Below are 144,179 nucleotides of genomic sequence, written 5' to 3' on the forward strand. Positions count from 1 at the left end.
TAGTGTTGTGACAAGTGTAACTTTAAATGCCTCAGTTTGGCGGCAATGTTAGGAAGTGTGACAAAAATTAAATTATTTGTCTGCTTTAACCATGGCCCTCCTTGGATTGCTAATGAGAGAAATTCTTGTTAAACACACGTTCTTTTCGATAGACTCCTTTACAGGTCCTCAGTTGGGAAAATGATTTATTATTTGTATCATAAAGGGCATGAAAGAGAGGGCTTTCCCTTATTTTCTCTGCCTCGTATCTTTTTATGTCTTTAGCTGATGTAACAGGTCATTGCTCGTGTTCCAGCGTAAAACGGAAAGATGCCCTAAAATGAAATCACCGGGGTGAGCAATCCCGACGAGCGCCTTTCCTGCCTGTCGATATGCCTTCTAAATTAATGGGCACGGAGAGCTCATTTAGGTGCTCCAACCGCGGGGGAGCGTTCGCAGCACCTTCCCTGGAGGTGACAAAAAAAAAAAAAAAAAAAAAAATCAATCTGCACTTTTATTTCGGGCTGCAGAGCAACGAGTTCAGAGTGCCTAAAAATAAGTCCCTCCGCGTGCTCTGAAGGACCTGCCTCGGCGCGCTGCGACTCTGCGGCGGGGCGGGGAGAGCACCGAGGTCCCCGAGTCCCGGAGCAGGAGGATGCTGCGGTAAGCGCTTGGGGAGAGCTTTCATTCGAAGGAATCGGTTTTATGTTTGCATTGCTCTTAATGGCCGGCTGGTTTGGTGGGTGGCTTTAGGTCCCACCTTTGACCGAGGGCGTGCAGACCTTCCCCTTGTGCTGCTGGAGGATTCCAGCGCTGCACTCTCAGTGGGCGGTGGAGGCGGGGAGCAACTCTGCGCCCCTTCTCCTGCAGCGGGGTCACTCTGCATCCCGGGGGCGGCCGGGTTTGGGAAGCTGAGCTGGCGGCAAGGAGCTGGACTCGCTCGAAAGGGGCTCCTTCCTGATGGACAATTCTGGGATGTCCCCCTGCCCTAGGAGTTGCTTTGAGTTTCAGTGATCGCAGCCTGAATTAACGAACGAACATCTTGAAGTTGCATCCTTTCTGTTGGCTCCTCACGGGATGCTTTTGATCCTTCCCTTTTCGGCACTTGCCAATGCCTCGATGTTCTCCCACCCAAAGGGAATTAATCGCCGAGGTGGAATGAAGAGCACAGCACAGAGAGCAGGCATGGTCCAGACCTCACGGGACTAATTATGCTCTTAAAGGGTAAGAAAATAATCTTAGGTACATTGGGAAGAAAGTGTCTTAGTAATGCTATATAGGGTTACTGGCACGTCTCCTGTATTTGTGCATTTAATAAAAAACAGGAAGCCTTTCACAGCTACTTCTTGACCTCAAAAAGATCAGCAAGGAGCTCAAGAAAAGAAATTTAATACCAAATGAGTTTATCAAGTTTTCTTGACCCTTAGAGATGGGGAAAAAACAAAGGAAAGATGCACATGAAGTTCTTGAGAAATTCTAATACTAAAACACTCTCATGCACAAACTGCAAAGTCTCAAACCAGAAAGAGTTCAAAACCAAAGCAAATGAAGAGCACAGTATGAATTACAATAAGTGCCATCGCAGACACTGCAACGTGGCAGTCAAAGCTGATGAAGAGGACCCATGAAAGGAAAGGCGAGCGTCTGGTGATGGAAAGATCAAACTGTTGGGGAGGGGAATGTTTTGATGCGCCTAACGAGAGGCAGGACAAGAGGCAGCGGACCGGCAATACTGTCAGTGAGAGCAAAACATGAAAATAGACTCAAAATTGGTGACAGGCTGGGGTGGTTATAGCCACTGTGTTGATGGAAGGTGTCCTTGTGCCCTGACATACACACGTGCTTGTAGGACATCTCGTAGCAATCGCCGTATTCCTTGGGCAAAGATGGGACACTACTCGAGTGGCATCGCTGCGGACGGTGGCAGCCGGGTGTGGATGCAGAGCAGTTCCCTGCTGGGACTGAGGGGCAGGAGAAGGACCTCCCCGGAGGCCAGCAGGTCCGTCCTGGTGAGGATGGCCTCTGCCAAGGGCAGGGCGAGGGGACACGCCAGCCTTCGGGGGGGCTGCCCGGGGAGCGGCTGCCTGCGGAGCATCTCCTGCAGCCAGCGCTGTGATGGAGAGGGAGCGACCGGTCCCACCGGCGCTAACGAGGTGTCCACATCCTGAGCTGACCTTGGGAAAGACTTCCAAGGCAAAGGTGAGACATTAACACCACCTGAGAGACCCAGCGCCCAGCCGCGCAGGGGGGTGCCGGCAGCCGCCGCTTGCTGAGGCTGTTGCAATAGGTGTTAAGCTCGGAAAAAGACAAATGTCTGTCCTTCCCCCCCCCACCCCGGCTGTCGATCCCACTTCCCGGTGAGACCCAAGCTGTACGCACGCCAGGGAGGCAGCTACGAAGGGTGAAAAATCGTCGCCGAAAAGCTCTTTCCTCGGAGGGTAAGACTGACAGACAGACAGTGACGCGGTGTACCATCTCCCCCCGTCGTGGTGCAGACGGCGCTGTGTACGCATCAGATTTAAAGAGAAGTAGTGCCTCTTTTTATCAAGCGGGCTTAATAAAACAACAATAACGTACATTCAGTTATAGCTCTGCTAAACATATCCTTTTTTATTGCTTTTTCGGGAGTTCAAAGCATTAGCATAAAACAATCGAGGAGGTTTTTTTTTTTTTCCTAAGAGAGCGGGTGCCTGTTTACAAACTCATTTTATTTTCACAATATTCCATTGTTATTTATTTCAGACAGAAAGCTGTCAGATGAATGCACTCCCTCATGCAGGACAGCTTGCTTTATTGCCTGTTATTAAGACATAACATATATAACCTGACAGGCACTGCCCACGTCTGCATTCCACCAGTGAAAGGCAAATTAAGTAGAAAATGGAGATCTCCAATATTTCTTAGGGCTAAAGTGATATTAGTTTTTAACTCATTTTGTATTCATAGAGGATCCTGCATGTTCGCAACACACCCGACAGAGTAAACTGTCCAAAGGAAAAGGCTTTTTTAAATTCTTGTACCAACTACTGCCGTGAAATTCAGACTTTAGAAGTACAGGAGTTACCAAGTCCCCTCCTATAAACTGGTGCCACAAGAAACCTTTTAGAAAACAAACGTTGCAGGGAGGGAATAGTGGTGCAGGGTGGGAAGCTTCAAGCCCATGCCTAAAATCACCCAACAAACCACCCTCAGCCCCCACGGCCCCAAATCCCAAACCCCAGCACTGCGATCGGCCCCCCCCCCTCCGCCTTCCAGGGAAAGCCATCACCGCTTCCAGAGGAGGCACGCACCCTGGCAAAAACAGGGGTTGGGTTTTTTTAAGCTGTATCAAATCCCTTTTTCTTTGGTGCGGGTCTCCAGCTGGCGGCAGGACTCGCTTCTCGCCTTTCTCCTTTTCACCGTGACATTTGCGTCACGGTCCAAAACGCACCAGCGAGTGGTCCGGCGCTGACCTTCCCCGCTCCCCCCGCGCACGGCTTTGCCCTTTGCCCTCAGCGTTCCTGAGCGCCTTTGGAGGAACGCAGCGACGTCTTTGGCAGGGTCTTGAAAACAATACGCTGTACAATAGTGTCTTCCTAAAAACTATGACTGAAGCCCACTGTTCTGCCCTACTGGAGTTCAAATAACAGCGGTTTTAAGTGCTAAAGCGCTGGCTGGTCTTGGTGCAAGTAGAAGTACAAGTGAAACGGCAGCAATACCTTCCCCATCACCCGCGGGTCCAGTCATACAAGCCAAGTTAGTCACATTTTCTATTATTATCATTGATTTTTTTTTTCTTTCCTTTTTTTTTTTAATATTTTTCTCCTCCCCAGGACCGAATTGCTAAACTTGGTCAGTGTCAGAAGTCGCTCTGGAAGAAGCATCTGCAGGAGGTAGGCAGGAGGTAGGACCGTCACATTCTCTTTTACTGGCTCTTCACCTTTTCCTCTGCTACTTTCCCAATAACAACTTATTTTTTTGCCAGTGCTCAAGTCAGTTTTATTCTTGAAATAAATATTAACTGAATTAACATGAGATGAGGAACAAACAGAAGTCAATTTAAAGGAAGACGAATCTGACCGCTGGGGGAAAGGTGTCCACCTACAACCATCTGAAAGGGCAAACTCGATTGACCCAAGAAAAATTCCATCATTCTTGCCCCTTGTGTATACACTTGTGAACATGTTGGCATTACTATTAGCCCCTACTGCAGCTTCTGGGTCAGCCCCCTAGTAACGAGGGTAGAAACCCTGCTTTAAAAGCTCAAAGTAGATGGTTCTGTTTTGCCTGTGTGTCCAGCGAGGAGGTTTTATTGCTATTAAAGTCTCCTGCTCTATGGGAAGCAACAGCATTTAATGGGAAGCGATTCTGCCCCTTCTGCTCTGGTGAGACCCCACCTGGAGAACTGCCTCCAGCTCTGGAGCCCCCAGCATAGGAGAGACATGGACCTGTTGGAGCGAGTCCAGAGGAGGCCATGATGATGCTCCGAGGGCTGGAGCACCTCTGCTGTGAGCACAGGCTGAGGGAGTTGGGGGGTGTTCAGCCTGGAGAAGAGAAGGCTCCGGGGAGCCCTTATTGCGGCCTTCCAGTCCCTAAAGGAGGCCTACAGGAGAGCTGGGGAGGGACTTTTTACAAGGGCACGTAGTGATAGGATGAGGAGGAATGGCTTCAAACTGGAAGAGGGCAGATTTAGATTAGCTATTAGGAAGAAATTTTTCACCATGAGGTTGGTGAGCCCCTGGCGCAGGTTGCCCCGAGAAGCTGTGGCTGCCCCATCCCTGGAGGTGTTCAAGGCCAGGTTGTACGTGGCTTGGAGCAACCTGGGCTGGGGGGAGGTGGCCCTGCCCAGGGCAGGGGGGCGGAACGAGGTGGTCTTTAAGGTCCCTTCCAACCCAAACCATTCTAAGATTCTGTGATTCTGTGTAAGGAACAGGCAACCCGCAGGGGAGGAGGGGCCATGCAATTTAATCCTAAACAGTGGTATACTAAATAAATTATTCTACCCTCGGGTGCTGCCCCTGCCCCAGGCACATCTGCAGGACTGGGTCCTGGCTATGTCCGTACCCCTCCTCTCCCTCCTGCCCTGATTTCTGCAGAAATAGACCCGGGTAGATGTGTTTGTCAGGATTTTAGTCCCAGGGCAGCAACGGCACCATGAGGGAAACTGCTCCTATCCTGCCAAGAAGTGCCAGTTACCAGAAATACTATGAAAAACACACACAAGGATTCTTAGATGCAGTAAATCCCTGTGTGTGCAAAGATATAATACAGATGAGCAACACTACTTTGAAATATTCTACTATCCCTCAATGTAATAAATATTTTATTAGAGTAATAGAAAAAAAATGCATACAGATAACCATAGGATACACACACAACTGGAAGTTTAAGGATAAATTTCAAACTTTTCAATATGAAACAAGGTACTGGGTACATATCTCATGGAGATATATAACTAGAAATTAAATAGTACAATGCAATCGCGTGAAAATGGCAATACAGGAACATGGACTAGAATTTTGTGGAACAAGAATAGAAAGATTCACCCTTTGTTGCATGAAACATAACTATATACTTACTAGTAACACCTGGTTTTCCATCTCCCACCCACCCCCCCATTTGCAAGTGTCTGAAAACATCACTGGTTAGCCACATTGAAAAGCAACTAGCCATTTATAACTATGTATGTACAGTATATACAGATCTTGCTTACTTCAACAGTTAGCACGTATTTTCATCTGGATGTGACACTAATAAGGTAATTTGCTATCTGAATGCATATCAAGGTATTTTTTCTACAGTGCTACCATAATTTCATTAATGCTGGTTCTCTCCCTTTATATTTCTGTGTGTTGTAATAATACCATGAGATTAAAAAAGAAAGAAACCAAAACCCTCTTTAAAAGGATATGCTTTATGTCACATGAACACTTGCTCTACCATGTACGTGGGCAGCTCTCTACAAGGTGTCTAAAAGGCTGATTTGACTCAACTCACAGCTGTAGAAAGCAAATATACCAGGTTTAATGTATCTTTAATATATATTGCTATGAAAGAAAGCATAGATTTCTCTATAATAGCAATCCTGAAATGTCTTTGTGTATTTTTTTATTATAACCTATAGTATTGCCATAAACTTACCAGACTCCTATAACAGTAATGGGGTGCATTAGAGTGCCAGACCAGGTGAAATAGTATTGAATTGGTTAAAAAGCAGCAGGAACGAGAGTTATGAATGTAACACCGAATTAAGGATGAGTTTACAGTGTGGTAGACAAAGGAGCTAGATAATTTGGGGCTGCATATCTGGAAGCACCACATCACAAGGTAGGGAGGTGGTAGTAGTCCCTTTTCATAAGGCCATGGTGCAACTGCATTTCCATAATGCGTACACAGCTGGGCACTTTGTAGTGAAACACACTGACAGGAGTTTGGAGAAGGGCAATAAAAATGATCCTGAAGGTGGGAGAACTTGGTTATGAATAAAGAACCTGGTTAAGAAATATGAGATGGGGATATAAGGAAATTAACATCTAAATCTATTGATGGAGAGGAAGTTTAGGTGTTTGCAAAGGTGCATAAACGTACACGGCGATAAAACAGAGAGTCTTCTTTGAAACATGTCTGTGAAATCACTTCTTAAGAGTGGAAGCCATGCCTCTTGGACACCCCGACGCGGACTGTGCAAAACTAACATCCATACTGGGAATTCTCTCTACCTTCCAGCTTTGATTTCTTGCTAAATTTGTAATAAATTACATAAAGGGCCTTAAGAAAATAGATCTAAACCTACCAGATTATGACACTGTCTTAAGTACCGCCACTTGGTTGATGTGTTATCATCCGATTGAAATGCCATGTCTCTGATTTCATCTTTCTTATGCAGAATGTTATTGTAACAACAGAGAACATACCCCAAAATATTGAGTGTCACTGCAAAAATGGAGTTTCTCACTGAGCTAAGCTCTTCCTCATAACTCTGGTCACAGTGCCATTGCTCTCCCTCTCTCTTACATTGTATCTGAAGTATGTAATATGTAAACTCCTTTGGTTCAAGTATTAAGGCATTTTAAATTCCTTTTTAAAGGATTTGCTAAACTTTATATGATATTTTTACTTCAACCTACAGTGAAATATAAAGAATTTAAAAACACGTCAGGATAGAAGAAAAACATGCATTAACCACTGCAGTTTCTTTTTAAAAAAGCACTTTTCTGTAGTAACTGATTCTTCTTTTTTTTTTTTTTTCCCCCAGCAAATGAAAATGTATCATCACAACACTGAATTAAGAGTCAAGGAAAATATTGTCGGTAAGAAGCTGGATACGGTGAAGATATTCAAGACTGATGGACCAGAACCTCTTGCATCCATACCTGTGACAAATGAAAAAGGTCAGGATTAAATGAAAGCATAGGTCAAATTATTATTCTTCCTAGATGCTAAGCAAAAATGATTGTAAGTTTTTATTTCTGACAAGCAATTAAAATTCACAAAAATACACTAAATATTTTAAACCTAGAGAAATGTATTGCAGAATGCTGATATTGTACAAATGGTCTTTATTTTCAAGGTAATAATAAAAGAAAAAGGAGAAAAGTAAAACAATCTAACATTTTTAATACCAATTTACATGGTAATTTACCAGTTCAATAGAATGAAGTTTGTCATGCGTAAGGGCATGAAGACTGTTAATTGCTTTTCTTTTTATTACGTTATTACCGTGCAACATACGACAATGAATTATTTTTTTCTCCCCATCCATAAGGACTCAATTCCTGCAAAGACAAGCAGTGACAACTGCTGGGTGTCAACTGCAAAGTCAGTAATGATTCCCTACAGTAAGGCAGAGACGTGCCTCTCTGTACCGTGCCTGGTATAAAGGAGGTTCTCATATTGGTTGGGGACTCTGTATAAGCACGTGACAAAATAATAGTGATTGAGCTTCAACCTACTCGCTAGTCTGGGAATCAGGATCTGATCACTGCTAGTGCCATCTCCGCCATCAGTTGTTGCTTTTACTTCTATAATGTAATCTTCGTTAAACTGGAGCAGAAGTTCAGCCGTGGTCTTGTCCGTGTTGAGCACGTTCATATTGGTCTGACTGCTGGTCCTGTACAAAACCTGCAACGCGAGCAAATAGCTGTAGCGTGTCATCTCTGCCACTAGGACCTGCCCTGCATTTTTTATTTGCGTTCCTTAGAAACAAGGTTTCAGTCTTTAAAAAGATGCAATGAGAGAAAAGATCCAATTTTTTGGTTAATATTATAGTGCAGAATTACATTTAAAGAAAGAAGGTAACATCAATCAAGCTCTTTTATTCCGGCTTTAATCTAAAATGGCACAATGTATAATGATAACAAATGAATAATATATTCTGTTGAGCATCTCAATAATGTATTGTTCTATAAATTATCCCACCATTTAGAATCTGTCATTATCTAGATCAGCTGCTTACGCTAGTACATAGTTTAGGAAGGAGAGAACTAATCAACATTACAGACTATGTTGGGAGATGTTCTGCAAGAGCCGAGGGATTGTTCTCTCATGAAACCTAACTGCGTTCGGCGGTGGCCAATGTTTTAAAGCATGGGAGCTACATCTGAACGTCACAGCCCTCTGCTCAATGTGATCAGGCAAGAGGAAGGATTTCAGAGCAGCCCTGAAGGCTTGATGAGCCCCAGGGGTCCCTAGCGCCACGACTGGTCTAGGAATAGAGAGGGGGATGTCCCGGCAGAGTTTTAAGAAAATATGAGGATCCAGTGCATTCACCTGGCAGAATTCCACAAACTGCCAAGCAGGGATGCTTGGAAGTATCCCAGTGCAAAAAGCAGCAATCCCAACTCTTCCAAAATAACAGCAATAATGATGAAATGGAAAAATATGCAAGGCCACGGGACTTCAGACACACGCTGCCACGCTGGAGTCACGCTCCCTAATGCCATGCCTCGTTATACAAAGCCCTCGGCGGGACACAGGCGTGTGGCTCACTTCCACGGCGACCGCGCTACAGCTGCTCGGGCATTTTTCAATGTCATTTGTTTGCTCTTCTCTTCCTGGAAAGCCAACTTTTGTTAACTGCACAGACCCCTTAAGTGCTTTACTTCAGTAAAATTAACCAGCTTTATCCAAATTCAGCTTATCCTTGTGTACTTAGCAATGTTTTTTAACCACAGGGGGACCCGAAATTGTGGGATACAGAGTAATGCAGTTTGAAACTCTACATGGTGTGTTTGTAGGTAAGCTGCCGGCTATGAAACTAGGTGGCTTACCTAAGCTATAAACATGTATTTCTTGCCAATACAACTCAGAACACTGCATGCTCAGATCTTCAGCATCGATCTTTTATGCAGGAATATATCATACGGGACCCAGCTGTACGCAGCTCTTCAAGAACATCCTCAGCTATTCTCTTAAACGTGCTTAAGATATATGACATATTTAAATACTTGTATATTTGTGCGCTGACCAGATTTAGAGTAGATGTAGCAATGGAATTTCAATCAAGACAATGAGCATGATCCCGCAGTAGGTATGAAGAAAAAGGTTTAAGAATATCAGTTTGATATACGTGGTACTAATAAATATAGCTGGCCAGCAATGGAAACTATAATCCAAGATTTAGCTGATGGGTATTTGGTTTCTTTCAAAATGTTATACATTTGGATAAGTGTTATACATTTATAATAAGTGTTATATATGTGGTAAGTGTTGTATATCTTATAACAACCAAGTGTTACACATTTGGACAAGTGGGATCCCCAAAGCTGCAGCTCCTGGCGTTGTTTGCACGAGGAGGAGAAGGCTTTTAGTGTACCATTAATGGTAAGAGGAGCGCAGTTTATGAAGACAGAATACGATTTAAATCTATAAAAAGGAGCCACTACTGAAATGGTTTAAATGTTTTGTTTTCTGTATCTTCTGACCTTACTGCCTTTGCAAATAGACAAGAAAAAGCAAACTGTAGATTGTTTTCAGATATTTTACAGGTCTGTTCTCACTTGCCTTATACCCAGTCACCTCGGACTCGTTCTCCATAGCTCTTACTTCCTCCCAGCTGAGGATTACTCTGGAGTCAGTGACATTCCACATCACGTTTCCTGGCGGTTGACTGGGTGCTTCAAATACATAATAAAAGCATGACTTTAATGTAATTGGCATTAGTGATTTATTCTACAGTAGGAAATAATAGTTCAGGTAATTGACTGTCATTACATGTTGGATAGAAAAGCAACTCAAATGCAGCCTCGCTGTTTGTACACTTTATGGTTCAGAGACTAAATTGGAAAAACAGAAGGAAGGAAAAATAGAATGGTACATAAATGTTCTTTCTGAAGTTGCATTATCTGTTGATGGTCCTTCACTAACTACAGCCAAACAAAAGCATATGTCTTAGGACATGGGTGATCAATTAGAGCAAACTCTAATGAAACCAATAATGGTAACAGACAATTTCTAGTTATTGTGTATTGCCAAGAATAAGCAAATACTTCACAATAGATTACTTGTTAGACAAATTTAGTCTTAGTATGCTGATTTACTTTTACATGTTTTTAGTGTAAAAATATTTGACAGATTTTTTTTGTTCTTCTTTTAACTCGAGGTGTGATTTTGAACCGCAGTCTGTACCATTTCTGTACCTGCAGCTGGAACAATAGTGGGATTCGGCCAAGGAAATCTATTGGGGTTTTTTTGTTCATTAACAATCTGAGGCTGTTATTTTCAAAAGGAGCGGTATGCTTTTGGCTGTACACTTTAATGTATCTTGAAACTGCCAAGCTTTCAGGGAAGGCGAAGGTAAGTACAAACCTCTTCAGATGCCTCAAGTTGGTTTCCCAGAAAATGGGTCATGCAGTGACACAATCAACAATTAAAATCTTTTCTAAATGTGTTAAGGAAAACAATTTACTGTTGCTGTCACCTAGTGGAGGCAACTGCTGCTTAGGTGGACTGCGCTACGCTTTGATGCTCAAGGTTCCAGTATTAGACACTGACAGTGGTTTTAAACACTCCTACGCCTGTGCTTATGTGTTTTTTTTCTCCCCCCCCCCCCCCCCCCCCCCCTTTATTTTGCAACACTTTCACACAGGTAGCTAGCTCCCTACTTTCCATGAGTGGTCAGGTCAAAACCCACCTAGAATTATACTTCTTAACACAAACTAGACACAAAAATGTAAGAGTGAGACTTAAAAGGATTATTCTAAAGTCAAACAACCATTCACAGATACATTTTTCCAGTGTTTGCCTTGTTCTATATACTAAATAGGATTTAAACTGATGCACTAATAGCCACTTCTTGTAAATGTAAGAGGAGATTGTTTTACTCCTGAGAATTAAGTATTACAGCATATATATGAATAGTTTTCACACTGAGATATTAAAGCTGAATTTCAAAAGATATGAGTCATTGTTTTAAAACCACAACAAAATATTAATATGACATCTGAAAAAATGAAGAGTAATTATATATATATATAAAAAAAAACAAACGTAAAGCCTCTGTCTCTGTCTACCACTTGACTTATGGAAGTGATTCAGAAGGCTACAATTCACTTCAGATACCAGAATCTCCAAAAATCTTCAGTGTTCAGAACTGCAGAACTTGAATTTGTAATAGGTCAGATCCTGAACCACCATGTCACACAAGTACACGTCCAGTGCTAAGCGTGCAAATAAGCTACATGGATTTCTCTGAGACTCCTCAGATGCTTAAAGCTGGTTGTATACACTGGTATTTCTCTGCATTAGAAACAATGGGCAGAGCATTTTGTTGTATTTTAAGACCTTCTAAACATGAAATAATTGTAACATCTTGCCTTATAACCTTAGGCAAGTCTTCCCCAGCTACTTGCCATTTTATATAGCAGTATTTTAGAAAACAAAACTACACTTGTTATTTTGGGTTAGGAACGTGAGTATTTATTTCAACTATAAAAGGAAAGATACTTCTGAGGTCGAAGACAAACACTGAATTTGCAACCTTGAACTATACTGCCAATTGAAGTTAAGTATTTGTGTTTCTTGATATGGTTAATAGTTACTAACAAGTATCTTGTAGGTTACCTGGTGAATGTAAATACAATGTGCATGGACACCCTTTACAGTGAAAAACATAGCAATATATTCAAGTTAAGGTAAAAACTGGGGTTGATCAAAATTCACACATTTGAATGAAAACTCAGCTTCTATTGCAGCAGTACAGAGAATTATTTGTCTTAGTTAATTCAACTAGTAGTTAGCAGAATCCTTCAGAGCAACATTAAACTGTACTGCAGTGGTTTTGCTCTCTTTATTCACCAGCAAGACACACTGACATAATGCAACTCAATTTTCTTTTTAGTTATTTGAAATAGCAGCGATCTTGACTAAGGGCCTGGTGCAGGTCCTCTTTAAATAGTGGGATCAGGTGCTTGTCCAGTTCTCGTTCACACATCCTAAAGGCAGGTGGTCACTAAAAAAAAGGACTGAACAATCCCTGAGCTGACCAGGCTGGCACAACCTCTAGCGAGCAGCCAGTAGCTACAAAGGCGATTAATTAGAGAAAACTTCTCATCGCACGTTACCTACAGGCAGTGAGTTACTGCAGATCAGCCAATTCATGGTAACTATACATATAATATATTCAAACTCTAGCAAATATGTTAATCTGAGTTAGTTTAGTCCTCAGTGACAGAGAATGACACTCACTTCTGCATACAATAGTTTCCAATAAACTAGTTTATTACATAATACTGATGATGCAACTGCTTCCGGTAGAAGGATGTTAATGACTATTCCAGGGAATTTGACCTTTCAGATGGATTTAATTGTACATTCTTGTGAGTCTGACGGAAATACTTCAAGATTGATGACCCTGATTCTGAGTTGTATTACAGCGCAAGAGCGTACTAAAAATATTTCCATTTGCAGAAAAATTAGTGCAGCCTTTGACAATCTGTTCTCCAGCTTAATTTCTCCTTTTAATAGTAAAGTGGCCTCTTGCGTAATTTGTTCAAGGGGAGACAATGGACACGAAAGATTGTTTTGCATGAATTCTGTGAGGATCATTGCAATTTCAAAAGCCATGCCCTAGAGAACTTATAAATATGTTATAAAACCCTGAACAACTCAACAAGTTGCTGTTTTTTTCCTTCCAAACAACAGAAATTTTTCTTTTAAAATTCTTCCAGTCACTAGAAGAATAATAAAGGGTCTATGCAGAGCTTATAGATCTTAGTTCAGCTCCACTGGCATAGTTGAGTTTTACTTACTCATCCCGCTAAAGTAGCGGAGGGTAAAAAATGGAAGATCTATGCTCGATTTGTGTAACTCCTCTAGTCTGTGTGAAAATTTAGGTCATTTATGCATATTGTGATTCTCAGTAATGTGCCTACTTTTCATTTCCCCACAAGTGCTAACACACCATTATGTCCCTCCCCACTTTAAATTCAAGATACTTACGTGTCTTTTTTGTTGTAGCATTTACTGTGGCACTAAAGGGACCTGCTCCGGCACTGTTATAAGCACGGACAGCTGTGTAGTAGGCCAAGTTGCTCTTCAAACCCGTTATTCGTATTGATGTCTCATTCCCTGCAGCTTTTACTCTGTTTGAAGATTCTTCTTTTCCACCATTATTCCAGTACCTAACCTAGGAGATGATATAAAACAAAGCCACTTAACATCTTGCATGGAATGGACTTCTCATTCACAGCATTGCATTTGATTCCTTTAAGTGCATTTTTTTTTCTCAGCTGAAAAAGGCAGAAATACATGAAAGTTTCAAAAATATGTTTACTATGTAAAAAAAATTCTTATCCTTCTGCCTTTCATGCTTGCTCCTCTTTTTAGTGTGACTGTAGGAAAAAGGAAACTGAAATATTAGATCTTGCTTGAATTAAAAAATGCCAAGATGAAAATCATGACTTCATGTAAAAAGTAAACACAGTTAAGTTAAACTCAGAAAACTGTATCTTACAAAATAGTTTCTTTGGAAGTAAATGTAATTCTGAAAAATATGTCCGTTTGAAAATACTGTTAGACACATAACTATCAGCACAAGAAGCAAAACACAATTTCATTGTGCTCTTCATTTTCAAAGATACTTAGAAGAAAATATCCTTCTTTTTGGTATAGGTGGGGCAGAAAGAAAGCGAAATGTGCAGTAATCTTTTGTAAATTAGTTATTTCTAGAGTCTAACACTATAGCTGTTTGCTTTGCTTTTCAAATATTTTTATGAAAAATTCCAGTGTAACAGAATATTGATTTCTGAATAGCTGGAAAATTTCTGGGCAGAAGGACCGGGCTGGAGAGATCACTTGTGTCTTGAAGTCTCGAGTCCTGTGGCCCATCAGCAGAGGCTTTCGCAGAACATCCTCCCCCACAGCCTGGCCTCCATTCACAAAACACTCTATATGGGCCCAGACCTAATGCCAAAAGCCACAGCTATGAACTGGCCCTGGAAGAGAACAGCGATGACAACATTCCCCATACTCTAGGGTCCTGCAGAAGTAAAACGCGCTGGGTTAAATGCTCAGTTGTGCTGCTATCCAGCTGCCTGCATAACCCCTCTGGGTCATGGCCCTTTACAATACCAAGACAAGGGAGTGTATTTTAAATGCGCTTACCTCATAACCCAGTAACCTTCCACTACTCATCTTCCAGGGAATGGCTGTCCAGGAGACCTCGATGACTGAGGATGACAGACTCGTCGCAGATACCCCAGAGGGTGCTATGCTGGGCTCTGTATTTGGAAATCAATAAATGAGAGAGCAGCAGCATTGGTGACTGTGGAAATAAACACGTTCCCATTCAAAGTGATCTCATTTCTATCAACGGTGGCTATATTATCTGATGAAACATTTCATGTTTAATATCTGGACGTAACTCAGTCAATCTGGAGCTAACTCAATCACATACCTTCTTCAGCTGAAAAAACTGTGGTTACTGAACTAAATGGCCCTTCTCCTTTATTGTTATAGACACCAACTTTGACTTCATATGGCGAAAATGGCAAGATGCTTTCATTCCTAAAGACGTATCTTGGTGTGTCAGGAGAGGTGACCACAGTCTGTATCCATGTTGTGGTGCCAAAGGGGCGGAAAGCAACAACATAGCCAAATCCTTCTCCGTTTTGTAATTCTTCAGGGATGGGCTGTGAAAAAAGCAACAGACGACAGAAGTCTGTGATGCTACATACAGCGCTGGACATATTTTGCAGGAAGAAAGTACCAAAAGACTAACATACACGATTGTAACCAGGTTCTGGTACTGAATTTGGGCTCATTCCATCAGTAAATTAACTCTGGTACAGCAGAGCAAAACGTCTTCCTCTGAACCTATTTTTTAAGGTTTGCACTTCAAGAAAAGAACAACTTTCAGGTATATTCCTTGTTTTCCACCAGGTATATTGTTTTTAGACACTCTTCAGTAAATACAATTTTTTTTTTCAATTTCATAATCCATAGTTCATGAAAAGATAAAAGTAGCTTAGTCAACTATTACAGAATCCAATACTGCCTTTGTAGAGTGGCTTACACCTTCCTCTGATGGGATTATGATTTGGTAACCACACAGAGTAGTCAATGTTAGTAACAAGAAGGTAACATTTTTTCACTCATTAAAAAGGGGATACATAGTATCAAGTAGTAGCTCATTGTTTGCATTGGCTAGCACACACAGCCGGAGTTAATGGCAGGAAAGCAAGAACTGCAAATTTGCTCTGAAAAGCATAATTCTTTGGCTTACCCTTTGAGCAATACCCCTTCCTCTTCCCCTGCCCTCCTGCCCCCTTTTTAGTGTTAACATTTGTTTGAGAACAGAAACAATTTCAGACAAATGAACTAAATTTCCCACTGATGGCTGTCTAGCACAGTAACACGTGAAAGCAAAAGAGGGAAGGCAAACGTGCATAGCTCCCATTACACAATGTTACCGAGCCACATACATCCTAGATGAGAACCTGCTGCAGCCAGGGAAATTCATGTTTTAAGAAGAGTTTGAATGAAAACAATCATTCTCTGAAGAAAATTGCTTGCCAGAAAACTTACATCCCATGTTATGACCAGTTCGGACCTGCTGCCTCCTCCCCCACTGACTTCAGATGGGGGGATTTCGGGAGCTGTGAAAAGGAAAGGTACAGCTGTTTACACTGTGTAGCTACAAGAGAGGACATCACACACGGTTAACCTCATGCGCTGAAGCTAACCCGGCCGCATTCATATTGCTTTTGCAAATCAAGGCTCGTGCTTTGGAGGCGGGGTGGGCAGTCCTGGAAAGCCCCAGCCCCTTCCTGCATTCACCCTGCTGTTTTTCATCCCAGGGGGCAGCAGATGTTTTTCTGAGCCATTGAAGAACCTCGCTAGCTTGCAGACTGAACCCCGTATACTCATGTTTATGAACTTCTAAATATTGAAGGCATCCTTCACTTTTTTTTTTCCAATACGGCTAACTTATGCAGATATATTGGGCAAGGGCCTTATTCCAAGTAGCTCCTGGGGTTTTAATTGATGTGCTCTGCTGAGCCACATACTTGTTACATGGAAGGTGTATGCTGATCAAACACTAGGAAGGAAAAAACCCTGTCAAAATTAACCTCTTTCCATCCGTTAGTACCTTCCGACTCTGCAGCACTGCCTGAACTGACAGAATTTGGCATACTAAATACAGTTTAAATGTATTTAGATGTTATGCTTCTGCGATGCTGAGTAATGCAAGACAAACTGTCCCACAGCAAAATGGAAAAATCATGAACAAACTAATTGGCTTTTATATATGATGGCAATTCCAAGCTTGTTTGCAAAGAGCCAAGGATATGAATGCTCCTTTTCTGTTAATATTCAAGACTCTCGAATTAAAAACAAATAGAAGAACCCACTAACCTGCCTCTTCAGTTCTTACTTTTTCTGAGGGTAAACTAGGTTCTCCACCTCCTATTTTGTTACTGGCAACTACACGAAATTCATATTCAACCCAGGGATTTAAATCCACTACTGTGGTTGTGAATGTTTTTCCATCGATCACATCTGGAACTATTACAAACAAAAAGGAAAAAAAAAAATAATAAGAACACGGTGTCCCTGGTCAAAAAACATTTCGACAGAGCCTGTAACAAGAATTGTGTTTTACCTGTTGTAACTCGCTGCCAGCCAACTGAAAAGGGTGTCCTTGCTTGTATGGTGTAAGCGGTTACTGGGCTGTGATTATCTGTGCCTTCTTGCCAGGAGATCTGAGCTGTGGTATCAGTTATTTCATCCACTTTCACATGTTCGGGGGGCCCAGGTGAGCCTAGAATCAGATTGAAAAATATGAAGGGGTTTGTAAAGTCAGTACCCTGGAAATCAGTAGCACAGCAGCATGGATTCTCATTTTATCAGCGCCGTGGGAGGAAGAAAACAATTCAGCTTGGAATAAGAACACTTGTAATTATTGTTTTACATTCACTAAGCTTAACTCTGATAAGCTAATTCTGAAATACTCCGAACTGCAGCACAGATGACAGGGTTTTGTTTTTTTTCCAAAAAACCTTTCTTCAGCGTGATCCTGATCTGTCTTTCCAATGTCTTTTACTTTAGTCCTCAATGTCCTCTTTTAATCTACTAATACATCTCTGTAGTCTGCCAATTTGTTATCTACAGCTGTTTTACTATACAATGCACCATAGCAATTTTTCAGCACAACATCCGATCAGCAACCCGAGCAGCAACGCAGTCAGGCAAGCTTTCTGCTGCCTTCTGGAAAATCCTGATTCTGGGCATCCTGGCAAAAATGCTGGGTTTTGTCTCATCTGCACCAGCAAAGGGGTTGAAATAACTCTCATTCCCTCTCGTCAGTGACTTGAAGGACTTTCAGTGAGAACCAATGTGAAGTCAAAATTTATTATATCCTTCGGCTCCTTATTTCTCTGAGAAAAATTAAGCTTAATCCAACAACTGAGCTAAAATTCTCCGTAACTGCAAGGTAGAATCACATAATTGAAGTCATAGATGAACTGGGTTTTGTAATCCACAGTATCAGTTGTTTCTGTAATCTACAATAGACAAAAGTTAGAAAATATGATTCACGGTAACTGAAGCTGAAATTTACCTCGTACGATAAGGTCCGCCGCCGATGCTACACTATCCACTTCTGTCTTCACCATACAAACATATTTTCCACTGTGTTTCAGCTGGATGTTTCTAATCATTAAATCTCCTGATGCACTCTGTTGAAATACAAAGCCCTTATTAACGTAAATGTACTACCTTGTAATTTAATATTAAGATTGTATTTGTAAATGGAAATGAAATTAACCAAAAATGTTGAAGATAAAGTTGCTCAAAAATTGCATTTGGCAGACAGCCTGCAGTGTAGCAACTTATTACCCGTCAGCTGCTCCATGGTAATTGTCTGTATTTTCCTAATAAACACAAGGTTGTGTCTCTCTTTCTACAGGAGAAGTAAGCTACAACATGGTTAGCTCGTACTGGGAACATACCTCCTGACTGTTACTAGGAACCATGAAGAAAGTCAGTGCCCTGTGTCCAACCCTTTGTCTCTAAGCCCTAAGAAAGAGAAAAACCCGGTTTCTATGGCCATTAACCAATTTGACTTCTAGACAGAATTTGTAAGTCTAGTTATCACAGATTTTTAAGGAGTTCAAATGTGTAAATGACAAAGCTGGATTTGGTTCATTCTACAGGTTATTTACAGGTTATTGTGATCACGCTTTCATTTCAAGGTTGTACGTTTTGGGCTAAATTCCCCATTTTACAAGTCTAAGTTCTATTCTTTGTTCTTCATTGAATATTTAATATTTGGTCATTTTTTTTCCCCATTGGTCGCTCTCATGTCATAGCATGTGCTTGATCTCCTGAATCAAGGGAAACATACATAAAACTTGAGTGATAACTAACTTCATATCATGTTAGGGCTCCTTGTGTACCATTTGTTTTCTACATCACTGAGTAGAGAACTTTGGCAGCCAGTGTCACTTTAAAAAAATCTCCTCTTTGTGTCAGGTAAATCACTGCTTTAACCCAGTTCACATCATATTTTCCAGGTGAAAAAATCTCTCAGTCAGACTGCAATTTTTAAAAGTTTTTATTTTTAATTTTCAGGAGAAGCAGATTTTCATTTGTGGACAGAATCCTATTTTTTGGATATTTTCAGCCACTCTGGCCATTCGATTGATTCGTATGCACACAGTAGTTTGGGTGAAAGGGGAAGACATGATCTGGAGTTTATTTTAGCCTTAATAAAAAAATAAAAGAAAGGCATAACCTTTCCAAATCGTTGGGCCAGCATTATGTCTCACTTCCTTATTCAACACAAGCTGAAAACAGTTCTGCCTGCTTCCCTTCCACGTGTGACACTACACACAATGCCTGGTCTTCTATGAAAACATAGCTGGAAGCATTTGCAGGACAATTCAGTGCTGATTGCCTACAATACATTAGAAATAGAGTTGAAGGCAATCTAAAATTGATCTACTTGATTGGAAGTGGGTATTCAGGGAATGACCAACAACAGCAATGCATACTCACAAGCAAATCACGTTTTATATGAACTTATTTTAGCAAACTAAATTTCAAATATCTCAACAAAGGGGACTGTCAAATAGAGCAATTTTACTTGAAGTAAAAACCACTGAAAAATTAACACTACATTTTAATTACTTTTTAGGTATTTTAGGCAAGAATCCAATGTAGAAGGCACCCCCACCTCCCATGGCCCCGCGGACAGTGCTATCCACATTCTTGCCTTCCCGGATTAAATCTTTGTCAGCGTGGACAAGTCCAGGTGACGGAAAGGTCACCTTCCTTCCTCCATGCTACACAGAATACAAATAAAGAGTATTCCATGCAGTACGAACAGCTGCAGAAATTGCTTTTGCTTCTCCTGACTGCATAACAACCTCAGCCATCACTGGGCTCTATAAGCAGGTGATACCCGAAACAGTTTAGAGGCAATCTGTTCAAAATTTTGGAATCTGCTTGTTTTGCCATATTCTTTGTATAAATCATCTGTCTAACAAAAAAAAGAGCAGTAAGACAGTGTTGCATCCTATATTTTTTGAACCATCTGGAAGACCAGGTGGTGGTCACATAACGTTCCCACTAAGTACTACATGTCGGAGACCTCAAGCATGCGTGACAGGGACTTCCAAGACATCATTACACAGGAATCTGTCCATTCAAAAATTATCTTCCTTTTGCCATGTTTACTACCAAGAAAGCTGAAGTTATTTCTGCACAGATATTTTCATGTAGCAAATGCACACTGCAACTATTGGAGGTCTTAGAACATATTTATGCCATCTTATTTACTTACCGTGACCCACATATAACTCCAGATGAAATTATTCCATTGACCTTAATGTGATACAAAGCCCATAAAATATTTTTGTGGATCTCGGTAACCTATAAAGTTTTGTACCCCGAAGCTCAACAAGCTGCAATCCCTCTTGACATGAATAAGAGTTTTTTTTAAAAAAAACCCAAATGTCTGTATTCCATAAAACCCCCTAATTCTGTCCCTTATGACAGATTTCCAAGTAAAATGTTCTAGATTCAGAGTTAGCCAATACTCACCCTGAATTTTTCTTCAGCACTGACTGAGAATTTTTTGTAAAAGACTACTTTTTTGATGCTTTTTTCCTCAGAGAGAAAAACAAATAAAGACATCTAAACAAGGCTTTGATTTGGAATTATGCCTGTGTTTGTTTTAGGAAAACGCTGGAATTTTTAGTGAGAAAAATACTGTATTTTGCAATCAGCTTATGAAGCCTTAATTGAGCCAGTAAAACTGTCAGATTCAGGTTTTGGTATGTTTTAACCTTTCCTTTCTAATATTACTATTTGTACACACAACCGGAGTACAGCTGGGGGGAAATATTACTAAATAAATAAAGTCCATGTAGCAATACTGGAAGGTAATGGGCTATGAAATCGGAGCATTCCCATTACAGCATGACAGATGGTCAGTTCGTAATTCTCACAACATTTCTGTGCAAATGTACATGATATATGAATATCTCATGGCTCCTACAAGGAAATCTCATCATCTCCACACGCACTTGTATTTAATCAATTGCAAACTGCAGAACAATCTGTGTGTTTGGTGCCTACTGATTAAATGCTAAATCTTTCGAGGTTTTACAGGCAAAAAGAAAAAAGTTAGGTGCTGAAACTTCACAGTTTCACAGGCAGTAGTGTCTAACCCACAGCTATTCCTCTACAGCAGGAGATCTGGCAAGAATATGTGAAAGGAAACTTTATGAAGGCTTATAATGGCCGGTTTCATGCTGATGCTCAGCTGCTTGTTTTGTTATCGCTTGGCCTTGGCTTGCACTGTAATAAGGCCTTTTGCTGTAATTGATTTCATTCTCTTGATACATCCTTCATCTGTCTTAATGCTTTACTTTTCATGTTTTGATTAGACGGCTAAATTTTAAAAACCATTAAAGTCACCATTTTCCCCCCGCCCCCATCACCCAGCAGCATCTCTGCATCCTGCATAGGAAATATTTAATGAGACGTATGGCTTCTCACCGGGGAGGATCAGGCAGGATGTGGAGGGATGCGCTAAGGATGAAAGTGCAGGAAAAACAAGGAAAGATGGGATATTTTGTTCAGCTTTAGGCTAGGGCTTACAAAGTCCGAGGCAAGTTCCTCAATCTATCATTGCCGTGTTTCATGTGATCTTGGGAAAATAACGTAGGGTCAGATACAGAAACAGAGGTAGGCACTTGCATTACTTCAGGTCAAAAATGTAAGGTGATGTGCAGCAAAGTAGCTCAATGAATGATTTCCCTCCAACACAGAAGAAAATGCGACACGCTCAAAAGAGAAGAAACATCCTAATTTACCACGCTGAAAAACAAAGTAAGCCTCTCTGTGCTGCATGAGGCAAGTAAAGAGAAGGTGTTTGCAACTTACCCCACCAACCTTCTCAAAGTGAGAAGCGTCTTTCTTGAAATCAGTGAGCGTTCCATTGAAATACCAGGTGAAGCTGATGTCCAGTATAGGATCATGCTGAACCTGGCAAGGCAAAACGACGCTTTCTCCGACAGTGACATCCATGTTGGAAGGTGCCAAGGTAATCCTGGTTGGCTCTGTTGAGAGCAGAAATATCAATTATTGGATTCCTGTATTGCTGAGCTTTGCTTGCTCCTAACACTCTACCATGTTCTTCAAATCTGATTAATGACAGTCACTTCAAATTATGCAGCTGGACTATAAATGCTGCTGCCCGACCCCTCTTGTCGGAGCATTGTGTCCTTGCACGTTTACCAGTGGGAGCCACTCAACACTGAAAAGGTAAATTTTAACCTGCTGTGTAGAGGCCAATACACTTTACAGAGCTAAATGCACTGCAACCCACAGCAATGAAATTACCATTTGAGAGTGTGTGTGGTTCTCGGGAATAACACTCATGATTTGGAGCAGGAAGCTATAGTAGCAGCCACTGGGAAGATTAAGAGGTGGGAGTGAGAGACGGAGCTAATAAAATCTGGAAACTAGAGGAAATCCACATAGGGTAGAATGCGTTGGATATCTGGGTCCATATATCATATAGAACATAAATAGTGTCATTAGGAACGGCTGCTTGTTATTCCAGAATCACATTAATAGAGAAAATTTTCAAGTAAAAGTAAAAACTGTAAAAATAAAATTTAATTATAGAAATCCTTTGTATAAGATTCTATTATTTGTATATAAAGGGACATGAATCATTCAGGAGCGCAGACTGAAAATGTGACACTGTTAATTCACTGAACAAAATAATTCTGTTTGGATCTATGAGATATATGGGATATGTAATGCAGTAGGATATTAGATAATTCTGAGTTTGGAAAATCTTTCAGATATTCCTATCTTTAAAAAAGAACATAATGAGGAAAGACATTCTTCAGACAAACTTCACAGAGTACTGGTCCTGCTAATTCAGTATCTCAGACAGCAGCTAGCCACGGATGACTTGGAGGAAGGGGCAAGGACCCTTTTAACAACAACTGTGCATAGAATTTGCTTGTGAAAGACTTGTACTGCTCGTGGAGTCCCTGAACACTCCTGCAGCTGGAGCCTCTAGCAGGTATTTTTCCATAAGCAAACAGCATATAGTTCCTTAGGGCTAAACAGATTTTGGACTGGAATATAAAATTACCTCAAATATTTTTTTGATTGCCATGGTTTTTTTATGAACAAATTAAAAAAAAACCACAAACAAATTAAAGGCATAATTGCACTGATTTAGTATTTAAGTAAGTGAGAGGAGGGAATTTAAATGTTCACAACTCCCTCACATCTGAGAAATATCTTTGTCAAAGGTAGAAAATCCCAGTCCCTTTCCTCTAAACTATAAAAAGATTTATCACAAATACCCTTTTATCTTTATATACCGTTAAATATGTATCTTCTCACACTCTTTTACTTTCCACCGCATTTAGTATTTTTTCAATAAGCAAACTCAGACTCCACATCATCGCAGGCTTCTGTTGCAGAGTTTGCAATTCAATTCACATCACCTCACAGATGACCCTCAGTTCCAGCTCACCTACCTGTAACTATTAAGTTTGTTGAGCCACTGGCTGTTCCAAACTGGTTTGCTGCCAGGCACGTGTAGCTTCCAGCATCAACTTTGGTCACATTGGCTATTCTTAGTCCTCCATCCTTTAATAACATGATTCTAAAAAATTATGAAGAGGTTTTCAAAGTTGCAGCATGGGTTTGTAGACAAAATGCTTTAATACTCATACTGTTACCTTAGATACATCAAACTGCATCAATTACCAACCTGATGTTTGAAAATCTTGTGGCCACGCACTGATGATATACAACAAATTTGAACCCGTCTGTATGTTACTCACCATTTTGGACACCAGTAGAACCACTGTTTAAGATGCATATCTGTGCATACGTATGTTTGTGCGTGTGAGAGAGAAATCCCACATTAACTCCATCTTTTTCAGCTGCACGGTTTGAAACTAGAGGAATTTTCAACTGCATTATTTTGTTTCTCCTTATGCACTCTTGCAGAGTAACTTTGAAATAACTGTATATCATTATCGTGATGATGCAATAGGATTTTTCATAAGCAATCCACATTTTGCACTTCCCAGGATTCACAGATAGAAGCCGAACACACGCTGCATTGAAGTCAATAGCTCACTTGAACGACTGACTCTCTAGAGTAGGGCTCAGCCCATGCAAGTATAAACTCAGTATTTGTTTTCTAAACAAACTGAGACAGAAATCTGCCACAGTGTGATCACCTACGCTGAGCAGGAGTGACCTGCAGACATGGTCAAGGTATGCTTCACGGAAGGACTTGAAGGAAATAAAATTCCCTCAACCCCACACAAACTCCACCAGTGAGAATCGTGCCTAATGGACAGCTAGCATGGAACAAAACAGAAAGATGCTTATAGAAGATGCAGAGAAAAGACAATTCACATTACTGATGTAGACAGAAGAGCACCGGCATCCCAACAGCAGAGATGACATCCTAGACAACAGCACTGGAGGGATGTAAAGGTAAGGCTAATTTTACTCCCTCTTTCCCTATTTCTGATCCTCCCATCTGTCATATCCTTAGATACAGGACCTTCTACCAGGTCTTCCCTTAGATGACCTGGAGCAGCTGTATAACTGTATATAAAATGTCCAGAATAACTAACAAAAAAATAAACAACATTCTCCTGATATGCCTAATTCTAGCTCCAATCACATCAAGCCATTTGAAGACACCAAATGAATCACAGGGAGCCCGTTCTGTCAGTCCCCTAAGCACCTTAGCTAGAAGGTATTTTGGAAACGCCCCAAACACCCACATCTAAGCTACACAGAATCAACACAACAGCAAACAACATTAACACTCCGGGCGAACCTCTAACCGCATTAGTTGGAGTCCTACACAGTTGTCAGAGTAAGTACCAGCTGAGGAGACAGCAAATATCCTGAAACTTAACATTGCCATCTTCCCTTTCTCAGAAGAGTTATGAGGATTTTGCCTTCTCACTTGCACGTACTTAATTATTAACCTGCTTCTTTATTCAGTACAAAATTAATTAAATACACACCCACCCCAGCTCTTTTTATTTTTAACATACTTGAGGCAAATTAGTATCAACGGATCTCCATCATTTGTCCCAATTTAGATCTGGTTCTCTAAAGTTAAATACATATTAAAAAAAGTAGATGGAGAAGTCTGCTGTGTTAGGTGGGAACTGGTATCACTCTCTTTCTTCTCAAAACTTGTCCCAAGAATGCTCACTTAAAAAAAAACAGTTTGCTTGCTCTTGTGGCATTCCCACACTGCATTTGACAGCTCAGCGTGAACAATTCTCCATGTGAAACCCTGCACGTGCTAGGGCAGCTGGTGAAGGGTAAAGCAGGCTTGAAACCGCAGCACTGGCTGCAGGGCAAGCTTGGGAAGACCTGGGAAGACCTTCAGGACTGAAGGCAGGCACAGCTAAGATGTACCTGGAGAAGGCACCACCTTGGATTCGACTGCACTGCCAAATTAAAGTTGGCCCTTAAAAGGTATTTGCTTCAGTAAGCAGCACCGTCATTAATTATTTATATTGATTTATATTATAAATAATACAGTGGGTTGGGGTTTTATTTTTAAGCAATTTGTCAGAAACCATATTTTGGAAAATAATTAGGTTGGTAAATAAGAGCAGCAGAATGCAACTCTGGAGTTTGATGGGTTCGGTGAGCTTATCCTTCACCCTTAACTTCTCTGATCCTCCAAAACCACGTTCACTAACAGCAGACCACGGTGGTGGGAGTCTATCACAGCTCTGTTCTTATGCTGCTCCTTTCCCTTCGTAGCAAGTTCACCTAATGGAGACTGCGTTTTAAACACCTGAAAGCAGGAGTCTGGATTCCTTCCACAGCTCCAACGATATTACACAGCTCTCTACAATGAAACATACTCTAGAAATAAGCACAACTTTTAATTGTTTTTCATAATTATTCTGAACTACATTTTATATTTTCTTTAAAAAAGGTGTTGCAACACTCATCGCTGCATCTGAAATACACTTCCTTTGGGCAAAGGTGATACAATAAGGATATTAACAGATGCAAATTATAAGTGATAACAAGTCACCATGTTAAAATGAAAGACAAAAGCATCTTATGTGGGGGAGAAGAGAGTTCAATCAGTTTACAGCTGGAGGTAACCATCTTTCAATCTTCCAAAGTGCCCGGAGGTACCGAAGCCAATGTGGTGGTGTTTGAGGCATATTCGTAAGGAGGGTGTACTTCATCAGTGTCAGCACAGCTCACCTCCCTGAGGCTCATTAACTTGTTTTGGAAAATTCCTAAGTAAGATGTGGCCGCACTTTATATTAGATGGAACAATTATAATTAATTACATCTTACAATATGGTTTATAGGTGTTTTAAATGTGTTAAAGATGTGATTAATATATTTTATAGGTATATATAGTGACATCAATAAAAGTTGCTAAAATATATCAATTATGGTTGCAAGCAAGCTACTGAATTGTTGGACTTTCTGGCTGTGTTTTGCGAAGGCTTGTATTGCATCATCTACTTTGAAGCAGTTTCCAGTAGAAAAAATGCAAAACCAAACAAAAATGCAACAGTGTTGACACAGCCTGAGATCAAACAAAGGAAAAAAATAGGATCGAGGTATAAACCAGAAAATGTCTATTGTTTAATTAAAATGAATCAAATCTAGAGTGCTCTGAGCTATCTGCAAGTTTAGCTTGCCCAAAATAATTAAGCAATAGGCTTATTAAAACCAAGATATAATTAAGAATAAAGTTTTTTTTTTTCCAGAATTAAAAAAAAAAAAACAAAACCAAACAACAAACCAAGCAACAAATCAATTCTAGAAAAGAAATATTGTAAAACCAAAATATTTACTGGTAAATTAAAAAGATGAATGCTTTAGTTTTTCAATTACAAAACAGTAAATGCAGTGCAGCCTTTGAAAACACTAAAGCCAGAAACAGCTGTAATCCTTCCTGCTGTAACACTAGACACACTGAAACTTTTAGTACACTTAAAATTATTAGATATTCAGACACTGTGATAAAACAAATGTACTGTGGCTGGCCTGCTGCCGGGAAGTGATCTGGATCTCTAACACAGAAAAATAACACATCCTTTGGCATTCTCTGCATGTACAAGAGTTTTTCCAATACATTTTGCTGAAGGCCAGCAATTTTCAAAGTGAATTCCATTTTCAACAACCTGCACACTTTTGATGCACTGGCAAATGGCAGAAACTTTTAGCCCTGCAAAATAGAGATAATTGGTCGAATAATGCTTTGGCACATACCCATTTGCACAACTGGAGACTGATTTATGACCTGTTTGGTCATCAGATCAAAACATCATTGACAAAATCATCATCCCTCGTGAAGTCTTGAGCAAAACTGTGGGAAATCAATCTCTGAGAAAATTCTTTTTTTTTTTACCAGTAGTCAAAGGGATGGCATAAAAAAAAACAACTAAAAAAACCTACAACAGCCAAATGTTTCAACTCATGCCCACGCTCTTTGACTGAGGTCAACAGAATGGAGAGAGGGATTAACCAACTTCAGAACGTCAGGACTTCAGGGGTCCTGACCTGAGGGGCCCATGTTGGCAAAACTATGAGAGTCTTCCTGTCCCACGCAGACTAGGAGCGCGTGTTTTGCATTACAGATCTTGCAGACAGCTGAGGGACTTCAGTGGGGTTACAGTTGCCATCAATTCTGCCCAGTATGTCAGGTTTTATTCATGAGATCATAATTAGTTATTAGTTATCTTAGTCATAACCAACCATCCAACTGTGAAAAGAGCAGTGTACTTCTCATACTGCTGTTTTACTACTTTTACAGATTACATCAAATTTTCCTATTTTCAGGTATTGACATACGTCTCATCTGGGACTAGATGGCAAGTCGTGCTCCAGGATGCCAATCCAACATCAGTCAACTTCAGTATCTGTAAAGTAGGAGTATTCAAGCCATTCTGCCTTCACTGTCCCCATACCTACTTGCTTAGAGAACTAGGACAGTATTATTTATAGCTTTATAGAGTATTACCTTACTCACCAAAATCTTGTTAAATTGAACTGTTGGTGCAGTGCAACCACACAAACTAAGGGCCAGAATATGCCTCAGGATCCAAGACCATAAGGCTGCCACCTGAAACTTGGTGTCATTAATGAAATTGTTAATGAATGCAAATTTGTTCATCCTCTCGTGACAATGTTTTATTACTAAAATAGCAGACATAATCAAAGTAAGTAATCACTGCTTTTCTACTTGTCAGATTATTCAGCAGAAAAGCCAACTATTTTAGATCCTTATTGATATGATAATAAACATAAACATAGTGCTTTCCAGTTCATAACACTTCAATATAAAGGGCACGGTGGAAAAGCGGGTCAAAACTGCCTTTTTATGTATCAATCAAATTCCAATTAAATTAAACCATATTAATTAACAAGAAAGTCAGAAAAAAAAAAATGGTCTTGAAGTCCTGGTAACCAAATGCATTACTTTCCACATCACAACATTTCAAACTGTAATGCAAAATGAAATAAAAATACTTAATTCAAATTGTAGGGAAAGATAAAACCAGTAACTGACACTTCTAAGAATCATCCAACATTTTATCAGGAATTTTTTCTCCTCTTTTCATTCTCCCTTAATTTGACATCACTTCGCCACAGTTAAACATGCTAAAACTCGATTTTTTTTTAAGAGAATTGCACTGCCATGTCTTTTAGTGAAGTTAAAGTTTACAGCATCTTTTAGTCTTTTTCTAGTCTTGCTAAATCTAGAAACATCTAGGAGTAAAGGTGGATTTGTTTACAGGTGAAACACCGTTCCACATGATCTCAAAATCCCTTGTGTTAATCTGTTTCTAGTCAGGTATTTGAGCCAGGAGCACAGAACCCACAACAACCAATATGCAGCAACTGTCTAGTACTATATATCAATTAAAAATTGTATACATATATAAAAAATCTAAAGAAATCTTTAAAGGGGTTATCTAGGTTGCAGCATATTTTGGTACATTTCTGTTTTGGCAAGTTAAACTAGCATCAAGTACATTTAGCCTTGGTTAAACATCCGATCCTCCTCTTTTTTGGAGGATAAAAGAAAAATAAAAGCACATCCATCTGGAGATGGAGGTGTCTCAGGCCAGATTTTCAACACAGAAGAAGGTACACGAAGGTAACTGTGGTTTGTATTCTCTGCTCTCTCTACCTGGAGACGCTGGGAACTATGGTCTGCTGTCAGTATATGCTGCACCAGATTCATTTGGAATAAACAAACCCTAGTTGTGGCTTAAAGACTGCAGATAATATCTACTTTAGAGAACTTTTGTAAAGGCTTCATATTATAAGATGGTTGGCAAAGAACACCCTGAGTAAGTGCAAGCTTCTCCCAGTGTGGTGGTACACACTATAATCATAATGTGGGGTGAAAACTGCCCTGTGCCAGGTCATTTAGGTACCCTCAGTAACTGATCTGGCAGTCATTAAAGACAAGAGAATTCTTGCTGATTCTTGATTTTTTGCTCGTTACATCACCCAAAATTATTTATTTCAAAGGTCCAAAACTGCATTCTGGTGGGAAGCATTTCTTCCTTCAGTATCCAATAATTTAGTTCCCATTTTCTGTCTTTCCTTCTACATGTTCTACTGTGACCCCCATGCCTTCAATTCTCTCTGCGTTCCACTGCTCTTCAGTGTCTAGCTCTCTTCATTCAAGAGATTCTAAAAATAAAAATCACATACTTTGCAAAACTAACAAGCAGCAAGATTGTATTCTTCAACGTTGAGCTATTTCTCAGTCCAGAGCTCATGAATCCATTTTGAATTATATTTTCTTCCCTCCACAAGACATATCATATTCAGCTCATTTAATTAAAATTTACTGAGTCATTATCCAAATCTTCTACATACTGAAAACACAGTACCATTTAAAAATAAATTAAGAATACAAGTAAAAGTGCCATCAAAATGAGTATCTTTCAGGCTTTACTAAAGTAATGTGGTCAGTACTTCAAGAAAAATGTAAGTTCTCTTATGACAAAATACTATGAAAACAATGAAGTAATAGAGCATTAGTTCTTTAGTTTTATTATTCAAATGGGAGTTTTCTTAAAACATGCTGATTCTATGTTGCTGCATCTTATGTGATGTTTTCACTTTTACAGCTGACATTAAGGACTAGTTCTACCCTCATGCTAAGCCGTGTTTGGACTCTAAGCCTTCCAGAAAGCCTTCCCAGTTCAGGTAGAGCCCAAACTAGCATGGTCTAACCACGGTACCCATACCAGAGTGCTGGTGGAGTGTGCTGGCACATCCTCAGAAGAGGACACACTCCAACATTTGTGTGCATTTACATGAAAAACAAAACATGACACTGTCCCCATTTCTCTAACAACGCTGAATAACTCCACCGCACCCCAAGCAGACCTACCAAACCCAACAAGAATATGGTTTTAACTACTCAAGGGCAAATAGAACATTTGGGAAAATGTACTTGTATTTATCCATGTGGGATAGAGTGCAAGGGCTGTTCCCTTGCAGGAACTGATGTATGCAGATGAAATAACTTGCTGTACTCTCTGAAGACCCCGTGTGCTCTTTACCATCAAATGGGAACTGTACGGGAGGGGAGTCTCAGTCTCTGTCTCCCACTCAGTCTCTGTCTCTCCTCAGGAGCGCTCTGTGAGCCTGAACCCTACTGTAGGTTCGAGCTCCAAATGCAATTAAGCTCATTCTGCCCCCCCTATCTCTCCTAGGTAAAGAGCATGCTGGACCTCTGTGGCCAGCATTACCCCTTTCGGGAACTCATTCCTCCCTTTTTCTGCAATTAAAAAAAGACACCCTCCCCAACAGACTTCTCCATTAGAAATGTAGTTAATTGTTGAAAAATGTACTGCTAATTGGAAACCCTTTCCTGAATTGCAACAATTGTAGAACTGCAAGAAATTCATGAATTGCAATTATTCATAGCAGACAGTAATGAACTGCAGTGCTTTCTGCAAAGAATCGCATTTCTGCTTTTCTCTGAAGGCGAGTGTACTTCATTTAGATTAATTCAGGATTATTGGCTCGTTATTATGTTTCCTCTGTAAGCCATTTACAGTGTGCTGTCAAAAACATAGTAGAAGACACTTTGGGCCATATTTTGGAAATACCTGCACTTTTCAGAACTAAAAGCTATTATTTATATTCATAAATTTAAGCAGGCAGCAGCACGTAGGCTCGATACATTTTCAGAAACTGAACATTACTTTCTTTAGCCTGGTATCGTCACCACAAATGAAACCAGTGGGTACAGCTTTGGAAGGGCAATGCAAAGCAACCATTAAGACCAGATCTGACGCCTATTCAGGCAGAAAGCTCACAAAGCAATGCAGAAGTGGTGGCTGGAATGCTCTTCTGGACTTATACAGAGCCCTGCAAGGTCCAGGTGTAGCTGGCAGCTTTCGATACCATGAACTGAACCTACACAGGTTAGCTGAAGTCTGAGGACAGGAGACAGGCAGGAACGGGAAGGATGCCATTCTTCCCGCCTGCCTTTTTATAGAACTGCTATGGGGAGAAAACCCAGGAATTTTCCTAAATGGAGAATATCAGGTGCTATGCATTTATGTACATCCTTTACAAAAGTGACCGTAAAAATAAGAACAATTGGTAATCATCAAAAAGTTTCATGTGAGTTTTAGAGATTGCTGTGGCCCTGTGTTACACTTATTTATCAATATGATATTGTGTCATTACAAGATGATGGGAGGTTTCATGTAGAAAGAAAAAACAGCTAGCCTTGTTTTGAATGAGTTTTTGCTTGTTGGCTTGCAGGCATGCAGCCAGCTAGTGAGACCGTGGTACCGTGTCAAGCTCTATAATGACAGATGCCCAATCTTCTGCCAAATTGCCACATTTGACAACACTTAATACTTGAACACATGAAAACTATTGTGTTCCCTGTGAAGAAAGAGCCAGAGCTGCACAGATCAAATGACAGCAAGTGTCCAAACCCTTTTGGTACAAGGACACAGTTCTGGCCTTGTGATGAAGCAAATAATGGTCTCAATCGCAACCTCTGAAAGTTTTGACTCATCTGGTAGCATCTTCTGTGTTGAGATATTTCAAACCAAAACCTCAACATGGTGTTTTACAGGAATAGCACTAGAAGCATTTCACCTGGTTCAGAAATAGCTTCCTGATGACAGGGTGAGCTTTGTACAACCTAACACGAAGCCCTAGGTACCAGCAGGGGTACATTCATGACATCACAACACACTGTCATAGCAATCCTCCTTCAAAAACAAAACGTTCATTTTCCTCAGTCTCATGTCTGGACTTCTGGGCACTTCAGCGGTACCACTGTCCCTGTATTCTCCTGCTAAGTAGAGGGTGATACCGGAGTGCTGCAAGAGGAACACTGGCAGTCATCCCGTCCTCACTGCTCCTGGGCAAATCCTGTGACTTTCTGTGGCTGTTGCTGTGACTACAGTCTGTCACTAGCTTGGGTACTCCAGCAACTTGCTGCAGAAAGGCTGACCTCAGGGAAAACTAAACTCCCAAACAGTTATTCTGCTCCTAAGAGTTTTTACAGCTTGTACTGAGTGCTGAAGTGCTGCAGCTGGAACATCCTGAGTATCAGACTGCCTAGCTTCCTGCTAAATCAGATATGTAACTATCTTAATTACACCTTTCATCCAAGGGTTTTTTTTTCTTGTCCCAGTTCACAACCTGAAACTCCTAGTCCATGCAATTATTGAAAAGTAAAACCGAGAGCCTGAAAAGGCAGTAATCCCTAACGCTGGAGAGCTGCAAAGCAAACGGCTGCTCCAGAGTGCAGAGATGTACACTTCTGTACAGTTTGATTATACAGTTTTATCAGTAGACTTGTGCCATTTTAGGTTATAACTAATTCTATAAGACTTTTCATGCTTATTGCTGGAAAAAATTTTTACATGTTGTTTGAAGTCAGTAGCTGAGGATATAGGTGAATCACAGACTCTCCACTGAGAATTACTCACACCGAAACACATTCGCTATCATGTAAACACTAAAGCAATGGCGGCATACGTTATCATTGGTAAAGTTTACAGTTGCTTGAAAAGAAGCTGAAAGAGTATTCTCATTTTCTTTGCCTGTTTTCATCTGCTATTCTGGACCTTCCGATTATTAACTTTTTTTTTCCCTCTCTCAGCCACATTATCACCAAGGCTGTTATATGCCTCACCTGCCTCCTTGCTGGCATTTTCAGAGTATTTTGTTGAAGGCTTTCAGTACTGTTTCATAAGCCTTGCCTTTCCAGTTTTCTATCAGTACCTGGTTCTCTCTAAATCAGGCCAAATTCTACATCAAACTGAAAATAAAATCTGGCCCTTGACCTGAAAGAAGGCAATGTGCATGTACTCTCAGTGCTCAGATGCAAAGACAATTAAAAAAACACCAAACAACGCCCTCAGCTAGACAGGCTTCAGAGAGAGTTTACAGCTACTTGGATCTACAGATGACACTATTTCATAAAAAGACATAAACAAAATTTTTGTAAGATTAAAACAAATAAACCAATGTAAGGTGATACCTTTCATTTTCGTGCAGCTGCTCACCTCCCTTCTTCCAGGAGCATTTGGCCTTAGGGGAAGCTTTAGGTTTGCATTCAAAATCAACTGTGCTGCCTATTTGAACCTGGATCAGTTTCTTCATTGGATTCCTGGAAAAATCTGGAGCAGAAGCTAAAACAGAAGGGATAGTAACAGTGAAATAAAGCACCTTCATTTAAATTAACGATAGTACTACTTAGCACTTACATGACACTTCTCAGATCGCAAACATAATTAAAAACATGAATTAATTAGTTCAAACGGATCTTCTATTGGACAATTATGCATTTTTCCTCCTTAAAATGGTACAAAAGTAAAGGCCTCAGTTGTGCAGAGTACGTCTCCTAACGAAGCATGTCCAGATCATCACATTGACTTCATCTAAGCTAAAGCTCACTGAACCCAAGGAGCGTTAAGCACATGCCTAACTTCACGCTTTGCTGAATGTGAGCGTACATGACTCATCTAAGTCCAGGGAGGGCAGGGAACATCAGCAGTCTCATGAAAACTTGAGGAACTGGTTGGCTTCTAGTTTTGTGTGAGAACGCACATCAGATCAGATATATTTTAGATGACACAAAATTACAGGACAGCGCATTCTGAATGGGTATATTTTGCATTAAGTAACAGTTAAGAAAAGGCACGTGGCTTCTACCTATGCTAACAATGAACTTCAAAAGGGAATTCAGGACTTTAGGAAACCAAGGCTGAGGGAGCAGTCTGCTGACTGACTGCAATCTCAACAACAGAAAGGAGATATCTCATGTCCCCAAAACACTGCTCTTACAAGCTTAGTTTTGAAATCAGTCCACGCTGGAGGCAGAAATCGCACAAGCACATGAGGCAGTCACAAGTTCAATGTTTCCCTCAAACAAACGGTTCTCACTATTTTAGACTCAAGCCCACACCATTTGAATAGCTGAATGACAATCCCTTGTCCCCTCGATCGAGGAAGAGGAGAAAGGAATGCTTTTAAATGACAGGGCTCCCCTGGGAGCACGGAAGCCGCGGTGCAGAGGCAAGTGCAGCCGAGTGACGTGCTGAGCCAGTGCTGCCTCCGGACCACAGTTTTAATCTTCAGCCCTGTGTCCAAGCCCCCATCTCTGCTCTTCCCCTAGTTAATAATTTAGCTGTTTTCTGTTTTAAAGCAATGAATGATTCGACTGCAAATCATCTGGAAGCAGATGAGTCAACTCCATGGCACTGCAGATAAAGACATTAGTCGACAAAAATGTTTATTTCAGTGACACCACCTGAGCGAGTTAAATTTGAGATCATGGTGAGGTGGAATACGAGGCAGGTGGAGGGGGTGTGGGGAGGGAGAATGAGGTTCGTGTTTTAGTGCAAAAGGAAAATCTTACCTACAACCCTGAGCTCTGCACTCGAATAGATGACACCATGTTTATTTTCAGCTATGCATTGGTATCTGCCAGAATCTGTCAGATTTAGATTTGATATTGTAAGTGCACCATTTTCAATTTGGATCCTTCCCTGAATATTAAGAAAAATATCTTTATTGATGATATATTTCCTGTGAAAAATTTAAAATAAGTAAGAAATATAAATAAGACAGCATAAATACAATACATGGGGTAAATGTAACAGCATAATCATGAGAACAGTTCTAAAATAAGTGACATGACTGCATCAAGGTATGGCAACAGTAATCAAATAAAGAGACTCGGCAACACAGTGCATGAAATCCATTCTTCAAACTTGCTCAGTTTCACAAAGGCTTTGCAATCTCAAATATCCTTGTATTTCCCCAGAAATATGGGCAAAATCCTACTTGGCTCCTCACGACAGACCACAGTATCCGAACGGTACAGATGGCACTGGCATTTCGTACTATTTAGAGATTTCACACATGCCATTTGCTAATGAGCTCTCTCTAATACCATGCAGAAAACATTCCAAGAGTCATTAAACGTAAGACACATATTTAAGTGCCTTAGAGATGATAAAGCTACTGAAGTATAGGGATCTTCTCACCTTGCTTTTTCTTGGAAAGCTATACAAATTACGGTAAGTGACTAATTTGAAGGATGGAGTGGCAGGAACTGGTGAGAAAGACAGAACCAAAGGAGCTTCTCCTTTGGGAAAACCAGAGAAACAATAACAAACGAAATAACAAACTATATGCTCAAAAACATTTTCTGATTATTTTTTTTTTTTTGATCTGGATGTGGCTCACCAGGCCTAACACAATGGTACTCACTCTGCCTTTTCTTAAGGGCATGTACTTAGATTTGGCCCCACTGCCGGGTGACTCCGGCTATCTATGGGCAGCCAGAACAGCTCAGTTCAACTCCTTCCTTGACAGGTCCGTGTCCCCCCCCCCCCCCCGATTTATTGCAAGGTGCTCAGTCAGTTAGACAAAGGACAAAAGCAGTCCCAAAGTGGAACAAGCCTGAGTCGCCGTGTCTTGATCCTCCCTCTAGCATCCCAAGCTGCTCTTCTTACTCTTCCTTACAAAAGATTTGTTTATGGAGAAGGGGACCTAAGCGGTACAACCCCAGCAAGAGATTTTCATGGAGGAGACCCACCATGAAAAAGGATTATTGCAGTAAAGGAGCTGAAGACAACTGATCACAATACACAGAGAACTCCTCTTCTGGTGTCTCCTCGGTGCCGGCTTTCAAAGAGTGCAGCCTATAGTTTGCAGCCCTTAAATACTTCCAGAGAAAGTCATGCTTACACCCTTACACCATGCCAAAAGGTGGGACACCAATGCTCAAAAGTGGAAAAATTGGAAGATTGAATAAGAGAAGGTATTTTTTGTACTTACCGAGGTAAAAAAGCGCATTACCTTAGTTACATTGTGTGATATGGTCACAGTGCCCTTAAATCACCGCAGTGAGATTTTGTACTCCCTCACTTGACCTGTCCACAAAGCACTGCCATTCCTTTTAGTGAGCACATAACTACAGCACTCTCAATGGTAAGAAATGTTTTTCAGTGCTTAGATCATTTTTCATAGCCATCCACTGAATTCACTTGAGCAGTCGCTCTCTGTTCTTCAACTGTGAGTGCCTACGTTGAGCCCAATGCATTGGACAAGGGCAAAATATGTTCCTGCAGTGGGATATTGCCCATAGTTTATATTCCTGATTACCTGAACGGGGCAGTTTTCCCAATGAAGCAGTGAGAATTAAAATCAATACGGGTATCAGATGCTTTTCTCTGTTTCTGATCTGGGAGACCACATATCTCATCTTCTAAGTACAAACCCTTTTCCCCATCACCAAATGCATTAATTTCCATTATTTTGCTTGTCACAATTGTTTTAAAGCAAATACCTACATTACATCACTGTTTATATTTCATTCTTTGCATGAAGTAATGGTGACCTATGAATTTTTAGGATTTTTGTCTTTTTTTTGTCAAGACGTTTCAATATGTTATATTATAACCTTTAATGAAATGCCAATAGCAAGTATAGCAAAATAATTTATGTTCTCTATCCCTCATTTATGGTTCTTAATGTATAACTTTAATTAAACTTCCTTCTCCAGACTTGTCTTACATACTGATTTTCTATGGTTCTATCATTCTTTTAAATCTCCTTTTAACTGGGATATTTTTGCATAACATAATTTGTCTTTGTGTTTCTGGGATTGCAGCTTTTGTAGTTTCCATCTGGATGCTCTTGACAAACATACGAAAACAAGTATCAAGTATTTCTCTTGACTAATTACATGGACTTTTGGGAATTCTCACACATAAAGTATTTATTGTTAATTTTGCATAGCATCATGTTTTCAAAAGAGAATGTTACCTCTATTGACAGTTGGTCTCCGTTCTTCAGCCACCTATATGATGGTTTGGGCTTCCCACTTGCTCTGCAATCCCAGTATAAGGTGTCCTCTACAGCAACTTCGATATCTTTTATTGTCTGGATCCAGTGAGGTTTCGCTGCAGGTGAAATATAGATCAACAACAAAGACCCTAACAAGTTATTTTTCCATATGAGAATCAAAGGGTTAATTTCCACAGCACTCATCAGTTGTCCGCATGGACAGGTTTGTACCACAAGAGATTCTCACTGGTTCTGCTTCAATTACCTAATGAAAGAAATTACTCACTCTTCCTTTTACACATATTTATTACAAGCAGTAAACCAAAAGAAAATTGAGATTACAGATCACTAAAGCCAAATTAGTGAAACCAATATTAAAATCACTGATGATTAAACAACACAACTTTGAAATTGCAGTAAATGTAAGATAAAGTAGTTAGTGGTGATACTGGAATTAAATAATTGATGTAGCTAAATCATCAAGTTAATACTGAAGAGAATCCTTTAAGTCCTAAAAAAACAGTAACAGTATGCCAGCCTTTGTTCTAAATACCATTTGGATTGTTTTCTAATGCTAGTCAGTACTTAACTGGATGAATACATGGGTATATGAGACTGACTTTGAAAGCATTAGTATTAGCACAGCACTTGGGTTATGCAAACCAGAATATGGCCTTAAGAAAGTCCATAAAAATCACTAATTTTTGAACAAAGTTTTGATGTACTAATACCATGCATCCTTCAGAATTACCTAATACAATTAAAACTGTAAAGATAAGAGTTTAAAATATCTGTTAGAGCTTTCATAGGAGGAAAAAAAACCCCTCACTTGGTAAATAAACATCACTGCATGAGAGACAACACTATATTCCTTTAGTGCTGTTTCACACAAGAGCACAACACTGTTTTATAGCTAATTTGTGTGAGATTTCTTTGAATTTGTTCAATTTACTGGAAAGTTTATAATCTCAATATATGATATTTTTCCAAGAAAAGAAATTCTGGACATTGCATATGGAGAAAACAGATAAAATGTAGGATGAAACTTGGTTGCAAATATGTAGCTAAGGACAAAAGAATTTTCCACAGTCAATTTGATTTCCTTAAAGATTTTCCTAAATTGGTAATTTAGGAAACTCTTATAACACGCTCTTATAAAAACACCTAGGAAAACAAAAGTCCCTGGTGATACAGAAAAATATTACTATTTAACAGATGAGTTTTGGAAGCAGAAAAGGTCAGATTAATTCCTGTTGAACTTCCTACTACAATGGAGTTACACCAGCAATTAATTCAGACCAGGGAAATTAATGACTCGCCTGTGGCCACAAGGGAAGTCTGCAGCAGAGCTGAACCTGTTCCATTGCCATAGGCACAAGACCAGCAGACCAACGATGAGTGTTGCTATTAATTTCACTAGAAAAGATTCATTCTTGTCCAACGTACAGATTTTCTCTCCATCATATATTCTGCAAGATGGCGATAAGATCTCAACATGATCATGTACAGCACCATCCTTTTATGATAACAAGGATTAATACTATTTATGATTTATGTGTACATACTTAAGATTAACTTCTCACAGAAGAACTTACTACAATGTGTTCACTGAGCTATTAACGTAGGAGGTTTTGGAATTCAACCAGTATTTGCTGATAGTGAAACCTTTTGTTATTTCTTTTGTTTTGCAGGTCCCTTATACCCACGAGGATTAATGCCCTTCACTATTTTAGGGATGATGTAGTTTTTACACTCTCTTTATCAAGATCAGCTCTAGAAGACAGGGTAACCTGATCTTTGTGTCAGGTGAATGTACTATCTTACTGGTATTAATTTTGGTTAAATTTTGAAAGTTAATGTTACAACACCGGAGTTCAAGAAAGAGCCATTGCTTTATCTCACATTGTCATCTGGCGTATCTGCCCCACATGTGTCAAGAGGATGAAAGCTCAGGACTCCATGTCGGCATGCTTCCTGCACTTTGCATACCTAAAAATTTATGCAACAAGCAACAGCGTTTGAATTATTTATGGATCCATACATGTGCAATATTTCACATCTGCTGCCTATCTCCACTTGAAAGTAGGTTAAATATAGTCTATTTTCAAGTTCAAGATCTCGGATTCAATTCCATTAATAAGAAAAACATTGTCTATATCACAAGTCTTCATCTTAGGACTTCTCATGTCAGACATTCTCCATAGGAGGGTTTCCCAAGTCTCCACGGTAGCTATGATAAACTGGATCTTTTTGGAAATTGTGCGTGCAAGACAACCAGTCAAACCAGAAATTAACAGAACAGAGCTTTCTAAGCCACAGTGTGAGAAACTGATAGTCCTCGTTCATTTGCTAGAGTACGTTGATGTAGACTTTAGTGTAATTTTATTAAGGAAGGCTCTTTTTCTCTTCAAATTTTTGATGAAGGAATTCAACAGAAAGAAAAATACCCCTTTCAACATGCCACATTGTGAAGTCTTTAAAAAAGGCTGTGAAAGTATTAGAAACTCTTTGAAAAAGAACAATTCAACTAACCAGTTCAAAATTGAAAAGGCAGCTAAAGAGGGGCAATTCCAGCTGGGAATATTCCACTGAATACTCTGAATCTTGGCCAAGGTAAAGATGGTCCACATTGCAGCAGCTAAGAAAAGCGCAGACAGAAGGCCGTGTATCAGTAGATCTACACACCTCTCAAAACATAAGCATGACTTTCCAAGCACAACACTGCCGGTTTTATAGAGTTCTGCCTGAATGTACCTAAATGATTCTGAATATACAGCTTTATTCTTCTGGAGGTCTAGTCCCTGTTAGACAAATGTTACCTGCTTAGAACATCTGGTTCCACCACCACTGCCACATCTGTGCTCCTGAAGGGAGACTAATGACTTGGTAACAAAGTTGTTATTCTCTCGTGGAGCTACTGCATTGGCTTGGTGTATAACTGAGATCTTCCTGAGGAGGCACAACTCCTTCCTCCTTAAGCAAGGAATAGGCAAGCAGGCAACATATTTTCACCGAGATGAAAAAAAGACGATGTGCTGTAAGTTGAGAGGTTGGTAGTTAATTTTAATGGAGTTTGTATTGCAGGGTTTGAGACTGTAACAAGAATCCGTCTTGTGTGATAGTATTAAGAATTCTTAGGAACTTGCTGTGCAATCTTCATGAAAGATTCATATAAAGTTCCCTTAAGACGACATAGTTGTAGGTAACTGATTTTCTAAAGAAGGTTAGCCGTCAGCCTCATGGTCAGTCGCGTGGAAAAGCACCAGCCTGTATTTTGCTCTAGCTGCTTTTGCCTAGAATATTCCTTGCAATACTCATGGTCCCACAGGCAAGAAGTGATACAAGTATGTAACTTCATAAAATCTACCCCAGTTAGAAGACTGTCATCTTTTTTTTTTTGGTGGCTGTGATCACTCTTTTCTTCCAGCTAATTAGGCCAGGCAGGTCTTCCTGAAGAAAACAACTGTTGTTTCATTACACTCTAGGGCATCCCTGTAGGCCATAAGGAAAGGAAGAACCACTTTCTTAGACTTTTAAGAAACCCTTTGCGATGACTGTTCTAGGGGTTGATGCGAATGAAGACCAACTGCAACGAGTGACTGCGACCAAGCTCTTGGAGGCAATGGCTGAAGAAGCTGACGCTTTTCAGAAGCTATGCTGAGATCTAATTTGTAAATAATTTGTGGGGTACCACACATGATGCCTGTCAACATCTATGTTTATATAGCATTTCCTTCAGAGTAGGAGACTCCAATAAAAAACTCCTTTTAATTCTGTAAGCCATAGGAATAGCGTGAAGGAAAGGCAGAGCTTCAGGCCCATGACTTTTGTCTAGGCACTGGGCTCTCCCAGAGAGTACTGAGGAGTGCTGTGCTTCTGCTTGGAGGCAGAAGACTATGGGAAGCTCTTCCAGAACAGTCCCTAATTGGGGCTCACACATAAGATGCAATGTTTACTTTGAAATGTACAGTATGAAAGCTGGGCTGGAAATCTCCTTTGAAAATACCTTTGGATAGCTCAGCAGTTGGGCAATAAATCAGTCAAAAGGAACGTTCCATAGTTCAAGAGAAGGCAGCTATGAAGTGTACTGGGGAAAAAAGTAACCAGAAAATGTTACCTTCATTTTTCTAGGTAGTGTACCTGAAAGTCAGGCTATGAGACTCATACTGATGCCGACAGCAGTGAAAACCTTATTTTATCTCAAAACTCCAAGTGACTTAATTATAACCTTTTTTTCTGATAAAAGAACTGGGCCTAGAGAAGCATCTAAAACATCCCTGAGGATGTCCATTATTTGACTTCCATTAAAAACAAACGCTCTCAAGCAACAGGTAATCACTATATCATTGGGGAAAGTTTTAGTCTGTAAAAAGATGAACAATCGGTCTCTGGAAGCAAGGCAATTAAATTATTAGACAGCGTTCCCAATTAAACTCTAGGTTGATCAAACTCAGCAGCTCCTTGATCTTATTTAGTTGTTTATAGTTTTGCAGATAAGGTTTTGAAGACATCTCCCTGAACAAGATAGAATTGGACTATCGGACAAGAGCTTTAAACAGTGAGGCTCTTCCACAGACACCAGTAATGCAGTTTCAGCATAATTTTGGTGGTACATTTACCAAAATAATTAGCAAAATATAAAAGTATGTTTTTTATATAGTAAAAAATTATGTAGAGTTTGTGTATTACTGCGGGGGGTTCGCCTTTGCTATCACACGCCACCAAGCAGAACAGCAGCAGAATTTTTTTCTCCCTGTTAAACATTTTACCTTGGTACTGTCAAACATGAGTTCTGTTAAATCAGCATGTCCTAATTAAGAATGTATTTTCTTCAATTATACTTTAAATTAATTGCTTTACGTATCTCTACTATGTTACATGTTTAATTGTACCTTAAAATACAAAAATGTAATTGTTTCATCTCTTCTCATTTTTCCATGCCATGAAATGTCTGTCGTCTTCTATTCTCTCTTTATGGAAAGGGCTATTAGTGATGACAAATGAATATACTAATAAAGTGAAAGTTAGACAATCTTGTCCTTTTTTTTTGCACATTATGAACTCCCCTGAGGAAAAAATTGGCATTAATCAAATGTTGGAACTGTACAAATGACAATAAACTAAACATTTGATGTTGGGCTTTTCTTGATAAAATCCTTCATGAGAAAAAAAGGAAGATTAATAATCTGTTGGTAATGTTATGAAGGAACCCAGAATATCTGTTTTAGAGTATCTATTTTCATTATCGACTTCAACTATGGGTTGAAAGTTGTATTTTAAACTCACAATAAATTAAAAAAAACAGACCCTTTTTAATTTTCATGAAGACAGTTACAGATGTGCACAGAATTTTTAAACCAAACATTTACAAGCACTCTTGAGAAGATGGCCATGGACCTGATTAAAGTGAGAATACATTCCAATGCTTTGTGGTTTCAAGACTATAATTCATTATTTGAAGAAGAGGCAGGATAGCATAGAAAACATAAGTGATTTTTTCTTAATCAAGCAATTCATGCACTGAAAAACCCAATTTTCAGATTTCAAATTTTATAGTTTCAGCTCCTAAAACAAATCAAGAGAATAAGAGTGTTCTGTTTTATAGCAGAGCAATGAAATGTTTCAAGCTTTTGTTTAGGACTAGCTTTATGTTTCATTTACAAAGAATCTTTAAAATCTGCAAAGAAAGAAAACCTTCTGTTTTTCAGTCACATGGATTTTTGGCTGGTTTTTTTTTTTTCCCTGAAAGATTTATTTTTCCTATTTTTTCACTATGATAACTTGGAAAATGTTAACCCCAATTCTTCTTGTACTCTTTTTCTCTTTTTTGGGTAAGCCAGAAACGTGCTTTGTTCTGCTGAGAAGAGGAAAATAATGTTGTCAGTGTTGAAATAAAAGGGCATTGTTTGTAATGCTTATATTTTTCTATCTATGATTAGCAGACACATCTTGCACTTCTACCATTAAATTGCTTTAACAGCAGCCAACATCCACTAACAGTACCACACAAATTTGTGTCATCTTTGCCAGCATTGGTACTTTCTGGCAGATGGATATTTTTTACTCTAAGTCTTCAGTATATTACATTAGTTTCCCCCAAATCCTCATCTGCTTTTAGAACAAATTCCTTCAATATTGATCTTTTATTGGAAGACTGAGTGGCATATGGTTAGATTCTTTACCAGACAGATTTCTCAGCTTTGATATCAGGCACAGCGGCAAGCCATCAGAAGATATTATCTACATCTACAGAACAGTATTAATCTACAAACAGAATTAAAATCCTCCAAATTATCAAAAAGTGTTAAAATGATCCTATCCTGAATACAGACTATCTGCAACAACAAAGCAAGTAACAAAATAAGAAAGATTACTTAGATCTACTTAATTCTGCAGAATGGGTTTAATTAAGCAAAACAAATGAACAGTTGGAGTGTCATTAACACCATTACAGGTCTCATTATTCTTTTTAGGCTAAACACCCATATTAGGGATGAATCTAATAGAGGCAGACTTTTCTATTGGAATATGAACTCTAGTTGAGGGTTCAAATCCCCTTGTGGATTTGTAATGAAAACGTTCACACTGATTTACTTGTCACAAAACTGCAACTCGCTTGCTTTTATCGATTAGCAACATCCTTTATTTCAGCTCTGTGTCCTTTAATGAGCAAAATATAACTTGGGAAGCAGGTCAAACATCTCAAGATTGCCTGCTGTCGTAATTACATGAACAAATCCACTCTATTTTGCGTGTAGTTTACACTGACGTGTCTTACAACTGCCCTGATTTAAACCTGGAGTAGGAATACTGAGCCAAACTGATCTACAAGACACAACTTGTTTGAAACTTTCAAGTAGTGAACAAAAGTCACTTTATAAATTAAATGCATAGTGCCAAGTTTGAAATGACAGATGATACCAGCAGGTGAAGCATTTTAGATCTTTTGCTCTGTTATTCATAGGATTTCTCAAAAAGTCATAATTACAACTATTATATGGAAAATTCAGGTTGCTCAAAATCCCCTCTCCAACCTAACCTTGAACATTTCCAATGACAGGGCATTGACTCAGTGTAACTCTTAATTTGGAAGTTGGTGGGGGGGAGAAGTCTTTTCCTTCCTCCTTATAAAATCTGTTGTACCTTAAATTAAAATCTTCATTGACTAAAACCTACATTGCAGCACTCGGTGTGTTCGAGGAAACAGCATCTCCCCATACAGAAGCAGTAAATGGAAGAAGCCTTTGGTGGAAGTTGCAGAGTAGCTATGCTCCATGTTTTTTTATACAACTTAAAAAAAAAAAATCTTTGCTCCTATACTCCTACATGAGGAATAGCTTTCCAAAGCACAGTTTGAAACACTCGTTAAATCGCCATTTACCTAAAGAAAATTATATTTGCTGAGATCTGGCTTTAACCAAAATTGTCAATTACCACTTTGCTGCAAATCACTCTAGCTTTGAAACACCACCAATGTGCTTTGCCGATATTAATTTCATTCTATAGCCTTAAATGCACAAGAGACTCTCTCTGTTTCCAGCTATTAAATTTCACATTATTTCATTTCCTATGCCGGATTATATTCTCTCATTTATTTACTCATTTTAAAATAAAATTGGCTGTTTTGAAAGCAAACGATTGACAATATCCATCAGTAATCTTTTCCTAAAGCAAGATAAAATTTGCATTTCCTGTAAATATGAGGCGTAAATGATCCCCTGAATAAATCCAACTGACTGAAAATCTAAGGTTTCACCAATGGACCAATAAAAAGTGATTTGAAAACAAAGAAAGTCTTTCCATCATCGAAAAATAAGTACAAGCACTTTCTACACTACTCTTAGCAACCCTTCTGAGCCTGGACATTTATTGCAAGTGTTATGCAAAAACCTGGTGCGGAAGTTCTCTGCGAGTAGTTGAGACGCCACAGATTTTTAAGAACAAATGCTTGATAGTATTGTAGAAGCTGTAAACCCAAATGTCCAGTAGAGTGGTTTACATTTCATGTGTAAAGAAAGGTGGGAGAGGAGAAAGGAAGTTTCCTACCATAGTAAGTGAGACGTCCTCTTGCAATGTTTTTTCCTCTAGAGTTTTCAGTAATACATTCGTATAATCCTGCATCCTCTTGCTGGAAATTAGGTATTTCAATCATCCCATTGGATTTCTTCAGCTTTATTTTGCTTGGAAATGGCAGACCATCAGTTCTTCTCCAGTTAATCTGAGGCACAGGGCTAAAAATAAAATAATAGTATTTTAAACAGCTTTGCTTAAAGTACCTGATTGTTGAAATTAGATACTTAAACTGAGATACAATAGAACTCAGAAGTGACTAAAAGCTTGTGTTAAAAGTGGTATTCATACTGTAGAGGACAGATGGTCAGATGCTATGGCAACTGATTTGCACGTACCGTTCTGTTTCATACACTATTATTTGTGGTACCAAATTTGTGTGAATGCCCAATGACTGTAAAATTTCTTGTAAATCAGTCCTGGCCTCCCCTGAAGGTGGGTGAGGTTTACCAGTGACTTCCACAGAAGGAGAATCAAGACAAATCTTTTGAAATTCTCATCCTAGAACAGCCATTCATTCTCCGGTTTTAAAACTTTCACTCATCTAGTCGGGGAACCAAAGCAATAGCATGTGATTAAGTTATCAATCTCATACTTAAAAGTATAAACACCTGACAAAGCTGTCTGCAAATAAACCACAAAGTGGTAAGTAAATACATTTCCAGAAACATAAATGCTTTCTCAGATCATTTGTGAAAGATAAAAGATATCAATTGTGTGTGAAATATCATTCAGAAGAGGATTGCATTTTAATCTTTATTTCAGCTATAAAGAAAGAACAACATTATGAAAGCATCAAGTACATTTAACAGTAAAATTCAGATAAAATTCTCGCTGACTTCCACATTTCCTTCTACACAGCGAACACAGAGCTAGGTCAAAGGATATATGCAAAACTGCACTGATCTTAGTCAAGATAGTTTGAAATGGCCACAAAGATAATCAGAGGGCTGGAGCACCTCTCCTATGAGGACAGGCTGAGATAGTGGGGTTTGTTAAGCCAGGAGAAAAGAAGGCTGCGGGGCGACCTTAGAGCCCCTTCCAGTACCTAAAGGGGCTACAGGAAAGCTGGGGAAGGACTTTTTACAAGGGCATGTAGTGATAGGATGAGGGGGAATGGTTTTAAACTGAAAGAGGGGAGATTTAGATTAGATATCGGGAAGAAACTTTTCACTCTGAGGGTGGTGAGCCCCTGGCGCAGGTTGCCCTGAGAAGCTGTGGCTGCCCCATCCCTGGAGGTGTTCAAGGCCAGGTTGGACGGGGCTTGGAGCAACCTGGTCTGGTGGGAGGTGTCCCTACCCAGGGCAGGGGGTGGAACGAGATGATCTTCAAGGTCCCTTCCAATCTAAATCATTCTATGATTCTGTGAAATGAAATGTAAATTCCTGTGTTGCCAACATATACATTTGAATTCTAAATGAAATAAAAAATTACTCAAAAGACTCTTTGTTCTCTTGTTCCAAAGTAATAATTGTGATGACCAAAATAGGGTATGTAGAAAACACTACCAAACAACTGCCAGAACTCCGCATCTGTTGTGCAGATGAACCCTAAAGTGCTTCAATTTACAGCATGGGTGAAGTCAAAAACTTACTTTCCTAGTGCAAAGCATTCTAGCTTCACAGTTGAGCCTTTAGCTGCAGGAAGTGTCTCAGGAAACTGAACTTCTATTTTGGGTTCATATTCTCCCATCACACCTATATGAGACAATTGAAAAAGGTAATTTTTAAAGCCTTTTTCCTCACATTGGCATTACGTCACACTAAATTCAAAATCAAGTTTATTTTTCTTGTACTGCATTTAGAAAGCGAAGCATAGGGACCTGCCAGTGAAATCACTGTCAGACTCAGGAGAGGAAGAGGAGCATGCAACACCAATAGTTTATCTGTTTATAAAGCAATCAATATTCTGAGAACGCATAGAAATTACACTGTAAGAGACAAAACCATTCTCTGACAACTAGACGTGTTATTTATTCATGGTGTAGAAGGGAAGTCATACCATCTGTGCGCAGCACTAGAGGAGTTGGTGACCCAAGAATTTGGCTGTTGGTGACAGTGCTGGTTACCACGCAGGTGTAGTTTCCTACATCCGATGGCTCAACTTTGGCTATGTAGAGGTGACCGGTCTCTTGAGACACAAATCGCCGACTGTCCTCTTGTACAAATGATGGATATTCATTGAAGATCCAAGCAAACGACAATTCTAGTTAGTAATAAAAAAGAAGTAAAAGTGTTTGGTAAGGCTTTTCATTTTCTTTTTCTTCAAAGAGCAGTTCATTTTACTTTATTGTATTTTCAATACTCTATTATATACAATACTGTATTATGTAACAACAGAGAGCCAATGATGGAGAGAAACAAATTTAAAGGTACCTGAAACAAGCAAAACCAAAATAGCTAACCTTTTTTTTCACCAAAGACTTATCTCCTCCAGCAGAAGAAAAAGGTGAAAGGAATTCAAAGTGCCTTATGCAAGGACCATTTTTTTGATCTAGTCTTTTTTTCAAGAGACTTAATATGCACAGGAAGAGGAACAGACAGCAAAAAAAAGAGACCAAACTTCGCTAAAATGGAAACACTATTCATTCAGTAGGTACTTAACTCAGGTACTTAGCAGATAGAAACAGCACAGGTGTATGCAAGTGAAAGGAATGTCAAAAGAAGCATAAATTCCTATTAGAGCTCAACACAGCAAAACTAGGTTTTCCATAGAAAAATCCATTAAAATGCCACAGTGAAATGTCTATATGAAATGGCAAAGTAGCCCTCACTACCGTTCATTATGATCACTTGAAAGGAAAACCACACTTTACAAGATAAACTAAGAGATTTGGAAAAACCTGCAGTATAATTTTTTTCTTAACACCACTGAGCATTGTGTGTCCAATTTTAATTGGCAAAAGTCCTTTCCTGTGCAAGGCCATGTGATTGTCTCACTCACATCCTACAAAATCAAAGGAAATTAATTTTTAATGGTTTTCCAGGCAAGAAATTATTTTTCACCCAACTGCTGCTCAGCTGAAAGTTTATAAAAAGATTACAGCTTCTGCAAGGGGTAATTAGAGACAATTATAGCTTGATTAACCTGCCTTCATGTTAACATATCTTGTAGCATTTGCACTGCCCCTACAAAATGGAGATCATCCCTTTTTGCACAGGTTTAATATGAAAGTGCATAAATTTGGATGCAGTCATGAAATGGAGAGTAAGGATTTTCATAACCCTCATTGAGTATGAATCTGCACCCAGGAATGCGCTAAGCCAACAAGACAATTTAACACTAGGTAAGATTGTGCAGATGAAAAAACATTCAATAAATGAAATTATTAAAATATTTATGGACTGGCTAATGCAAAAAGGGCATCAAATGAAATGGCTTATCATAATTGCATTTAATTTTCTTCTATCAATATTTAAACTCCTTCCATTAACATAATTTTGCAGGAGCAGTGTGTAGGAACAATTAACAGTTCTCAAGAGTTAAACTTTTGTCGTATTTGGAAACAGCCATCTACCTTTCTAGGACCTCCAGTGTGTCTCCTCAGGTGAAACAGTGGTTATCTCTAAAAGTTCCCTCTTACACCACGAGAGGTGTCATTAATTTACGATAAGGAAGGCCAAGCAGGAGTTACCAAGAGAAGACAGGGTAGTTAGTGATCTGTCATCTACCTTGACTTCAGCAAGACTTTTGAGATGTGCCACAAGAGTCTCATACACGAGCCATATACAAGAGTCTCATACACGAGAATATTCATATAGTCAATAAAGAAAACATTCTGTACGGCTATTCTTCCTCCTTACAACACAAATACCAAGATGTAGGTGTCAATGGTTTGCTGTTGAATTGAGAGGGCTTGTTGAGTAAGCACTGCGCGGCAGTGGCATCTGTGTACCATTCTGGCTGTGGTCTGGCACTATGCAGTATCTATCAGCCACTTCAAATAGAAAAAATAAAATAAAAAATAATTTTAAAGAAGGAAAAAGAGAAAGAGTACACATGAAGAGTCTGAAGGGGACTACAGCCTCTTTCTTTAAGAGCAAACATTATATGGTCTTGCTAAATGGGAAAGACCAAAAAATAAAGCAAAAGGAGCTGGATGAAAACAGTGAACAGAAGGCTGAGGGAATGGCTATAGACCAAATCAGGTATCAATTCAGAAACTGTAAGAAAAAAAAAACCCAACAACTTCATTTTCTGCTCTGCATCAAACTCAGATATCCACAAGACACAAAGTGTGCGAAGCAAGGCTTTATTGGTTCTGGTATTTATTGAGCTACTTGTTTTCTTTAGCTTAAAATATTATTTTATTCTTAAAAAAAAACAACAACAACAAAAAAAACACCATGAAAAGAATAAAGGCATTATTCAAGACTCTGAAAGGGGACGGACAAATCTGGATATGCAGCAGGAAAATAAGCAGCTTGATTTCATTCTTATTATATTGGGTTAAGTCAAGAGTAAACTCATTGAAATCAGTCATTATGATTATGAAAGCCACACAAAGTGTATTCCAGTTTAATTGGATCCTTCAACAGCCTATGAATAAGCACTCCTAGAAACCCCATTTCCCATTCAACATATATTTTCATCAACTCTCTTAAAAAAGAAGCAGGGTGTTTCCTTACCAGCGCCCTACAGCCAATATCTCATTTTATATTTATTGTACTTTACAAAATTGTATTCTTACTTTCCAAAAAAATTCATATTAAAGAACTTGTTCTGTGATTTATTATGTTTACACCATTTGCCTGTTGCTGATCCTAGGGCACCTCAAGGGACATAAACTCACTCCCTTTCTGTCAATTACAAGTTTTCAGTTGATTTTCTGTTATAAATGGAAGTAATATGTCTCTCCCGGGCTTCCTCAGAGATCTAAGCCTTTGCTTTCCAATGCATTTTTTCCTTATTTGGCAACTGTACATGGATAAGGTATTGGAAATTACAGTTATTACTCAATTTTTATTTGTTTACTACCTCTTGGTTGGCTTCTCCTCTTTATTTTGCATTATTTGATTATTATTTACTGTGCAGTCTACAAGCCAAGACATGCTCAGCATGCCCATACTGTTCTAGGTGCTTTGTGCATCTAAGCGTTCAATTAAAAATAGCTCACAAAATTGCCTGTCATTTTTAAATTTAGATTTTCACAAAATTCAACAATTAAATCAGTATCATTGACTATATGCCACAGTCATTTCCTGCCATCTATGAGCCTTGAAAATCACACCTTCGCTTCCTAGGTAAGAAAAGTTTAATATTGCTAAAGGAACACGAAGGGGTAAGCCCCGCACATTTAGTAGTTTTTAACTGGGTTCAAAGTTAGACTTTAAACACATGTACATGCTTTTGAAAAGATTACTTTTCATTACATTACACATTTTGTCTAAGAGAGGCTGCAACGCATCAGTGGAAGACTGCGGAATGAAACCAGGGCAGTTTTATTTCTTGTACACAGATAACAGTAGTTGTGGGAATCTAAAAGTACAAATTAATTCAGGAAGTCAGCAAAGCAAAAGTTTGGGGGAAAAAAAAAAAGTGCATATAGACGTATGACCAAAAGGAAAAGGATAATTTATAAAGTTTATTTTACACTCTAAATGCACAAATTCTGAAGGCCATCTCTGCTCGTCATTCCCCACCATCTCTTGCGCCTTTGTTCGGGATCACCATACATCTGCTGAAATATGTATCTGCTATAGCCCTATCATTCACACCTAAATGAGATTTCTAAAACAGTCAAAAATAAATGATGTGAACAATATTGCTCTGAAACAGATTTAAACTTATGTTCAAAACTGACTGGATTTCAACTAGTGAAGTGGGTATTTCCACAGATAATCCTGAGAACCACAGAATCATCAGAGTTGGAAGGGACCTCTAGAGATCATCTAGTCCCACTCCCCTGCCAAAGCAGGATTGCCCAGAGCACATTACTCAGGACTGCATCCAGGCGGGTCTTGAAAGTCCCCAGAGAAGGGGACTCCACCACCCCCCTGGGCAGCCTGTGCCAGTGCTCTGTCACCCTCACCGTAAAGAAGTGTTTCCGTGTATTTGAATGGAACTTCCTATGTTGCAACTTGTGCCCATTGCCCCTCATCCTGTTACTGGGAACCACTGTCTGGAATCTGGCTCCATCCTCCTTCAACCCACCCTTTCGATACTTGTAAGCATTAATAAGGTCTCCCCTCAGCCTTCTCTTCTCCAGGCTAGAGTCACAGCTCTCCCAGCCTTTCCTCATAAGGCAGATGCTCCAAGCCCTCAATCATCTTAGTTGCCCTATGCTGGACTCGCTCCAGCAGCTCCCTGTCTCTCTTGAACTGGGGAGCCCAGAACTGGACACAGTATTCCAGTTGTGGCCTCACCAGTGCAGAGTAGAGGGGGAGAATGACCTCCCTCGACCTACTGGCCACACTCTTCCCTATGCAGCCCAGGATTCCATTGGCCTTTTTGACGACAAGGGCACATTGCTGGGTCATGGATAATTTACTATCTACCAGGACCCCCAGATCCTTCTCCTCAGAACAACTTCCCATCAGGTCCATCCCTAACCTGTACTGGTGCCTAGCATTCTTCCTCCCCAGGTACAGGACCCTGCACTTGCTCTTGTTGAACCTCATTAGGTTCTTCTCTGCCCAGCTCTCCAGGTCACACTGGATGGCAGCGCGGCCCTCTGGAGTGTCAGCCACCCCTCCCAGTCTGGAATCGTCAGCAAAGTTGCTGTCCCCTCATCCAGGTCGTTGATGAATGTTGAACAAAATTGGACCGAGTATGGACCCCTGGGGGACACCACTGGTTACAGGCCTCCAAATGAAGAAATGAAAATACTTGATTTTGAGTGCATCAAGCACTCAATAGTTACGAGGTTTTATGTTTTTTTTTTTTGTTTTTTTGTTTTTTTTAAAAAAAAGGAGTTTCATGTCAATCATCAATACACAAATCTATATTATTTCATACAGCTCTCCAATTCAGATTTTGCAATATTTTTCAGTAGAGATACCAGGATATTTATGCTTCCCATCATATTCTCCCTCTTCAACTGGCATTCTGTCTAACCTGCAGGATGGTATATGGCTTGTAAAAAACTGTTTGCAGGAAAGTAATCAGAGAAAATTTAGCAGTGACAGACACTGCAATTAAAGAGATGGAAATTTGTAACAACCAGCTATTTTGAATTATCTACCTTAGAGTTAAGAGTAAAAGTAATGGAAAAGTAACACTGATTTTGAGAGGATAATGACAGATGCCATAATTAAGAAAGAAACCAATTAGTTCATCATTTGGCCCAGTTTCAGCTCAAACTGTGAAGAAATGACAGAAAGCAGAGAAAAGCCTCTCGCTTTGTGGAGGAGCATCACTCAAGAAGGAGCAAGGTCCCACGGCACAGCCCCGAAGCAATCGGGTACAATGCTGCGGGGCACTCACGCACACAAACGTCCATCTGTCAATGGTTTTGAGGAGAGCTCCGTACCGCTGTCCGCATGGGAACCCCTGGGAAGTGCAAACAAATTATTTAGAAGTAGGAGATTACTCCACTTTAACTCACGAAGGTTAAACTCCCAGAGAACACTCTTAACCAAGACATAAACTGTCCTTGGTTCACTGCAGCCTAATCCTTAGAGGATTACACCACTATGGGTTTAGGTCACTCTGCTTGTGGATGTGAGTGCCCCCAGGGTGTATAAGGCATTTTATCTTACATACACTGTCTTCAAACTTCTCATTAACTTTTCTTCTCTTACTTGGGCAAACCCTAGCTACTTTATTCCACTTAGTTCACCACCTCCAGTAGTCCATCCTTCCTTTGGCGAGCCAGCACAACCACCCGCAAGGTTCTTCTTGGTGCCTGGACTTTAGCCCCCCAAACCAACAAGGTAATACTTTATCTCTGCCATAAAATAAATATCTTTCATATTTTTTGGCAAACATTAAAGGTCGTTTTACAAATGAAAATCTTATGCACTGTAGGCATAAGACAAGGTGTTTACGTACTCCAATATGGGATTCCCTAACTTCTGTGTAAAGACATTATAATGTCTTTAGGCGACACTGTCAAAAATGATATTGTTTGAATGAAAAGACGCTTTAGAATTTTATTGGAAATAAATTGTACATCATTTCAGGTTTTAGGTTATATTCTTGAGCACATTAAATGCCCAGAAACTGAAAAACTGTCCTAGCTATCTTCAGCTGGGAAAAACAAAACAAAAACAAAACTTGGACTGCATATTTCCGAGGGGCATCCTGAATTGTTGGCATACAAGTAGTCATACCACTAATAATGCAAAAGTCTTTAGCTGTTTACAAAAGCTGCAGTCACACTTCAGCGTACAGTCTATCTATAAACTGTAGGTTGGTAGTTCACTTTTTGTTAATGTTTTCTATACAAACATAGTGAGAACTACAAAACAAACTTCTGTAACAGTGCCTGAATTGTGGCCACCAGGAGTAAGTTGAAACAATGAGTACCTACTTAAAATGGTTGTAACATTTTCCCAAAATGGAGAAAAAAGTTTGAAGATTTATAAATGCTTCTGAAGTCTCCCCCAAACTCTTTGGAATAACTCCCTTCTTTTGGCTGAAGGTATTTTTGTTTATACAAAATGTAAATTGCATGATGGGAATCCGAGTCCAGCTACAAGAAGTGAAGAACGCATCCCGAGAAACTCATTTTATTCCAGAGTATAACGGAAACACCCTGATTTGAAAATAATGTATACCATTAATCTTTTTGGCATAAAAGGTGAATTATTTTGTAGATAAAATATAAAAGATCAATTTTCAGCATGCTGTGCAGGTAATTAGGCATGCAACTTCTGTGTATGGAATAACCTGAAACAATGAGAGAGGTCTGAAAGACCTATGTAATATCTCACAATTTCAATCTACACATTTAATGAGAGTATTGAAATGTTTTAGCTGGAATTGTAAGGTTCCTACTTCAGGCTGACACCTAATTTTCTTTTTTAAACAGAATATGGTAAGAGCCCACCCATTTTCTGATTTTGAAATTAGCTAGTGTGATGTAAAAAAAAAAAAAAAGAAAAATGCAATTCCTTAAACACAGTTGCAGCACGAATCATTTTTCTCTACTGCTCTGTCCTTCACAACCATGGACTGGTCAAGTAGTAATTGCACATGCGTGTCCGTTATCTTAGCGTGGCTGCCACAGGTGACAAAGCCCACTGAAGGTCCATCTTTCTCTATACTCCACAATTTGTAGAATTATTTTAAGTCTTTCAAAGCAGCGTGAAAAGCAAAGCACACTATTGTAATTAAAACATAAGCGTTTCTAAGCTCATCCTTGGGAAACACAGATGTTCAAGACGGGCAGTGTTATTTCTTTATTAATACCCCAGAAGAACTCATGTTAAGTGCATTTCCAAACAGCACTGGAGAGGCAGCTCAGCAGCACAGCTTTGGCTTCTGTCTGTCTTTTTTCCCCTCCTCTCTCCTGTGACATGTGGGGTTTGACCACTGTTACATCTCAAACCAAACGTGACCTTGTGATATAAAAGTGCTTCTTAACTGGCAGGTTCAATGTTCCTTGGTGCTCCAAAGGAAATCCAGATGCTAATGGGAGAGTCTAACAAAATGCTTTTCTACATTTGGGTTCCACTGCTGAATAAAAACCCAATTTCGCTTCCCCTGTAGCTGTGCAGGATGATGGATTACTTTATCACATTTCTGAACTAATTGTTTCAGACTAGCTGTGTCATTCAAACCATACTGGCTCCAATCAAATTGTTCATACTCTGGAAGTATGCAGAAAAGTAAGAAACTGCTTTAGGAAGCAATATTTAAATACATACCCATTAGCCATATCCATCTCAAATGACAAATTGTTCTTTTAATCACCTCCCTAGAACTTTACATTTAATTGCTCAGAGCATTTCTAACAACTCTGTTGTGCTTTTTCTATAGTTGAAAGTATTTTAAATTGCTTCTTGCCTACAATAATTTTGAGGGTAAAAAGATGATAGTTGAGCTTATTGCTCAACTAAAACACATCTGATTTCTTCTGAATGTTAAATATTAGGGAGATAAACTATGGGAAACTAATGGAAATACCCAAGAGTAAATTTTCAAAGGAACATACTAATGTTTATAGGTTGAAGTAGTAATTACTGAAGTAGTAATTACTGACAAACTTCATTTAGTAGTCTTGCACTCATTTAGAAGAATGTACTCGGTAAACCTCTGTGAAAAACAAAAATTAATTTCAGAACTCTTGTTAAGAGTGTAATGATCAGCTACGACTGTGTGCTGGGACTGCAGCCACCTCCCTCCTGCCTCTTCCTAATCAATTATCTTCTTTCCAAAGAAAAACTCAAACACTTTAGTAGAGAAGATAATAAAGAGCTGGAGGAGAAAAACCTCACAGTAACGATTTAGGGCTAAAAATAATCTTGGTAGAGGGTCAAATCCAGTTATTTTCTCCAATTTTCTCCTCTTTTTCCCAGGGCATACCTGAGATACCTGGCACTAGCAAAGTGAAAAGGCTCCAACTCAACTTTTTTCTTGCAATTTGGTTCTTAATAGACCTCTCCTTCTTTCCATCTGTCCCCCCTTCTTCCAACAAATACCCCCCCCCCAAAAGAGGCACGGTCTCCCATTAAAACCCTCTTGTCCCATATTGCTGGCTCTTTCAGTTATTCAGGTTCAGGAACGGCTCATGAGAGCAGGGATCAGCAACAAAGTGCACATGCCACAGTTTTTCAAGGTCTTCTGGAGTGGCCACCTACATTTTGCTGATGAAACTTGAACCTTATGCAGTATTAGTCCCACCCAAGTCTGCTCTACTCTTTGCTCTCTTGCACCACAGCCCACACTATACACACTACTACTCTATGTACTAAAATCTTAGTGAACCTTTAGTGGAAACCAGATGTACTGCAGCCAGCAAAACTCCTCCTTGGGCTATAGATGAAATTGTACCCCTCACTGCACAGACTATAGGTTCTGATGTACTCTCTCACCCCACTAATAAAAGAATAATCTAGCTTTAAAATACTGAGATTTAAAAATACTGGTTTGATTTCTGATTTGTGTACTTGAGTATGCTACTTTAAATACATCTCTCTCTCTCTATTAATCACAGAATCACAGAACCATCAGAGTTGGAAGGGACCTCTAGAGATCATTTAGTCCCACTCCCCTGCCAAAGCAGGATTGCCCAGAGCACATTACTCAGGACTGCATCCAGGTGGGTCTTGAAAATCTCCAGGGAAGGGGACTCCACAACCTCCCTGGGCAGCCTGTGCCAGTGCTCTGTCACCTGAACCGTAAAGAAGTGTTTCCGTGTATTTGAACGGAACTTCCTGTGTTCTAACTTGTGCCCATTGCCCCTCGTCCTGTCACTGGGAACCACTGAAAAGAGCCTGGCTCCATCCTCCTTCAACCCACCCTTTAGATACTTGTACGCCATAATAAGGTCTCCCCTCAGCCTTCTCTTCTCCAGGCTAAAGAGTCCCAGCTCTCTCAGCCTTTCCTCATAAGGCAGATGCTCCAAGCCCTTAATCATCTTAGTTGCTCTTCGCTGGACTCGCTCCAGCAGTCCCCTGTCCCTCTTGAACTGGGGAGCCCAAAACTGGACACAGTATTCCAGTTGTGGCCTCACCAGTGCAGAGTAGAGGGGGAGAATGACCTCCCTCGACCTACTGGCCACACTCTTCCCTATGCAGCCCAGGATTCCATTGGCCTTTTTGGCGACAAGGGCACATTGCTGGGCCATGGATAATTTACTGTCTACCACGACCCCCAGATCCTTCTCCTCCGAGCTGCTTCCCAGCAGGTCCGCCCCTAACCTGTACTGGTGCCTAGCATTCTTAATGATTGAAGGCTAGAATCTTTCCTTAAAACAAAATGATAAAAAACTCCAATATTCCCATAATCATTTTGCAATGGGTATTCAAGATGTAGTGCAAAATTTAGGAGAGCTAATATTACTGATCATAGAGGTTTCCAGGCCTTATGCTCTATTGACGACCTGGCTTTGGAGCTATCCGTCATGATCTCTTAAACTAAGACTTACAAAAGGGATAGAAGACCATATATCTAAGAAATAAAACAGAAGTATTAATAGATGTATATGCCCAGTGTCACTGATGTGCATAATGAAACATGGAGTTAAAGAGTTCTGAAAGAATTTGGAATGATACCATGCTTGTCCAGTTTGCCCTTTCCCAAACTGGAATCACAAATCATTTGCCAGAAGTTTCTTAGGCCAGTTATAACCTCCACACTAGCTTAAAACCATATCCTGTTAAGTAGCTGCAGATTTTGCACAAATATATAAATAAGGATATACTAATTTTAGTCTGGTTTAACTTCACCCTGGAACACAGGTTTATCAAAAGAAACAGTGCTTTAGAAAGACTGCATTTGATAAAGTGCAGAACAGAGACCGTCTCCGTAGCATTGGTTGTTACTGGTGGTGAAAATAATGCTCTGACAGACAGAAATCATTGTAAAATCCAACTGTGAATGTGTATTATTGTCTCTCATATGGACAAATATAAGTGTCTCTCGGGTACCATTTGATTTCAAACTGTCAGCTGAAATTTGTGCAGATGATGATGATGACACCAGCAGGACTATTTCAAAATATATTTTTAAATAAAAATACCATTTCTCCTTGGCAGACTGAGAACAGTTCAAGAACACCACGGAACCATTTTTAAGGCCATTGCTTTTGTAATATTCAACATACTATTCTCCTTAGAATGCACTTTTTATGCGAAAACCTCATAATGTGCCTACTGCAAGTATGATTTATTGCTCACGCCCAGATGAGTGTCATTCACAATCTGCAACTAAAGCAAAAAGCAGAGGTGCAAAACTAGGGTGCTTTCCACCTTCTGAAAACGCGGTAATGGGCAGCAGAAAAGAAACCATATGCTGGAGTTTTATCAGTTTGGTATTGATTTGTTTTATGGGTATGAAATGTTTCCAAAGCCAAATGAGTAAAATTAATTCAATTTACAGTTCCCTGAAAAATAGCATGCTGATATTCAAGAGTCAGAGAAAAAGAAATAATCAAAGCATCAAAATATTTCTGGCATATGAGATACTTTCCATGCCATGTTATTCATGAAGCACAGTCTTGCTGGAACTTGCAGGTCTCCAAATGGCAATACAAGAGACTCGAGCAAAAATTTGCAATTCTAAATACTAATTTGCGACTGACATGACATTATTCACTGAATGATCTGTCATAGCAAGCAGCGAGCAATAAAATTGGGATCTATTTTTCCACGATCTAATATCATTTCAAACCAGCATATCACAACTTTAAAATAATAAGCTATAAGCTAGATTGATCCCTACCCTTCAAATGCAGTCTCGTTTATTGATTAAGTCTACATTTATCAGGGTGTGATAGTAACACGGACGACATTTTCTTGCTGCTTTATTTATGGAGAAATATCCTTGCCATATTGCATGAAATAGGAACACATATCGCAGGAGGCTAATCATAAATAAGACAAGTAGAATTTCCTTGCAATTTCCAACAACAGCTTGTTGGCTCCACAACATTCTTGCCATTTACTTAAATTCTTGTGGGTTATGGTCATGTCCCACACAGTAACAAGATAACAGGGAGTATATCCACCAACATAAAACTAATGCCTAGTTCTTCCAGGCGAGCCTGAATTCCCTGAAAAGTTTGAATAACCATCAAGTTAATCTTTACTTCTACCATTAAAGATCATATTTTCTCTGCGTATAAAGAAGGTCTGAAACCACCACAGACAACAGAAAAGGTTGATGCCTCACTGCTCCCTCCCCTCCCAAAGAACAGTATATACCTCATAAATTAGTAAAATTCTGTGAAATCCAAAATCAATGTCAGATTAGTAAGAGTGGCTGTACTAAACAAATATAAATGACAATATCTAGCAAATAGAAATATTAACTGAAGACAAGCTACATCATAATCAAGATACACGTACAGTAGTAACAGTAGGTAAAATCCTAAAGGGGTTTGTGGATTTGCTTTACTCTGGGCTTTGTCACTCCTTAGATACCAAGTTTTGGAACAAAATCAACAGTAGAGAAAAATCATTTTTAGATCTCCATATGTCTAGTCTTTTCCATTCTTGGCAGAATAGAAAGAAATTAGCATCGCATGAATGTTTTTCAACCAGCTGCATGTTAAGTGTGTCCAATATTAAGTTTTGTATGTTGAGATGTTTGTTATATCGACAGTCCTTTAAAACCATCAAATACATAACAGTAACACAGTGAAAAGTCAAAACAGGTGTAGCATTCAGTAGAATGTAACAGTTATAACAACTGAAAAAGATAGGAGATCTACATAAATCCAGTTGAGATGTCATTTTATCTTTTGATTATGTGGGGGAGATGATTTACTGATTTGTGGAAAAAACAGGGTATTTTAACAGATTCTCTGTAACAGAATTACAGTTAAATATAGAAGTATGGTCATGCAGAATAATGACAGATTATCATCTTAATTATCCAAAAATCACTGCTCAATTATAATACAACTTACATTATCTAACATAAATTAGTAAAATATTTGGGGGGAAGTCTTCACACAAAGCCAGTCATTTATTGAATCCCCCATTCAGTAAATTAAAAACAGGACTGCTAAAAAAGGGAAAGTCAAAAAGGGAAACTGCGCTAACTCTACAGAAAATATTGGAGTGGTTTGTGATACAGCTCATGTTTAATGCAAGAAATATGAAACTGATCTTGAGCGCCATCTTTCTCCCCCCTACCCCGACAGCCATCACAGAAACAAAGCCAAAATACAAGCTCAGCATATGAGCTGATGGGTATGAAATCAAATGGAGTTTCGTTGTTGGTTTAAATAGTAGATATCCATACCCTGACGGAACTGGAACTACAGACTTCAAAAGGACAAAAGTACCATTAACTGCATTAACAATTTGCTCCCTGTTGAAAGGGGATATTCATATTACTTATGTAAATATCTGTGGCCAAGATAAGCAAAAAAAAAAAATATGCCAAATCATAGAAGGGAAGCAATTTCCTTTTTCCATACCATGACCTGGTATTTCTTTTGGGATGAACATGGGTTTCTATTATAACTGGAACGCTGTATATAGAGGAATAATCACAATTTAATCAAATCTGTCCTTGATGGCTCCTCACCGAGAATGTAAGAAATAAGCACAAACCCCCATCAAGCTAGCAAGAACTTAGAAATTGCACGAGATAACAGAACACAAAAGAAAAGTATTTTGGAGACTAAAGGGGAAGGGAAAACAAAGTATTTGAGAAGGTTTTTAGAATTAGCGTTGTCTGAAATTATTTGATAACTAAGTGCAACAAATACAGAATCAAAGAAAAAAAAAGTAATAAATTGGATCACTGACCTGGAAAGGGCTGAACAGTTCTCAGAGCCCTCAGGCCAGGTCAGCTGTTCTGAAACCAGCCCTGCTATTCCTAACAAACTACTTCGCTTAATGGATGGGTAGTTTATCTAAGACTTACTGACCTGCATCCTACCGTGCCAGATCTAGAGGCACTGTATGCTTGATGTCACTGTGCTATAGGTTTATTTTAGCATAGAAAGAAGAGGAAGGACTTTTTCCACCTTGCTCCATGACTCCCGAAAACTTTAACAGTTAATCCTCCAACTCTCAGACAAACCCAAGGATTTTAAATAATTCTAGTACCAATTCTCAATTCCATTTGATAATTCAGGGAGCCCCCAGCTCTGACTTGCACGAATAACACAATTATCGTAGGGGGTGTCAATCATATCCCATCTGCTGACTGCAAAAGAAATTCTCACCTCTTCCGTGTGTTGACCTGAACCACCGTTCTTGGCAATATGAGCATGTTTTGTGTCACCTCCCATTTAACACCTCAAACTTAAATATTGCAAGACTTGGTGCAGAGCTGTAGTCAGTTTGGCGACCACCTCTGGCTGTATACCCAGGCACAGGAGTATAAGAATGGCTGGGGTAATTCAGACTTTGGACTGCATATAGAAGCAAAATTTAATCATTCTAATTCTTATAGATAGCTGGGAGAATGACCCATTTTCTCAGCAGCTGAAAAGACAAAGCTGTTGCAAGGCTATAAAGATGATTTAAGAGTATGTATCAGTTTAGAGAGAAAAATTCTGCAAGCTCAGAGAGTTGTAAAATTGCCACTTTATGGCTGTGTCTGCTTGGACTCTGCCAAATTTAAGAGGTCACAATTCCTATATTATTGTATTCAATGTTTAGCTTGTGTTACCTTGTCTTTCCAATCAAATCTAATGTTTAACAGCACAGCCCTTCAATAATAAGACTCCATATCAATTAAAACCAAATAAAACCAGTTACTTCCCAATATTACTTAAGGCTCAATACGAATTTGTCAAAGACTGAAGATGCAGAATAAATGATAAAACACACTTGCAGCTTTTGGCCCACCAAGAATCCATACATCCAGTTTTCTTGCCCCCCCCTCAAGACAGCAGTGTTTTAAATTATGCCAGCATCATTGTATTACACTATCAAATGTGTTGATTGCAAGAAAACAGGCAGATACTGGCATAATGAATCTGTTCTTTGCAATTGTCTAGTCATTGAGAAAACTAGATTCACTGAGGCTCGGCAATTGTGAAATTGGGCAGAATTTAGCTCCAGAAGATGCTCAATTAATTACTGGAAATATCATAAAAATCAGACATGTTAAGTGCGCAGAAATTATTAGGAGCTAGAAGGGCATTTTAAGATAAAAGTAAATCTTCCTAAGTACTTCCCTCCCCCTCTTTTGGTTTTGTTTTCTTTCTCTCTGTATTTACTTCAGAAACCAGGTTTCATTCTTGCTCTCTCGGAAGGATCTCTTTCATTCCTTTTCCTGGGAGATATTCCACATTAGAGTCAATCAGCCCTGGTCGAACCACGAAGCCCGGAAGGTCCCTTACCTCCCGCCCGGGGGGGTGGTCCACAGAGCAGCACGACTCCCTGCCCCTCTCGAACTGACACCGCGCTTCTCATTTTCGTCCTGGAGTTTTCAAGATCTGTTTTTGAAAGAAAGGTGAGCTGGATATTAGGAAACAGAAAAGACTAAATACACAGGAGCTTCAAGTTCTCAAACCCTGATATCAAACCTCTTCATATGCAACTAAGTTTGACCGTTTCAGTGAATCAGTTGCAAAAGAAATGGCTGTTCAACCCAAGGGAGGGTGACAGATTTGGGACTGAAGTGAACTAATTTACAAGAATGTAATCAAGCAGATCCTATGGCTAATTTTGTTCTTATGCTAGGCTTATACTACTCTAATTTTGATAACTACAAAAGGAGTCATATGCATAACTTAAAAATAGGTCTTTAAGCCACTTCCAAAACGAAGGCTCTGTGAAAACAGCATCAAGATCCTACTGAGCTCCTCTAACCAACCATAAAATACTGCTAATAACACAGCTATTCAGAAAATGGATATTTCTATCTCTTTTCAAACAGAAAAGAAATGCCTTGACCATCTTCCTGGGACAGAATCCCTTGTAACATCACTAAGCTCTGGCAACCACTTCGCACCTCGACCCAGCGCTCTGCTCTACCCGGCTTTGGGTCTTCTGTGATCTTTTTAAGCTGTTTGAGAGGGGAAACGAATGCTATTGAGTATACATAAATGCAAAATTAAAGAGCAGCAGTATTTTATCATAAATTTGTATTGACTGTCCCTCTAACTGGTGACTCAAGATCCAAGAAAGTATGGCCTCATTTTATCCTTGAATTAAGCTAGATATAACATTCAATACAAACTAAGACAGATGAAGAGAGATTTTTTTTCCATGAATAAACTATGTTTTTCCATAACAAAACCAAACAGGAGACAATTAAAAAAAAGTTTGTTTATAGCCTTGTAAAGGATACTAACATACAGAGTCTTTAAAATACGGTTGTTTTTACAACTAAGTATAATATGAGTAGTAAGTTGACCAAGAGTAGCTATTTCTCAGAAATATAATATTTTTTAATATTGAAAAGCAACAACTGCTACAGTCAGAACACTGAGCAAGAGTGATTAGAGTTTCAATGCATCATTTAAAAAAAAAAACAAACATTTATTGTCTCAGTAAGATACTGTTCAATTATTCTTTGTTACTGCACCTAAATCTCATAGGAGGGTTTCTTAAAAGGGCTATTTTCAGCTTTCCAACTGAATTTCCATGCAGATCCATGTCAGGGTCTACATTTTCACTCACAAAGTTCAAGTCTTTCAGCTGGTATTTCAGAGGACATGTGCTATTCTACACTAGAATGACAACAGCTATGCAATTTGCATTTCAAAATTTAGAGAAAAAAATAAATGTTTTACATATAAAGTTAATTTAGACCACATTTTGCCCTCTTACATCACAACCACCGTGAGTCATAAATCTTATGCAATACCTATCATTTCTGTAATTAAGATGAACTGGTTTATCACTGCTTTCTAAGCACATATGTTCATTTATCGCAAACATAGACTTTCAGAAACTCAGTTGCCTTTGAGCTGCCCGACACACTGCACGAGTAGGATGGGAATGGGCTGGGAGCACCCAGGGAAGGGACGTGACCTGCAGGACGTGCTGAGGCATTCAGGAAGGCACGTCCTCGTTATCCCGCAGGTACCCAGTGGGGACCCTCCGCAGCTCTGCAGTTTGATCTGTTGCAATGTTGTACTGCAGAAGTTATTAATCACTGATTGCAGATGAAGACTGCTGTCACAGGGGAATAGTTTTTTGGGAAACAAGAAGCAATGCAGAATCCATCAGAAAAATGAAGAATATGAGCCATACTACAATGAAAGAATAATTTTTCACTAATTAGCAGGAAGCTCTCCATCCTACCTTCTAGAGTGGTTGAAGTACCAGACTGATCACACAGCTGCAGAAATATCATCACTTAGTTCATTTATATACTTGTATATTCTCTTTACGCACTGTCTGGCACCACTTTGAAAATAATTAAAAATCACCAATAGACTTCTCCATGAACCTTATGCAATGAAGTCCAAACCTCTGACCTTGGAAAGTACTCGCTGCTTATATATGAGCTTCTGGTCTGATTTTTAGGCATCTCTGTAGCATATTCAGAGTACTAAAGGTCAAAGCCAGCCCTGTTTGGTGGAATATCAGGGCAGGTTGGTTTGGGGTGGTGGGTCTGGGGTTTTTGTTTGTTTGGGTTTTTTTAATAAAGCCAGTATCCTACCAGCAGTGGCACTAGGGAGTAGTGCTGTATCTTCTAAGAACACTTGCTATTACATGAAATCATTAGGAAGGAACATTAAGTTCTCAGAAAACTGACAGGGTAAATAAAATACTGTAAGAGGTGGGCAAATAATGGAAAAGAGTGTTTACTTTTACAGATCGATTTGTATCTCTGAAATCTGAGGCTCTTATCCCGCTGAAATGTCTTAATAGATAAAATACAACTGGAAGCAAAGAATGACGATAAGAACGGGACAGAAGATGGTTTCGAGAAGCGATGAGTCAGAACAGGGCTCACTTTTCAGCGCCCCATGGGATGACAATATCCCATTGTTTTGTTTGAAAGAAAAGGGTGGAAACATATAAAGTATTTCTGCATTTTGTCTGTTGATCTATAGATTGTCTTACTCATCATCAGATTTTTACAACTTTATCTACTTTCTCAAACTGGTCACAAAATAAAGCGTTTTAATTAGTTTCTCTTTTCTACGGCTTTTTACTTCTTACTTGCAGTTATTGTGCTCCACTTTTATTTCCCTTCATCTGAAATGCTACAAAGAAACAAGCAATGTTACTACCTAACTTTAACAGGCAGTGTCTAATCGTAATGTTGAAAATATTTTGGTAAAAATGTTACAGAAACCTGACCACACAAGGAAAAAAAAAATCCAACTTAAAACCAATCTAGAACTGCATAATTTGCAAATTAAATGTTTTTATTGTCTGTTTATAGTTTGCCATACAGAAGAAAGCTTAACATTAGCAACTGAGACCTTTCTGACGCCTGAAACAGCATTTTCTTCTCCCTTCCCATGCTAATATATATATTGGCCTCATTGCATTAATACCAAGTACATAAAGTTACACCAACTGAAATACACATGCTACCGCAATAAAATGGAGCAAGCAAATGTAATTTGGCTTTATTGAAAAGTCTCTTATTCTGCCTGAAAAGGAGAACAATGAAACATGTTCTTGCACATACAAGCAGCAAGGATACAAAAACCGCATATTCCATTGGGTTCTCTCCTTCCATTTAATAAACAAAGTTTAAAGTCTCAAGCACTTTGCAATGAAAAATTTCAAAATATGGAGTAAAAGTAACACAAGCATAATTTCCATAGCCTCTGCCCTGGAATAACCGTATTATGCATTTGGAACAAAGGCATAAAAGAGTTTGTGTGATACCCGGTTGTTAAAAGACATGGACTTGTAAATTCATTGGGGGGGAAGGGAGGAAAATATGCTACCTGAAGCCCCCGTAGAAGGTAGAACAGACCTTGTTCTCACCTGATGTCAACACCTGAGAAGGAATTAAAAAAAAAAAATTGACCTTCATCTGCAGAAGGCATGCCTGTTGACTGCATTCACTGCTGTTCACCGCAAGTACCTTCCAAAATGTTTCTCTGTAATCTGGTGTCACCAAGGAAGGTAAGCAAACTGATCATGCAAGATCAGATCAAATATTACACTTGTGCTTTGAAAATACATAGGACACCATGTTATGAAAGATCCAGAGAATTTTTGATGACAAAGCTGCTCCAGACACACCACTCCTAGCTTGTGGCAGCAGAGACAAGAAACCACACAAGAAACGCGTGGGATGTTTCACCCCTAGTCACACGTATCTGTACACAGGATCTTCATAAGATTAGTGGAGGCTGCTAGAAATTATACCATCTTCTAATTTTATTTTTTCAAGTAATGCACAGGACACATTCACTCCCTGGAGAGGAGCAGGATTCAGCAATTTCCAACTCCAAGTCCAGTGATACCCAAGCATCTTATTATACTTACATCAACTGATATTTATTGTCAACACATGTTTACTAGCAATTCTGCCATGTTTTGATAACTGCAGAACAAGGGTTCATGCTTTACAAACATAATTGTCCCTTAAGAGCCACAAAAGCATTTATTCTATCACTTCATTAGACTCATTATTATTCAAAGCAGCAGAACTTGTTAAACATACTTTATGTATAATTCTGTACTGGTAGGATGTTCAAGTACCTAAATGAGTCAGACAACCAAATCTTAACTGTTTTCTTGAATAGGTAATTCTGAAGTGGGAACTTGGTTCGATGTCAGCACATAATGAAGTGCTAATTCACAACCAGTTCACCCTGGTAAAAGCCACATTATTAAAAAAAAAATAAAAATGAAATACCAGTCTCTCGGCTCTTAAGAAAACAACTAACAGCCTCAGCAGGTTGTAATAGCTATGTTGATAATGACAACTTCTGGAGAAAACAGAGTAAGGCAAATTTGTTTCTTTAAAAAACCCAAACCTCTTCACCACCACCTCAATCGCCTATGTGCACAAGCAAGCCTTCTTCCCCACCACTCTATACCCCCCCTGTGACCATGTACTTTATACTATAGACAGATACCAGAAACTGAATATATACCTGGCATAATTTTAAGCTTCTTAAAAATTCCTGTATCCGCTCAACAGAATTGTTGGCATACATAGCCTGTTAACCCATGCACACCTGCCTGCAGACATACAGCACTTGGGAAAAGCATGACAGAGCTGCACATGGAGCACGTGAGACTTTCTGCTGACTTCTCTGGGCTTCAGATCAAGCCTGGGAGAATAATGCTAGGGTGGGATGGGGGGGATGAGACCAAAAATTATCTCCATAATCATTAATTATTGTTGGAGGTAGAAAGGAAAGAGGAGAAAAATGTTAACAGTGCAAAAGTGAATATTACTCAAAGCACGCAAAGAATCGGGATGATTTGTCACTCCAGAAGAGATTTACCGACTGCTGGGGAACCATCTCCACAGTTTCATTTTCATCAGGCTGGTATTACAGGGAAATCATATAATTTCACAGCAACCTCTACAAGAGCTCTCAGTGCCATGACACACTGCTGAACTGTCATTTTATAGTACAGCATTTATCTGGTAACAGTACAGCAGGTTACACACACACACACACTATAGAGTATTTTTAAAGCCCCATTTTGTTAAGACAGGAGCAGCTCTGGTACTGTTGGTGTGCTCCTGCAGCCCAGGGCAGCAGCACTGCTCCTCCAGGTTGAGACCCAGCCCCGATGCCCAGCAGGTAACTCAGCCCCACTGCCCAAACCCACTGCGGGAATTTTTTTTTTTTTTTTTTTGAACACACTTACATTGGCAAAAAATGCACTGATATACCTGGAAAGATAGTGTTGTAAGGGAAACGCACATTTTGAAGGAAAGACGTTCTCCAAGAAATATTTCAGAAAATATGCCTTTCATAAGTTTGTATTATCTGAGAATTATCACTGAACTCAAGGCAATCACAGCACCGAACAAAGCAATTCAAGTAATTTACAAAATATCTCAGGCAGGAAGGGTGTTTGCTCAAGGAAATTATCCTACAGATGAGTTCTCAGATGCAACACAGGTTTTGCCCCCCTAAAGCTTTCCTAAAACAAACCCTAAGAATGTCCTGGCAGTCTATGAAGCACCTCCATCACTAATCACTCATGACCACAAAGCAGGTTTAATGAAGAACACCAGGCTACTCACGTTTTAATAAACAGATGGATAAATGCTTTGCCTAGATCTAGGTCCAGTTTCCTGAAGGGTTTGTTTATTAAACAAATAGCAGTATTTCCAAGAAGACTTTCCTCAATTAAAAAAAACAAACAAAAAAAAAAAAAAACACCACATAAATAAACCCGTGAAAACCATCCTCCAACAGTTCATTTTTGAAGCACTGGGAACATGCTGGTGACAATGGGATATTTTTTTTTCTGCCACCGACTTCGCTCCTTTATCTTTTCAAAGGCAGCCACCTTCCTTAAAGGAACGGATGGATTCTCCCACAAATATTACAGAATATAGCTGCGTCGTCACCAGAAAGTATTGCTAGGATACGGGTAGCCAAAATCTGTCCTCTTTCCTATCTCACTTGGTATGGAGCACCTGGCAGAAAGCCGCACTGCTTTGATTAGGGCCATGTGGACTGTAACAGATGTAATGATGACAAATAACATATATAGCAGATGAGTAAGTGTCCTATCAACAGATGTCTTGCCACAGCTGCTGCTTCACACATAAAAATACACTAACTTGTTAGTCAGCATAAAAATTCAATATTCACAGACCTTCAAAATATTTATAATTCTCATCAAAATATGTGTCCTGCCCAGGTTAAGCAAAGTAATACGAAATGCACAAGTTCATATAGAGCTGCAAACTTAATAAGGAATGGCATTAACTCAAATGCAGCTAATTAAAAATATAGCCCCTGGAGGAAACTATACCATCTTTATGGAGCTGCTCCAGCTCTCCACAGTGAGCCTCCAGCTTCCACAGCCCGTGGACCACCTCTTTGAGGATCAGGCTCTCCAAAGCTCTGTAACCGTGAGATTGCATTTCTTGCTCCAATTAAAACTCTGAAGTAGCTTTATCTGCCTACTTCTGCCCCTCTACCACCAGCTTTGCAGCCAGGGGGCATGTGCAATGAAACGAGCCATCTCCCCAACCATGTGCTGCAATACCAGAGTAATTAACCTAGAAGAAGAGAGCAAACCGTAACCCATGACCTATCCTGACAAAAATAACTTCTGCTCCCCCCCCCCCGAATCAGTTGGGTTTTATCTCTAGCTCCAGCCACTATTTGGCATTTTTAATTCAATATGTTGGGAACCCTGAAGAGTTAATACTAACAGATTTTTATTTTTTGTTTTTATTTTAATAATGCTCCAGTATACTGTTTCTCAACCTAAAAACAGATGGGTTTGTCAAGTACAAGGGAACTTAAAGAGGATGACTATTTCTTTGTAAGTGATTTCAGTAACCTACTTGAAGTAAGCCATACAAGCACAGAAATTAATACTTTATCAAGAACAATATTTACAGAAGAATTCAGAGGAAATTAAAACTTTTAATTTCATTATCAGAGATACTGGTAGATGAGAAATGCACAGGTAGAAATAAGAGCAACACATTTTCACAGTAGCACATTCGCCTGGTTTATGCAGATGAAGAACAGTTATTTTACTGTATTACCTCTTTTTTTAGAATTGTTATGTGAATAGTTAAGTGAATTTTCACATCTGACAAATAAAATAACTCAGACTTAGTATCCTGAATACAGCATATGGTACTGACATTAATTGCCTCTGTGATGTTCAAACCTAACATTTCTGAAACAGGGATATAATACACTCTTCCTTGGGCGCTCCACTACAACTGCAGCTGAGTACAAAGATGTTGCCACAGCATAAAACAGATTCTGGAAAATTGCTGCAAACATTTATGACTATAAATCTCTTCGGTTACTAGCTAGGATTAGACTACATTAACAGGCTCAGGAGGACAGGATAGATAAGAAAAATTATCTATTTCTATCCAGACACCATACAGCAACACTGAAGTTGTACGTTAATGGATGTTCAGGAGCACATCAAAGCAAACCAGAATATAGTTTGTTCATTTCCTTTGCAGTAGCTAAAAGTGGCTAAAGCAGATGGTCTGTAGTTACTTTCTTACAGACTTCATGGAAAAGGGATGCAGGGAAATGCATTTCTTGCCATGATGTCATTTGCAGCTGACAAGCAAAACTCATATTTTCTACTGCAGGTAAGGCAGAAAAAATAAAAGAAAAACCATATCATTTTGATGTTGACAGTGGAGATGTTTAAAACAATAAAAAATTGCCAGCTTCACATAAAAATGCTAAAAAGTAAAGAAATCTAACTTAATCTCTAGGAGACAGGACATTGCGCAGTTCAAATGGCAGAAGCATTTCTTGACTACTACAGATGAAAGCCAAATGATAAAAAGTTTCCCTTGAAGCCATATCTCCAACCTGTGCACAGGTTCTTAAAAAAATTATTTAATCAAAAGCTAAAAAACACTGCATAATCTAATTCAATATTCTTGTGCAAATATATTACCCTGTAGTCCCTAATAAGATTAAAAGAACATACTAAGGTTGCAAACTCTATTTGGAGTTAGAAAATGCCAGAACTAAGGTTGCCTAAGATCACAAATACCGGCCAAGAGAAAAAACACATAACAGTAATATGTCAGCACCAAGGGCTTGGGCTGGAAGTGTGCGTTGGGTCATTGACTGGGGACGTGCTGCAGCTGGGAAAGGCACTGAGGGATATTTCCCATCAGGAGAGGAGCCATCAGGAAGGTCACAAACCCAGGTCCCATGAAGCTGCCACCCAGACTGAAACCACTGGCTCCAGAGAGCCACAGTCCCAATGCCATGGTTTCTCATGGGGTCTAGGATGATATACCTTGAGATGCAGTTCATACATGTTTCTGTCATTCCTCACACACCCCTGTGCTTGTCCCCTCCTTCTCCTCGACGGCTTCCTCTTCAGTCCTTGCTTCCCCACCAGTTCCAGTCTCCTCAACCCTTACCAACACTCAGGCGCAGCACATTCCTCAACTTCTCTTAAAATAGCTTTATCTGCAGTCTCATAAAACTCATTCTGCCCATCCCTCATCCCTTAATTATGACCATGATATTCATTACTATCAATTGAATTCCTCTATCTCCTCCCTTTTCTTTTAATCCAGAGGAAATTCACAGTATTCACTGCCAGGGTCTGAACTCCAGACCGACCAACTCATCTCAATAGCAATGCCAGATTCCCTTAGGCGAGCCTTACAAACAGCAACAAACTGCAAACATGGGGAGCAATCAAGAGTTTGGGCATACTCTTGGTAAGTCTTCATGTGAAAGGGAAAACCCAGAAAAGCATTTTCTTGCCAATACCTAAGGTACAAGGAGGAGATGCTGCAGGGAACCTAGGAAACTTCAGGGAGCAGGAGTTGATGGAGTTGTTTCTTAACTGTCAAAGACAAAGAGTCAATTCAACCAAAAGAACCTAAAGGCCATCTCAAGGCCATCTAGTCTCATTTTGGAGCTGCTCAGCACAGGGAGCCGATGATTCATGCCAGAGTTTCCTGCTATTAGAGCAGCCAGTTGCTTGTCTTATCTAGAAACCACTCCTACCCTCAAGTGCTGCTGAGTATATTTAATTAGTTTTTGAGAGTCTGAATGTGGAAGGTGTAAAATTATTTTACAACTACGGTGAGCTGCAGCAGGCATTGAGTGCACAGCAGCTCCTGCTGAGCGTGGACTTCAGGCTTCCGGTAGCTCGTTTAAGGAAACCTGATGAGCAGAGATCCTTGCAGTTGCTCCAACGCGCACAGCGAGACTCGCTGCAGCAGTTCTACTCATCTACGCTGAAATACATTTTCACTGTAAGCAACTTTCTTACACTTGTACCCTCCTATCAACAGGCTAGCAGCAGTCAATAAAAGAAGTCATTTAGAGCGGAGTGAAGACATACCAGAGGAGTAACCACTGCCGTCCCCTGCAAGGCTGGCGCTGGCTTCGCAGCAGCATGCTGCCCGCTCGCTTTCCTATCGCGTTTTCACAGGAGTTCCTCCTGGTATCATTTCTTAAGGAGCCAGACAAACTCAAGTTAGAACTAAAACTGCAGACAGTTCAGAAGCAGCAATAAGTTACTGGATAAGGGTTTAATACCGGGGTAACAAAGTAGAACTGTATTGTAATATACAGGAGATCAAAACAGATCATCTAACAGTTTCTTCTGATCTTTCATCTTCAGAAGACATGAATAACCTGTGGCATAGCTTATTTTCAAGTCTAAAGTACTATAAACACTACCTTTTATCTTACTGAAGAACTGCTATGTTTCTACCAGCTACACAAATACACGCTCATCAGTCACTGGAACTATAAACAATGTCTACCCACCACAATTAAGCCAAAATTTCCTTTGCTCTGTCGCACATCTGCTTCTGCCCCTCATATCCTCTATAAAAATCAGAATGGCCTTTTCAGGACATGTACCAGAGCTTCAGTCTGGTTACAAAACCTCTCTTCCAATATTAATCATTGCTCTGACCCAGATATAACAGACATTTAAAAAACAAGCAGTATAATCCTTATGCAGATAACAAATCCCATGTTTTGGTTTATAAAAGCAGGAACAGTAATCATTATGCAATTAACCAGAGGAGTAAATAGAAGATAAAATTGCACTTGGGCTCACTCAGAATGAATCGGTGTCTGATACTGCGATGTCTGTAGAAAGAACAGGAGACTCTTGCAAGCATGACTTGGAATAAATTAAATTCATTACACAAAGCAATGATTTGTGATAAGAACTCGCTCTAACTTCATCTACTTGGACACCTTATACAGTGACAAATCAATGCAATTCAGGGTGCGTGGCACACAAGTACCACGGTGTGCCTAAGTGTCTTGCTTTCAACTGAAAACAGCTGTGATGCGTAGCAGCCCTTTTCCAGCCTCTAGACCTACATCACCTTCTCATGGACACTGGGATATGAGAAATCGCTTTTACCCTCGCCATGAAGTTAGTAAATACGGGAATCTGGAAGTATGTTTAGGTCCCACAGTTTAGACATAAAGATCAGAATCTCTAGACATTTTTTTTCTTCCAGTAAAGGAGGATTTATTGGGAGGCAAAAAGGCTTCTAAGAGAAACAAGATAGTAATTCCACTGAATTCCCATCAGAAAAGCTAGGAGGAAAAAAAATACAGGATGGATAACACAGAACTGGCTTAAAGAGAGGCTATAGTTATAAATAGAAGTGAACAAAACAGTTATACCCGAAGATGAAATGGCAAATAAGAGTAGCGCAGGTTAAGAGCTGAAGTGTTGAAGTGCTAAGGAGAAAAATGCTAGATTTCGTTAACCAAAGCTGAACATTCAAAAAAATTCTTCTGAAAAGAATATGAAATAAAACCAGAAAAAGAAATCAGAGGTTCAAAACGTTCAGAAAGACATGCAAAATGTTAATATCAGATTATTAATAAATCACAAGCATCATATCATACACTTCAGTATTCGAGGAGCGATTGCTGAAGCTTACTGGCAAATCGCAAACAAGAGTTCAGAGAGCAGATGAGAAGCTGTGGCAGTGTAGAACCAGTCTCTAAACCAAGAAACCCAACAAATCACTGACTCATTCGAATGTTTAACTTCATTACTGGGTAAAATACTATTACATACAGTAGAATTAATCAATATAAAAGCACTAGGCAAATACAAGTCATCAGACATTACAATGATGACAAGTTCATAAAGAGAAACCGCACATGATGACATGACAGCTGCCGCCTTACATGATGGGGTTTTGAATAGATGTCCCCAGACACCAGTTTCAGCCCATCAACTACCAGCTCTTGTTCCCTCCATCAGCTCTGCAAGATCACAAGGCTATCCACACTGTCTGCAAAGCACTAATATAATGCAAACATTAATATGAAGTTGGGGGGGGAAGTGGTTTGTTTTTTGAAATGGTACCACTTGTATGTGGCAAACGTCTACAGACAAAGCACTGATTAAAATCTTAAGCCTTAAATTATTCCCATATGTCATTAACATTTTAACATGGTTTGGCTGGTTCTGGGTAAAGAGGTTTTGACTTGCTTATTTCCATGCTGAGCAGTATCAGAAAAAAAAAAAATCATCCGTATAACCTTTTAGTAAAAAGCTACAAAAATAGTAGCGCTAAGGAAACAAATGAAATCATTTGAAATTCAAGTGGTAAAATGGCCTCTCAGCTAACTGGGGAGTTCGTCTTTCCAGTTTGCTCCATCCTCCAAAAGCTAGTGCAAACAGATTATCCAGAGCACTTTCTTCTTTGCTCTTCTTGCAGCAAGAGAGTGAAAAAAGAAAATGCAGGGATCATTTGAGCACATTAACCTCCTTGGAAGAGAAGGGAACGAAACAAGATCTTTAGAGAATTGCATTCTGTCTGCCTCCGCAGTAATGGCATTACACTTGAATGAAAGCAAAATTATGTGGAAGACTGTTAGTTTACTGAAGGGTCAAAGAGACGACAGCTGTGGCAGGCGGCAGTAAACCTTTAATATGCTATGATGTACCAATGTGCACATCCTTCAGTGGATGAATAAATGTGGCTGAACAAGGGATTACACCTGAGCAAGCAACTGCATAGATTAATAAATTCAGCATCAGACCATTCAACAACAGAAGCTTTGGGAGTGGAGAAAAACAACTGCCCAGAAATACCTACCTGTGCTTCTGCTACTCCATTTATAAAAACAAATACAATTCCAGTGCGACTGAAGAGACTTTAATAGATGGAAACAAGTACATAAGGAGAAAACCCCCAAAACGCCGTGGGACCTCAAATCATTTTGTTGTTATCTAAGCAGAATCATTAAGTGACAGATGCTTTATGTGCAGATTGATCTCCAGCCTAAGCCAAATTGCTCTGCGTAGGGTGATGTAATCCTCAAAAGTATATTGTTAACTACAATTTAATAAAAAGCCATGGGCTGAAAAAAATACAGTTTCATAAAAAAGAAAGAAGATCTCTCACTGTGCAGGGCTGAGAGGCAATAACAGGAAAATAAAAAGCAGGTACTGCATCTCTCCTCATAAGTAGCGAGAATTTCCTTGGTTATTAAATGAGACTCCCCACAATTCACAGCCTGTGCTCTCCATCACCGCTCACTACCATAATCTACTAGAAACACTTATGTAAATACATTATCAATACAAAAATAAAGACAGAAGCAATGCAGTGTAATACAAGTAGTTCTGCAAGTTCCATCGCTTTAGTATGAAGATACTGCCTTTGCTTAGCAAGGAGCTATACTGATAAACACCAGGAAGCAAAGTAGGCAGGTTGGCAGCAAATCGGAGCCCTGAAAAAGTACATTTAAAGTAAGAACATACACAGTTAAGACATTTAAACAGCTATTCTCAATCCTGCCTAAATCTGACATTCATTGTGTTGCAGTCATGCGTAACTTACAGTTAGAACTTACTAAATATTTATATATTCATTGAGTGTTAGTATAATTTGGTACATCACAAGACAACCACACTTGTTATACACCTTTTAGCAACATTATTTTTTCCTATTTCAGAACTTATTGCTGTAAAATGCATTCAGAATTATTTAAAGTATTTGTTTCAGTTCAAGGGGGCTCCAAATCCAATAGTTTTATTAGCCATGAGGGGTGAAGTACAACACAGATAGGACAGATGTGTTTATGTTGACTGAAAAGTTTTATTATGTTTGATTTTGGAAGCTGTAAAACTACAGTTGAAAGATGAAAGGATAAAATTCCTACTGAACATTCCTATCAACTTCAATGGGCTTTAGATCAGGCCCTTAATGTGCTATTAATGTAATGTAGATGTCTAAGTATTATCTTAATATTATCCGTAGTATGCTAAATGAGCTAACAAAACCCCATTTGGGTAATTCTGACAAACAAAACAAGGGCTGAAACTCTTTCCTTAGCAATGACTTACTTTGATTTTTCAGTGAATATAAGCTCTGTTTTCCCCAGTAAGCCATACATCACAGGTTTAAGAACAGTCCTGAAGTGCAAGGAAAGTCACCACTCTAAAAAAAAAAAAAAGTCTGCAAAAATTAAAATGAAAGCGTTTGTTGTTTAGAGCTTTACCAGGTGGGGGTGGGGGGCAGAAAACACCAAAATTATTAATTATAAAAATTCTTACACCTACAGAAGCAAAGCTAGCACTTCAAAAGGCTCCTGTTAAAAAAAAAATAATCAGAATCACGGCATAAAGTCATAAAGTCTAAATATCTAAAAATATAATGGAATATATTGTTTTAATCCTTTTAAAATTTAATCTTTTTAAAACTTTCAGGTTTTAAAATTCTTAAAAAAAAATTTCCACAACCCCCCCAAGTCCCACCACCAAACCCATTAAAAAAAAACACTTATAATGTAAGAACTAGACTGTACATGCACTAAATAACTTCAGCAGATTATTGCCCTCCAAAGAATATCCAAGGTCGCAAAACTAATGTTCAAGTCAAAAATAACTATTGTCAAAACGTAGACAGCTATTAGGGAAATTAACAAGGTGGATTATGAGGATGAAATATGAATGGGCTAATAAACAAAACAGCCCATTCCTCACCCATAAATACAGTTCAAATGCATGCAGAAAGTTTGGCAGCAAAGCCGCTCTCAGCAGGACTCTGGCAGTATCTAATACGAGGTGGTGGACAACCAAAAGCAGGTGACCACCACAGTGTACACAAAACTGCAGTTCCAGTTTTCTTAGCGTCAGTACTAACACCACCGCCAGCGGGTTGCATCTCTGGTTCTCAGCAAGATGCAGTCATCAGGACTGAGAAAGCAGACAGTTAAACTATCACCATTACAGCTAAGGAAGAAAAATTCTGATTCAGATCAATTTACATATTTATCTTTCATTGCACTTCAGTTCAGGCACTTATTATATTAAGCAGGTCCAATCAAGTGAAATATTTAATATGAGAAAAAGGTGTACAAGATGAAGCAACAGCTGCTTTTTCCAACCTCATTTAATGCCTTAAAACAGCAAGCAGATGCAAATGAGAGAGGATGCGAAGCCTTTTGTACAAACTGGTTTTGTACAAACCCTGACCTGGGTCCACATCCCTGTGATACGGAGGATTTAAAGACCCTCCCGGGTCAGGACATTCCCAGCTGAGGAGCTGTGGGCCACTGGTCATGGACCAACAGGGCAGAAGGGCTGGACACAAAGTCGGGGATCAACACAGCACCCAGCTAAACCTCTGCTCGCACCCAAATTTCTCTTAAGAGATTCCAAGTTACATGAGGCGCAAAATCACAGCAAGTTAAGACCTACCTTCACTGACAGCGGCACTTTAAGTCATATAAGCCACAATGTTGTAGGTCATTCAGTCTGTATTTTCGGATGGGCGTGTAGATTGGCTTTCAAACTTTTTTTTAAAAAGTTTTGGACAGACAACTTACTAAAACAGTGTGAAAACTTCAGTTCTCATGAAAAAACAACACTAAAAAATGATGCAATAAATAGCTCTAGGTAACAAAAATAATTGATTTTTTAAATTATTATATCTAAAATAGTCTTTCCTTTATTTCCTATGCCAGAAAGTCTCTGCTCTCTCTGCTCACCATACTCCTCTCCTTCACAAGCCATTCACGTGAAAGCTTTGAAAGATGGCTTTGAAAGATAGCAAGAGACAAACAGATTTAAATAAAAAAAAGATAAGGTTGCTATAGGAATGAGACAACAAAAACTGTTACTTAATCCAACATAAAAAGGATTACTGGAGAGAACTCAGATGGAATTGAAACTGCCACCCCAACTGATAAGGTTATGTTCCGCAACAGCTGCTTTTTCTCCCTCATTTACCCTATGCTTTTATGTAATTTCATCTTCCCTTCAGATACTATTTACAGAACACAATAATTCAAGTTAAGATCCAAAAAATTTAAAAAAAAAATCTAGAAGTAATATTTTCCACTACAGTGCTCACTACTGTCACACACTTATTTCAGCTCTTACGAGAGTTTACATGTCCACTCCGCATCAATGCTATGGGTGTAGATCCAGAATTTTACACGAACCTTTAGATTTTATATATAAAATATACATAAAAAAATAGGTTTAGCCATGTAATCTTCTTTCTTTAAACCACAGTCTATGGTCTGCAATAAAGTTTTGCATAAACTAATAAGCAAATTCAGATTTAGTTTTTTCCACAGCTGCCAAAGGCAATTCTTATAGTTTTTGAAGGCAGAAAGAACTGTCATACCGCTCCCTTTCCCCAAAAAGTCAAGGCACCGTTAATGTCAGTAGTTTATCTCAAAAAACTCTGGCTCTTATCATAGCTTGCTGGAATCGCTTTCCAGCACAAAAACATCACAGGAAAGAATGAATCCATCCCATTTTTAAGCTGTTGATACAGGGTAAGTGTTTCTTCACAGTCTGAAAAAAACAGAGAAAAATGTATTTCCTCCCATTACATATCCCCATAGCTGACTCATTAAATAACACGCCATATGATTTCCCTACACAGAGAACCTTAAAAATGAGAAATGTGACGAAACCTTAAAAGACCTAACTCAAAGTCTCTACCGATGATCGATCTCCGGCAATATAAAGACCAGAAGTAATCTAGAGTGAACTAGCTAAAGAAGCTAGCAGAGCTTTTAAAGACTGGTTCTTATGTCCACTTTAGCTCTTCCAAGCTATGCAAAGGCCGCCTAAATATGACCAAGGAGCAGATTTGAAGTTCCTTGAAGGTGCCATTGCAAGATTTACATTAGGGTACGTTCACATCAATGTGAATCAAGTCCTGTGTCTGGTACTAAGGCTGTGAGCATCACAATTCACCTGTTATCTTCAATATCATGAAATTTGCCATCCATTTGTTTACCGATAGCAGTACCTTTATCTGCTACCTCTGAAGCATGGGAGAATCCTTACCTGAAACTAGCATTAAACTATTTAGGGATTTTCTAAATTGCTTTCACAGTTATAAATAGTTGTATGAGGAACCAGGATAAAATATACACTAATTACCCTTGACTATGCAAATTGTGCTGTTTTAAATTCAGGTTTAAAACATTTTGAAGTTCATATTGCACAATCACTGCCAAAGGCAAACAAATGCTACATTTTTCTTCGCAGTCCTTTACCTCTTGCTGCAGAGCACCCAGAGAGGCACTAAATTATGTCGCAAAGTATGTGCCTTGTGTGCAAGGTGTGACTCACAGTTCACTGGGGACAAGGTGGCATTTCCAGCCTCTCCAGTCTGTAATGGTGGAGGAGCAGCACAGGAGTTACGGTTTTTTTCTGCTTATTTAAAATAAGTTCCTGACATACTCTATTGCCTGTGCTTAACAAAAGTGATGCTAATCCACCAATCCCTCACACTTGGTGCTTCTTAGCAAAAGGACACGAAATGGCAACAGACACCAGTGTGTATTTAGAACAACGCAGAAAGTTTCCCGTGTGACTCTTTTCACACAGACCCTTGCAAGGTTCATCATGCTTTTTCCTGGCAATTGGAATGGAAACTTTTAAGTCACCTGCACAAGGTCACAGCCATCGCAATTTGAACCCAGGTCTCCTTAAAACCCACCGCCCTGTGCTCTTCGCATTAGGCGATTCCAGGCTTCTCATTTTATGCCACAGGGAAACATCCAGGTGGCTTCAGTTGAGGGTGGCAGAGCACTGGAACATGCTGCCCAAAGAGGCTGTGGAGTCTCCTTCTCTGGAGATATTCAAAACCCGTCTGGACGCTTTCCTGTCCAACCTGCTCTAGGTGAACCTGCTCTGGCAGCGGGGCTGGACTGGATGATCTCCAAAGGTCCCTTCCAACCCCCACCATTCTGTGAGTCTGAGTTCCTTACTGTGTGTTATCACATGAAGTTACTCCACACCTCCCCTTCTTCACTAAGGCTTTCTCTTCTACTCTTTTGTATTAAAATACTACGAATACTTCCAGTGGCTGGTTCAAATAATCTAGTTTCTATGTTCACGTGTTTTTCCATTGAGTTTGCAGTACCTTAACATCTGACGCTAGACTGTGCAAGAGTAAAGGATAACCATGCACAAACACATTCACCTGTGTCATCTTCTGCTTTTTCCTCCAAGAAAGGAAGCAGCACTTGTCTAGAAAAAGGTCTACTTTCCTGTCAAAAGGCATGTGTTTGAATTGCTTTTGACTTTGTTGCAAGACTCCTAAAAAGTCAACAAGAAAGTCATATTTGTTCCATCCAAGAAGGAAAAAACATCATGCGACATTAAACAGCTATATTTTAATATTCTGTTTATAGCTATGGAAATTTGGTTCATTTTAGCATCAATAAGTTCTGATTGTGCTAATCAGACAAGAATATAAATGAGCTTTTATTTGCTTAGGTTTTCAAACATGTATAGTAATATGGTTGAGGTTAAGCTTTTGCTTTCCAACCTTGTGTTATTTTTTACTGAAAACCAAGTGCAAAAATTGTGTTCTGATCCCTGATAAATACTGATCCTTGAAATCTCAACATTGATATATACATCCTGTATTGGAAAAGTTAAAGGCTAATATTATCTCATTTGTTATTAAACAAGAAACGGAAAGGTTAATTATGGCAAAAAAATCAAGCTTTTGTCCAAGCAGCGTATTCAATATTACCAAAAATAAAAAATCTAAAGCATTTGTTTGGAACATGATCATTAAGAACAAGAACAAAAACAGAACAGTTTCTTCTGGAAGGCTTTTTAAATACAAAATAAAGTATTTATTCTCAGTTCTGTTGTTTTCATGAACATCTGCCAAATTATTCAGCTTTAGACTTCAACTGCAGTGTACCTTCCCTGTTTTTCAACTGTCATTCACAACCACTTTAATATTATTTTTTTTTTTTCCCCCCAAGTACGGGGCTGATACAGCTTATGTTCTGCACAGCAAACAAAGTCCTTGTCCTGTGTGTTCCCTCCTCAATGTCTTTTACCTTTCTCCTTGCAGAGAAAAGGGTTTCCCCTTGCCAGCCTTGGTATTTCTATATGAAGGCTGGAGATCTGCAGGTGAGTCATGCTAAAGCAGTGACTTCATAAAGCAACAAGCACCACTAATCTCTTTCGTAGTTAAGAAATAGAAGCTAAGAGCCAGTACCCAAAACCCCGGGAATCATCACACTAGATGAGATTACTCATCCATCTTGGTCATCATTTATTCCTCAGCAATAGGCAACAATAGATACTTCAGAAGGTAGTTTAATCAATGAAGACAGCAAGCCTGGGATGCTTCTGTCTAGTTTGCTATCAAAAGGTAGAAAAAACAATAGTATGGTTATTCAGGTAATGACTGAAAGCTTTATCTTCATTTCATTACACAAACCAGCAGAAGAAAGGCAAAACACCAAAACTCTAAGCTTTTATCTCTTCAGCAGGGACAGCCTGGCAAGTAAAGAAGAATGACTTTAACAGCTGCTGCTGGAGGACAGGGAAAAAGAGATAAGCTGATGGTTTAAGAGAGAAGAAAGAGGGATCCCAGCTCATGGGGAGCAGATGACAGCCTCTCCTGGAGGCAGCTCCTAGTGTCCCCTCCTACCACCTCAGGACAGGAGGTGCCTGATGTTGGGGTGGAAGCCAGCTGTCTGACAACGACTTCCAAGACTTCACTTCTGAAACTCAGAGTTGCCAATGTTGGGCCATGGTAATGCAAAAAAACAGCTCTGGAGACTCCTATCCTACCCTCATCACGTGGCTGGCAAGCTACATGCTAAGGAACAGCTGTGTACCTTCAAAAGCTACTGTGTTCAAGGTGTCAGAGACAGGAGACCGAAATCAACAACAAATAAGTAACCATATACTAAATACCAGGCAACGATCTATCTACCAAGAAATTGAGCAAATAGGAGTCCTAAGGCACTGGGAGTTATCACCATTGTTATTAAATAAATATTTAGGCTGTAGATTTGAATAAGCATTCTATTATTGGTTACTATTCAATGCACCCAAGCTCCATAACCTTTTACAAAAAAAAAACCAACCCCCCCAAAAAACCTCATTGGAACTACTTGCACTATTGTACTGCATTTTAAACTGCACTAGGCAGAACAACTGTGTAAATACAGATGTAGTGCTTTCATACTCAGTAATGTTTGCAATAACAAAATTTTATTGCAGGGTAAAACACTTTAAAATTTCTTCTCAGCAATTTATGTAAAAATTAGAATTGCCACTAGCCAAAATTTCTCCATTCAAAAGTCATAAAATCTGCAATGTTTAATTAAAGAAGATAAAGACAGCATTTGTCTTGTTTAAATGAAGCATTAATTGTTTGAAGGTGAGGACTCAGCTTTGAGGTTAGACAGCACAAAGTAGCTGCTTTTCAAGAGAAGGTTTTCTCCAGCTTGAAAGATGAAGTAGAAACAGATGAGACTCTTCAGAGGTATTTAAGGTCTGCCTTTGAAAAGAGTTTTAGTATCACAGCACTTTCTACACCTAAGGAATTAAATGTTGTAACTGAGAGAGTATGCCCACCATCAAAATGCAGACTCTGTAAATCCACTGCACTTGGAGAAACTACTTTAAGTCAGTAACAGTCTCTTCATTGACTGGGACCACCCCAAGTTTATCTGTAGCTAACAAGAAAAAAACAGGGCATCCGGATGAAGACAACTATATTTATTCCCTCAATTGCAAGTGAACAGATTACCATCACTCTCTGTTGCTGCTCCTCTTCTTATGACAATATTGACAAAAAATGAATACAAGACCTAAAAAGCTTCTCTCGAAATGAGTGCGCTCCATTGGTAGGCTGAAAACAGAAAAGCTCGCAATGCTAAGTACAAGTGCACAAGAAGACTATAGCTGAATTAAAAGCAAGAGCTGAAGCAGGAAGGTGGAGGCAAGATCTACACTGGTACACAGCAAGAGGTAAAACTGGGTCTCCAGTAAGCCACCACCATCTGGCAGTTTATAAGCAATAGATGCCTTCAGCAGGGCAAGTTTCTTGCCTCCCAAAGCTTACCTACCGGGTTCTTTGCTGTATCCTTTGTTCACCACAACAGAGAAGTAGTTTGTATTCATAGTTTGTTGGGTTTAAGTGCAAAGGGATATCCACAATGTGTGCTGTTTCAGATTTACAGCAGCAATTCTGTTTTCTGATACTAGATCTGTATGAAGCACTCATGACATCAAACAATTCATAGGACAGCAGAACTCTAAGACTGCTTCCTCATTTTGTAGCTAATTCAATAAGCAAATAGAATTTTCTATCAGTGTAATGAATCTTGTTAGCAATCTACACACAATCCAAACTAAACAACTCTGACAGCCACTATTGGCATAGATTCATTTTAACATTATGACTATAATGTGCAAAACGGATATTACGATTAATATGCAAAACCATTATGCATTAAGATACAGACTGGCTCTGTCTGAATGCTGTAACTCGTAACGAAAACTGAATTTTAACAAGAGCAGTGTCATAGTAGTAAGTGATGATAGCTATTTATTTTTTTCTATGAGTGGATTCTGACCCATACAGAAACTCCTCACTGAAGACTAAATCAAAATTATTGCAAGTTTCTAAGAGCTATATCTGTTTTGCTCAGGGGAAAGGTATTTTTGGCATTATGCCAACGTCCAAGAAGCCTACGCTAAGAATTACCCATTTATGACTGCAAATATTCTCCTACATTGGATTAGTTTCAATACAAGAATTCACCAGAAACACATGAGTTATGTCCTCATCTACATTAAATCAACAACATGTTGATGTTTGGTACACCCCTTGTTCTCAAGAAATACTGAAGCCAAAAAACTATAACGCACTCTTTTGCCTTCAAAAGATGTTTAGCCACACAGAAATAAATCTCACTACTTAAGCCCATACCAAGAGGAAGATAACAGATGCACCTGTGGAATATTGGGTGAGAGACAGCTCTCCGACAGACAGACTGCACATACAAATGCAAGGTAGCATGGATTGGGACTATGTTCATTACTGTGGTCAGATCCTACAGCAGCACTCCAAAAAAAACCGAACCAAACCACCACATCCCAGACTGATAAGAACATTGTCCGTAAATCTGGTACATGAGAAAAGTACTGGCTTTCCAGATCAGCTGGCTAGTAAGGATTTGACAGAAATTCATACCTGTCTACAATTATAGTGGATGCCAGAACGAACAAGAGTATTGTTCACTCATCTTACTGATCTTACAGGATCCTGATATTTGGGATCCAAGGCAAGTGCAATGATATTAAGCCGCCCCATACAACACTTTTCAGTAGGATCCTATTTTAGCCCCTCCAAATCAATACGGGACAGAAGATGTGGGGTCAAAACAGGAGCACGACTGAGATCCAAGCAAGCCAGTCACCCACCACCTCATAAAATGGTATTCCAGGTGTGAAGAGCCAAGCTTTTCTGCTGAGAGGGTATTTCTACTTTCCTCATGGCATGATTTAATAGCAACAATAAATCAGTAAGAACATGGAAGGTTTGTTTTCATGCTTTTTGGAAAATACAGAGTTGTGCCTTCCAATTTTATAAGTCTCCTAAACTTAATACTAATAAAGAGGAGAGTTGTGGATCTGGTACATGACATTGCTGAGCCTGAGGGTTTAACAGAGTTTTTTCTGTATTAGACTTAGGAGAAAAAAAAAAAAAGAAAAAAAAAAATCGAAAATTAAAACAATGAAAACACCTGAATTGTAATAAAGAAATACATATAACATGATCTAGTTTTAAACTCAAATGGACACTTAAATAAGGAATTAGACTGAAAACCTCCCTGTTGGCAAATTTAAGTGTAAAGGAACAGAATAGGAACTAGGCTTCAATGTCCAAATAGTTTCTGTATGTTCCAATAGATTTTTTTATTTTTTTTTTAGCCAAGGCTTGTAATGGCTGGAGGAAAAAGTAAGTTTAATGGTATTTTTTGTTTTGGCCTATTTAGATAAAGTGCAGTCAGGACAGTGTTAGAAGACTGTTTGTAGTGGCAACAAGTCAGAAGCTTAGCAAAGTTAGTCCAAGTGGATTCTACAGGTCTTGCCCTGGACATGCTGTTTGAAATGTGCCCTTTCATCTCCTGAAGAACAAAAATTCCGTGCATTTACACACACAGTTCTCCTTGTTTCATTTCTTCGAACTTTCTATTTATTCACAGCTTGCTTTGCCCTTCAAACATCCTTCAAAAGCTGTTTTTCTTCTTAATTTTCAGGAGAAACTTTAAAAAGATATCTTTCCAGGAAGAACAGAGCAGTCAGTTTTAGCAGTATAAAAACAGCTGAAAACAGTAGAAAATTATGAGAAAGCAACAGAAACTAATGCCTGTGCTTGCATGGGAGCTGCTGTGGAAGGCTGGGTGAGCAAATGCACAGCACTTGTGCCAGCTGGGGCTGATGGAGGCAGCACTCCCCACAGAGCTTACTCCTGCTCCCCAGCCGAGCAGCACAATAAACTGCAGCAGGGAAGGGAAGCCAGAATTAGCAAGAGTGGTGAGAAACGCCAGCTGCCATGCAAACCGCAGAGAAGCAGTTTACACACTTGTGCAATAGGTGTTTACCTTAATTATCTCAGACATTCACCATATTCACCAGTCATTGCAATAGCAGCGCATCACAGTCTGCAGCACGCTTGCATTCCTGCACTCTGGATATAAAGGAACTCCTATCCAGTTCACCCGAAGAGCAAGTGAAATCAGCTGGGTCACTTGGAAGGAGGGGTGGAAGTCTATCAGGAGAAGTTGTAACACACCTGGAATCAAATTATGACTTCACCACAAATCATGGCTTAGTTTTGCACTTTAACTGTTCATATTGTTTTGCATATTTTATTCATTTTTATCTTTGAAGTTGTTCTTCAGAGTAATTTAAACATAATAATAAAGTATGTTTTGAAATTCCTTTCCTAACAAGGTAGATGTTTTGAAACTCCATATATATATATTTAATGCTAAATAATCATCTTTTTGCTCCCTTAGGTAATTGGACAAAAAGACTACAGGATCATTAGTCATAGAGATATAAGCATACATCAACAAACAAAAACCCAAGGGCCTTTTATTTTTTTCATTAGATACTCTTACATCCCCACTTTGATGAACTGTGAAGATTCACACAGGATAAACAAAAAGCAATTCAATATAGGACACTGCACGAAGGGAACCAGTTTGAAATACATTATCTGCAAGGACAGAGAGCATCAAAGTTTATAAGCAAAGATCAGCAGCATCTCCATTTCTGTAGTTGTGATGTTATTTCATAACACTGAACTGCAGACAGGTCTTGAGAGAACTGTCTTTTCGCTTATAAGCGGAGAATAAGAAAAATTGTTTTCTATAGAGTCAGAATACCTGCTGATCTATCTTAATGATAGGTTAAAAGTAATATTCTCAAAACTGTTTAACAACTTGTTTTACATTCACAGTGTGTTCTTACTGAAATCTGTCTTGAAATAAACTCAACTACAGGATTCCTAAGTGGATTTTCAAAGCACACTGTTCCAAAGGTCTACTAATAACATTCAAGCAATTGAAGCAAACTGGTAACATCAGCACTAAACATGCCCAGTCTCCAAACAGCAGAACTGTACGCGAGGACTGAGACCTTCTGCAGAGTTGAGTGAGATGGGTTAGGCAGCTGGTAATGCTCAATTCAGGCCATTCAGCAAGTTACATCTGGCTCAGACTCTTGTCTCCGCAAGCGCTGACCATAACTCCAAGCAGCATTCTCAATGACGGCAATATAATAACGTTAAGTCAGGGATATATATCAATTAGCAGTGCTCGAAGCTTCCAAGCAATCCTGCTCCATCAAACATCTGGCTTTTGGCAATGTGAAAAATAGCTCATTGCTTGACTTCTCACTAGTCCTCCATTCTACCAGCTCCCCACGGCTACCAAACTGACACTGGGGATGTACCCTAATTGAAGGGAGATGAACTGAATCAGATGCAGAGAAGGGCTAGCAGGATGAACACAGAAATATGTTAGTCTTACACAAGACCAGAGTAATTTGCACTTCAAAATACTACCAACATTTTCCTTGTTACTGCAATGGTCATTAGAAATGAAGTATTTTACTAGTAGAGTAATTAGCGGAGTAACAAACATTTCTCTATTAGCAAACTCATTGACAGTCAATGCCAACTTCACTATTGAAAGTATTGAACTTTGAGATGCAAATTGATGAATTTGCAGCGAACATCATCCCTTTCATACTGTCTCTTTCTGCAGTTACTTTTGCATATAACCACACATTCATTACTAGATTTTTTCCAGCAAGTCATTTGGTACACCTGGTGTTAATACGGTTTAACATAAGAAACCTTCCCATTCATCCTGAATGAAGTAGAAACAGTAGAAACAAATGCAGTAGAAACAAAATTTGCTTTCAGATAAATTGCTTTTAAATATGACCCAAAAGAACTGAGATTACAGGAAACAAACATAAGAGAGACTAAAGGATAAAAGAGTCCTTCAACAGACGGGCGAGATCTTTCATCCTTGTAGAAGGAGGTTATGTACTTCCCCACTGCCAAGGTCAACGGGATCTGAATGAAGCTTTGAGGGTGTCACACCAATAGTTCTACAGATGTTGCAGTTCATACTCAAAGTATTTGTTTACAAGACTCGAATCGATGATGTTTACAGCTTTCTCCATCTTACTGCTCATAACAAATCAGCAGTACCCGGAAGACTAGGAGAACCCTGTGCTATGTATGAGTTAGCTACCCTCCTGGGTCTGAATGTTACCTCGTGTATTATCTCAAAGGTCTTTTCTACTTAAAAAAGAGCATATTTAAATTCAAAACATCAATCCAGAAGACTTGCATGCTTTGCAATTTTAAAAGATACAACTTCAATAAAGGGTAAAATGACTGTTGTAGTTCAAAAGAACATTTCACTGCATGTTATCTGTGAATGAAGTACTGGGATGTTTTAGCCTTCTGCTCTTATACTAGTTGTATCTCAGGTATTTGTTAGGATTCAAAGGATAACTATTAAATCGTATAAATGTAACCAAAAACTACAGTAAGATAAAGTTATTAGTCCTTATCTTCCTTACCTTATATCAACTGAAAAATCTTATAGGAAGAAATTATTTTTAACAAATTAAAAACCAGGGTTGGTTGGTTGTTTCTTTTTTTTTTTTTTAGCATCAATACTCATCTAACATTAACATAACTGTGAACGTAGAATGAATTGATTTCGCTACAACAAATATGCATGATGCCAGTCACCAATACAAGTGATTTATTGCATGAAAGTTATTCATACACCTTAGTTAAGTATTGCAGTGTAAATATAACAAGACCAATACCCAGCAGATCAAAACCAGAAAGACTACACTTCACGAAATATTTAAGTAGCTAATTATTTTTAATGGTTGGATTTTACCTCTTTTTTTCCTCCCCACAGTATTCTTTATTACATCAACTAATCACTTATTTTTAAAAATGGTTTGGCTTATTCTATGTTTTAATTAACAAATAATATATCTCCTTTGAATAACAACTGTACTGGACAGTCAGCAGAAACACAAAGTTACATATGAGAGATTCAGAAGTCCATCCATATGTTCTACAACAACAAGTCATTTTGCTTACATTTATAATGTCAAATTATGCCAATTCAGATGTGGCAGTGGTTAATCACCCTTACAAGTAACTCCCCAACGACAACAGAAACTTAGCAGTAGGCATTACAGAGAGCGCACTTACATCCTTCAAGTCATTTCAAGATTACAAGCACATTTTCAACTTCAGGTATTTCCAGATGCAGCCCAAAAAGAGAGGCACAGCCCTGGCTGGGACAGCTCCACTTTTAACTCTAGCTAACACAGGATGCTCACAACTGCATCCTCCTGCCCTGCTGCTGCATGCATTGGCTACTGAAACAGAAGAGCTCAAAGTGCAAGAGCAGCATTGAGCGATGCCACAAAGCACTACCCCCTAATCCTCCTGTAGGGAAACAGCTGCCTGCCACCTTCTCCCTCGGTGTTTTGGGATTTCCACGGACTCAAAGGCAGTCACACTTATTATATGGCTTATGCCACAACAGTGGGGTGGGCCAGACTGACACAGGGAAAGCATGGACCCAAGTAGCAAGACAGTATCTACTCAAAAGTATTTTTAAAAAGGTAGCTTTTCTCCCAGCAGATTAAAAGGGGAGAAAAGCAAATCCCCTCTATTTCAACCAATAATTCTGTCTAAGTCTTGTATGATTGTTTCAGTGTCAGAAATGCCCAAGACATCTTTCAGAAAGCAATCTGTAAAGTAGTCCTGCAGGAAAAATAATTTATATTTTTAAGTCTCTTGGGATTTTCTTTTTCTGTAGAAAAAGACTTGGACTTGATAGATATTATTAGCACCTTTCACTTTACAGACTGGTTTGGATTTGATAGAGAATATTAGCACCTTTCACGTTACAGACTCATTTAACAACATGGCTTCCCTTTCTTCAAAGTTTTTGACTAAGCCACAAGCAAATCCTGGCCTTCTGAGTCCCCATATAAAGCTAAATCAATATACCTTACTCACAGCTATTTTTCTCTGCATCTCATGCAGGAATTCAATCCCCCTGAGGGCAGCCAGAACACGAGCACCAGTTACAGGAGGAAAGGGGATGAGAAAAGAGGCTGGCACAGCAGATACTGCAGTATCACTGTCCATAATCACAGCTGGGTGACTGCACAGGCAAGCCACAGCATCTCTCTCTATCCATCCCTGCGTTCGAATTGTTGCAAAGAAAACGCAATTATTCACAACAGACCCAGGCTACAAACCGCTTGATGTACATGTTTCAATTAAAGCACGTGCATATATACTATCCTCCTTCCCAAAGTAGCCCTGACCATTCTGTAGAGCATGCACACAGGTAATTTGGGCACCATCAACTGTGCCTGCTCTTCGCAACGCTGGCGATGCCAATGTGCACAAAAATCACCAAGAGTCAACCCCGAGGACAGAACAGGGACCTGTTCTCCCCCTCACATGCACCCTGACATTACTAGGGATGTTCAAGCAGAACGCATGCTGAACAGAGATCCCCAAGAAAAGCAAGGGACTTCTGCTGCTATGAGCATTGACCTCGATAAGGTAAAGAAAATGACTCAGAAGAGCTAACATGGCAGGAGAGTGAAGACCTGAAAAACAGCCCAAGTTCCAAACACTGAGAATTAGCTGGGTTATTGCCTGGCAGCATAGGCAAAGCAAACCTCTGAGCTGCTGAACCGGTGCACTGATAACATAGTGCTACTCCTCATTAATAAACCCATTCTATAGTAAACAAAGCTTTGACAAAAGCTTCAGCAATCATCCCCAATAACAGCAAGAATTTAAAGTTTCCACTTAAAGAAAAATACATATTGCAGCTATTAAATGAGCATACCTACGATGCATGCACTACTAACAACATCCTTAATGCATTCAAGTATCTTCTGCTTGCTTTGAAAGCATAGCCCCAAGTAGTACCTTTGGAGGAAAAAGGTTATTTCCATTCTTTCTCTGTTAATATTTTGTATTATTTAAAACATGTATTGCATGCTTGGTTTCTAAACTCTATGCGACATTTGCATTTCCGAGCCTCTGTGGGTCTACTCCTCAAGTGCACTTCAAATCTGGAATATGGGGATTTACACACAGCTCTAAACTGAAAGTTAGAGATTATTGTATATTGTTACCTCCGAGACAGCCAACAAATGATACCAGGAACAGCTGTTTCCACAGCAGCAGCATCTTCAGGCACCTAAATTCAGTAATTCTGGTTCAGGCTCAGGTGAACTGTATGGTCAGTCTTCCAGGTGGCAAGTTTTAACCTGTTAAAAGAACAAACATAAAACTGAAACCTGTGATGATCCCTAAGAACCAGCTTCCTTGTTAATACACTTTTTAATAAATAGAAAGGTGACAGATCCTCTAATGTTCCTCTCTTCTTTTCTGTGATTTAACCCTCTAAAGAAGGGTACGCACATGTATCACATCTAGGTATGTGTACGAGGTGTTGCAGCAGGAGCAGAGCTGACGGGTAAGTTGATTTTGTAGTTCCTGCTTCTCACCAGTCTCCAGCATTTGTTTATTTGGACGAAAGAGTAGTTTCAAAGGAAGAGAGAGTACATGAGGTGCAATCATACACAAAGCACAGTAGTTTAATGCATTTGTTACAAGAACAGCTTGCATTGCACTTGCCTTGTATACACTGTGCTAGCAACAATCTGAACATGTACAATAACTGATTTAATTAGAGCCATGCCTAACCCATGTTTGTTTTTTGTTTATTTGTTTTCCATACTAGATCTGTACTTGATATGCATAACAGCATTGTAGAAATCTGAAGAGGAAGATCTAGCAACCGAAACACACACCAGTGAGTACGTCACACTCAAGTGCATGAGGTGTAATGACACTCTGTGAACTAATTTGCTAGCTTCCATTTCTAGCTGCGTTACTGGCTAGATGACAATGTCATACCCAGGCGAGTAGACCTTGGCAAACTGTTTGTCATTTTACTTCTAGTTTTTCCTAAAAAAAAAAAAAAAAGCTTTACAGTAAATTTTCTAAAGTTGTATGACAACTGTGGCCTTTATATTTTGCACGTGTCACTTCTACAACATCCTCTTTCTTCAGAAGAAGGGTAGCTGGGCAACCACCAGACCAAATGGCTCCTTCTGGAATTAGTCTACAGATCAATACACAGAAATATTAAGGTCAAGAAAGCAACCATTAATTCCAAGGAGCCAAATCTGAGATGTCAGGACCTGTTTTTTTCCATGTCGACTGTATTTCACATTACAATTGAAAATTTCTAATACATCAGGTGTCTGAATTTCAAGCTCAGCCCTCAGAAAAAAAGATCATACAGAGGGTCCCCTCTGATACATCCCCACCCTGTGATTCACTAGGAGAATTTAATCTCCCCCAAAAAAAACATCGCATGGCCCTTTGCCACAAGATCCGTATCTTTTCCCATCCTGCGATCCTGGCTTATGCAGGGTATCAGCTATCAGCTGACACCCTCTCCTCTGTACTATCATCATGTTTGTCTACAACATAAAAAAACAGAATCAAACCCACACATTTCTATCAAGCAATAGGTACCGGTCATTCCCTGTCCTGTGTTTCCAAACTCTATCTGCAAATCCTTCCCCTAAGGAAGGTTATCCATGGGCAGCCCCAGACTAGAGGCAGGACAACCAAACGCCCACCCAGGACACAACCCCAGCCACACTGCTCAAGGACCAACTGCTCCCGCAGCCATCAGAAGCCACAGCTGTGCCAGTGCCACCCCAGCCTGGCACAGGAGCACTCAGGACACCCCCAGTTTTGGGCTGCAATCCTAAATCCTGTCTGAGCATCACCATCCTAGCCCATGGAACCTAGTAATTTTATAGCTGTAACATTTGCCGAGAAGCGAGGATAGCTAGAAGGGAAGGAAAGGGGAGGAGGAGGAGTAGGAATAGTAAAGTGGGTCACTCTTGTATGTCAGCTTTCCTGCAGTCTTACAAGGAATTTAAAAAAAACCCTGATAGAAAAGCTAAATTAATTTGATTTTGTTCTTTAAGTGCTCTGGGCAAAGCAGAACATGATAGATCCATTTCAGGCCAGAAAAAAGTGCTTTGGTAGAAGCTAAAAAAAAAAAAATAAAAAATTGAAGAGTTCTGTGTGTGGGTATAAAATCATAAAAATGCATCCCAACCTCTGTCTGCATTATGTTTTAATAAATTTGAATAGCTAAGAAAGAATGGTAGTTACTGGCTAGCTAACTTTGTAAGGTTTAAATTACCTTAAATGCTTCATTTTCTCTCCATTCTGTAAGATTTTGCTAATCCAGGATCTATTCTTGAATACTCCATATGTCATTTTTAAAACACGACACTTAGTGTTCAAATTTATAGCTTGAAACCAAATAAACATATCTTTATGCTCAGTAACAGGTCAGTTCTTTAAAAAGGAAGATGCAAATTCATATTTAACACCAAGCAGACACCAAAGTATAAAATTCTTGAAGATTTTCCTCAGTTCATTGTTGAGCAACAGCCTTCCCATTAAAGAAAAGCAGCTAAAAGCAGGTTTTCTGTGCCGCCGCCACCTCAGCGTGCTGATGATAGGTACACGAAGGGTCGCAAAGCACGAGCCCCATCATGAGCTCCCTGCCCTCTCCCTGTGGCACTGAGGTCACCTCTGCCAACTCAGAGGATGGTTTTAGGCTGTCTATAGACCCTCAGTGAATATTTGTTGCTGCAGAAAGCTTGTTGCTTTGAAATTGCTCCAGAAATCAAGTATTGAGTACCACTGCAACTCAGCTTTACTGTACTTTAAAAAAAAAAAAAGGTTGTTGTATTAATCTGAAAATTAGATCCCATTCACAGGTAATAGACAAAAAAACATTATATTAGACAGGCTGTAGTGAGTTACTTTTCATAATAAATGTATTCCCATTATCTAGCACATGGAAATCATGTGCAAAGCTATTCACTGCCAATGCAGGGATTCAAAGTCAGATGACAACACTGAGCATCTTTGTCACCTTCAAATCTTCTAGATAACCTGGCTGCTTTTCAGATCATCCACACTCAGAAAGAAGATAGGAAGAGTACAAAAGAAAAGGTCCCAGCTCCTTGCCATTTGATTGTAATGTTTCAAATATGTCACATCTTACAAATGGAGAGTAGTGTAATATAGATAGAAAAGAATAATTTTACCTCCCCCTCCTTTTGCAGAACCAAAGGGGCAGATCCACAACATCATTTTGGTGCTTTTGGAGATAAATTGACTTAAATTACCTCCACAGAAATTCAACACTTTTTATGTAAAGGCCAGAAAGAATAAAGGCAAGCAGCACCCACTGTGGTTGGAAGAGATGGAAAGAAAGAAAGAGAGTAATAACCACAGAAAGAAATAGAAAGTAATACTCAGAAAGACATATATTTTTTAAATTAGAAAGCTTTCTAGTATTAGGTAGAGCTCTGGTTTCATGAGAAACCAAAGATATTTCAAAACAGTAAGAAAGCAAACCTGTGAAGTGGAGCAAACACACCAGGAAAAAGCAACAGATTTTATTTCTTTCCTATGCATTTCTTTGACTTTGAGATAAATCAATTCTCATGAGTTCCTCTGAAAACTCTGTTGAAGACAACCACAGGATAAGGGAGAAAAAAAAAACACCAGCCAAACAAATGACATAGTATGAAAGCACACACATGGGGGGGGGAATAATCAGCTTGATTTTTCTTCCTTCAAAAATTAGCTTTCCAAAACCTATGAACTTTCAGATCATATAATATAGCAAGTGATGGACAAGAGAGTCTGAAAGAAAAAGAAAGTTTGGGAAAGGTTCAAGAGTCAGTAATTTTATTCAGTGACCTTAATTTTTACTGCCCAGCACCAAGTGTAAAAAGCAGTAGTTCCCCAAAGGTGGAATTTTTATTTCTATATATAGAAATGGAACGTGTCAGATCTGGCTGACAAGTTCAAGTTAAACTTAGAGTTTGAGCTGGAGGAATTTGTAGCGTCATAGAGCCTAAATTAATCAGGAATTCCTGGAACTCAGGAGACCAAGAACTTATTTTTCTGTATTGATCACAGACTACAAAACAGAAAATAAACTCATGTACTGACACTAGAGGTCAGCCTATCTTTGCAAAGGGAAAGAATTATTACAATGCCATCTTGATGAATTATGAGATTAACACTCTAGTTAATGATAAAGTCATGTCCACACGGCATCATAAAAAACGAGATGCACTGATTAGTGTGGAATACATCTCAACAACTTGAACAAGCCCATTTCTATTTTGGGGGGAAAAAATTGAAGTTATCTATTTCTCATCTCCCTCAAAATGAAATTATTTGCTCTGAAAAATTACCTAATATACTTTGTTTCAATAAAGAATACCTTCATGGTGGACTCTTATCTTCCACATCACTGAACCAAACCTCTGTCTTGTATAGTCCATATTGCAAGACTGATGGGAACCAGTGCCATCATGAAAATATTCTAGCTTTGGAAAAGTAAGTGCACAGTTACCATACATGCGCAGTAAAAAAAAAAAAATAAAAATCTGTCAAAGACACTACAATCATAGGCTTTGAAAATGCAAAATACAACAAAATCTACAGAAGTACTATGTTTGCACATAATTTATTAAGCTAATCTTTCCTTAATACTAGCTAATCTCTAGACTTTGCTTCAATACCAAGGTAGCGCAGTTCACTGGGCTCTGTCTCTGTTGAGATGAAGCCAAGTCTAAGTGCTAAAGGTGTACGGAAGAATCAAGTCTAAGGCAGACTTATCCAACGCCAGAGCTGACCATAATATTACTTTTTTCATTTTTAAGTCAAATTTATATCTGTTATTTGTTCCATTGATGCAGACATGGTGCCAGCTCAAAATGAGAGCCCAGAAGGGATATCCATCACTTGAAGGACATAGGTAATTTAAGTCTGACATCATCCAACACGCAAATCTACAGATTGAGATATTTGAGCAATTTAATGTTAGAGATTGGAAAGACTCTGAAAAAACAAAATGCAGAGGAACTATTGAATATTACAGAGCCAGTACTGGCAGCATACTTCTGAAAGAAATGCAAATACATCTAATAGACTTGAAAGACTGTAAATAAATAAGAATTGACCAGTTAAAAGCTAAAGAAGCCTGACAGAGAATAGCGTTAAAAAACCCACTAAGCAATACTGTAGCCTGTTCCACCGAAAAGCTTAAAATGGTGCTCCAAGGAAATTCGTGGTTGCTCTGACTCCTTTGGGGTCTCATTAGATCTTTGTTCCACAGCTGCATGGTAGCACCACTCATTAGGAAGCAGCCTTTTCAGGTAGCAGTTGTGAGGCTGCCTGTGGCTCTTCCTCAGCCTTCCTATCCCTACAGGGATACCAACAATAGACAAATCATCCTGATGAAGTTGGACTGTAAGTGCAAAAAGGATGAAGAAAGTTTTAGAGAAACTTCACCATTACCAAGCATTAAGTAGGATTAAAGTAGTCTCCTGTGTGTCATTAGCAGAGACTTAGTTAAAAGTATTCTTTTAAACAAAATTAATTTACAAAACCTTAAAATAGAAGGACCAGCAACTGTTCTTACAGTTTTATTACAACTTCTCTTGTCTCACTGCATTTATTGACTCTTGCAGCCACAGTCCCCTGTTTCACCTGCCCATCCATCCTTTGGACTTGATCTAAATCTCACCAGCGCATGGACCACGCAGGTGGTTCTGGTTTCCAGACCACCTTCCTTAGCCCTACACTTTGTCACTAGTCCCTCCTTTTCCCACCGGAACTAAGACCATTTGTAGTAATTGAATGCCCACTGTCCCTGTATACTTATCTTTCTACAAACAGTTTCACAGAGCATCTCTACTTTATACCTCTTACTCATCATGACATTGAGATTCCCTCTGAATATACCAACTGACCTCTGTATCTGCAGTTCTTCCATTTAAGAGCTATAACCACTAAAGAAGGCAGTAACTCAGCTGAGCCTTTTACCATAGGGGGTTATTCCACATCAACAAAAGCAGTGAAGTTGCAAAAGGAAGATAATTAAGGAATGGCGTTTGTCTTGCAGTCCTCAGGAATCCTAGTTTGTTTTAAGACCACCACCCTCTACAACTCTATCAACAAACTAAGAGCCTCTTAAAATCTAGCCAGAGGTCTTTGCTTTGCACTACCTGTGGAGACAGCCCACCTCAATCAATTTTGGGACACCCATGGGAACACTTCACAAAAGAACCAGCACTGCATTTTCCCTTAAGTTTACCGGGGTACGTTTACCAGAATCTTTTAACTCTTTCAATTTAATCAATTATGTGAGACAATTTAAAATTAGTAAGTCTTTCAAGCAATAGTAACTCCAGACCCCACATACATAGAAGACCTATTCTGAACACAGTCAATCAGGTTTGATGATATGTTTAGTTACGGTCATTAAAACTAAAATATGACTACATTTGGTATTGGTATAATGAAGGTGTTACACTAATAGAGTAGGTTAATTTTTCAAATTCAAAATATAGATATTAAATTAAAAGCGAATTATATCGCTCTGTTCTACATTACTTCAGGAATCATCCACACGTTGGTAAATAAAGTCCATGAGACAAAGCAGATTTGGACAAAAGTTCACTCTTGAGAACTTAAAACTTGTCTCCACACTGTTTGCTTTTTCTGTCCAGCCAGTCATGGCTTGCTATTAACCAGTTTATCAGAAAAAAAACCCAAAACAGAAATAGTTTGTTTTCTTAATATAATATTTCGAAAAGTTTTAGTTACGGAAGCTGCTAGTATTAAAAACTAAGAGAACATCTACTCACAGAAGAAATAGCATTAAGACACATATTAAACAAAACACCTGCTATGACAATATTAACCACACGGACATCAGCCAAGACATTTGATTTCAAGTGGAAAGAGGATGGTCCCGATAGCAATGCAAGTGCAGATTCTGTCCTTGCTGCCGAGGGATGGCTCTTGAGCCCTGAGGAGCAGACTTGTAGGTTTGCTGCAGTGTTCACCTGCACACAGACTGTGTGTGCCCTAGTTACCACCAAGTGCACTTCCAGCTTCCAAGTTTAAAAAAAAAAAAAAAAAGGAAAAAAATCAATCTTATCTTCAGTATCAAAACTGTACTTCCAAATCATACAGAAGGAAAGGGAGTTTTTACAGCATACCAAAACTTTCAGGCTACAACTTCTTGGTAAAAATTATTTACCTATATTAATCAGGAATCTTGTCTATTTAGCACAAAGAGAAGATTGAAATGCCCTACAAGTGTTATTAAAATTTAAAAATACATATATATTCATATTCATCAGTAATCGCCAAAAGCTAACTTCTGCTGCTATTTTAAATACCTCAATTTATTAGTTATACAGATCATTCCCCTGTACTTCAGTAGATTATTAAATGCCCCCCCAACCCATGCTACAGAACGTCAGTGAAACAGCCTCTTGCATTTCAAAACCTTATGATTAACGTACTGTGATGTTAAAATTGCAATACCCCCTTGATGGCATGACCAATGCTCTGTCCATTAATTCTTCCTTTCTTGGAATAACAATATTTCAAACCAATAACTAACTTCAAAAAGCCTTTTTTTTTTCCAGAAGAGCAACCTGTCACAAATAAAGTATTTCCTCTGTTATTTTCAGGCCCCTGTAATTTGTATGCCTCAGGCTTGTTCCCTGTAACCTACCAGTTTCAGACACCCTTTTGATAACACATGCGGGTCATCACCTTCAACCAGGCATTCCAAGACAGGTACTTCCAGAGGTGAGAAATTCTTTGAACCCTGATGACAAGATGTCACAGATCACTTCAAAATAATCTAAGGCTCTAGAATTATGAAAAATAAATCAAAGCTATTGGAGGAAATCAAATATGGAGTTGGATGAACTACATCTTGTGTAACTGCAGGGGGGAGAAAGGGGAGGACCCGACTACACAATTTCTATTTCCATAGCTTGGATGCCTATGAATGCATTTGCATTACCAGCTCATCAGGGCTGCCGTAGTACTTGCTGACCATTAGCACAGCAAGCCTTGGGGTGGCAACAGGCATTGCTGGTGAGCCAATACTTATTTTCAGAGACTAAGACTTGACCTTTGGCAGTTGTAGTTACTTTTATTAGCCATTCCTCATTCCCATGTAAGAAGCCTTTGTATTAACGTATGGAGAGTGGTCTCTGGTAAGGTACAAATAATACAGTATTTCTTTCAAAACACCTTTGGTTTCATCTCCTACAAATCATAATTTCAAAAGCTTCTTTTATCCTGCATGGTTGCCATATAGAACTCATCCCTTTACATTGAATACATAATTTCACTTTGATATTCCCTGGCCAGAACAAAGTTGATCTGCACATCTTGCCTTATCCCAGCTGGCATTAACATCCAGCTCCTGCAGGGCATCGCCTCACCTGGCCGGGGACCCCCGGGAATGCTCATCAGGGTTTGCTGACCTGGCTCCAAGGGTTACCTACAGCAATTTGTCAGTAGCTCTCTCTTCATGAAAATTTTAAAGACTGCTGAATTTCCAATAATCCTATTGCCCACAATAATACCATCTATTTCAAATATCATTTTACGGGCAGAATGTGTTGTTCTTGCTTGTATTTCTCCCATATAGAACCATATGTAGTATCTACATAAAATTAGAGTATAGCACAAGTGACACTCATTCTACCCCTGAACAGGCTTCAAATCCTAGAAACTGGAATTCAGGCAGTTCCATTCACCTAAACTGAGGCATCTAGGGAGCAAAGAAATGCCACAGAATAACAACAGAATATCTTGAAGCACTTGGAAAAAAAAAAAAAAAACAAACCAGAAAAACCAATGCAAACCCCAAACATTTCTTAAAGTCTTCTGCAACATTGAAAGATTTTAAAAAATTAAACAGAACAAGAATCCTAACCACAGAAAGTCCATCAAATGCCACCAAACAAAACAGCAATGTAATCAATCCACTTAAAAGGTGTTGACAATATATTACTCTGTTAGGGTGTTGCAGCTCAAAAACATGTAAAACAACACAGAAATCCTCTGAACACCAGAATGCACCAAAATTTACACCAGCAGGCCCCTGTGTTTAACTACCTGGGATAGATTTTCAACCTTCTCCTGATAAAGTTACTCTGATTTACAAAGCTCCTTGTAACAAATATTACTGCTCTTATTCCCAAAAATATTCATTAAAATGTACATTCTAGTCTTTCCAGTCTCTTTCTCTACAGGACACTGTAGAGAAACTTAACATTTCAATCCCATTGCACTGAGAATTTAAACGGCAACATATGAAAAAAATCATAGAATCATTTAGCTTGGAAAATACCATAAAGCATTCTGTGTTAATAACTTCATAGCTGACAAACAGTCAGTAAGTACACTTTGGGCTTGAAAGACTCAATTATGCATGGATTTTAAAGGTTAAACAGTAAAACATGTTGTTAGCTGTGCATATATACACACATATACATACACACAGATGTATTTACACCTAGCTAAATATTTATACATATCTAAAAGACAGATATATGTAACTGTCTAATAATGTATATTAAACAGATAATTGCAGAAAAATCCCTTCCCTCTTACTCTCTCGCTCCAGAAGTCTCAAATTAATGCTCTAGTACCTACAGGAAAAATTATTCAATTTTAATGGCATTTTTGTCATACATATAACAATACAGGCAAGAAATCCTCAATGCGTGACCATGTCTTCTTTAATTACCTAAAACACCTAACCAAAACTTAAAACACAACCTGTGTATTGCATTAATCAGGCGTTTTCCAAAGAGAACAATACAGTTAAGTCTTGGTTTCCAAAGGACAAGGAAAAAAGCAATCCTAAGAGAGATTTGAGGAGGAGAGGCTCTAAGTGCCTGGGCTCCACCTGCACGCCTCCTGTCTGAACACCACTGCAGGCCTTGTGGCTTCCCACAACCACTTGGACTCAACTTTGCTTTTAAATGGAAAAGGCCTCCAAGATTTCATATTTTAAAAGGCTTTAATAATACATTTTAATGCAGACTTTCCTGGCCAATTTCCTCAGAGCAAGAAAGTGCAGCCTTTCCTGCAGTATAGTCCAGAGGTCTGATGGCCAGGCTTTCTGTGCTTTTTTTTTTGTTTGTTTTAGCAAATAATTCAGCTTTTTATATAGCTTAGTACAAAGTCATTACAAAGGATAATACATCAAAACCCCAAACAAGTAATTTTCTTACATGACTGGAATACAATCATGTGTTGTGTTCAGCCTGGAGAAGAGAAGGCTCCAGGGAGACCTTACTACATCCTTTCAGTAAAGAGGCCTAATGGAAAGATGGGGACAAATGTTTTAGCAGGGCCTGCTGCAAGAGGACAAAGGTTAATAGCTTTAAACTAAACAAGGGGAGATTCAGACTAGACATAAGGAGGAAATTTTTTGCGCTGAGGGTGCAGACACACTGGCCCAGATTGCCCACAGAGGTGGTGGATGCCCCATTCCCGCAAACATTCACGGTCAGGTTTGAGCAACCTGATCTAGTTGAGGATGTCCCTGCTCATGGCAGGGGGTTTGGACTAGATGACCTTTAAAGGTCACTTCCAACCCAAACTATTCTATGACTGAGACAGGTGATTCTCCCCCTACATGGGTCCTCTGGCACATTTGTACACTAACACATATAGTGTAATAGTAAAATATTAAACTCACACCTACAATTGTTTGGTGGGTTTTTTTTTTTGTTTTGTTTTTTTTTAATACATACCAAGGAGAGAAACCCCCTAGACCAAAACCGACATAAAATTGATGTAAACTTGTTGGTGAGATACATTGCTCCACATGAGCAGTGATGAAAAATTTCTCTTTTTTCCCCCATAAGCCTCACACATAGGTTTCTTTTTAGTCCCTCCAAGCAGAAGCAAGCCAAGGAGAAGAGATGACCTATAGGCAAGCTGACCCAAGACAGACCCCACAGCCTTGTTTTCTGCCCCATGGCCAGATAAGCAGAGGAAGAAGCCTGCAGGTAAACAGAGGGGATCCTTTGTTGTTTCTTCTTTAGCTATCAGACATCTACAGTTTTTGCCACAGTGGGCAACAATGAAGTGTCACATATATCACCAAACTAGCAGGCAATCCTTGTTTTTAAGGTCAGCACACATCCCTGAATAAAACAGTCTTTAAACCAATATGCACAAGTTACATAGCATTAAGTTGCTATTTCAATCAAATTAGAGCAGTTTGGGTGGGGAAGACAACAGTGACAGGCTCCTCCAGAGCCTTCTGCTCTGGAGCCCAATGCATCCTTCAAACTGCCTCCAGTGATGGAGAAGCTAAGCGTAACGCTGGGATATGCACAGCGCTCCACATCAAGGCAGCTGCTCACAGGGAATAACTCAAACTGTCATACGTGGATGATGATAATGGACAAAAGCAGCACTGGGGGAATGTGCCACTGCAGTACCATGTGAGCCCTTACCCTGCAAGCTGAAGGACCAGCCCCATTTCCCCACGTGCTCCAGCCACAGCACTTGTTTACAGCCTGACAGCCAACACGCAGTGGCTAAGGAGATGCATTGTCTCTGTTTAATTGGAAAACAAAAACTAATTCCCAACAATTAAGATACCAAGAGGGAAAAATGACATAAATGCTTCAAGGTAAACAAGGGGGAAGGAAAAAAAAAACAAACAAACAACAATAACGTAGAGTGCAAAATTTACATTTTATATACAGTCTTACCAGCTTTTTTTATTCTTTTGAAATATCTATAGCCTGGGAACGGAGGAGCTAGATAGAAGAATTTCCCAATTTTAGCAAGGAACCAAGCTTCAGGAGATATGGCCACAGGTAGCCTTAATCTATCCTGTCTGTGATTATCTCACTCGAAGTCGCATGCAAGAAAATAATCCCCTGCAGCATAGAGCACTGATGTGAAAGGAAAGAAAAGCTCAAAGTCACAGCTGAATGGTTATAGCTGAACCCATTTCAGTCCTTTTTTTCCCCTTTCTCTTTCTTACTTGAGACCAAGGCAGCCTAATCTGCACTGATGTCTATGAAGTTTCACTTTAAAAGTTATTCAGCCCAAGAGACTTTCCTCTCTTATGAATAGAAATAAAATGCTCAAATATTTTTATGCAAAGCTTTTTTTTTTTATAAAAAAGAAACTATAAGATATTGCCCGAAAACTTGAATACTGCATTTCAGCCAAATTTTAAACTACTAGCAGAGATATTAACCCCAAAGTGAGATCATAACAGAAAAAAACCCACTTAAACTGAACTAGCAAGGAGAACAATACCCACTGGAGAATATGATAAAGCCATTACAGATGTTCAGCTGATTAGTATGGCTGATTAGCTTGCACGTGACAGTGCACTGTTTAACAGAATCAAGCCATTTTATGGTTACTATTAAGACCATAGAATTTTTTAAGTTATTTTTACTTTAACACTTCCCCACCTCTTCCCACTCCTCACTTTCTCTCTGTTTTGCCACACACACACCTCTGCTCCGCTTCATTACTGTGAAGTGAATTCCAGCATTCGTTTAGAAACACGCTTGCTTTGTTAACTCACCACTGGAAGAGGACAGTACCCAGATCCCTACGATGGAAAGTAAAGGGGAAGAAGGAGAAAACATGAGCAACAATGAAATGACAGCAGGTAATCTCAGTTTTGCATATTTTAGAGATTGTAATTATTATTTGGGTATCCTTGTTACTCATGTCTCCAGACAGAAAACTAAGTCTCAGCATAAAAACATAATTTGAGAAGAGCAGAGTACTAGAGATTAAATTCCAACTCAGTTTTCTTCCATTGATACTAAAAGAGGAATGTTAGGGTCTATCCCAAGATTAATGCATGCCACCACAGCTGATCTATGGCCACAAAAAGCAGTGAAGAAAGCACTAGACTTGTTAGCCAAACAAGTGTGAAACACCTATTTTATCCTTCCCACAAAATGAGCCCTCACTTTCACGCTTAAAAAAAGTGCCACACCACACAAACTACACCACACACTACTTTGCAAGATCTCTTTAAATATCAGTAGAAGGTTAGATGTTGATAAAGACTACATTAGCTTTGCTGGACAAGTTTGATAGCTCTGGTTTAAAAAACACCAAAAACAATCAAAACTGGAATGAAGAGAGCTACACTGAGATAACATTCAGTGCTGATGAACCTAAGAATAGCTAACGTACTGAAAAGTCAATTTCCTGACTTAGGAACTAAATCCCAATTAGGAAATCTCTGTCTGTCAGAGGTTCAAAAACCGTGGAAGGCAAAGAAGACGGGGAGGGAGGTTAACTAGTTTGTAAAGTATTAAGAGTACCTCGATACAAAATGCCCTGGCAGGAAAACAAGCCTGCAGAAGAGTCACAGACAGAGCACACAGTTTGCAGCTGGGAGGGAGATGCAGAAACAAACCCACATTTAGTTTTTGAGGGTCAGGAGTTTTATTTCATCCTAGTAATAATCTTGTTCTGAAGCCACTCATAGCGCCAAAGCAAGTTTGAAATACAGATTCAGGAAACCTACACATGGAGCTTTGCTAACCAAAAAGCTTCACTTCCCACATACCGCTTTACCTTTTCTTCAGAGAAGAAAAATTGTTTTCCACCACATCTAACAGGAAAGTAGCAACCAGCCTCAGACCCCAGAAGATGCTGTTTTTCTTCTTGATTTCCAAGGTTCACTTCATGTCTTAATGCACTTGGTGTTGCTCTGACTATTAATCATGTACTGCAGACCAAGAGAAAGCATGTTTCCAGAAATGACCTCAAACTAAATAAATTCATAATTCTTTAAGAACAAATAAACCCACTGAACCAGAAAACTCAGCCCTTCTTTACAGCGGGCTACAAGCAGTCAAGCTGCTTTACTCCCTTTAGCAAGACTCACTACCACCTTTTCTTTGAAACACTGAGTGGAAACTGTTTCTGTAGTTTAAGAACATCCCTGTGTTTTCAGCCAGGCAAGGAAGGAAGATGCCAGAAAACAACAGAAATCCTTTATGAACGGCTATACTAGAGACACACTACATAACTTCAATCTGTCACTGAATTTGTATTTTCCTGTGCTACAGCCAAAGGAGCAAAAGCTCCTGGACAGTCCTACCTCTTACTTTTTCCTAATTCTCTAAGACCTAGGGGAGCACCCCTTCACATTTTCCAAGTGTTTCCATCGAAATTGAGATCTTCTGCATTATGTTTCTTCTGGGGTTACCCTCATGAAGAGGAAATATCCTCTATGAAGAATGTGTACACGTGTGTTTCAACACATATTTTAGATGGGTTCTTATTCTTCCTTGCAGGGAGAAGTTGTTCTAAGTTGAATATGAAATTTGAATAGCCAGATCTAGGACATATGGCATGAAAGGTGCTGCGATTACTAAAATATTTGGGACACCTCTGCATCCTTCATTGTACAGGAGAGGGAAGGTGAAAACTAGAACTTATGCTGAAACAGAGCCTTAAAGAACATTGTATGCCTGGCATTAAGTGGCATTAAAGCAAAACCACAAAGCATAAATTCATCTACAGAAAACCCTGCGCAAGAGTACTCGAAGCTGTGCCTACAATGCATATGTTTTTAAAGTCATAAAAAGCTATTTTAACTCTACAAAGTCTTTGGAGCCTTTTTTGACTAACAAGACCATTAAATTGACCTAACCATACACAATGACTCCTGGAAGCAGGATTTTTCAAAGCCTAATATTAAAGGGGGCTTTCAAGACTTCTTTCACATTCCTGTAATATTAATTGGATCTCCATATATTTGACATAGTGGAGAGGAAGAATACCATAATAGGACTTTGTCAATTGATGATAAAGCTTTGCTGGGATTTTGTTTCGAGAAGGATCAGCATCTTTTAGTTAGAAAAGTCTAAGGTATGTAAAATATATCCCTATGAAACAAAGAAGGGTTGATTTTTTTTATAGAAGTCCTCCACACAACGCAGAGAAAACTTGTGGAATTTATCAGAATAATACATCACTCAGGACTCCAGAGGATTTGCAAAGGAACCAGATAAATAACACAAATAACAAGCGTGCCCAGAATCATAGTTGCCTGCATTTATAAAGTAAACAGGAGCTAGAGCCAGAGCCGCAGGAAACAGCTTGTAGCTGCTGGAGGCACAGGGAGGAACCAGATCCGCCGAGACACAGACCACATCACGCTTGTTGCGCCCTCCTCCAGGTAACTGGGGTTGGCCGTTTGCTCCAAACATCCACCCAAATTCTGGGTGTGACTTTCCATGGTAACTCTGAGACTTTGATAGTGAATGATGGCAAAAGGTAGTCTCAAGATGACTGGGAAGAAATTGATGGTTATTTCTGCTGCCAAAGCAAAACCTGACCTGATTAGGGACAAAAAGATGAGAAAAATACACACTAGCACTTTTTCCTGCCCCTCAGTTCAAAGTAACACTTCATATTTTCCTTAGTCTATTGCGGGTTAATTTTAATATATGTAAAGTGTAAATGCATGTTACATCACTGCAACATTAACATCCCTTTTGTGCAAAAGCAGAAAAAAGAAAATCAGCTCTCTGCTGCAATACCTGTTTGTACTTCTTTTGATATGTGCCATTTAGCTAGTTCAAGTCACTCTAATACTACTTCGCAGTAAGTATAGGGATAAATTAATCCGAGAAAGATATGTTCATTAATTAGGCTTATTGGACAAGTTGCTGAGTCTTTCGGAAGAGCAAAATGTGGATCCTTACAAATTCAGAGTTTAAGGAAATTTAAATTAGAATTGCAGACAGTTAACTGTCTGCAGTGCTTACTCTCCAGGTTGATGCACTTTAAATTTTTTTGAAAATATGATGGAAACGCTGATTCTTCCCTCCCTGCTGCAGGGAACCAAGGGCTGGGAGAAGACTTCCTTTTTTTTTTTTTTAATACAGTATTGTAAAGGGTCATAAGGATAAGGCAGATTATTTTTTTCTGCTTATTTTGCTAAGATACCTGCAGAGAAAAAAAAAAAATGTGATTTTCCCCTTCCAGGTGATGTTGTAAGCATCAACTACAAATTCCAAGCCTGGTTCTCTTAAAAGCGTCACTGTAGACCGTTATCTGCCAGAGATCATCTTTGAACACAAAAGGGAAAATACATCTATGTTATTAGTGATTTATATGTTGAGGTTTACATGCAATTCTTCTCACAGTATAGTGTAAAAAGCTTCAGGGGGCAGCTGGAAACTTCTACCACAACAGTATCTGAGGCTCCCAGAAAGGTAGCGGATACATGATGAGGTGTTAAGGGGATCAAATGACTCAGACCTGAACTCATGCCTACTCTGCATTAACCGATGGAGAGCCCATCTCAGAATGAAAGAAAACTTCAGGTTTAATCTTACCAAACCTTACTACAGTTTTCTACCAGTTTCTTATCTTTTACTGATTATTTAAAAAAAAAAAAAAAAAATCACAACTATGTGAAAAGGTCTGGGAGCTTTTTGTTCTGAGGATAACATAAAGGCATGAGCAGTTAACTATGCAAGTTATCAAAATCAGTAACATTAGGATGTTCAGATGCTGGGGGAAGAGAAGATTGTATGTTAAAATAGCTCAACAGCAGGAAGCACGAGGTGGTGGAGCTTTGCAACTTCCTTAAGCTGCTTAGCTTCAGATAAGGAGCTTATACAACTTTCGTAATTCTGGAGTACATTCAGCAAGTGATATCAAAACAGTTTTCAAGTTAAGTTACACTTGGGGCAGATAACTCTAGGACTGTCATTGTGCCCTCTTACCAATGCAAGAAGCCAAAAAAACCCAACCCCACTCAAAAACCCCACCCACCCACTAAAAGCTAAGCACACTTTAGTAGAGGAGGCAAGCGCCATACTTGTTCTCCTTAACGGCTTCCTTGTGTGATATGGGACATCTGCATAGTCAGCCCGGCTTCTGAGCTGACGTAGTATGAGCAAGGGATTGTTTCACAGTTTCTAAGAGGAGCCTGGCTACAAAGAAGCTGCTTTCCAGTCATCTGGAAATACTGGTAGAAATAAGTAAAAGTAATGCAGTTGTTATAGTCAGAAAACAAACCCTAACACCACAAGTCTTTCATCTGAAAATGAACCAATCAACCCACAATGGATCTACGCAACAATATTCTTGGGACAGGATAGAGACAAGGTCAAAACCTTAAAGTCTTACAAACAGTCTTGATTAAATTGCATCAAAGCTGGGACTTGAATAACAAACACGAAAGAGACACTATACTTCTTTGAAGTTGTTGAAGAAAACATGGAAAAAGCTGAGAAAAGTCCATGATCCTTTTCTGGACCCCAGTGCCTTATGCAGAGGCACCAAATGCCACCATCACCACTTCCACAGGAAACTTAACAGTGGTGTCAAACACAAGGTCAGGGCACGGCACTCACCATGGCAGATATACAGGGGACAGTTCTTGGAGAGGCTGGGACCACTTGCCTATCCAACCAGGGGCTCCTGGGGGCTGTGCTTTTGAAGGGGAAAGTGCATTTCTTGATGAAGATTCACTGATTTCAGCTGTTTTGGAAAAGGACAGATCTGCAGAAGGGCTTTCTGGTCTACAAGTGCACCTGATGAAATACTGGAACTTTCTATCTGGATTTTAGTGTGCAAACCACAGTTACACGACAGGGAAGAACTTAATACAAACCAAAATGCCAAGCAAACCCCACAATCTTTCATTATTCTCCAGAGGAGGAAAGGAAACCCTACTTGTTCTTCATGTAACAGTCACAGAAGAATAGCATGCTTAGACGTAACACCGCTTCTGTTTGCATTTTAAGGTTATCGAGGAAAAAGAATGCTCAAGTAGACTGACTAAATGACAGCTTTTAAAGCATTAGAGAAATAGCTCTTTACCAGAGCCATACAGATTTTTATTTTCTTTAGCAATACAATAGCAAAGATAGTCAACACAAGATTCAAAGTCCAATAGTTACAACAATTACAGTGAGAAATTGATAAACTGCAAGATCCATAAACAGATTAAGCTAAACATACAAAAGGAAAACTACTGTATATATGCAACTACTTCAGTAATTGTATTTGATTCCACAAATCGTTTGCTGGTTCTCTGTAAGGCTTCATTGCTTTTTCCACTAAAATGTCAACAGAATGTTTAGAACAGGAAAGATGCGAGACAGACAACAAGAATAGCACTATGTGAGAAGGCAGACCCTCAAAATCAGGGAGGGAGAAGAGAAAAGTAACTCCAGTTTACACTAATCTGGCTACTTCTGGGACAAAAGCTAACTCTTGCTTAGTCAAGAGTAGAAAACAGACAAGCAAGTAAGTGTCCAAGAATGGGAGAAGCTGCACACATAAGCAGCTGCTGCCCTTTATCTTGTCAAGAAGAAAAAGACATTTAAGTGCACTTCCATTGCAGCTGGGTAACGATAGCAGCAGAGCTCATCGGGGCTGCGTGGAGCAGCACCAAGCTCCACAGCTTCTGCAGGCTCCAGTACGGGTCTAAGTACAGGTCCGGGTAAAGTGTCACCCAACCCAATCCTACCCTAATGATAAGATCTTTAGTCTACAACAACAGAAACATTTATTTTTCTCTGGTGAAAGGAGTTCGGTATACAAATAGAGGCTTTTCATACACCACTAATGATGTGCTCATAAACCTAATGAATACCTAGAACATCTCTGTAGAATCAATAAATCTTTATCTACAGGAAGTGTACATTGCTAAAAACATACATTTAAATGCTCAAACAGATGCTAGGGACTGCACAGTTGGAGACCTCACATGAAGGACTGCAAGTCTTAGGAACCCAAGTTCTGCTTTTCCCCAAAAAAAGAATTAATCACTTTGAAATTGAAGGGTTCAGTTACACAGATGCTTTTTCAGCAGCAATGCTGATTTAGCCTGTGCCGTCACCTACTTATTCACTCCTCAGGCAATGCCAGCACAGCCATTTGTCAGACCTGCAAGGAACAAAGGCAAAGAGCTGATGCAGGCTAAATTAAAGCGTTATTAGGAGGATGGGTGACTTGATCCTCTGTATGTCTCCCTTAACTTAAGGATTATAGCTTGGAGACAGCAAAGTCACTTAAGCACCTCTTAAGTTTTTACTCATTACCCCAACATCTTTCAAACCTGGAAGGAATTAAACAATTTATTTAAATTACCTCTATTCTTAACCATATTTCTTTCCTTCCTGGCTGCTAAATGAGTTTTGTTTACCCTCCTTCTCTTCTGCAAGCTTTAGCTTTGCTTTTTATCCTGCAAACCAATGACTGCATGTAAAGGGGACAAACTTATTTCTTGTGAATCATTTGGAAGTGGGGAAAAGACTCCAACACACATGTGGCAATGCTTACTTTCCACCACAATTCAGTCTCAACTAATGGATTTTGCAAATTTTTAGGTAGAACTCTTATTTCTACTATAAACTCTTTCCCCTCCCCTTTTTAATATGGCAGCATCATCTGCAACCTCTTGACCTCAGCAGCTTGCTTCAGAATTTAATGGAAAAAGAGTTAAGAAAAATCCTTAAGATAAAATGTGAGAGCTAAAAACTGATACATTAAAAACCGAGTATACCATATGGCTGATGAACATAAAATCTCTCCCTGTGAAAGTTGTTTTAGTATGTCTGGTTTAAATCAGGTTAAAGAACAGATTAAACAAAGAAATCAATTCACTTTAAAATGGAGAAGCGTTTGATTCTTCACTTAATGTTCTCAGGCTTCATCAAAAAAAAGGAAAGAAAAATCTCAGCAGATGGTTTAGCAGAGAGGCTCAGCATTGTGTTGTACCTCTCCCTCAGAGGACACCCAAGGGCCTCTCCTGGCCACCCTCCTCAGCTCCTCCTCAATCTGTAGGGAAGTGCGAATGTCCTGCCAGGTGACTACACGTCTGGCCAGAGGATAAGAGGCTCTTCGGAAAGCTGGTAGAAAAGAGTTGGCACTAAAATGAAGTGCTGCAGTGGTCCCTGTTCTACCTACAGATACCAACTCATCATCACATGAGTCATTAACACACCGTTTTCCTCCTGTGTTCCCCGGGAAGAAGGATGGGTGACAAGTTGCAGTGAACCTCAGGAATTTACAACACCCCTGACTACACCACTGATCATTGGCGCTTGCCTTCACCTCTCCAAGTCTCCCCATCTGCAGAGGCGAAATAACCCGAACAACTCTTCACCAAGTGAGTGCGAGTTTTTAAAAGGGTTAAAAATTCACAGTCATCATCGTAGGAGATCTTAATGTGTTTGAAGTAATCTGCTGCAAGTAGCATTACATAAACCACAAGATAAACATTCACCAACCCTATACAGCACAATGCCAACAGTTCTGCATATTTCAGAACTCAACATTTAAAGGGATTCCAAGTATTTAGTTCTTCACATTTGCATCATCTTTTAAGCATTCATTTCATTCATAAACACAGCAACACAGATTTCTCCCCCATTTCTATTCACTGGTACTCACTCCCACTCCAGTAGTTACACTCAACTTAATATTCAGGATCTCATTTTTAGGGAATAGCAAACATTACCCTGATCTACCCCAAACTTAGAGCAGTAGGCAGTCATCCTCTCCATTCAACACACATATCTATCTGAAGAGCTGGACTGGGATACTTTGCAAATTGCCTCCTTGAAGATCCCAAAATATCTGACTCATCACCTTTAACTTCTAAATTTTTTCCAATTACATAAACTAAAATGACGTTGGCCACAGAGGAAAACACAAGGAACGACAATCAAACATACCGATCATGCTCTGCATGACTTCTAGCAGAGCTTCCATAAAATGTAACCTTTAACTAATGTGTGGATTAACTGATAGATAAATAAGGCAAGTATTTCTGCTCGTGAATGGGAATAAACATGAAAAAAAATAATATCAAGTTATGAGTCTGTCTTAACTTGCCTGTTGATCCCCTTTCCTCTGCTGTAAGTTGATCAACTTACTGCTAACAGCCTCCAGCGAGGCTTCCACTAAACCTTCTGGAGATATCACTCAGCAACATTTGCCACCGATTTAAACCACTATATACAGTGTCCAGTTCATAAGATTCAGACATAGGTAAAACATGTTTGGAAAAAAGATAGTCCGATATTAATATTCACCTACTGGCTTGATCTGTGGTCTCAGGGAAAGCTTCAATTCCCTGTATCTTGTGGTTTCAGCTTCACTGGAAAGACAGTTACATGAAAGCACTTAGAAACCCTGAATAAATTACATCTATTACTCTTTACAAGCCATTACGCTAACAGATGATTCGATTCACATATTTACATGCACCCTCATACAAAAGAGAGGAGACAATACTTACAAAACCTATCCTTTCCACCTAGACTACCCAAAACAGATACTCATTTTCATACATTTATCTGTACAGTCAAAAAACATACTCGATGTATTTAGTCAACACAAGCAAAAACTAGGACAGATGGAAAGGAAAGAGCTGGAGCCAGCACTAGTATATAACAAATGCCAATTCATGTACAAAAACATTAGGAGTTTTCCTAAAAAGCCAGATGCAGAGCTGAATGCTCTAGAAGCCAGTACCGATGCTCAAAACTAGGGCTTACTTAGCAGGTGACTTTCAAAGGTGGCAAGGCGACTCTCTCATTGTAACTTCAATCAATTAATTTTTAAATATATCCACCCATGACGTAGCACAAATGTTTTCAATTGCCTTTTAATAACTCTAAGGGAATATATTCTTAAATCCCAAGGTTAAAAGGAAACAACTGATATCGTTAACAATTCCACTGTAAGGACCAATGAAGTGAAACTTAAAATTCAGTACAGATCAACGTGACAGAGAAATTGTTAGTGCTTAATAAGTTCACTTATGTTTCAAGGGCAAGCATTTATAATAAATGTGCCCTTGTAATTCCAAATGGGAACAGTGGCCTAGCAATTATTCAAGCATATACTCCATTGTAACAACAACAAAAAAAAAACACAACACAAAAACAAACAAACCCAAAAAACCCCCACAAAAACCCACGCCATAAAGATTAAAAGGTTGATATCCAGCCTGAAGCACACAGCTTGAAATGGGGCATCCCACCACCATGCTGAATTGGCAAAGGGCTCTTTTTACATCATTCTGGATGTTCAGGGCAGTTGAAAGGCTGCGATGATGGGCAGCCTTCATGGGAAGAGCCTCCCTCCTGTGACCATGCCCTTGATTCGCTCTTCTCACCAGCCACGGTTGGCAGCGGGAGAAGAAACAAAGAACACCAGCTGTTCCTTTTAATACACTTCTGGTTTCTCTACAACTATCATCTCCTTGATGTATTTCAAGTGACCAAATTTTAGAGGAGATGGTATGGAGAAGAGTTTATGGAGGGACTTAATAGGCAAAGCACTGTTGGAACAAACTAGTTAATACAGTACTAACCTCTTTAATGAGGCTGTTTTAAGGAAGCCCTATCTTCTGCTAGGTAAATGACAATAAGAAACTCTACAAGGTGATTTAATTGCTTTATAGCAAGAGAGAAATGCTCCTATTAGAGCCTCGAGATCCTGCTCCACCTGCAGAAGTGAGATTTCCTCCTGGCATCACTGCTAAGCATCTACTCCTGGGCTCGAATGACATCACAGCCCAGAGAAATCCTCCTTACAAGCTAACCATAAGCTTCCAAACAGAAACATACAGTCAAGGAGACCACCACTGCCAACAGGAGTTAGGGAAGATGCTTACTTAACACAGCTCTCTCCCAGAACTGTGGAAACGCCAGAAAAACCCCATATTCAAGCCTGCAGCATTTCAATAAAACGCAATAATTACCGATATAATCCTTATGCTACACTACCCATACCATTACATTTATAAATCCTGCTGTTTTAAAATTGTATATAGATTGCAGCAATTATTTAGAATTATTAAAACTCACTCTCTGTTCTGTCTTATTGCAATGAACAATATAATTTCCTGCAACAAATTATTTAAATGTAGACCAAAAACTCAACAGAATAACTGTAGAGATAAATGTATTTTTCCTTAACACTTTTGAAGGACTGAGTTAATGTTCACCACTATTTTCCACAACATTTGGATGCTCAGATTTGAAATACTAAAGGTAAGAACAAAGTGTCTTCTACCAATTTTAGTAATGGAAGGGAAAGACTCAGAGTGCATACACATATGTGACAGTGCATATGCTAATAGCTCTTGATCACTGTGCTAGGTTTCTTTAGAGCATTTATTTTTAAGAAGTTCAAACATTTTAGTTTTATTATTTAATTGTCCAGCAGCATGTTCCCAGGGTGTAACACACTTCAGTGGGAAAGAGATACTGGTGGTCAAGCAATGACCTAGCAGAAACACTACCAACTTATACTCTGCTTTATAAATTACCCTAGTAAAACATACATGCATATACAGCCTTTTCTTTTTATTGTCATTTACAACCTACATCAACACGCTTGGCTGAGATGTTAAATAACCCAAGATGCTGAAGAGAGCTTTCCTCCCACTCATAAGCTCAGCTTTGCACACACAATGACCTGCACTACACTGGTAGCAGCAAGCACCAAAAAAGTTACCACTTAAATAAAGAAAAAAAGTCATCACAGTAAATGCTGACATTTTAGTCATGGGGTTTTGATATAAGAACTGCATGTGATACTGCACATGTATGTTCTACCAATGCACAGTCCCACCACCCAGGAGAGTGTTACTGTCCAGCACCTACAAGGTCAGGAACAGCAAGGGTTACTATGTGCATCAAGGTCACCCTGATGCTTGTCCCTCCCCCTCAGTGAGGGCACCAGCAGTGCTTGGGTAGCAGTAAAAAAAGACCCTGTTCATGGTTTTAGAAACAGACCATCTCAACCAGGAGAGACACACACCCAGGTCACTGCAATAAGCCTTATGAAACCAGGATGAAATCAAAACATTTCATTATATTCAGGAAAAGTAAACGATGGTTTCCGCATCAACCATACGAGTCCTATTTCCCAGTTTCTCCATGTAAAATATCTCTGCAATAATATGCCATTAAAATAGTATTTTTCATCTCACACATTTCACTGTGAATGCCAAGAGACACTGACTTCAACAAATGGAGCATCTTCAAATGCAGAGATGCATGATTCTTCCGTAAATGAACTGTGAAAATCGGTATGCTTGCAAGCTAAACAAAATTTATCATTTACTGACCCGCTCGGGAGTGGATTAGACAGGCTTGCTCCTTATGTAGTCAAGTAACACAATACACTGAAAATGATTGCCCTGACCCCAGTATAAGCATAAGGGATGCTGGCCATACTTTACATTAAGTCAGATTGTGGAAAACCAGTTGATTTTCCCCACCAATTTACTCCAAAGAGAGGTTTACAGCTACAAACAGCTGTAATTTATTATATTTTAAATTTCATAAAAGACCTGAATATGTTGGGTGTTAACACTCCAGAATTGTCAAGGCCTATTGAACTGAAACATACTCCCCAAATTACAAACATGGCACTGTTATTTCAGCAGTGCTAGAGAAATAGTATGATTTAAAAAAAAAAAGAAAAAGAGTCAGTACACAAAAACCAGGAGTAAGGAGAAGAGCATTTTTTTTAAAAAACAATTAATGTCAGGCTGGCCCATTACTGTTTGGATTAAAATGTAGATGGCAAAGTAATCCCGATTTAACAATAAATTTTCAATGAAGCTCAAACTACTGTTTTAAAGCTACAGTAAAATTCAAGAGTTCTTGAATTTTTCTTGAATTATTCCATTATAACTGAACATACAAGTGTGTCTTCCCTCAACTATACATCTCAAAACCAAAGAAACAGCATAAAGGAATAGATCTGCAGCAATAGATACAAAACCTGCCCATACCCGATGTCTCTGGTGCTTCTTGTACTGTGTCCACTAGACCTCACTCAAGCAGAACAAGTTTCAACTCTACAGCTTCCCTGGCACCTCTCTCCACTAGTGAGTTAGTATGGTAAAAAAAAAAAAAAAAAAATGCTTAATTTAATTTTCTTCACTTAAACACAGCATGGAGAAACTACTTTGCAACAGCTGGACCAGTTTAACCATTCTGAACATTTGCTGCAAATAAGCTGCAATCAGAAGAGCAGAGAGACACTTGCCACCACCAGACACACACCTGGGTACAAGTGCAGCACAGGAGTCCTGCTCCACCCTTAGCTGTTGGAATTGCAGCATATTGAGCAGCACACGGGCCCCCGGGATGACAGAGAGGTTGGGGCACTGTTTTGTAAGTCAGATTTCACTTGCACTAAGATTTTATAAGCTTCGTGCTAACACTTATTAACTGCTTGTCATCATAATATGAGTTTTTCCCCCTCAAACTGCAGGTCAGAAATTAACAGCCAACTGTTAAATTTCAAAAGCATGCTCTTCATAGCCATAAATGTCAGCCTGACTGTCTGATACTAGTCTCTCTAACAACATCTTGCTTATTTCCAATATTTAAAGAAAAAAAAAAAAAAAGTCTAACCTATCGCTGTGACAGTACCTTAGAGCAAACAAGTTAGAAAAAAAACTTGCCCGAGTTTGGTGCACTGGAGCACCAGTTAGCAATATAACTCTCACGGGAAAAAAAAAAAAAAAAACAACTGAGATTCATTCTTGCATTTTTTCAGCACCCACTAACTGACTGATCAATAAGGACCTCCCAGACATGTCCAGCCATCTCTGCTCAAGTCTTTTACAGCGCACATTACTGCATCTCGTTTCCTGGGGGCTCACCATATGGGTAGCTCCACAGTATGTATTTTAAACTTTTCATGATTCACAGCCAAATACTGCAAACACAGACCAAGTTTCTCCTGTGTGCGATCAGGATTAACAAAATACTAAAATACATGTCCTGGTTTCAAATACCGTCCATTCTCACTAGGCAAGTTTCTCCAGGAGAGCCCAAGTTGGCTGCAGACTTGATTGCTCAGGGCTGAGCACAGCTTCAGTAGCTCTGACTGCTCTTCCACTCAGCTGGAAATATAGCAATTCAGCCAGTTAATTATTCTTTACCTTGACCAACAGATCTATTTTTCAAGAGAAATATACTTAAAACTTGTAGTTTGGGAAGAAATCCCACATCAGCTATGCAAAATGAAAGTATCACTGATTTTAAGGAATACTACTATACTTTAATACATTTAAGAAGTGAAACTTTAGGAGTATAAAACTAACTGCTCTTTCAAATAAAGCCAATGTTACATACATTATGAGCTGTGTTTTAATTGATCTTTTCTCAGACCAGATTTCAACATACATATTTTAGCTTGACACAAAAAAGACCGACTATCTGCATCATTTCATCAGCTGCCCCCACCTTCTTTCTTCATTTGACCAAGTATAAGACTGAGAATCCATAACATTTTTTTTTCCACTCCTGCCACTTCCCTTCATTCTGTATTAACTCCTCTTTTCTTTGTATCAAACAGCATACTAAAAAATACCTATGTAAAGTAAATTTAAGTTGACTGCAGTCAAAGGTGGGTTTTTTTTTCCCCCACCCCCATTTTTGTTATCCAAACAGTATGATGCTGGATACAGTTTCGTTTAAAAGGCCATCAACTTTGATCTGTTTTTCATCTGTCTCAATGGACAGGACAATGTGACTTCTTGAGCACATGTAAACTGAGAAGTACTTCCCTGTTTACGCAAACCTGCAGCCTTCACCTAATCCTTCCCCATGTAAAGGCACATTATGAGGTATCACTGATGATTCTTTAATTTTTTCCTCTAATGCATTCTCCTACACCACATGCTACAAAACATGGATATTCAAATCTAGATTGAGATGTTAAGGCTATGACTCTAAATAGCTTCACTAAATCAAAGGTGGAGATGTTAGCGTAAGAGATAACTGCAGCTCTATCAACTTTATATTTCTGCACTTTAATTGCTTTTAATTGGGATAATCACTACTGATCCTTCCCTGTTTTGGCTGAGAGAGGTTGCTTCTGAGGGAAATTTAAGTTGTAGAGCTGGAAGGGGGGGATGAAGGGGGACAACAAACCCCCAACACCCCCCTCAAAAAAAAGAGGAAAGGACTTACTGTCACTGCAGATAGGTTTTATTAAGGATAGCAGCAACAGAACAATCATTTCAGAGCATAAGCATCAAATCAAGTCTTCTGCTCCTCCATTTCCAGAGACTTTCTGTAGCGCATTCGGTCTTGAAGACCCAAAATAAGTTTCTAAACTTCTTTAAACAAAAGTCGATTTCAAAGTATCTTGCCATTTAATCCATCTCGACATCGTCCATGTACATGAGCTTAAGCAATGCATTTGTCACAGCAGTCCCTCGAATAAGTCATTCCCCATCACTTGTAATTTTAGTAGTGTTCAACTCCGATGCACGCATCTCAGCTGACTATAGTGTTCACTAGTTCCCAAATACAAACTAAAAGGTTACATATTTGCTATCAGAACAAGACAGACATAGCTGCCAAAGCACCAAGAGGGGTGAAAACTAGTACACACAAAAAGTAACTTTACAGATGAACGGAATTCTCATTTTCTTTGCATTTTCTAGTAAGCCAAGCCCCATCTTGCAATTATTTCTCAAGTCATCCAAAGTCTTCTTTATACTCAGGAGAGATACTCACCACCGGCCACAGTCATTCCTCATCACTAGTAACTTCTTTCCTCCCTCTGTAGGCTTGTTGGCTCCTCAGACAGCAGCATCACACAACCTTTGCCTTTCATTGTTGCAAATCAGTGAAAAAATCTTGTTTGCAAATTGCAGTTAAGCTGCATCGTCTAGTGTCAAAGTAAACCCTGATACGCACTTACATTCACATAAAACCATTGGCTTATATCACTTGTAAGAATCAGTCTCTTCCAGGAAGAAAAGTGAAAAGATTGAACCTATTTGCAGAAGTTTCCCATTACAATACAGAGGAACATAAAGATATGGCACAAAGTGAAAGACAGCCCCCCAAAAAAATCCAAACCATCTGCCCTGCACAAGCAGTTGGAAACATTTATTTGTGGGGGAAACTCCAATACAAACATTAAAGAACAGTGACATGAAAACACAGCATCCCTACAAAGCTACAGTGACCTGCTCTTTAGCAATTTAAAGAACAAGTTGTTTTGGTAGGTCCAAAACTCACATGTCCAGAAGTCCCCGAGCCCAGGGTTTGCAGAGCATACAGCCAACTGGACACATGCATGGATTTCTGTGCAAGAAACTGAGGTTACCGGCATCGGAGCTGACTGACTGCCAGAGCCACAGTAATTACACGCAGGGACAGAGCTTGCTACTGCTCCACAGCAGCTCCGAACCCTGCAGGCTTTCCAAAAAAGTCTAGTATTATTACTTCCCTTAACGTAAAAGGTATCAAGTTGCAGATTAATTAGGCAACCCCTACCTGCTGTTCTATTCATTAAGAGACTGTCTGCAAAACCAACTTTGGGAAAAACCCCGTAGCAAATGCCAACGTACAGACCCTCTGCTCTGACAGCGCGGACGCCAGCAGCACCTCCTACTGCTTTACATACGCAGGAAACACCAACGCTCCGGCTCAAAGCCCATAGCTCATTCCCAGTGCTAAGGCTGATACAGAGAAGTAAAAATACTATAAAGCCTGTAGGTGCTCTGATGAGCAAGGCAAGTGCCTGTGTAGCTGGCTAGAGAGCTCCCACCACAGGGAAGAATCGCAGGGCATCAACATGTCTTTAAATTGCAGCCCCAACATCAGGTCGGCAGCATTTTTAATAAGAATTATACATGTTCACCAAACCATTTTCCCACATGTCTTCACAAATTCACCCGCCAGATTATTACAGAAGCCCTCTTGTATAATAAATAACTTTCTGGAATAATTCCACATGGAGCAGCAATACATTTTCAATGCTTGAAAGTTAGTTCAGCATTAATTGTAATTATTTGTTCATAACTTCCCACATAGATTAAAAAATTACATCACTGAACAAACTTGGCATGCAGCTTAAACTACAGTTCAAGTTTCTCTAGCAAAATACCACAGTCAATAGTTTGGAGAGTTCGCTTGTCCTTCAAAAGGTCTTAATTTTTAATTTTATGTTTCCGCACTCATAATAAAAATACTGACATTATTCCCCCTTGTGTAAAACAAGCACTTTAAGGACAGCTAAAAATCAGTATGCTAGTGATTTTGTGTGTGTGTCCATGTCATCAGTAAGGTAATCATGACTAACCAGTTAGCACCCAAGGCTATTGCTGGATCATTTCACAGCAGAAATGGACTGATCTCTCTCCCATGCGTACAACAAAATGGTGCTTGGATTTAGGTTAATCACAGCCAGGCACCATACTTAATTGCCAGCAAGGTCACATAATGATACTGGGGACATCAGCAGCTCATACCCAAAAAGGTATGAATCATAAATAAAAATCAAGAAGTTCCAAGAGAGAAGGCAAATCAGTAGTTAAAGAACGAGCACCAGAGCAGATAAAACCTGCAGAGAGTCTACAGCAGGAGCTATAGGAACAGAGGGAGAGCAGAGCCATCCGCTGTACTGAGCCACGTACTGCTGACCACACGGGGAGCGAGATGCCAGGAAAACTTCACACCTGGCTCAGTCTTTTTTTTTTTTTTTTCCCTACATCTGATGGGAAAGTTCTGGTTTTGTCAGAATTCAGTGGAAACTGAAGGGTCCCGAATGACGCACAGAAAAAGCAAAGCCATTATTCGGGAGGAAAAAGAAAAAGCTTTCCAAAAAGCCTTCACTAGAGCGGTGTGGGGTTTGGTTGCTTTTGTTTTTCTTTTTTTTTTTTTTAAACACGCCAGCGTTGCCACCGACATCAGAGAGAGGGGAGAAAAAGCTCATACCCTCCCTTTCTTGAATTTGAGACAATTATTAGCACCGAATTAAGCAAAACCAGAGCAGCACAGCTTTAGAACTTGAGTAACTCCGGATTCACTTACAGCAATTTTCGGGAGGGGGGGGAAAAGCATGCAAACCTTGAGATTTCCAGCAGTTTTCAGGCAGGAGCGCAGCCGCCCCCGCCGGGCGCTTTCCCACCCCCGAGAGAGCGGCCCCGGAGCGGCGCAGGTCTGCCGAGCGCCGGCAGCCGGCGGGAGACGGGCTGGAAGGGGGGAAGCGGGCGGGCGGCAGCGGTGCCTCGCTAATTGCAATTAGCAGAAATCAATCAGGCGGAGAGCGGCGGTGCTGCAGAAGCACGCACGGAGCGCGCCTTACCTGGCGAGCCTTATTCTCCCCACCAGGCTGCGGAGGCGTTCAGCGAGGCACCGCACCGGCCCCCACTGCTCCCACCCGGCCCAGGCAGGGGACCCTCTCCGCGACCGATCACACACGCATCACCCGACGCCGGCCGGAGCCGCTTTCCCCACACTGACCGTCGGTAGCACCCGAGGACCGGCCCCGCCGCCAACTCGGGCGCCCACAACGCGGCGGCCGCGGTTCCCCCCCGCGCCAGGGCGGGAGCGCTGAGGGGAGCCGGGCGCGGGCGGATGAGGCGCGGCGGGAAACCCTCCGTCACCCCGCTTCCCTCAGCCGCGGCCCCGGGGCGCCCAGCCCCAACTTTGTTCCCCGAAGTTGCCCACCTTCAAGCCGCTCCTCCTTCTCCTCCTCGCCGCCAACAGAGCCTGTCCACAGCCCTTCCCGCGGAGCCACCCGCTGTAATCCTGCCGCGCCCGCCGCCTCTTCTGGAGCGGCGAAGCGCCGCGCTTCAGGCGGCGGGGCGGGGCGGGGACGGCCCTTCCTCCTCACCGCCCACCCGCTCCCTCACAGCCCAGCTGGGCCCCGCGGGGCACCGGCGGCGCCGGGAGATGGCGGCGGTTCACCTGAGAGCCCGAAAAAGCTCCGCTAGAATTTACCCGGGAGGGGAGGGGGGAGAGGCGGGTAAAAAGGCGCTGCCGCGGCGAGGGGGGTGCCGTGTGGGGGGCGGCCCCTTCCAGCTCAGGCCGGGCCAGCTCGGTGTGGACGGAGAAAGTTGACGCTTAAATAAAAACTCCCAATCTAATTTCTGGGCTGGAAGCCCAGGGAAAGAATCGGGTTCACGTAGGTCTCTGTGCAGGAGCCGGATGGAGGTTTTTATTGAATATCTGGCTCCGGCTGATCGCAGTATTACTGCTGTGCGGCTGTAATTAAGGCTGAGCAGAATTCCTACAAGTCCCCCTTTTTCTTTTCTTTTCTTTTTTTTTGTTTTGTTTTGTTTTGTTTTTTAGCAGGTTATATAACAAATAGTAATAAGTTTCCTGAAACCTCTATTATCTTTCAGGATCCCGAAGCGCAGCCAAGTGTACATTATAATAAAGCGCACATTAGTCTGCTCTGCCTCTGTGGAAGCGACTGGAATTGCACCAAGGATGGATTTTGGCTCCGCAGCCACAGCGAAGCTGTTGGGTGCAGGAGAAGGGAAGGGTTTGGGGACCGTCCTCTGCTGCCCGGAGGGCTGTTGGGGCCGGGGTGGCGGTGTATGGCTGCCCGGGCATCGGGAGGATGGACAAGAACAAAACAGTTTGCGTCTTCAACGAGAAAGATTTAAGTTGCAGCCATCACTGTTTCCCTCTCTGTTTTTGTTTGTTTGTTTGTTGGTTGGTTTTTTGAGTTTTTTTTTTTTGTGGTGAATTATTGAAATGTGCTGGCTGGGAAACGACGGCGTCTCCTCCAGGGACTTAGTGGAAACTCTCGACACAGCGTCTCTTGACCCAGACTTAGTGTCGGAGCCCCGACCCGGAGAGACCATCTTTGCTTTTCTCTGCACGAGCGGATCTATAATTAAGGGGTGTCCAGCACTGAAATCTATGTAATGAACTTCTGTAATGAAATGTGGCACTGGTCTGAGGAAGGGATGTCAAAAAATAAATTATCTCAGAAAAACAAGATGCATTTTTAATTGGCAGAGTGCGATCACATAGGACTCATAGAGATGATAGAATAACTGATTTAACGAGGTACCGTTGATGAGCTGAGCACTGAGATTCATACTAATATGGTTCAGCTCAGCTTTGGCGTGGAGCAGGAGCGTGCGCTCAGCCCATTACTGTAGCTCAGCTGATTTATTACAGTATGGTAACTCCATCACGTCTCTCAAACTCCACTTCGGGCTTTTGCATAGAGGATAATACTAACTTTTTTCCTATTATTACACTGTCTTATGGTAGGACTAGTGTCAAGCCTTAGTTTTACAGCGAAGTCTAGCGCAGGTGGTAGCACAGTGGCTGTGGACACCTCTGCGGGGTCTGAGCACAGACCCAGGAGCAAAGCCCAAAACGCAGATTTGGCTTCCTCAGAGGTCTGCCATTCACATATTCCCCGTGCCCAATTCACTTGGGCTTATGAGACCTGACAAGGTCATGGACCTATGGCATAGTTCTCTGCTTGGAAATATTAGCTATAGCTGTGCAAGACCAGCATGCGAAGGATAGCCTGTATTTTTATGCTTGACTGACCACAGGAGCTGTTAAAATTTTGAAAATGCATTCTGCAGTTTGCCTTCCCTGATGTCCTTGGTCACTTCCAGCCCAGCCCCAGATTTTGACTGCTTTGGCCAACTAATATATTTTTCCAGTTTCAGTTAAGTCAAGGACTTCAAATTCCTATCGTAGGTACAAGTTACACCATGTAAAAGGTGCAGGGTTGGGGGTTTTTAAGTTTATCAGAGATTGTGAGGTCAAAAAATGACGAACCTTAACAAGTATACAGGAACAAAAAGCAATCTTTCCCTCACTTACTTTATAGCAACCCGAGCATGTAGAAATAGTGGTTTTTAAAGTGTTTTTCATGTATTCATTTTGGAAAACACAGCAAACGTGCAGTATCACAGTGTACTTACTGAAGATAATCAATTTGTAGACGGTAAGCTCTCCGAGGCTGGATGGCATGTTTTCACACAGTACCTGATGCTGTGATGCCCTTCTGCCATCTGGGGCTTCTGGACCTACTGCAATATACATGTTCAATAATAACAACTTAATTGCAAGTCTCACGCTACTTCCAGCTTAATGATTTTTTTTCATTTCCACTTGTCATTCAAACGTCACTGTCGACATGTCTCAGAAATTATATGAGAAGAACAGGCATGCTTCTACTCTAGTGCTGTCTAATTAATTCTTCCTAAGGATTAAAGTGGAAAAAAACCCCACTTTAATTTATGAGCATGGGTGTAAGCAGGTAAATGAATATGCTATTTAAACTTCCCAATTACAAAATAATTTGGTTGGAAGACCCAATTTAACCCTGTCCACTCTGGTGCCAGCTGGTGTAGACCTCAAATACCGCCGGAGCGCTTGCTCCCGTTGACTACACGCCCCTCGCTGCTCTCTGCCATCTGCCATAGTTGCTGTGTCTGTTTTTAAGTAACATTTCTCTTGCCATGTTCACCATTTCAGCATTTGGGTTGCCTGTATAATTGTTTTGTGCACTGCTGTTGCCCACTGTCTGCTTTGACAAACCTTGTTTTTTCAAATTTTAGATGGGATTTTAGCCACCAGTAATGAGTAGCCTCAGATCCTCCGTAATTTCCTCCAGAAAAATCAATCATCGCTTGTCTCCTAGATGCTTTAGCGTTTGAAGACTTTCTCTTGCCACTGGCAGAAAGACCAACTAACTCACCTCAAGCTTAAATTGAACTTGTTTTGCAAAAGACCTCTAGGAGGTCTTGTAAAAATGGGGTGTAGTCAATGGGCCTCGATGGACTATTAGCCTGGTCTTACCACTGACAGTCACTGATATCAGTTTCTTTGGAGGTAGGTAAATTAATTAATTTAATCTGAAACAGCCACAAGACAGTAGGATATTAAAATTAAAAAAGAAAACAACCCAATAGTTGAAAATGTAGGTTTCTGTCTTCCTGTGTGTAAAGAGTACAGCAGCCCAGCTTTTCCAATCACACTTTCAGACATAATAATGTCAATGATGAAAATGTACGGACAAAATATATGATGCTTTGGATGCAGTTGAATGAGTAGAAAATCTACTTGTTCCACTAATGCTTTTGGGAATCTTATTTAAAGATAAGCGTTTAATGTAAATTTAATCTTTCTAATTTTTAAGAAACGCTTCTTTCCTTAGGCCAACGTTGATGTCAACTTATCTGAGGCCTTCATCTGTAGGCACAGTTAAGAGATTATGCATTTCTTTCAAGACCGAGGTCAGCTGTAGTAACGAGATGGCATTTTGAATATGTGTATCACACGGTAGCACACCAGTTCTTCAAAGTACGGGGAGACTCCCTATCGTGGCGGTGTCAGGGGATAAGCTGCGTTCGCTCTTGTGCTTGGTCCACAGTCATCTCACATCATTGATGTTGCCAACCGGTATCAGACATGCTCCTCATGCCCATGGCCATCTGTATTTTGTCACCATTTCATATAATCCTGCTCTCCGTAGGCCTAGGGGAAGTTCCATTAAAAAGGTTAGTGTTTTTAGAAGGATCCAGCAACAGCCTAGCCCAATTTCACTGAAGTCAATGGTAACACTTATTTTGGCATCAAATGCAATCGATGAAATCACCAGCATCTTAAAATTTCCATTTCATTGTCTCTGTGAGCTCTTGCTCGTGCTAATAAATGGAGAATGTAACTGGTGTTTGGAGCAGCAGGAGGGATGGACAGGGAGGGGGAGGCTAATGAGAGACCCTGTCTGTGTTAAGGAAATTAATTATGTGACTGGATTAAACTGCAGCACTGAAAGCCTCACTTTGCCCTGACACAGACTATATGCATTAAAGGTTTACGCCGGTGTAATAACCACAGCGGTGTTGTTATATGGATGCAAATTTCCTTAATGCAGGCAGGACCTAGATCAGCCCACAGTGACTAATACAAAACTGATAAAAGAAAGTGAATTATGTGCAATAGTACTGGAGAGCACGATACAGAAAGAAAATGATAATAGGAAGGTTAAGTGCCCAGTGAGTGCAAATGGATATACAATATCTTGAAATCACAGAGAGAGAAAATTAAAATGGTGAAATGATTTCACATATAGGTAGATGGAGGCATAAAAGCAATCTATGAACTATGGGAGGGAGAACAGGGTGAGAGCGTGTTTTCAGATGGACAGCCTTTCGCCTATTAGAAATGAACAAGTGATTGAAGACTAATTCCAATAAACAGGCAATTTTAGTTTTGTTTTTATTTCGGGTTTTCATTTAGCTCTGCCTTTGTGTGTCATTGAAATATTTGTATATTAATAGATACTCATTTTCATAGCATTACAGTAATCTGAACATCTGCAGCTACTAGGCATTAAAATACGATTACTTCCCTATATATCAAGTTATTTTCGCAGTACTTCTGCGTGATTTTGTCATATCTATTAAAATGCAATGGATCGGTCCTTATCATTAGCTATTAACTGGCAACCTTGAGCTGAAGTGTTAAGCAGAAACGAGACTGATGCCTGGAGGCCTGGCTGGCAGTTCAGCAGAAGGCAGAGACATTTTACAGCTGTCCTAAAAGCTAAATGACTGGCTGTGTAACTTTCCTAATGTAATAGAATTAAATACAAAGCTATATTCCCACCTCCCCTGCCATCCTTTGTTCAAACACATTGCCTGATGTACTGTTCAACGGTTTACTAAATATAGAATGTTTTCTGCTTTAGAGGTTTTAATTCTACCAAAAATTCAGCTCAGTTTATTAGAGACATGAGATACTTTGTTTAGAGCATGGAGGAACTCTCTCACAGCATGAGGGCTCACTCAGGATGAGAAATGACTCCTCTCTGGGGCTCTTTTGAAGAGTTGAACACCCAGAGGATGGATGCATCCAAACCATGATGATGAGTTTGCTGTGAAGGGCCAGGAGACAGAAACCAAAGCGTTGGCAGCTGTTGCCAGTAAAGATGCGGTTAATACAATTTTTAATTACTTTTTTTTTGACCAGCAAAGAAATACTCCTTTAAAGTGCTCTGAAATGTGATCACTGTTACTATTGTGCCTGAGGGCAGTGGAGGAAAGAGCAGGCTGCTTCTCCTCCCCTTCTTCTTAGTGTGACAGTGATTTTTTATTCTACTCAAAAGAACTTTGAAAAAATCCATATTTTTAAAGTTATTTCTGTGATGGTACAATATTTGTTTCCAAATGTGATGCTGAATTTTACTCATCTCCAATTCTTTCAGTTCTAGCTGGAAAATTAATGGCAGTCGTCCCATGCAAATATTAGGAATTCTCTTCATCGTATCAGCCATCAGCTAGTATTTCTTCTGGAGCATCCTCCATCCATCCATGGAATGGTGCTCCAGCAACATAGTTCTGTATGTTGAACTTTAAAAATCCTCTGACATTTTAAATTGTGATATGATGAAGTAGGTTCAGGGTTTGATATTATGCTGTTTCATTCATGAGTTAGCTCAGGCATCCCAGGCGTGTCTGAGGGAAAAAAATAAAAGGTAAGTGCATTTAATTCTAAACTTTGTCAGCAGGATCAGATGCAGCCAGATAAAACAATGAGCATAAATAACGCTGACCTATGGAGAAACACAATGAAAAACAGCATACCTGAAAGATAAACAAGACAAAAAAGTGCCCCAAGAGCTTCAATTTGTTGAACTATTTCAGCCAGTATTTATGTTTGTCTCTATGAAAACATATGCTTTAATTCCTGCCTAGGTTAAGAATACTTTCCTAAATCAAGTACTAATAATTCTAAGATCTATAAATACCCTGATGGGAAAACTCTGCATCGGTAATGAATACAAATGACCCTGTGCAAATGCACTTTGAACAGAAACAATAAGGAAAACAGCATGTCAATGACCTCCAACCAAAATGTTATTGAGTCTCAACATGAGGGCAGTTGTGGACTTTAACATATTGAAAGCAAATTCTAAAATCTTTAGAAAATTCTAAAATAAAAAGGACGAGTCTTAGAGCATTCAAGTTGCTAATATTATTGACTACCAGTCCCATATCCCCTGACTTACGGGAATTGTGTTGGAAATCCTTAAGGATGGCATTGCCATCCAACTAACTCACCTCCAAATACAAATGGAAGTCACAGTCTTTAATCAGCACACAGTTGTCTCTTTCTTTTCTCTCTTTTTTTTTTTTTTTAATTGCTAATTGCTTTACCTTCAATGCTTTATTAGTTTCAAGTGAAAACTTCAGTAAGGTGAACGTTACGGGATACTAAAAAAGGGCTGTGGCTTGGATGTAAGCCTGTTTAAGGAGAAAATCCTGCCACACCTGCAGGGCACGCGGGATTTTATCACTTGAAAGTAAAGGAACAATTCTTATGAAATTGGACAAGATCCTCTCTGTAAGCAGAGAGCTGCTTTCAGATACAGGGAGATGGTTCCCATAGTCCATGGCTCTCTGAATAGAGCTGTTTCTTGAACGTTCCTTCATCTTCCCAGCTGGTCCTTGTTTCCCAGGGTCTATAAGGAGCTGGTAAAGGAGGATGCTCTGCTGATCCTGAGGGGCTGGAGGGCGGACTACCCGGCTGCTTAAGCCAGTCATTATACTGATAAGAAGCATTTCCAGAAGGGATGAGACACCCAGATGGCTGTTTCTTACTGTTTTGAAGCTATCATTTGGAAAGTCATTGAAGCTCTATCTTGTAAAGACATCTGAAGATTGAGGGAATTTGGAGATGTTGGAACTCGCATTTATTAAGGATGCTATTGCTAACTCCAATTTACCCTGCTGCTCAATTAGCTACACAGAATATTGTAAGAGTAACTGCATGCACTGGGAAATCTGCTCTTCATCTGCAGCACGTCAGCAAAAATGAGTGACAAGACAAAAGGAATCGTTTTTAAATTGTGAAGGGAAAAGGTTCACAAACTCAAAAGTTACTTTGAAAAGTTTGCAGAGCCCCTGCTAAAGTTAGCTCTTTTCTAGTAGGTGCATTACTCGCTCTCCATCTATATATTATTCTTATTATCCCTTCTAAGCTCACTGCAGAGCCAAGGGTCTCTGGCTCCATTCCTGGCGTCACGCTGAATGATTGAGGCAGAACCTTCCTCACGATGGTTTGGTGGAGTCTTGATACTTTTAGCTATGTTGATCCTTCTTGTGACCTTATCACAAACAATTATTCTATCCGTGGCTGGCAGTTTCCCACATTCTTCAATAATTTTGTCAAAGTTTTTTTGACAGCAATGGGCTGGTTGGCTAGAAGATAACATCTCTAACTCCAGGGTTAGAATAAATCTAGTATTAGGTTTTCTACTCACTGAAATCTTGCACATAGCTATCTTCAAACATTTACAGATATTGGTTAGAAAGTAGAAGAAAATAAGTTACTGTTTTTTTTTTCTCTATTTTGTTAAACTTTGGATACTCTTTCTGTTAATTAATTGTTCCTTTACAAATTCAGGTAAGCCATTAATCTGTTGAATTCAGGATTTTTCAAAGTCCTTCCAGAAATGAAACACTGGAATGAAACTATCATGAGATATGCCTGAAATGTAGAACTGTTGTTTTGTCATTTTCAAGCCCAGGGTTTATATTAAGTCCTCTCTCATTCCCATTACGTGGATTTCAGATGGAATAATACAATGAAAAATTAGCCCAAGATTTGGTTTCTCATTGCAGAGCTGGTTTGTGGTTTGTTTTTTTTTTTTTTTTACATAAAATTTGCCAAGTTTATATATGTAATTTGAATTTAAAAATCCCAAATATTCCAATCCCTAGTATTTAAAAGAAGCTAATTCATGTTTTCTGGTTTTAAAGTATTATTCTAATCATGCACTACCGTCTCTTTATCTTCTGTTCCCTTAACCCCATTGCCCAAAATATTGCTTTCTTTATAGAAACACCCAAACACTCTCACAGTTCTGGAATGCAAAATCATTTGATTAGCCCTCTCTTTGCTAATAGCAGTTCCTGGATAATGCAGTCAGATGCCACAAAATGTTCGTTATTGGAAACAGATGCATATTATTTTTTTCCTATGAATTTTTAAATTGCCTTTATTATGGCATGCTGCGTATGATATGAATGTGATTTAAACAGTTGTGCCCTCTACTGGCATAAAGGAAATAATGAAAAAAGAGAAAGAAAGACCTTATTTCCAGATGTTGCATCAAAACAGACTGCCAAAACCATTTTTTTTTTGTTTTAGTATGCTTTAGTCACATTTGAAGCCTAGAATATTTTCAACATTAAATCTTAGCACATTAGTTGCTTGCAGATTTTTTTTCTTTTTTAATAAAAAGGACCTTTTACACTGCTAAAGCAATATCAAATGGCCTTGCGATAGATGAACACGATGGTGTGCATGGTATGTTAACACAGTTAAGAATAACTTTATTTTTATGAGACTTTTAGCGAGCCATACTATCAGCTAGAGAGTATGAAAACAAAGCTGTACGACAAAATCCCTTACAAAGTTCATAGAAACTTTGGAGCATTCAGCTATTTAAAAGGAAGTCTGTAGGAGTTGATGCATAATGTGAAGTAGAATATAGAATTTCATATAATACAGGAGAATTAAAACCTCACCCTCTGCTTCTAGCCAATCCTTCACCTTCCATTAAAAAGAAAGCTTATAATTTTCTGTCCTATCCCCCACTATTGAAGTTGTCAACTGGCATTACACTGGAATAACAAAGAAACAAAAACATACCCTTTGGTAAGAAACTTGCATACTGCAACTTCCCAGCGTGGGCAGGATTAGTCACGGATGCTAATTGAAATACTAATTGACATATTTATACCATCATATAAAATCCATTCAACACAGTGGCAATAATGTTCTCATCTAAAATAGCTGTAGCATCCACGCGGAGAATAGCGACAGACTGAAAGTCAGCTCCACACTTCACTTTTAGCTGAGGAGGAACGGTTCAGGTTCCTTATTTTTCACCTTTTATAACATGTGGTAACTACGGACTACAGATTAAATGGATACCAGACTACATTGATCAGAGAAGAAGGAAAATAATTACCTCCCAGAAAACTTAATAATCAGCAGATGAAGAGGCCAACATACTCTTGCCCCTTCCTTTGGCTCCAACATTGTCCCTCTGTAGTGGAAAGGGAGTTTATTTACCAGCGGAAGCAAAATCGTTAATCATGGAATTAAGTTATAATGTACCCTATAACTGGCTTTATTTGTAAGTAACCGAATCTGGAAATGAGGTAGGTACAAATAGCATGGGGTCAGCCTTTCACAACTCTCAGTCCACTATTAAGTGCTTCATTGCCAGAGAAAACTACACCACCAAAATGAACTGTAATCATACGCGAAAGCAGAGGACAGACTCTTGTGCTTACAGCACAATTCTTGCTGCCAACTTCTCCGTGCAGAACTGTTTTAAAATAAAAGTAAATACTAGTATCTCGGGCATGATTATTGCTTTGAATTGCTATGTGTTTCAAACATGTTTAGCTTTACGGCAACATCTTTCTTTTTTTTGGACCAAAAAACCAATCCTTTAATATTCCAGGTTAAAAATCTACTCTGTATCTTGGCTGAAGCAGTGGAAAGCAGAATGTTTTTTTATGTATCACGTGATTATCTCAGAGGCAAACCCCCATTCCATTGCTGTGGAGTTCAAATATGCTCAAAGGGAAAGACGCAGCGGTATGGGTGGGTAAAGCAAAGGAGAATGGCCCAGAGGAGAAAACAGGAGTAGGAGACACAGAGAGGCAAATAAAGGGCAAATAAATCACAGGGGGAAAAATGGGAAAACTACAACATGCCACTGGTACCCACAAATTCTGCCACAAAACTCCTGCGAGATGGGTAGAAATGCTGCAGATGGATAACTTTATTATGTTTTGCATGAAACTACAGGGAGAATTTTAAGTAGAGTCAAAGAAAAAGGAAAAAGCGATAAATCAGGAACAGGCGGCACAGAAAACCACTGTGGCTGTGCAGTTAGAAACCCGGCAAGCCCGTGTTCAGGGGTGGTGGCGAAGAGGGACGGTGGCGAAGAGGGACGCTCATTCAAGCGGCAGGAATACTTGGCAGCTGCCAGGTCTCATGGGCTCTGTGCTGCCTGCGAAGTGGCAGCTTGGACCACCAGCCATCTCCCGGGCGCTCACGGTGAACGCTGCTGTGACATGTGGGTTAAACGTGAGAAAAGTGAATTACTGTGCGAAGCGGGGTCCGTCACTGCTGGGGCTGCTGCGTGAAGCGGTCAGGCTCGAGAGCGGTGCCAGCCAACCCCTGGCACCAGGGAAGCCCTGCCTGCCCCAGCACGGGTCTCTCCTGCGCTAAGGGGATGATGCCAGCCCAGCTGTGACCTTCTCTACCCCCCAAGCTTGGGAACCCCAAACACTCCCCCCCTCCAGGCAGCTTTTGCAGCCGAGTTCACTCCTCACTCTTGTAATGAGCTGCACGGGACAGTACGGACTTAGTGGACTCCAACTTATTAACAGGTTACAACAATTAGCCGGGGCACCTGGGTCTTTAGGCACCTTGGTTAGGTGTGGGAGCCAATTAGAGTCTCATACATATTCATGCCACTTCACCCACGCACTGAGAGCTGCTTCCCCATCCCTCTGCCTGCTCCTTCCCTCCGGCGCACACCCAGCCCGCTCTGAGCCGTGAGGGCAAAGAAGGTCCCTTTCCTTCTGCGGTGCGTTGAAATCAAACCTTTGCTGTGGCTGTAATTCATGTAGCGGAAATGCAGAAAAAGCACATCTGAAAGGGAAGGTAAACCAGCCTGGCCAAACCTCGCTCGTGCCCTAAAGAGGCAGAGAGACTGTGCTGGATCCTTCTCTGCCCGCGCCCGGATCAGGGCTTTACTCCACCTGCCTGACCACAGAAGCATCTCACTTCCAGTAACAGACTCACCCCACAGGGCCACCTATCAGATGACTTCTCTTATCTCCCTAATGATATAGCTGTGATTTTATCCTGCGCTGCGGTGAAGCTGTAATTGCAGCAGCCGCGCTCGCACAGTGGGAGATGGGGGTGCTGGGCGGTCGCGGGGGTGCTGGGTCAGCTCCTCAGAGCACACACCCCTCGGGGCAGCTCAGACGAGCCTAAAACCTACAAGCAAACCCGGACCCCCCTGTTTTGTGACCACCCAAACCCACTGGTGGGGTGGCCTGAGCAGCCTGTTGCAGTGACCCGGTGCCTTAGGTGCCGTTCGAAGCGCCGGGGGCGGAGAGCCCGCAATGCCTCACGGCCTCTTCTAGCACACTGTAATCTATGACGGGTAAAACTTGATGTCTCAAAAACTTAATTCAACTTTCTGCTGCTTGCTTTCTCCCTCTTTTGTCTGGTTCTTGTTTTATAATTTTTTCCCCGTCCGTTGCTGCAATTTTGCTTGTTAGGGGAACTTTGGAGAAGAGAAAAATAAACAGATCAGTGTTTGATGTTGTGCTTTCTGTTTAGAAGTTTGTTTTCCTTTCTTCTTCCATTGCATCAATATTAACATGTTGATTCATAAGCAAAACAAATAAAGTCTATAAATACATTCTTTCTTTTTTTAAATCATGAAACCTCAAAGTTATGGTTCCCACAGCAACTGCACAATGTACACATACATTAAAGGCAGGATATTTCCACCCAAGGCAGTAATCAAATATACATGAGGGACTTCCATTACTGGCACTTGGAGCACTGTGCAAGTTTGAAAACCCAGAGCCACGGAGCATCTCAGTTCTGTCCATGTCAGTATCTCGGGAAGGAAAGACCCCGGAGAGGTCAGTCCTTGTGGGCACAGTGGAATTGGATCGTGCCACATGCAGAAGTGCTTACAGGAGAACAGGGTGGTGGTACCTTCACTGTTGAACCAACTGGCCTCAAAGATGTGAAGTCACTCCAGAGCTAAAGATGCTCTGGGTAAAATAATTACTGTTAATTAGCTGAAATCCACAGCCAGAAGGTGTCATAACAACCAAAGCATTATGAACAGAAATCGTTGTTTACAGTCCTTACGATCCTAGGAATGAATTTCCCACGGTTTGATTGAACAGGGATGAAGAGGGCTCTGTACATTGTTGGAGAAGTTCACGCCATCTATTTGCTGTATCTTCTACAATCCATGAAATAATTTCATTGGATAAAAGGATGCTCAGCTTCCTGCTTTCTGGATCTCCACCCACTAATCAAAGTTTATTTTTCTAGGTCATGAATTTGGCATCTCGGCACCTAACCATCTTTGGCATTGTCAGCTGGGATCTGGGTTCGCACCGTTGACTGCTCCCTTATAACTGACGTTCTCTTCCCTGCGCCTTGCAATTTTAAGCTAAAGTTTTCAAACAGTGTACGCAGCACTGTCGTCGTACCCGGAGCCAGGAATTCTGGCATCTCCCTTAGCAAGTCTGACGTTGCTCGGTAATCAAACGCGTGCCTCCTGCTGGCTAATGAAAAACAGCCCAGAGACCCCAGTTCCCTGTGAGCTGCCTTGGGAGAAGAATAGGGAATTCAGACTGAAAAATTTAACAGTATAGATTATTTTCTTTTCCACGGTCTATTATCACAAATAGTAGGAACTGTAGGCATCAAATTTCAGTGATGAAAAGAGAAGCAGCATGCCATCAAGTGACTAAATATCTTGGTACTATTAATCTCTTATAGTCTAGTAATTGAAAGGAACTGGAGGATTCCAGAATTTGAAAAGAAGAGCCATTAGCATGTTTAACTACAAGCAGCTGGGTATTTTATTGAAAAAAATGAGTAAGTGGTTAAATGTCAAGATGGGACTTTAAATACTTTTAAGCATATCTGTCCCAGGTATCTTCTTGAACAGGTACCGGGCTGGTTAAAGAGCAATTTCTTTGTGATTTCATTGAAGATTTAGGAAGTGAAAATTAAGACATCATATAGACCGGAAATTTTAGCCAAATTAATCTTTTCATTACTTGAATGACTTTTGGATTTGGCTGCTCACTTTGTGTGGTCAACAAATTTCAATCTCTAAATCTGAAAAATGTTTGTTGTTTTTTTTTATTTTTATTTTTAAAATGAGGAAGTAAATAAATTAAGGAAATAAATACATTCACATTGGTTTGAGAATCAAGGACAATGCATTTGTCTGGTTGCTCTAGCTTCCACTGTGAATGTTGTGTGATTTTGTTTTTTCCTCTGTCACTTTTGAAATGAAAATCTAGAGGGTGTCATAAAGGCTATGCCTTTGTCTTTGAGACTTGCAGCAAGGTCTTTTGTCTTTAGATGGAATGTGGAAAATGGCGCTGTGAAGAACAAATAACTACACAGAGATCACTATTACAAATTTGCCATGTACACACACAAAAACATTTTTCCTCATGGACAGCAAGAGAGAAGAACACGTACAGTAATTCAGTATCTCCTTCTACATTGTCATAGTTGATTTTTCAAATTATTAGTGTTTAGGCACCATGCAGGCATTTGTAGACCATCTCAACTGCAGTGTTCCTGCTCTGGCAGTATTCCTCCGGAATCCACACTGGGGAGACAATCATGATCCAAAGGAGAAGCACTGTCCTGAATCACCACCTTCAACTTGGACATAAGAATGGGGGTTTGCATTATCATCCATATCGCTTATATTTAGCATCAACACGCGTGACGTTCTGTGGGAATACAAGTACCTACAGTCTGTTTCGGTAGAGAATGTATCAGATGGGTGTTGTTAGAAATAAGTGTGATTAACATAAATTTACCTTAACAACAGTGACAAAGTTTGAAAGTAATTGTGTCAAAGCACCATCATTTCTGTGGAGCAAGTTTTAGCTGCGCTGCGAAATACGCCTTTTAAAACCTTTTTTTTTTCTCTCTGAAAAGCAGCAGGTATTGCCAGCCAGATAATTTTTCAAAAATGTTCCAGGATTTCTTACGGATATTAATTTCTGTTTAAGCCTCTCCAAACTTTGGCAGAAAGACAAGTTTCATTTTTCTTTAACAAGTCCTTTAGTTGTGCAGATGTTGTAGCCAGATTGGCAATAAATTTTGCTGTAACAGTTAAGTAACTTAGGGAAAGATGCTCTTATTTAATATTCCGATTCTGTGTCACCTTTTTGAACCTTAATTTACAGGTGATGTGTTTTATCGTTAGCATGCCATTGAATTCTGCAAAACCTATTAGATTATTATGTTCTCTGCCAATGAAAGTCTGATTGTTGTTCTAAATAAGTATCTTCAAAAGTACCAACATTAAACGTTGTGTAAAATAAAAAGTCCATTTTATGTCCCATTTCCAAATGGATACATACATTTTGATGACACCTCTCTAATTTCCATCAGTCTATTTTTGTCTCTCCTTTATTGGCCTGATTAAAAGTCTGCTGAAATTAGGGGAAAATGAAAACTCTTATTGACTCAAGTGGCTTTGAAGCAGTTTTCAAATAGTTACTTCACATTGGTTCCTTATTATACTTGAGAAAAGCTGTATTTTTTCCCCAGTTTCCATTTTGCCTTGTCACCAGCATTTTGCCTAAAGATCGGGACTCTATCTTTACACTTTCATTACCTGGAGCATCTGCACTAGGAACAGCCCGTGAACTGCAACAGTTCATTTTCCATGCAGAAAAGGACCTTCTGACTTCTCAAAATATGTTCGATATTCCTATGAAATGGAATGCGGCCTTTACCCTGGGCAACATACGTGTCTCTCTAAAGTCGGTTTTGGCTGTGTTGGGAGCGGTGCACAGGAGTTGCCTTTTTTTTTCCTCCTCCACCCATTCAGCAGATAATCCAGGTCATTGATTTTCATCCTCTGTTCCACTGACGGATGGGGGTTTGTGCATGACTTCCCACAGCAGTGAAGAAAACCAAACCTGCTCCCAGTTAGTCAACTCCACACCCTCAGCGGGACGTATTCGGGACATCCGCCCGTCCCCAAAGTGCTACCCTGGCTGTAGTGCTCCTGCCTGACGCTGCTGCGGCGCTTCCCCCAGCCTTGGCACCGGCTGTAGGCTGATGCACGGCTGATGAAGTTACAATATTTAAGCTGCCAGCGTTGGCAGCTGTCTTCGGGAATTCAAAGACAGACCTTGAATTTGGGGCTTCGGATATTTGACCAGCAATAATATGAAGCGACAAGCGAGCGGTGTAATTCCAGCATAATACTCATGACAACTAACATTTTCGAAGAGCACATTGTTTTCCCAAATCTGGGTTCTTTACCTGGTGTGCAAGCCAATAACACACAGAGCAGAGGTATTTCTAAGTTTATATCATTAATGTGCAGAAATGAGGTGCTCATCCTCAAACAGAAGCACACCTCAGTTCCAAAAATCTCCACTTTTATACATTGATTATTGCATATTCAAGCAATTAATACATATTCATTGTTATTCTCTTTAATGATTGGTTGAGATTTCTTCGCTTCCTATGTAAATTAGTGCGCAGACTCTGTCGTCTTCTTCCATTGTTCTCTTTTGAGTAGGTGGTATCATCTGGGGAGGTGGTCAATGAGTCAGTGGTCGCGATGTCCCCCTGCCGGAATTACCTTTTACCTACTTCTCCTCTGATCTTGGCAGTTCCAAGGGGTTTTCTTGGTTTGCTGACCAGGCCCACGGTTCATCACTCTCTTGACAGGAATCCCCTGCTTATCAACAATGCGACATTGTCTGGTGGTTAGTTCCTTAACTGAATCGTAGATAAATCATGTCTAATTACTATTTCTCTATTTTAATATTAGGAAATAATTAAACAGGGTTGGGGCAGTATAGAGGACTTGAGCGACAGCAGGTTTCCTTGGTTGCTTCAATTACATTTTACATTTCATTTTCCTAGTTTATGTCAATTTTACTCCGACAACATCAGAACCTTTACATCTGAAAGAACTAGCGGGCATCCGAGTTGCAAAGCATGCTTCGTTTTCATAGCTGCAGCAGCCAGGCTTACCACGTTCTCAGGGAATTTTATTTTACTTCAGCACTTTGGTAAGTACAGAATCTATCCCAAACATAGAAAAAACAACATTCTTGGCACAGACAAAGCAATCCTATTGAAAGAGGATATTCGCATTCCAGGCCCAGGCCTTTCTGCCAGAGGAAATCCCTGTGGGATTCCCTGGCGCATGAAAGATGGAGAATGAGAGTTGTGCTGGAGGCACATCGGGCCCGTTACGTGCAACCAGGTGCTACAGTCCCAGGCTGTCCCGGAGCGACTGACCTGAGGAGAGCTCTCCCTGCCTCTAGTGCTCGCTCTCCTGGCGTGGGGACCTTGTTTTGTGGATTCCTCTCCCGTCCCATCCCCCTGCTCAGGCTTGGACCTGCATCAGCTCAGGTCAGTGCTCCCCAGCTCCTCCACAGAGAAGGACTCCATGATATTTTTCACTGTGAGGGTGGTGAGGCACTGGGACAGGTTGCCCAGAGAGGTTGTCGAGGCCCCATCCCTGGAGGTGTTCAAGGCCAGGCTGGACGTGGTCTTGGGCAACCTGGTCTGGTGGGAGGTGTCCCCGCCTACGGCAGGGGGGTTGGAACTCCATGATCTTCAAGGTCCTTTCCAACCTAAACCATTCTATGATTCTATGATATGCCAATCATTAGAAACTAGCATTTATCTATTCTGTGGCCTCTCTTTTTACTGCCCCTCTGATCCTTCCTGCCAGGGTGTTGAGCATCCCAGCCGACTGCATGATCCCGCGGCACAACTGTCTGCTTAGGCCCAACCAACACCAGTACCGTACTTTAACCAAAAATCAGGTGGATCCAATGTCCAGGGTATCAAGACTGTGAGAAACCTTGGGAAGAATAAGGTTTAAGAGTGAACTTAGAAGTTTATAGTCAGCTATTGCTATCAGAGTTACCAGCAAAGACTTGCTCAAGGGGAAGCAGCATGCACCAATAAGTGTGTAAACAAACAACCTCGCAGCCCTTAGAAATTATGAGAAAAAGAGAATTATAGCACTGCTGCAGTCCCTAGCCAACCCTCGCTTGTCTGAGGCTCAGAAAATACCAGCTTCTCGCCTCAAACACTTGTTTGTTCTTGCAGGGATTTAGGGAAGCTTCCATGCAGATTCTGAATTGGACCCACTCTTCATCCTTGCAAATTTTAGAAAGCCCTTTCAGGAAGGCAAGCCGAGAGAAAAATAGCTAAAGGTTTCTGACGTGGCAGATAGCTTGCTGTTGCACTGCAGTAAAATGGTTGGCACTCAGTGGAGCTAAATTAATAAACTTTTTTATGATGGTTTGAAGTTACGGCTGCTATATTCTGGAGTAGACAGATAATTGGAGTGGTCAGAGTTGTATCTGCAGCGCTGTGAAATTGATGTAATAATTCTGGTTCAGAAATTATCTAAATTTAGGAGAAAGCATGAGCATATGCATAATATATCTTCCTGAATTCTACGGAGACCTCTGGGGAATTGCATTGTGAGTTAATAAACTGTTAATTAAAATTTGCATGACAAGAAAAAAAAATTTCATTAACTAGGCCTATTGACAGCTTCCGTGATAAGGTAAACAACAGTCCATAATCATTAACAGATCGTGCAGAAATCTGTATGGGTTTGCTTATAAGAGTTCTAACGGAGCCATTGAAAAGGAATTGCAAATACAGGCAAAAAGGATGTAGTTCTCATATGTGATTTTTTAGTGTTGATTTGTATTTTGATTCCTTTTGTGGTGAAGGTTGCTTAGAGTTATGACTGTCTGAGGGTCAACAAATTTCAGAAGGAACTAGCCCTCGCCATCGGCCTGAAAAAAATCCCAGAACCTTGAGTTTTGAAATTCGTTGACACTCATACAGAAAAGTATCATTTGCTGTGATTTATCCTGACAGTTACATTATTGGGTGCATGTTAACCAGGACAAATAGCTGTGCAGGAGAGGAGTACAAGGAGCTCCAAATTACACTTTTAGGGACTTTTCTCTGTATGCTATGCTGGTAACAGAAAACAGGCAATGGATTTTCAGAGGGTAAGATTTCATCAGCAAACTTGTATCAATCACTCCGTAAATAAGCGGACCATACAGAATGCCCGCTGCCAAACCGTTACACCAGGCTGTTCCATCGGGCTCCTAAAGGCTTTAACTGCATAAGTTTGAACGCACAGAGGGCAGAAATAGTGAATATTAACGTGGTGTCACCGTAGTCTCTTCTCTTTCATTACTTCATCCTTCGAGGCTGTTGTATAATCTGGCACAACACAATACAATAAACTGCTTTATATTTCCTCTTGTACGAAACGTCCTTTTATGTCAAATTTGGTTTGCAGTCTTACAGCCATAGAGCAATTCCTCCCACCCAGAGAAGCAGCGAGAGAGTGTGAGGTTGTTGGCACATCTCCAATACCATTGTTAACAATTATGACATGACTGTCAAACCTTATTATCAGCATTTAGGAATCTCTGTGAGATCCTGTAAGCACAGCTGTTTGGCTTTTCTCTGAAACACCGCTCTTGGAAGGCAAGAGAAAGAGGCAATGAGCTTTCCCTTTAGGAGGAATCACCGACTGCTTGCACAAAGCCACAGCAACCAGTTTTTTTTTGGGGGGGGTTCCACTCTACCTCTGGTTATGGTGAGGTCCTGTAGCTTCGTCCCCAGCCTTGCAACAGCTTGGGTGCATTCAGATCCCTACGAGAGAGATTTTGGCAAGTGGTACGTAGCAGCAAGCCAAGGAAGGATGCAGCCCCAAATTGAAATTTCTAAAGTGGAAGGGAGGGGGGAGTGGAAGAGGAGGAGAGGGTTGGGAAAGGGCTGTGCAGTGTTAGGGCAACCTGTGTTGCTTGTTTTGAGCAAAACCAAGCCTGACCACCCTGGGGCTTCCCACCCCGTAAACCAGTACCTACCTCCTGCCCTGATCGGAGTGAATCCCTGCCTTGCCCCCCGATATCATCCCTTGTTTCACATTGCGAAGTGGTCTCACCGAACATGAATTGGTTCCTCGCTGATGAAAATAAACTGGAAGGTGACCCTCCAGGAGCACACCTAATGCACACTGGCAGGAAATAGGTATTCCGCCCATGGGATGACATTAGCCCTGTTTTGCAGTAAAAAGCCCCAGAAGCGTAGTCCACACTCGCTACGGACCTGCTCCTGTTCATCTGCCCTACCTGCTGGTGGAGACACAGCCACGGGGACCAGTACACGTAGGGCTTAGCAGGACAAAAGACAGACCACCGTGGTGAAAGAACAAGGAAATAGCGATCTTGGTGTTAAATGGTGGTTTCAGAACAGAAGCAAACTTATCCATTGTCATATTTTTTGTCGCATTATGTCCAAAGAGAGTTTTGACAAGAGGTTTGAAAGGCTGCAATGAAGTAGCATTGCAGTTACCTGCTGAGCAGAGGGGAAAATGTCTGCAGACATCGCCGGTAGATGGAGAGTGATTATCACATGCATGCGTAAACCCTGCTTATTTGCTTTGTATCACCACTGCTAATCTGCCACAGGAGAGGGATTCTGGAGTTTTAAGATAAGATGTTCAGCAAGCCTCTGTCTCACACCTTAATGGCACAAAAAAATAATAGATATTACATTTCACATGCTGTTTCTTCGAGTCTGGAACATCCTTCTCCTGCTGGCCTTATCAAAACTCCCATTGTAATTGGCAAGTTTTCATTTCAGTGGGAATCTTAGGGGGGGGAGGTCATTGATTTCTCACAACCGATTCGATCTTTTTACATGCCTGACTGCCCTAAATCACTACAAGTAGGAAACTATTTTCAAAATTTCTCAAGAGCCCTGAATGTATTGATTGAGTCTAACTTTGACTTCAGACACTAAATTCTTTCTTTTCCTTGAAAAAAAACAACCCTTAACCTTCTACAAGGCTCCTTGGGTTTAGTTAGTGAACTGTTCTTCCTTCATTTATTTATGCTCTTCTCAACAGTATTCAGATTAAACCTTTGATAGCTTGTTCAAATTTTCCTTATTATCTTTTTCACCTCTGCCAGTGAAAGTTCATTTTATTTGAATTTTCTCTTTTTGTGTTGGTTAAATTACTGCCCAAAACAATAGTTGTATTTTGTGATAAATAGTAGAATACTGCCTATGTAGTCATGTTTATAATTATTTCTCCTAGATTCCACTATCCTCAATTAAACTGCAAGAACTTTGAAACTTAGAAGTTAGTTAATGGGGGAAAAAAACCCCTTCACTGCTGAAGAAATCTTTTTGGTGATATTCTCCCTTGCCTTTATAAATATATCCTGAGAGTTAATGCAGTTAACACGAAGATTAGTGGTAATGTTTTACCTCATTTCCCCCAATCTATTACACTGAAGAGCTCTATTAGAATTGTAGATGTTGTCCACCACGTTAAGGACCTCCAGTTTGGATTTGAAGACATGCGACAGCTCAGCACACAGAAGCACATCTGGAGTCTACACTATTCCAGGGCCAGAAGCCTTACAGGCTCAGACCTATGGTTTATTGAAAAAACAGATTAACTATATGGAGCTTACCTGGAGTACACAGAATAATTTACAACAGAGCAAAATGGCAGCAAAATATACAGAAAAATCGGTTCATTCTTTCAATTAGGCTAGAGAACGCAATCCAGTTGTAATGTCTTTGTTGCTCAGAAAGGTGAGAATTGTTCTCTGAGTCATTATCTCAGTAGTTATTTGGGAAAAAAAGGGAATGCCTATTACAAATGGTACAGGGAACAAACACTGAAGAAAGCCTTCCGTGCAGAACAGAGCCTGAAGTTGGTCACATTAATTTTTTCGTGTGCCCACTCTTTTCAGTGGAGTTAAGTCAAATCACAAGTATCAGCTTTATACGCAGTTAAAAAAGTAAATGCATTAAAGAAAAGATTCTTTGATTATTTTAAACCAAAAATAGAATCATAGAATTCTACGATTCTATGATTCTAAGGCAAAATAGTCCTTATCACTGACAAAGGGCAACAACACACATGGCTATAGGTTGCTTCATAAGCAGAGCTCCGGAGCTTCCTTTTGTCCCATGTACTTGAATCAGATGTGAAATGCAACCGTAACATTTCTTCTGCCAACAGCTAGTTAAACCCACTCGGAGCCAACACAGGCTTTCACCTTGCCAGTACGCACACCTTGGTGCCACACTCCTCCATTCCAGCACCAGTCAAGCCTCTGACATCTCATAGCGTTACTGCCACCGGAGACCACCCCGGTGGCATTATAAACAGCTGTGATATTTGAGCACGACAACTATGTCATCTTCTGGATGACAGCTTCTCCATGTTTAGCTTTGGGGATGTCACTCCTCCTTCTTGGTACCAAGGCTTTGGTGACAGTTAATAATCAGATCTCAAAGTGCAATAAAGCTGTCTTGTGAATAATGCTAGAAAGTGGCCAGTTGGAATCCAAGGCAGCAATTACAGTGGCAGCGAGCTATACTGTCTGCTCCCGCATCTGCAACTGGAAACAAAGGGGATTTCTCAGTGTTTTGCTCGAACTTCGATAGGCTCTGAGCACACACAAACAAAAATAAAGCTGCCAGAGATGCGATACCAACTTTTTAATGGTGGTTATTTTAAACAACTCTGTGGAACTCGGACACTGAGCAGAAGTTCCTGAAGAGGAAGGAAGAAGCAGAAAAATTATTTAGTTTTCTTCCTTTTCCTCTCATAATCACATTATTTTTTTTATCTTTTTGGATTAAATATTGTTTAAATAACGTGTTTCCTTTACTGCTCATTTTGGTTTCTTTTTTTTTTTTTTTTTTTTTTGAGATAGGGTTATTCGGCTGTGAGGTTTTGTGAGGAAGAAAACCACGAGGGCTGCAGTATTGTCCAGGGACTCCAAAGATGCAGGTTTTAGTCTCTGCCCTGATTGCCGGCAAAGCTCTTAAACTCATATCTGTTTGTATCCACTGCAACAGGAAACGAACGGATCGTAGTGGTGAGCGCTCGTTGAACTTGTGTCTGTAGCTCCAGAAAGTGAAGCACCTTTTGCCACTCGGGTGATTCTTTTCATCAGTGAGTCACACTATTTGCAGGAAGGTTGCACGTTGCATCACTTGATTCTCATTTAATGAGGAACAAGAGAGGACAGAGCGTGTTTTATGGCATCGGAGGAAGAGTGAATTGTATCTGAATCACTCCCATCTCCTCCATAGAGGACCAGATTTTGGGAGACATTCCTCCTGTGTGTAAGGCTATGCCCATCGTCCCGGTGTAGACCCAAAGGCTCGAGGGTGCCTTCACATGCAAATAAAAGATTTGAGCAAACACTTACAGTTTACATTGCTCATATTATGGTTAAGCTTGAAACACATAGGCATCTTTGCAAAAACTGAGTCCCCCACGGGAAGCAGTCCTTGTGAGTGCTGCGCACAGAGTGCCACAACATCACCAAATGGAGCGGCAATCTAAAATTATTCTGGTAACTTTGATGCAGAAACATAAATCCCGTAAGAAACTGAACTTCATAAAAACATGCACTTATGCACGCAAACTGTAATTCCCTATGAAAGTTAATCTTTTCTATTACTCTTATTACATTTGTAAATGGAATGCTGGTTTGAATTATGGCCCGGTACAGTACTTCTTTTATGCTTCAGTAGTCATTGCTTTGGTATTTCAAGTATTTATTGTAGAATCTTGTCAACTCTCATTCATCATACACCTGCATACCGGTCCTGCACGAGGATAGTTCGGCACCACAGCAAACTTACTGTCGGTATATTGCAAGTCGGCGTTTCTATTGCCTCTCTGCAATAAATTAATTACTAAAAAATAACCAGCAAGTACTTGAGCATGCAATGGAGTCAGTGGCATTACTTGCGTGCTTAAATGTAACTACTGTTTATGCCATAAGCTGAATCCTGTCATAATCATAAAATATGTTATACAAACTTGAATTTTGCCTTACGTATATGATAACATTGATACTATTTTTAGGATGGATCATCTGCATGAAAATACAGCTTCCTTTTCATGCAGAGAGCTTTTTATTCTATGGGTTCTGTGGAGAATCTTTAAAAGATTCCTGCTAGCTGTCAGTAACTGGTAGCAAATCGATGTAATCTGCATTACAATACTTGCATCAGGACTTTGAAGAGGGACCGAACTTCTTTGGCTGCCTGCGCATCCAGAATCGCTTTAAAGATACCGTTTCTGACATTCAGGGT

At 39.9% G+C, this 144,179-nt stretch overlaps 1 protein-coding gene and 1 long non-coding RNA gene across 2 annotated transcripts; one reads left to right on the top strand and one right to left on the bottom strand.

Annotated features, from left to right (window-relative positions):
* Positions 1–1,143: 1,143 nt before the first annotated feature.
* Positions 1,144–7,233, top strand: LOC309675312. The gene is made up of 3 exons (XR_014269481.1): positions 1,144–1,203; positions 3,792–3,862; positions 7,214–7,233. It is a non-coding gene; the product is annotated as an uncharacterized lncRNA (long non-coding RNA).
* On the bottom strand, positions 7,231–90,627 carry CNTN3 (contactin 3; the record flags this gene model as incomplete). The annotated part of the gene is made up of 20 exons (XM_082487596.1): positions 7,231–7,331; positions 7,911–8,079; positions 9,961–10,073; positions 13,396–13,582; positions 14,560–14,675; positions 14,852–15,086; positions 15,982–16,052; positions 16,813–16,962; positions 17,060–17,218; positions 18,017–18,134; positions 21,850–22,025; positions 23,472–23,599; positions 33,506–33,656; positions 34,886–35,015; positions 37,303–37,439; positions 45,370–45,554; positions 46,988–47,090; positions 47,395–47,598; positions 62,309–62,404; positions 90,573–90,627. 20 exons carry the CDS (start codon positions 90,625–90,627, stop codon positions 7,231–7,233), a joined length of 2,784 nt encoding a protein of 927 aa, XP_082343722.1.
* Positions 90,628–144,179: the final 53,552 nt, after the last annotated feature.

Source organism: Vanellus vanellus (assembly GCF_965231255.1).
Source record: "Vanellus vanellus genome assembly, chromosome: 9".
Classification (NCBI taxonomy): domain Eukaryota; kingdom Metazoa; phylum Chordata; class Aves; order Charadriiformes; family Charadriidae; genus Vanellus; species Vanellus vanellus.